This window comes from Lampetra planeri, chromosome 75 (genome assembly GCF_965212315.1).
Source record: "Lampetra planeri chromosome 75, kcLamPlan1.2.h2, whole genome shotgun sequence".
Lineage (NCBI taxonomy): Eukaryota > Metazoa > Chordata > Hyperoartia > Petromyzontiformes > Petromyzontidae > Lampetra > Lampetra planeri.
In genome coordinates, this window is record NC_136180.1 from 410,760 (window position 1) to 554,938 (window position 144,179).

Here is a 144,179-nt window from a genome sequence, read left to right on the forward strand (position 1 = left end):
TAGCTGCCATCGTTGAGTAGTTCTTGAATTTTGTTGTTGTATTCTATTTTGTCCATGATGACAGTGGCATTGCCTTTGTCGGCTGAGAGGATGACAATGTCATCCCTCTTTTTTAATTGAGCTAATTCAAAACGCTCATCTTTGCTGATGTTGCTAGCTGGCATCTTAGCGTTTTTGAGGGTTACAGAGATTTAAGATCTTGCTACGTCTGCAGCGATGTGACTCAAGCCCTTGAGAGCTACATCTACTCGAGCAATTATATCATTAACTGGTATGTGTCTAGGTGTGACTGCAAAGTTTAGTCCTTTAGCTAAGACGGATTTCAAACCTTCAGAAATAGGACTGTTACTGCGATTAATTACGACTTTGTTAACATCTAGCTTTTCAATGTGTGGGTCCGGTTTCTTGTTTGAGAGGCGGTTGAATTTGGAAATCAAGTTGTCCTTACATTTAGTCGACATAGCGGCAGCTGAAGAGGCAGTCATTTTTTCCACGTGTTCCCAATCCGATGTGGACATTGTTGCACTCAAAGATAAGTGTGATTTGTAGAGTGTCTTGTCTAACTGATCTAGTTCGGTGCGCGTAAGTCTGATTTTCTCTGAGATAAGAGCTAAGCTAGTTCTAGACAGAATTCGTTTCGCATTAGAAGAAGTTACAGCAGCAGATGTTAGTGTAAATGCGTTTGGTATTACCTTAGAGTCGCGGCATCTCTTCAGAAAGGTGAGAGACTCGATTAGCTGAGCCTTCTTATCCCGGAGCTTGTTGAAGGATCTCAAAGTTATGTGGAAACCCTCCCCGTAGAGGCGGTTAAATTTCGATTTAAAGCTTTCGTGACTGCAGGGATTCATCTTCTTGGTTCTTTCGGTAAAGTCACGTAGAAGGGAAGTAATAAAATAATAAAAATAAAACATAATAAAACAATTCTCACGACGTTTCGGCCACAACGCAAGCAGCCGTCCTCAGGCGAAGAATGAGAACATTATCAAGCTAGGAGCTTATATAGGTGTAGCGAGGAGGAGCGCCTTAACAAAAGAATGTGCATATGAAGAGGAATTTAGCATACCAATGGACAATGCGTAGGGGGTGGGCGGAGGGGTTTCAAAGTCCCATTATGCCCATGCATTATGCAGGATCAACAGCACCACGGGGGGGCGCAAGGAACAGCGTTAATAAAGGAAAGGAATGTTAGTGATATGTAGCTGCATTTACCAAACAACCACGTAGAAAACCGAAGTGAAAACTACATAAAAAACTAAAATATAAACTGATACTTACTATACTCTACAATAAGCTGAGTTACTAACAACAAATAATAAAATTACAATTCTACGTCGTAAGAAGTATATAATATACTTCCATCTAAACTTTATTCTCTTAGCATATACAGTACTATATACTGCCATAGATAAACCCAACATTCAATTATATACTGTATTGCTGTAAACCACCCTATACTTTATACATTTTAATATAACACTATGTATTATTCAACTCACCCTAATGTGTATCGAAATGGTTTATTACGTCCTTCCAATGATTGCTAAGCCTGAATCCATCTTCTCGGTTAAAATTGTCTCTGTGTTTGTATATGTGGATCGCCTCATGAACGAATCTCTCATGATAGCCAGATGGCTTGCAGAGAACCTCCGTCTTGGAGAAGTCAATGTCATGTGAGCCCACTGAGTTGTAACAGTGGTCTGCCACGGCTGAGGTGTTTGTCCTACCGTGTTTTAGATCAGCTTTATGTTCACGAATGCGGTCTGAGACGTGTCGTTTGGTTTCCCCAATGTAACTGCTACCACAGAGGCAACTTAGTTTGTAGACCCCAGGGTACTGTATGTCTGGAATCACATCTTTTACAGATGGTACCAGATCACGGATTTTATGTACTGTGTTGAATCGGACCTGGATCTTGTGTTTAATCAGGATTTTGGAGATCTTTTTTGTGACCCCAGCAATGTAGGGTAAGGTGATGGTCTTGAAAGGCTCCTCAACAGGATCTTTCTTGATGGTTGGAGTGATGGCTTTGCGGATTGTGTAGTCGGAGTAACCATTAGCCTTAAGAGCTTGGCGTACGTGTTTGAGTTCACTGGAAATGTGTTCATGGTCGGAGATGCATTGGGCTCTATGATATAGAGTCTTGATGAGGGAATTCTTCTGGGATGGATGGTGGTGGGAATCCGGTTTTAGATAAGCATCCGTGTGGGTGGCTTTCCTGTAGACAGAGTGGCTCATTGAACCATCAGGTCTCCTTTTGATTAGGACATCCAAAAAGGGTAGCTTGCCATCATTTTCGACTTCCATGGTGAATCTGATGGCTGGGTGTATGGAATTGATGTGGTCGAGAAATTGGTCTAGAGCAGGCCGGCCATGTGGCCAGATGACAAAAGTGTCGTCTACGTACCTCTTCCATAAGGTCGGGCGTAGAGTGGCAGTCTGGATGGCGTCCGTCTCAAATTTTTCCATGAAGATGTTGGCTACAACCGGAGATAGGGGGGAGCCCATTGGGGTGCCCTCAATTTGCTTGTAGAAGGTTCCATTCCAGGTGAAGTATGTATTGGTTAAGCAGTGTCTCACCAGGGGGGGGTACCCCAGCATTTAATCCTTGATGAACCAAGTCTTCAATGATTGCGATGGTGTCAGGCACAGGCACCTTGGTGAACAAGGAAACCACATCAAAACTGACAAGCAGGTCCTCTGGGGACAGGGCAATCCCCTTGATTGTCGATACCAGGTCAGTAGAGTTTAGTACTGCAGAGGTGGTTTTTCCAGTGAAAGGCCGTAGGATTTCGGACAAAAAACGAGCCAGTTTGTAAGTGGGGGAGTTGATAGTAGAGACAATGGGACGAAGAGGTGTATCTTCTTTATGTATCTTTGGCAAGCCGTACAATCTTGGTGGCCTGGCTGCAGAAGGTTTCAACGAGAACTGTTTGGTCTGATCAATTAATGCGGTTGAAGCAGAAATGATGTTGTTGGTTTTGGAGACGAGGCTGTTGGTGGGGTCTCTTTTTATTTTTGTGTAGCTGCCATCGTTGAGTAGTTCTTGAATTTTGTTGTTGTATTCTATTTTGTCCATGATGACAGTGGCATTGCCTTTGTCGGCTGAGAGGATGACAATGTCATCCCTCTTTTTTAATTGAGCTAATTCAAAACGCTCATCTTTGCTGATGTTGCTAGCTGGCATCTTAGCGTTTTTGAGGGTTACAGAGATTTCAGATCTTGCTACGTCTGCAGCGATGTGACTCAAGCCCTTGAGAGCTACATCTACTCGAGCAATTATATCATTAACTGGTATGTGTCTAGGTGTGACTGCAAAGTTAAGTCCTTTAGCTAAGACGGATTTCAAACCTTCAGAAATAGGACTGTTACTGCGATTAATTACGACTTTGTTAACATCTAGCTTTTCAATGTGTGGGTCCGGTTTCTTGTTTGAGAGGCGGTTGAATTTGGAAATCAAGTTGTCCTTACATTTAGTTGAGTGCAACAATGTCCACATCGGATTGGGAACACGTGGAAAAAATGACTGCCTCTTCAGCTGCCGCTATGTCGACTAAATGTAAGGACAACTTGATTTCCAAATTCAACCGCCTCTCAAACAAGAAACCGGACCCACACATTGAAAAGCTAGATGTTAACAAAGTCGTAATTAATCGCAGTAACAGTCCTATTTCTGAAGGTTTGAAATCCGTCTTAGCTAAAGGACTAAACTTTGCAGTCACACCTAGACACATACCAGTTAATGATATAATTGCTCGAGTAGATGTAGCTCTCAAGGGCTTGAGTCACATCGCTGCAGACGTAGCAAGATCTGAAATCTCTGTAACCCTCAAAAACGCTAAGATGCCAGCTAGCAACATCAGCAAAGATGAGCGTTTTGAATTAGCTCAATTAAAAAAGAGGGATGACATTGTCATCATCTCAGCCGACAAAGGCAATGCCACTGTCATCATGGACAAAATAGAATACAACAACAAAATTCAAGAACTACTCAACGATGGCAGCTACACAAAAATAAAAAGAGACCCCACCAACAGCCTCGTCTCCAAAACCAACAACATCATTTCTGCTTCAACCGCATTAATTGATCAGACCAAACAGTTCTCGTTGAAACCTTCTGCAGCCAGGCCACCAAGATTGTACGGCTTGCCAAAGATACATAAAGAAGATACACCTCTTCGTCCCATTGTCTCTACTATCAACTCCCCCACTTACAAACTGGCTCGTTTTTTGTCCGAAATCCTACGGCCTTTCACTGGAAAAAACCACCTCTGCAGTACTAAACTCTACTGACCTGGTATCGACAATCAAGGGGATTGCCCTGTCCCCAGAGGACCTGCTTGTCAGTTTTGATGTGGTTTCCTTGTTCACCAAGGTGCCTGTGCCTGACACCATCGCAATCATTGAAGACTTGGTTCATCAAGGATTAAATGCTGGGGTACCCCCCCTGGTGAGACACTGCTTAACCAATACATACTTCACCTGGAATGGAACCTTCTACAAGTAAATTGAGGGCACCCCAATGGGCTCCCCCCTATCTCCGGTTGTAGCCAACATCTTCATGGAAAAATTTGAGACGGACGCCATCCAGACTGCCACTCTACGCCCGACCTTATGGAAGAGGTACGTAGACGACACTTTTGTCATCTGGCCACATGGCCGGCCTGCTCTAGACCAATTTCTCGACCACATCAATTCCATACACCCAGCCATCAGATTCACCATGGAAGTCGAAAATGATGGCAAGCTACCCTTTTTGGATGTCCTAATCAAAAGGAGACCTGATGGTTCAATGAGCCACTCTGTCTACAGGAAAGCCACCCACACGGATGCTTATCTAAAACCGGATTCCCACCACCATCCATCCCAGAAGAATTCCCTCATCAAGACTCTATATCATAGAGCCCAATGCATCTCCGACCATGAACACATTTCCAGTGAACTCAAACACGTACGCCAAGCTCTTAAGGCTAATGGTTACTCCGACTACACAATCCGCAAAGCCATCACTCCAACCATCAAGAAAGATCCTGTTGAGGAGCCTTTCAAGACCATCACCTTACCCTACATTGCTGGGGTCACAAAAAAGATCTCCAAAATCCTGATTAAACACAAGATCCAGGTCCGATTCAACACAGTACATAAAATCCGTGATCTGGTACCATCTGTAAAAGATGTGATTCCAGACATACAGTACCCTGGGGTCTACAAACTAAGTTGCCTCTGTGGTAGCAGTTACATTGGGGAAACCAAACGACACGTCTCAGACCGCATTCGTGAACATAAAGCTGATCTAAAACACGGTAGGACAAACACCTCAGCCGTGGCAGACCACTGTTACAACTCAGTGGGCTCACATGACATTGACTTCTCCAAGACGGAGGTTCTCTGCAAGCCATCTGGCTATCATGAGAGATTCGTTCATGAGGCGATCCACATATACAAACACAGAGACAATTTTAACCGAGAAGATGGATTCAGGCTTAGCAATCATTGGAAGGACGTAATAAACCATTTCGATACACATTAGGGTGAGTTGAATAATACATAGTGTTATATTAAAATGTATAAAGTATAGGGTGGTTTACAGCAATACAGTATATAATTGAATGTTGGGTTTATCTATGGCAGTATATAGTACTGTATATGCTAAGAGAATAAAGTTTAGATGGAAGTATATTATATACTTCTTACGACGTAGAATTGTAATTTTATTATTTGTTGTTAGTAACTCAGCTTATTGTAGAGTATAGTAAGTATCAGTTTATATTTTAGTTTTTTATGTAGTTTTCACTTCGGTTTTCTACGTGGTTGTTTGGTAAATGCAGCTACATATCACTAACATTCCTTTCCTTTATTAACGCTGTTCCTTGCGCCCCCCCGTGGTGCTGTTGATCCTGCATAATGCATGGGCATAATGGGACTTTGAAACCCCTCCGCCCACCCCCTACGCATTGTCCATTGGTATGCTAAATTCCTCTTCATATGCACATTCTTTTGTTAAGGCGCTCCTCCTCGCTACACCTATATAAGCTCCTAGCTTGATAATGTTCTCATTCTTCGCCTGAAGACGGCTGCTTGCGTTGTGGCCGAAACGTCGTGAGAATTGTTTTATTATGTTTTATTTTTATTATTTTATTACTTCCCTTCTACGTGACTTTACCGAAAGAACCAAGAAGACAGTTAGGAGATGTCCATATGCTCGGCATTTGAAGGCCTGAAGCGCAGATCCTCATCTCATAGTCGGTGGGCAGACGCAGTTCGTTTCTGTTTTGATCCGTCCTGTCGAGGCTTGGCTTTGTTTGTTGTATCAACTGAGAGTAGAGTTCAAGGGTTGCTGGCCCTTGACCCCAGGAAAACTTAGGCGGTGCGGTGGAGGTGTCACGCTATCCATGACCTGATCTGAAAGCATCCGAAGACTCATGACAGATCATGCGCAGGCAACAGCCACTCGGTCAAGGGTGGGGTGACCAGCGATTTTGTTATACACCCGTTACCTGCAAGGTCGCTTCTCCTAAATAGAATTATAGCTCAGTGGGACTTACCTGGCATACTTGGGAAGTCACCTGGCATGGGACAACGACTAAATGGGAGAAGTAAAAAGCGAGGATCTCTAAAGGCGAAAGGAATCAGTGGCAGTATTCACTATCATCTGTAGAGGCAAGCAAATCTTAAGCTACAAGACACAACACTGAACATCTTAAAGAACAACATGCGTGTTCAGTAACAGCTCTGTATGCCTGCGAGACTTGGGCATTTAAACAAAGACTGACAGAGATAAGATGTTGACACTCGAAATGTATTGCAGCTGCTGCTGCTGTGACCACTCCAGGACTCCCCGCACTGCGAGCTCAGTCGAGGCTCTCACCGCGCTGTCCGCTCGCTGCCGTGCCGAGTGAGCGGACAGCCGCTATTGGTACCAGAGCAGCGCGCTGAGTCGGGGTCCACTCTGTGCCGACCATCCCTCACGACTCCAGGGTGCTGAGAGATCCAGCGGCTGAGGTACAGGATGTCTGAACAGGTGCAGTTGGCCGGAGAATAATCATCTCATACATTGTATAGATTTATATTAGCATCACCACAACGATCACGATTCTGTGACAGGTGCAGAAAGTTAGAACACCTCCAACTCGGAGGCGTTTGCAGGAGGTCATGCGTTCGATCCCGACCCTGACGTCTTCTGTATATTTGGAGTTTGAGTGTCTCTCTGCCCATGGTCACGTGGTTTTTTCACCGAGTCCTCCAGTTTTCCCTCCACTATTATAATCAAAGTTAAGTTTAAAGCATTTGGATACTGCTATGAATATCCAGGTGAAGATGATATCAGCCACTTCGTTTAGTTGTGACGGCTATATAGCCTTACCTGATTTAGTTTTCATCTATGGTTCTATCCGAGTCTCTGGATCTCTTTGGTCTCTATGGTTCTCTATGACATATGGGTTTATATTGGTCTCTTGGGCTTTAAATGTATTTGTATGAGTATGAGTTGATATGGGTCTCTGTTGGTTTCTGTGGGTCTCTGTTGATGTATATGCTTCTGTATCTGGATCTCTTTGTGCCTCTTTGAGTCTCTATGAGTTGTGAGTGTCTATCGGTCTCTATGGGGTTAGTTTAGGTAACATTAACAACAACAACGGTGGTGATACAATGCTGCAGGTGAACGCGTTGCAGAGGTTTTTAAATCCTTTATATTAAGTTCGCTTGCTTGCTTAGGACCGTGCAAATCTTTCGGTCGTTTTTAACCCACTTCCCGTGATCCAATTGAGCTGACATTTTGCACACAGACTCGTTGTGCGTGACAATGAATTTTCGTGAATTTTTTTTCCAAAATTTTACACTGTTTAGGGAAAAAAATTACATTTTTATTTACCAATTGGTTAATGCTGGCACACAATCATCTGACCCATAGGTGGCAGCCATCTCAAGCCAGAGGACGAGAGGACTCTAGCCGCCCCGATGCCACGCATATAAAGGATTTATAGTGAAAAACTTTATTTTTACGGGTTAATTTTTTTAGATGATGTCGTGGCACAGAGCTCCTCCTCTGATACCAAAGAAACTGCCGTGCCGGGAGATTCATTTATAATGGGGCGGTACCGACCTGTGGCTGTGCGAATTCAGCGGTGGTGGTGCAGAAACCCTGGACAGCACCACGGAGCGCATGGACACAGAGAGCAGATGCACGTAGCTCACTACACACGATGCGTAGTGACGCGTTGTGACTCGTGGTGACGCGTTGTGACGCGTGGTGACACGTGGTGATGCACGTGGCTCACGATACACGACTTGCAGTGATGCGTAGTGAACGCAGGTCACGTGAGTCCGCGTGAGTTCACGTGAGCGTCACCACTCCAGTTGAAGAGCATCCCGCATGGAGCGTTCGACCGTCTCAGCTCCCTCACCCACGCCTATTTAGGTGGCAACCCATGGGAGTGCGAGGGCAGGGGACGAGCGTAGCACTGTGGTGTGGGAGCTATGCACCAGGCTGTGTGTGTAGTACGTGTGATGTGTGTAGCTACGTTGGTGTTGTGTGCATGGCACGTGGTATGTTCGTGTGTATGTTGTCTTTGTGTATCTGTGTGTATCTGTGTGTGTATCTCTGTGTGTATCTGTGCCGGGCTTGATAGGTACTTCTCCTCGCTAACAGTAATTGCCCCAACAGTATGTTAGGTCTATACGGGGGATCTTTCTCTTTCTCTTTGCGTCTGTGTGCGTCTTTATCTGTTTGTGTATCTGTGTATGTATGTGTTTATGTGTGTGTGTTTATCTTCGTGTGAATTTGTGTCAGCATTTATAGGCGCAACTACTCGCTAACAACACTTGCCCCAACAGTCTGCGACACGAGGGTTATTTCTCTTTGTATATGTGTATCTGTGTGTGTACTGTGTGTGTATCTGTGTGTGTGTGTGTCGATGTTAGACGTGGTTTAGTGTAACCAGGCTGGATTGTGTGAGGAGCTCACAAATCCTTGAAAGATCTGGAGAAAGTCCCATCGGTGAGCTCCTCCGGCAGGCAAGGCTGCGTTGGCTGGGCCATGTAGCCGGCATGGCAAGTCACTGCATGCCTAAACAGCTTTTGTTCGGCCGGATCGAGGGGGCTAAACGGGCGCGGCACGGGCTAGAGAAGAGATGGAGTGACGTGGTACGGGCAAATGTGAAGCTGAGTGGACTTGTCGATGACTGGTACCAGCGGTGTCAAGATCGTCCTCTGTGGAGGAGGCTCATGAAGGACGCTACTGAGCAGTTGGAGGCAGTCGCCCTCCAACAGCAACGGAGGGCAGAGGAGCGACGCTCACAACAACGAGCGGAGCACTGGGTGGCTAAAGCACAGCAAGTTGGTACAGTAGGGGGCACAGGTGGTGCATTGGCCACTCATCTCAGTCAGTCGACCCGTGGCACCTGCTGGGTCTGCCCCGTGACCTCCTGCCAGCGGGCGTTTGCCGCTTCAAGTGGCCTCAAGGTGCACATGGCCTGGCACAAGCGTCGTGGTGACGTCACCGCCACTTAGTGGCGAATGGCGGTTGTTGTTGTGTATCTGTGTAGTCACGATTATCTGAAACGGTCCTGGGCCTCCTCTAGGTTGACTCTGCCTCAAATGAGTACCTGATGCGGTATATAAACATCGCCACTGGGGAAACAAAGGCGGTCGGCCGTTGTACTGGCCACCCACCCCCTCGTATGCTGTTCTGGCCTTCATAGTTGCCCCAACAGTCTGTTGCACTCTATACGGAGGATCTGTGTTTTTGTTTTATCTTTGTGTGTTTTCTGTAACATCCTAAACTTGCACCGGTGTTGTGTTGCATTGAGATTATCTAGAGCAGTGGTTTGTATCATTTCACTGCAGCCTTTGGTTGTCAATCCTAAAAAAAATTATCATGTGAATAAACACGGAGGGTTTGATGAAACAAAGTAAGTTGTACTTACATTGCCATGTGCTTAATTTGTTTTTCGATTATTTCTCTTCTAAAAATAATTTGCCCGTGTCTCGCACCCCCAGGGTGTGCGTGCCGCACCCCAGACTAATAAGAGCCACTGGGCTTAGAGTGTGGAGCTGCCTGTGCCGGTTACCAACAGCGTGGCCGTTATTGGTACCAGAGCACTTTGCGTTGTCTGGACTCTGCCTCCACGGCCACCCCTCACCCACGATGTGCGAGTGCTGAGCGGCCCAGCCACTCAAGTAGAGGATGTCCGTGCATTGGCAGTCCCAGGGGTGTGGAGCGGAATGATCTATAACTCTGCACATAAAGCACTCAGCCTGACTAGAACAACAACAACCTGCAGCTTCATCCTGCTACTGGTACTCACTGCCCCTGCCACCCAGCTCTGAGCAGACCTACCCCTACCACTATCACTACCCCTATTACTACCACTATCACTACCCTTTTCACTACGCCTACCCCTATCACTAACCCTACCTTGATCACTACCCCTATCACTAGTAATACCCCTATCACTGACACTACCCCTATTACTACCCCTTTAATTATCACTACCCTTCGCACAACTCTTATCACTGTCACTTTTCCTATCACTACCCAAACCCCTATCACTATCCTCACCACTATGACTATCACGACCCCTATCACTATCCCGAGCGCAATCACCACCCCTATCTCTAACCCTATTACTACCCCAACCACTATCACTACCACAGTACCTATAATTACCCCAGCCCATAGCAATACCCCTATCACGAATCCTGTTTCTATCCCAAACATTGTCACTAAGCGATTACTACCACAACGACTACCCCAACCCCTATTAGTATCCAAACCTCTACGCAACGCAAAAGTGAAACGTCTCACAGCGCGGTTCACTTCTAGCCTGGGGGACCGCCCAATGGCAGTGTCGCTGTGCAGTGCAAGGTGACTCGTAACCGGCCTGCAACCTGTAACCAGGCTGATGATGATGCAGCTGATGACGATGATGATGCAGCTCATGAAGATGATGATGCTGTAGCTGAGTATTATGATGATGCAGCTGATGATGATACTGCTGAAGATGAAGACGATGCTGCTGATGGTGTAATGTATTGTAGTGTAGTGTATCGTCGTGTAGTTTATAGTGTAGTGTAAAGTATAGTATTGAATTGTGTAGTGTAGTGTATAGTAAAGTATATCGTTCAATAGTGTAGTGCATATTGTAGTGTATAGTAGTGTAGTTTATAGCAGTGTAGTGTATCGTCGTGTAGTTTAGTGTAGTGTAAAGTATAGTATTGAATTGTGTAGTGTAGTGTATAGTCTAGTATAAAGTGTATTGTTTATAGGATACTAAATCAAGCGATGAGGTGATTGTTTTTGTTCGACGGCTGAGCCAGAATCCCTGCAGCGAGGATGCTGAGTGGAGTTGTCGTGATGATGGTTTATAGCTCCTTGCTGACGACATCAGCAGCGAGGCGTTGCAGTTCATTTGTGGCAAAGAGCGCCATGTAGGGTGCGGGTTTGCAATGGGATTGGGGGGGGGTGATGTGGAAGGGAACATTTTTAAACATGCACTTCGGAGTGCGTGATATAGAGGCGGTGTCTCTGAACGGTGGTTGAGTTCTCTCGCGAGCTTCCTCTTTGCGGTGTCCCCCAAGGGTCTATTCTGGGCGCTGTTCTCTTCACCACATGGAGATTCTTCCTCTTGGCAAAGTCATTTCAAGCTTCGGTGTAAAACTCCGTTTCTGTGCCGATGATACACAGGGCTCCACAGTGGCTAGAGAGATGTTAACGACCTTGCCTGATGTGCAGGGAGTTGTGGGTTTGATCTCGATCCTGACGCTTGTATATTTGGTTTGTATTTCTCTCTCTCATCATCATCATGGTGGCTAGAAAGATGTTAACTACTTCTCTTGGTATATACAGGAGGCCATGGAATCGATCCCAGACCCTGACAGCGCCTGCTGTATGACCCGACTTTGCATCTCTCTCTCTCCCCGTGGTCGCGTGGATTTCTCTCCGGATCCTCCGGTTTTTCCCCTCCACGTTTAGAATCAACAAAAGGCAGGGACGACAAGATGGACATAGAAGAGAGACCCACAGAGATGGAGGCTACAGAGTATCACAGCGAGTTGTATCGGGATAGGGATCAAGAGAATAACGAGCTGCTGGGTGAGCTAAACAAGATATCCCCTCAGCACCACCGAGGGATACACAGAGATACATATAGATACCTAAAATAGTAAACATACACATCGAGATACACATTGATAAACAGAGATACATAGACACACATAGATACGTAGAGAGACGTAGATACACATAGAGACATATAGAGATACACATAGACAGCGAAACATAGAGTTATAAACAATATGGGAAAAGGCAAAATAACAACATATGAAGAGAAAACAAAAGTCCAGGAGTGGAAGGCGTAAGACAGACAGAGAGACAGAGACACAAATAGAGAGACAGAGACAAACAGGGAAAGAGAAACACAACGCAAGAGAGACAGAGGGAGAGAGAGAAATATATATAAAGAGACACAGACTTTTAAACAACTTGTATTGCCGCCAGCAGCAACAGCACTGGAGACGATTCCGATATGAAATGCAAAGTCACCAGCAAACAAATAAAACAAACGCTATAAATCCGCGCGCTGTGGCACTAAATGCACCGCGCACAACACTAAAGAAAAGTCACGTGGTGGTCATCGCGCACGCCACGGTGACGAGCGGGCGCTTCAGAAGTTGAACACGAAGGTGCCATCCACGGCGTTCGAAGAAGACGCGCACATCACCGACGTGTGTGTGGTACGCGTGCTCCAGCCGGAGCCGCGCCTTGAACACTGGAAGCACAGAGCAGCCGTAAGTGTCCAGCATCGTTTTCCTCGTTCTGTACACCGCCAACTTCGCCTGAGCACAGGCGAGGTTGGCGAGGTCATGGCGCTTGTTAGCCAGGTAAGGCACCCCATATACGAAGCTGCTGTTGTAGAAGGGCACCCCCAGTTTCCTGAATATGTCCCCTAAAAGGTGGAACATTGGTTTGAGGCACTGGCAGCGTAATTACTTTTTGGGGCAGAGACAGAGAAAGAAAGACAGAGACAGAGAGAGACAGAAAAACAGATATAAAGTGACAGAGAGATAGTGACGAAGACAGACAGTGAGAGAAGGACACAGAGAGACATAAACAGAGAGACAGAGAGAGACAGGGAAAGCCAGAGAGAGAGACACACACATAAAGATGGAAAGAGATAAACAGAGACAGAAAAATACAGAGGGAGAAACAGAGATAGAGACAAAGACAAACAGAGAGAGACAGAGAGAGAGAGACAGACAGGGAGAGAGACAGGGATAATGGTTCCCAAAAGCCGTAGGCGTGAGACAGGATTCACTAACGTCTGGCAGAAGCAAGCAAATCTTAATCTACAAGACACAACACTGAACATCTTAAAGAACAACATGTGTGTTCAGTAGCAGCTCTGTATGCCTGCGGGAATTGGACATTAAAACAAAGACAGACAGAGATAAGATATTGGCACTCGAAAGTATTGCAGCTACTGCTGATGCTGTGACCACTCCAGGACTCCCCGCACTGCGAGCGCAGTCGAGGCTCTCACCGCGCTGTCCGCTCGCTGCCGTGCCGAGTGAGCGGACAGCCGCAATTGGTACCAGAGCAGCGCGCCTGGTCGGGGTCTGTATTGTCCCTGGAATCCCTCACGGCTGCGAGGTGCTGAGAGATCCAGCGGCTGAGGTACAGGATGTCTGAACAGTATAGATTTAAATTTCTATTTAAAGCTTTCGTGACTGCAGGGATTCATCTTCTTGGTTCTTTCGGTAAAGTCACGTAGAAGGGAAATAATAAAATAATAAAAATTAAACAAAACAATAATTCTCATGATGTTTCGGTCACAACGCAATCAGCCGTCCTCAGGTGAAGAATTCATACTCTTAGGTTTTTTGGTAAAGTCACGTAGGTAAAAAATAAAATAAAAAAATACTAAAAATTAACTCTGTCACTTATGATTGCAAGTTGTTGCGAGTCAGTGACTGCTTTAGTGTTAAAATATGGTGCTGTAGACTCTGTCTTCTCTCTCGATAGACCTGTTCTTCACCTGAGGACGGCTGCTTGCGTTGTGGCCGAAACGTCGTGAGAATTATTTTATTATGTTTTATTTTTATTATTTTATTATTTCCATTCTACGTGACTTTACCGAAAGAACCAAGAAGAGTATAGATTTACATATAGAAGTGGCTTATTCATATATCTTACGTTGATTTACATACAGCAGTGCCTTATTCGTATATCCCACATGCTCTCATCTCATGTAAATTTATACATATTTCCCAGTGCCTAATTCCTATAAATTACATTGATTTATACATATGTAGAGGAGTAAAATGGGGACGTGACGTCAGGTGTGCCGTTCAGTGTGATGACGTCACGTCTCCTAGGGTACTTAAGGGAGACCCCGTGACGTAAGCGGGGTCACTGTGGGAACGGGTCGAGTCAGCAGGGTGAAGAGGGAACCAGGGGTAGAGAGGGATCGAGGAGTGAGTCTGGGGAGAAGCCGGTGGTAGCCGTAGAGGTGCTTCTCTCTCCGGTCGGTAGAGTCGGCAGAGTCCACAATCCAACACGAGAGAGAGAGAGAGAGACCGGAGCTAGCCGGGCAGGGACCAGGACTCAGACTAAGACCCCTAGCCTCTGGGAGTTGTGTACCCTTGGTGTTATTGTTAACCGTTAATAAACCCTTGGCGAAAGCCCATAACATACCTCTGTCTCTGAGTGCGTCCGTGGGAACTTCTCTACACATATGTAGTGACATCGCGAGATGTCAACGTGCAGTGCTGGCCCTAGAGAGGGTCACGGCGTGCGGTGTAACGACATCGCGGACACCACAGTGGTGTGGGTGCAGTACCGGCCCTAGAGGGGCTCGGTGAGCGCTGATTGATGGCGCTGGATGGCACCACGCTTGGCGTGCAGTGCCGACCCTACACGAGAGGGTGTGTGAGTGCCGGCCGAAGGATGAGGTTACTCGAGGTCATGGCACTCTGGTTGACCAGGGAGGACACGTGACCAGTTAAGTCTACAAAGGGGCCCCAAGTGGGGGCTAGGGGTGGTCATGTGACTGGGACCCAGATCATTCCTGAGGATTCTGGAAGGTGGTCGTGGCCAAGGGCGGAGCTGGCTATGCCACAGAGAATAGAAGCCGGGTCCCGAGACGGACCAGGGTTGTTGTTAATCCTGGAAGAAACTTTCGTGGACGTTCTTTGTTCAACGAGTCTCCAACACGTGGACCCGGTATGTAGTAGCAGTTACGTTGCAATGAGTGTTGTTAGCCTGGTGGTCACCACCATAGGTTGTTATTCTGTTAAGGGGAAGTTACCCCGTGTGTTAGAGTTGAAATAATGTGTTGCCTCCAAGTCTATGTCTGCGGCTCACTTGAACCCATTACATATATATCAGTGGGGTATTTTTATTTCTTGTATGCTTACTTACTTATGGCGGTCCATCTATACGAAGATGAAATTGCTTTCCATAGTTTGTTGGAAAATGAATTTGCTAGCGGCTATCGCTGTTGGCGATGATGCCACTGCAGATGGCTCTGAAGCACGATCCTGGAGCCACACATCCTGCCCCAGCCGGGACACGTAATGCCTGGGACTGGTGGCTGGGATGGTTCCGGTACAGCGTGTTGGTGTCTGCGCTGTCGATGCACTTCCAGCTGCTGGGTGCGTTGTTCTTCAAGGTGTTTGACTCCGTGTCGCAAAAGGAGCGCCATAGTCGGCTGCAGCTGCCTCAAGATCGCCCAGCTTGATGTTGCACTTCTTTAGTGTCCCCTTCAGCTGATCCTAATACCTCAGTTTTTTTTACCGCCCGGCCTTCTGCTGGCTGCCGGGAGTTGTCCATACAGCGCCTGACGAGGTAGACGACAGCCAGGCATCCCAATGACGTGGCCCACCCAGCGGAGTTGCCTCTTTGCTTGGGTTGCTTCCACGCTGATGGCCTCAGTACGCTGGAGGATATCAACGTGAGGAACACGATCCTCCCCGGTGATGCCGAGGATCCGTTGGAGGCACCTGATGTTCAGAGCCTCGAGGTGTCTGATGTGAGAGCGGTAGCTCGTCCAGGCTTCAGGGCCATAGAGTGACGTTGACACACACACACAGACTCTCATGTAGATGGCAACTTTCGTTGGTCTCCTCAGATTGTTGTTCCCGAAGACCCGAGAGCGCAGTCTACCAAAGGTTGACTTTGGTAGACTCGGGTTGAGAGTGGATGATAGAGATATTTCCTGAATGATGACCTCGGTTTTGTTGCATTTTGACCAAACGGCCCATGGAGCGATAAACAGAGAACGCGACATCCGGCGCTTGTTGCCTGGCAGTTAGGGCTGTGTGCTAGGCACCACAGTCATCAGATCACCGAAGCTCTCGAAAGTTGCTTACTTTAGTGTTGGTCTTGGCCTGCAGGCGTCTGATGTTGAGTAGACTCCCATCAAGGCGGAATTGTAGTTGTGTAGGGCTGTTACGGGAGGGCTGTAAGTGCATACGATCCAATGGGTAACAAACACAGTGGGCGGAGTTACGGGAGTACACGGGGGGGGTGCCCGCAGCGACGTCCGCATCAGGCAGCCTGGGGGGTTGTGATCCTGTTGGGGGGTATAAAGGGGGAGGACAAAGAGAGCTCGGGGCTCAGTCTGGGAACGAAGGAGGAAGAGTGAAGATCCTCTAGCTAGAGCCCTGGACTCCCCTCGACGCCGCCCTTGTCAGGGCTGCAGAGGAGCGAGCCAGAGGCGTGGTTCCGTGAACCAGGGTTAGACCCTGGGACTCCGGAGACCGTAGCCCGACTCACCAGTGTCGGGCCAGTTAGCCTCCCCTAGCTCGTTAGAGGAGGACTTGGGGATAGGTGAGATTAGCTAGGGGGTATCCCCAGTTATCCGGGTGAGGGGGCCGCTACCCCCTCTAGTGTTGTCCTGTACCGATAAGCTGAAAATAAATATACGTGTGCCTCAACCTGGGTGTCCAGCGTCTTCACCGGTACTTCATCTGGTGTCAGAAGTACTACGGACATGGAAACACGTCAGACAGCTCGAGCCAGAGTACCGGAGGAGGACACTGCTGAAGTCGTTGAGCCCGAGGCGGCTCACCAAGACATGGCGCAGCCGGGGGCCGACGCCTTCCTACCGGGGCATCGGCATGAAGAGGGGCCGCAGCCAGACGCGCTACGGCTGGCTCACGAGAGACTGGCGGAGCTACTGTACGCCGCTGCCGCCACGCTGGAAAACATCACGCGGCTGGGGGCTGGTGGTCCACCACGGGGCGAGGGGAGTCGTCAACCTGAGCGCCTTCCCGCCATTTCTGAAAACTCAAACTTTGAATTTCCCGCCATCGTCACGGCAGCTGCGGAGGGCGTGGCCGGGCTCAACCTTGGGTCCGACACCGCTCTCGCTGGGACAGCTGCGTCATCTCCAGCGGAGGGAGCGTCATCACATCCGCGACAGGCGATTCCATCTGCCATTCGCGCCGACGCACAGCCGAGTCCCGGGGATAGCAGCCTACAGACGTCCAAGGCGAACGCTGCGCTACAACAACGGCTGCCTCCGCTGAAAGAATTTGTTGGTGCAGAGGGCGACTGGGGCGGCTTCCAGCGACGCTTCATCGCCCACCAAGAAATGGCAAGGTGGTCCGACGATGAAGCCCTCTGCGCGCTGCCGGCGCTCCTCGACGCAGACGCGCTCGCCGCCCTCACATCGGCGCCGAAAGAGAAGCGGTCTACTCTGCCGAAAGCACTACAGCTGCTGGCCGGGGTCTATGGACCTTCAGCGGAATGCAGAGAGCGGTTCTACGAGCGCAAGCGGGGTGAGAAGGAGTCGCCCCTGGCATACAGGACGAGCCTCCTAGCGCTGGCTAAGACGGCTTTTCCCCGTATGGACGACGATGGCGTGGACGCGATGGTCACGGAGAAAATACTCCTCCTGGCAGACGACCTGGACATCGCTGTCGTCGCACAGGAGGACGCCGAGATGACCTCTCTTCAGGCGGCGCGCCTCCTTCACGCCAACCTTCTGTCCCTGCGGCGGAAAGCCAGCAGGGCATCGGCAGGGCGTGCGGTGGCTGCAGCCACCCTTCCGACGGAGGAGCTCTTCGCCGTCGACCATCGACGGCAACAGGCGCAAGAAGTACGGTCGGCCCGGGACGGGTCAAGCCGTTTCAACCGCCCGTCGTCTCCACCGGGGCTCCCGCGGTGTTTCAACTGCGGCGTCCGGGGCCACGTCGCCTCGGGGTGCCGCTCTCCTCGACAGCGCGGGACGACGGCTCGACGGGACGCCGGGCCTCCTCCTCCCAAGCTCCAGCAACATGACCCGGCGAGTCGCGGCACCACACATGTTTGGCCAAAGCACCTACCCGTTGCACGCTCTCGCACCACAACAAACGGGGGGCCGATGTCGCGTTGCGTGGGGCCAACGCGGATCACTGCGGGGACTCAAATCGAGCCCAAACAGTGGTCCGTGTTGGCCCATCGCGTGGTAGCCGCGTCGTCAGGGTCGTCGGCCGTAGTCGGACACATTGACGGGGTAGAAGTACGCATCTTGGTCGATACGGGGGCATCGGCGACAATCATTTCGGAATTAATTTACAATATTCTGCCCGTACAAAGCCGGCCTTTACTGCCGGTTAACGTCCCATTCTATGCCGCTAACGGGGGCTCTCTCGGCATCATGGGACAGATTCGAGCGCAAATTTCTATTGGGGACATCAAATTGTCGGGGCCGATTTTCGTTTCCTCCTCGCTGGCGGTTCCGTGCCTGCTGGGGACGGATTTCTTAGGTAAAATGCCCATTCGTATTTTGATCGACCAAGGATGCATTGAGCTTCCATCGGGGCGGCGCATGGCGTTCCTGCCATCCCCTGCGGCGGCTCGGTCGGCGTTCGCGACGGTACCGGCGTTCGTCGTTGAAACTGTTCGTGTGCCGCCGGGAGCTCAAATGCTAGTGCCTCTCAAACTTCGTAAGCCCTTCGCTAAGGGCATAGGGGATCAGGGTGTTTTGCTGGGACCGTCTAGGGCCGGGGTTAATGGGCCTCATTTGATTCCGGCCCAGACCGTCGTAAGAGGGGACGGGGACCCTTTCATCGCGGTCCTAAATGTGGGATCGCAGACGGTGGTGGTTCCTCAAGGGACGGTGCTCGCTCACGCGACGCCAGTGCCCTGCGAGGAACCTGTCGCGAACCACGTTGGCACTGCTTCCCGGATGCTCCCACATTCGGACAGCGATGAAGGGTGGATCGACGCGCTTTGTGCGGGATCGACGGACCTGACAAATTCAGAGCGCCAACAGCTTAGAACGCTACTGAGGGAATTTTCCGACGTTTTCAGTCGTGATAAATATGATTTGGGTTGCACTCACCTGCTGCGTCACCATATTGACACGGGTGACAGCGCGCCAATTCGCCAAAATCCGTTTCGGTTAAGTCCCGCCGAAAAGGACCATGTCAAATCGGCTGTTGATGACATGTTAGCCGCCGACATCATTTCTCCCTCCACCAGCCCGTGGGGAGCGCCGATCGTCCTGGTTAAAAAGCACGACGGCTCGTTGCGGTTTTGCGTGGATTTTCGGCGCCTTAATAAAATTTCGGTTGCCGACGCATACCCGCTCCCACGGATGGACGAATCGCTGGACGCTTTGGCGGGAGCGCGATTCTTCTCCACACTAGATTTACTTTCGGGATTCTGGCAGCTTCCTCTGGACGATGATTCTAAACCTAAAACTGCTTTCCGTACACCGCACGGCCTGTTCCAATTCAACCGGTTGCCGATGGGCTTACACTCAGCGCCGGCAACTTTCCAGCGATTGATGGAATTGGTTTTGGCTGGATTGCAATGGGAATCGTGCCTGATTTATTTGGATGACGTTATTGTCTTTGGTAAAACTTTTGATGAACATCTCCAGAGGTTGCGGGCGGTTTTCCTAAAGATGCGGGCTGCTAATTTGAAATTTAAGCCCCAAAAATGCCATTTGTTACGCGAGTCGGTGCGTTATTTAGGGCACATCGTAGGGCGCTCGGGTATTGCTACCGATCCCGCCAAAACGCAGTGTGTCAGCTCCTGGCCGACTCCCACCTCGGTGGGAGAGGTCAGGAGTTTTATTGGCTTCGCATCATATTACCGACGCTTCGTCGCTAATTTTGCAACAATTGCCAAACCCCTACACGCGTTAACTTCTAAAGGGGTTCGGTTCCACTGGGGTCAGGATGAGGAAGCTGCTTTCTGCTCCCTTCGGGACGCGCTGGTGAAGGCTCCTCCCTTGATTTACCCAGATTTTTCGAGGCCGTTTTTGCTCGACACCGACGCGAGCAACACGGGTATTGGAGGCGTGCTTTCCCAGGTGGTTGACGGCGTGGAACGGGTGGTCGCGTACGGCAGTCGGGTGTTGTCTCCAACGGAGCAAAGATATTGTGTCACCCGTAGGGAACTGTTGGCAATTGTCTATTTCATCCAACAGTATCGCCCATATCTGTACGGTCGGCATTTCACCGTCCGCACAGATCATGCGGCACTGCAGTACGCCCTGAAGGTTCAACAGCCATCGGGACAATTGTCCCGATGGCTGGAGGTCCTCCAGGATTTCAGTTTTGAAACCACTTATCGTAAGGGCGTTCGCCACACCAACGCTGACGCTCTGTCACGGATGCCAACCGCCTCCGAATGCGCATGTCTCCTGGGGTCGGGGCGTTGCAAGCCAGTGGGGGACGTGATGGTTCCGGTCCTGGCGGCGGCCGCCGACGATGAAACGGTAGTCCCCATTGATATCGCCGAACAGGGGAGAGATTCCCTGCTTGGATTGCCCGTTGATGAATGGGGGCGCCTCCAGTTGGAGGATGCCTCCCTCCTCGCGTTGCGTCGTCGCGCCGGGGAGAGGGGGCGTGTGACGGGTCATGCCGACGCATGGGAAACCCATGCGGGCTTGCTTATGCATTGGGACGGGAAATCCCAGCGTCACCGGCTGGTGGTCCCTTCTGGCCTACGAGGTAAGGTGGTGTGGGCTGCTCATGAGCGCCTCCTCCACCTAGGTACCCAGAAAACACTCGCCTTGCTTCAGCTGAATTTTTTTTGGCCGGGTATGACAAGGGATGTCGCTGATCTGTTGGCGGCATGCCCTCAGTGTGCGCAGCGCAAACCACCGGCACGGGAGTCGAACCCGCCCTTACAATCCATCCAGGTCTCCAGAATAAATGAACTGGTCGCACTGGATATTCTGGGGCCATTCCCCGCCACCTCCAGGGGAAATAAATATTTGCTTACTGGGGTCGAATATTTTACGCGCTGGCCTATGGCCTGGCCCCTGGCGAATCAGTCGGCAGCAGCCATCGTCGACGCCTTTGTCCAAGGTTATGTCATGGACAAAGGTGCCCCGGAGCGGTTGTTGACCGACCAGGGTAGAAATTTTTCGGGGAAACTCCTAAAACAAGTCTGTGATCTCCTGGGAACGAAAAAAATTCGAACCTCCCCCTATCACCCGCAAACGGACGGGATGGTCGAGCGTCTGCATCGCACCATCACGTCTATGTTGTCGCAGCAAGTTTCGGACTCACAGGCTGATTGGGACTTACAAATTCAAGGGGTTCTAGCGGCATACAGATTGGCTCCCCATGCTGCGACGGGGTTTTCACCTTTCTTTCTTATGTATGGCCGCGAACCCGACCCACCTGTTCGGGCACAGTTGCAGATCCCCGTGCCGCTGGGCAAATCTAAATTGGACGATCACGTTAAATTTAACCTTGACAAACTGACTGAGGCGCGGGATGCGGCGAGGCTAAATTCTGACAGGCGTCAGAAGGCGAACGAGCGCCTCAGACTGGCTCGCGCGCACGTGCTGCAGTGGAAGCCGGGGGACAGGGCATGGCTGCACTGTCCCCAGGTACCACTCGCGACCTCCTCTAAACTCGTACGCCCGTGGCGGGGCCCCGTCGAGGTTATTGAGGTTTTGAGGCCTCAGTGCGTTCGAATCCAATGGGGGAGGCGCCGGTGGTTTGTACACCCCTCTAGGCTGAAGCCGTTTGTTGCGGTGCGGGGGCCCACGCCACGCACGCGAGGCCAAGCATGTGGGGGGTCGACCGACTCGGAGGGTCCGTCGCTGCTCTCGCCTGATGTGTTGCCGGCTGTCCCACCCACAGGTGCACCGGGAATGACGGGCTCACGCCCTGGAACCCCCACAGGTGATGCCGACAGTCGCGCGACTTCAATCGCGACCTCACCTCGCATGGGACAGCCGCCACCGGATGGTCCGCCGTCCGGGGTTGCCCCGTGTGACGGGCCTGCGGCAAGGACGCGCGCTAAAATGCGCAGACTCTTATAATATACAGCAGGAAGAAAAAGAAAAAATTTATTTTCCTTCACGTGTCATGGTTACTGTATGCTGCGTCGGTGGTGTGCTCCTTGCACACTGAGTGTGTTGTGTTGTGTGGGCGCGGTGTGTGTGTTGTGGGTGCGTTGTGTGTCGTGGGTGTGCTGTGTGTGATGGGGGAGTTCCTGGCTAGTTGTACATACGTGCTTACGGATTTCGTATTTATGCGGGGGGGGGGTGCGTCGGACATTCCCTTCGGGGGTATGGTTGTTGTTCTTGTTGTTGTTCTTCTATTTGCATTTTGTTGAAAAAAATGAGGCACACACGGGGTCGAGGGGTAATTGTTCCTTTATTTGGAATTGTTGCAGCCGGGACGGCTGCGAGCTGTAATGGGGGGGGTGATGTAGGGCTGTTACGGGAGGGCTGTAAGTGCATACGATCCAATGGGTAACAAACACAGTGGGCGGAGTTACGGGAGTACACGGGGGGGGTGCCCGCAGCGACGTCCGCATCAGGCAGCCTGGGGGGTTGTGATCCTGTTGGGGGGTATAAAGGGGGAGGACAAAGAGAGCTCGGGGCTCAGTCTGGGAACGAAGGAGGAAGAGTGAAGATCCTCTAGCTAGAGCCCTGGACTCCCCTCGACGCCGCCCTTGTCAGGGCTGCAGAGGAGCGAGCCAGAGGCGTGGTTCCGTGAACCAGGGTTAGACCCTGGGACTCCGGAGACCGTAGCCCGACTCACCAGTGTCGGGCCAGTTAGCCTCCCCTAGCTCGTTAGAGGAGGACTTGGGGATAGGTGAGATTAGCTAGGGGGTATCCCCAGTTATCCGGGTGAGGGGGCCGCTACCCCCTCTAGTGTTGTCCTGTACCGATAAGCTGAAAATAAATATACGTGTGCCTCAACCTGGGTGTCCAGCGTCTTCACCGGTACTTCAGTTGTGTACCGTCATCCGCCTCGAGAGATTTGCGGGAGAGGAGAGTGACTGTCACCAGAAACAGGTTGAATGTGACTGGGGCCGTTACACATCCCTGTTGTGCCCCCTACTTTCACAGCGAAGGAGGCAGACTGTAGTCCACCTACGAGTACACGTGCGTGCATGACGTCATGACACTGTTTGGGAATGTTGATGCATTGGGTTGGAACACCAAATTTCTTGAACGCATTATCCAGAGGATTTATCAGTCATCAGTGTCAAAGGCTTTGGTAAGGTCTATAAAGGTAACGTAGAGAGGTCTTTGTTCTGCTCTTTGCACTTCGCCTGTATTTTGTTTGCAAGTAAAATCATGTCAGAGGTGCTTCGGCCTTTCCTGAAGCCACGCGCTGTGTTTCTGTAAGAATGTTTTCTGAGTTGTGGGTTGTGAGGCGAAAGAACACGACTCACGCCTAACAGCAACAGAGACAAGTGATAGGCCGTGGCTGTTTCTGCAACCAGATTGGTGCCCTCTCCTCTTGTAGGTGGTGACTGTGCTGCTATCCTTCCACTCTTGAGGTTACTGCCTCATTGAGTCAGATTTTGTTAAAATGATCATTAGGCGACGGGATGTGATGCACGATGGGTCACGTGGTCAGTGCCCCGTGTGGGTGTCGTTATCAGCATCACGACCATGACCACGATTCTGTGACAGGTGGAGAAAGTTTGAACGCCTCCGACTCAGGGGCCACATTAGAACGTAACGAGAGGCTTCATGAGGGCTATGAGATATTAACTACCTGGCCTGGTATACAAGAGGTCGTGGGTTCGATCCCAACCCTTACACCTGCTGTATAGTTGGAGTCTGTGTGTCTCTCTCCCCGTGGTCGCGTAGATTATTCTCTGGGTGTTCCGGTTTTTCCCTCCACATTTAGCATCAACGTGCGTTCCGAGTGTGTGGCCACTGCTATTAATTTTCACGTGATAAGCCACTTCTGCGTGCTATCATTGGTGATTTTTGTTTTTTATATTTGGTGGAATCGTGGACAGTAGCCACATCAGATATTAGTACGTTAAATCGGCATTATCATTCTGTTCACTGCAGCTTAAAGATTGTGTCCCTACCAGGCGTGCCGTGAAGTTAGGAGATGTCCATGTGCCCGGCATTTGAAGGCCTGAAGCGCAGTTCCTTGTCTCATAGTCGGTGGGCAGGCGCAGTTAGTTTCTGTTTTGATCCGTCCTGTCGAGGCTTGGCTTTAATTCTTCTGGCAACTGAGAGGAGGGTTCAAAGGTTGCTGGCCCTTGACCCCAGGCAAACTTAAGCGGTACGGTGGAGGTGTCACGCTATACATGACCTGATCTGAAAGCATCCGAAGACTCATGACAGATCGTGCGCAGGCAACAGTGTGGGGTGACCAGCGATTTTGTTATACACCCGTTACCCGCTAGGTCGCTTCTATTAACGAGAATTGTAGCTCAGTGGGACTTACCAGGTATATTTGGGGAGTATCCTGTCATGGGACAACGACTGAATGGGAGACGTAAAAGCAAAAATCTCTTAAGGCGAAAGCAGTTAGTGGCAGCATTCACTAACATCTGGAGAAGCAAGCAAATCTTAAGCACCAAAACACAACACTGAACATCTTAAAGAACATCGAGACTTGTACGTAAAAAAGACTGACAGAGATAAGATATTGGCACTCAAAATGTTTTCCAGCTGCTGCTGTGACCACTCTAGGACTCCCCGCACTGCGAGCTCAGTCGAGGCTCTGCTCACTGCCGTGCCGAGTGAGTGGACATCCGCTATTGGTACCAGAGCAGCGCGGCTGGTCGGGGTCTGTCTTGTAATTGGTATCCCTCACGGCTGCGAGGTTTCGAGAGATCCAGCGGCTGAGGTACAGGATGTCTGAACAGGCGCAGTTGGCTGGAGAATGATAATCTAATACCTTGTATAGATTCATATATAGCAGTGCCTTATTATTATATATTATATAGACTTGTATTTAGCAGTGCCTTTTCTTATATCTTATTTAGATTTATATATAGCAATGCCTTCTTCTGAAATCACAAATACATTTATATATAGCAGCCTTATTCTTATTCTGAATGTAGATTTATATATAACAGCGCCTTATTCTTATATCGTAAGCAGGTTGATGATGCTGCAGCTGATGGTGATGATAAAGGAGTCCTTGTCACCAGTCCGAGTTGGTTCGCTTTCACCACCACTACCAAGCGAGAAACCACGTGGCACTGACCTCACAACAACAACACTGCGATCCCAGCCGACATCAGATGTAGAATCGTGTTATCATCACCACCACCATCACTGCTATCGCCCACAGATCTATTGCTGATGATCGCCATGAGTGAACCGCCAGTTCATTGGGACCCTGAATAGTCAGTTCACTAACGCACTGAACCCATCACAGGGTAACCAACGCTAGCAGTGCGTAGATAACGAAGGGAAGTGATAACGCTACAGTTCAACGTCTCGCTATGAATGCGCTCTGTGATTACAATCAAGAGTTTGGCCATCGATTAAATCAATTTATAGATCGATCAGCAAGCAGTTGTGTGTTTGACATTTATTCATTAACGTTCATCAGGCAACGGGAAGTGACGTGTCACGTGGTCAGTGCCAAGTGCCGTGTGTGGGTGTCGTTATCAGCATCACGACATCGATCACAATTCTGTTAGATGTGTAATGTAGCTCTCAGAGACACCATCTTGTTCGGTTATATGTATATTTATTGTGAATAAAGTCCACCGACTCACTGATAACTTAACGAGTAACCGGCGAGTGACTATATTCACCAGGGTAACTTTTGTGACTATGCGACGCTCCCTGTGTAGCTGGCTGGCTACACAGGAGCGATGCGTGGCAGTCACGGAGACAATATAACTCTAGCCTTCCAAGATTACAAGGTGCCCGTTCCAGGACGATGAAGACGACCCGCTCCAAGATGACGACGGAAACGGCAGTCCCTTGGTTCCCCCACAACAGCAGCCCAGAGCCCTGTTCCACGCCGGCTTTTATCCCCCTCAGGACCCGGCAACGCCCCTCTTCCCGAACACCTGTCTCTGTCTGTCTCTGTCCTAATTACAATTTACGACCACTTAGGTCCCACATTACCCTAACGTGACCCTGTCTGTTCCCGTCACGTTAATTAGTAACCATAGCCACAGGGAGCCGTACTGTCCCTACATCACCCCGTACTGTCCTTACACACTCACACTACACGTACACACACTACACATATACACACTACACATGCGCACTACACATGCACACTAACACACACACTACACGTACACACACTACACATATACACACCACACATGCACACTACACATGCACACTACACATGCACACTACACATATACACATACACACACACTACATGTACACACACTACACATATACGCACTACACATGCACACTACACATACACACACTACACGTACACACACTACACATATACACTACTCATACACACATTACACTACACACACTACACATACACACACTACTCAGACACACACTACACGTACACACTACACATACTACACGTACACACTACACACACTACACACACTACACATACATACACACTACACACATACACACACTACACGTACACACTACACACACTACTCATACACACACTACACGTACACACTACACACACTACACACACATACACACTACACACATACACACACTACACATACACACACTACACATACACGCACTACATGTACACACTACACACACTACACATATACACTACACACTACACATACACACACACTACTCATACACACACTACACATACACACTACACACACTACACATACACACACACTACACATACACACTACACATACACACTACACATACACACCCACTATACATACATACACACACACTACCCATACACACTACACATACACACTGCACATACACACTACACATACACACACACTACACACACACTACAGATACACACTACACATACAACAACCGCCATTCACCACTAAGTGGCGGTGACGTCACCACGACGCTTGTGCCAGGACATGTGCACCTTGAGGCCACGTGAAGTGTCGAACACCCGCTGGCAGGAGGTCACAGGGCAGACCCAGGTGCCACGGGTCGACTGACTGATATGACCGAGATGCCTGGCTGATGCACCACCTGTGCCGCCTACTGTGCCAACTTGCTGTGCTTTAGCCACCTGGCGCTCCGCTCGTTGTTGTGAGCGTCGCTCCTCCGCCCTCCGTTGTTGTTGGAGGGCGACTGCCTCCAACTGCCCAGTAGCGTCCTTCACGAGCCTCCTCCACAGAGGCCGATCTTGACACCGCTGGTACCAGTCATCAGCAAGTCCACTCAGCTCCATGTCCTCCTGTACCACATCACTTCATCTCTTCTCTAGCCTGTGTCGCGCCCGTTTTGCTCTCTCGATCCGGCCGAACAAAAGCTGTTTAGGCATGCGGTGGCTGGGCATGCGGGCTACATGACCCAGCCAACGCAGCTTTGCCTGCCGGAGGAGCTCACCGATGGGACTTTGCCCAGATCTTTCAAGGATTTGTGAGCTCCTCACACAATCTAGCCTGGTTAAACCCAGGATGGATCGGAGGCAGGCCAGCCTAAATGTTTCCAACCGGCGAAGATGCTCCATTAGGGGAGTCCACATTTCGCAAGCGTAGAGAAGGGAGGGAATGACTGTGGCCGAGAATACCTGAAGCTTTGTGTGGAGCGACAGACCAGGTATCTTCCACACAGCATTACGCAACCGATGAAAAGATATTGCCGCCCGACTGATTCGGAGTGAGACCTCTGCTGTTATACTGGAGCCGGTCATAAACACACTGCCCAGGTATGGGAAACTCTCCCCACTACTGCCCCATCACTGATTGGGAGTTGTGGGGGTGGAGTGTCCGATGGTACAAAATACCCAAGCAGGTGCTTAGTTTTGGATGGGGCTGATGGTAAGGCCCCACCTCTTAGTGGCACGCTCCAGTCTCAGCAGCAGCATCTCCAACTCCTCCGAATGAGCAGCTATTACCAAATCATCGGCATACATAACATGGTTGACCAATAGGGAGCCATCCCTTGATCGCACCCGGGCATCGATCAGCCTTCCATTATATCTGTACCAAATGGAAATTCCCCCGGTACAGCTATTGAAGGCTTCACGAACTACGTGGTCAAAATAGATGTTAAATAATGTGGGAGCCACAGCACATCCCTGTCGCACCCCAAGGTGTACAGGGAAAGGCTCTGACTCCCGGCCACGTAGTTTTTCCCGGGCCCGCTCACCATCATGAAGGTCGTTAATGATCGTGAGCAGAGGGTCAGGGACTCCGAAAGCACGAAGAACAACCCAGAGCCCAGGCCTACTGATGGTATCATAGGCCTTGAACAGGTCAATAAAACAGAGATGTAGGTCTTGTTGGAATTCCCTACACCTCTGCTGTAGCAGACGGACAGAAAATATGGCATCTGTGCAGGACCGCCCCTTCCTGAAACCGCATTGGGGCTCCGCAAGCCTCTCCTCAGTGTGCCTAGCAAGGCGATGTTGAATAATCCTTGCCAGGACCTTTCCCGGCACACTGAGGAGTGAGATGCCCCTGTAGTTGTTACAGTCTGTGCGGTCCCCTTTCTTAAAAAGGGGGACAACCAGGGCATCCTTCCAATCCTGCGGAACCCGTCCAGTGGTCCAGACTGTTGTTATGATGTCATAGGGCAGTCTGTGCACAAACGCCACCCTCCCTCAGCATTTCGCTTGGGAAATCATCTCTGCTCGGTGCCTTTCCTGGTCTCAGACTCCGGATCACCTTCAGTACTTCCTCAACAGATGGCACCTCAGCCAGCCACTCACAGGGGGTGACTTCTTCCAATATTTGAGGCACCGCATCCTCAGCAGGGTTATCCCCACTTTGTGCCATGATGTTTTCTTGGCCGAGGGATTTCCCCTCCCCCTGGACCTCACAGAAATGCTCAGCAAATCTGCAAACCTGTTCCTGGGGGTCGGAGATTGGATCACCGTTTTTTCCCCCTAATGATGGTAATAGGTGTGGCACTGCAGGTTACTTTTTTGATGGAGTTAAATAGTGATTTGTGATCGTGGGCCACTGAGGCAGACTCCATCTCCTCAGCAACCCGCGACCACCACCCATCCTTGCAGCGCCTTACGGCTCTCCGAACCTCCGAGCGAAGGCTGCGTTAAGCCTCCTCATTCTCTGACGTGGGATGCTGTAGCCGATGAGAGTGGGCCTGTCGCTTTTTCTCAACTATCCTGAGCACCTCCTCTGTCAGCCAGGGTTTCTGGGGAGGTCTGGACCGCGTACCCAAAGCAACCATTGCAGATGCATGAGTGACAGTCCTAAACCTCGCCCATTTACCCTCGACATCAGGAGGAGTGGGGGACGATGCCAACCCCAGCTGCAAGCATTGATGAAATTCTCGCTTGCAACTTTCAACAGCTGAGACCAGGCCACTTTAGGTTTGAATGGGGTCCTGGATGTACACCCACCACCGGAGTGGAAGAATGGCAGGCGCATCTTACAGATGACTAGTCGATGGTCAGAGGGCAGATCAGCTCCACGGTAGGTCCTGGTGTCAAGGACACAGTCACACACACATACTCACACACACTCACATTTACTCACACACTCACACACTCTCTCACACACACTAACACACTCACTCATACAGCCACACACACACACACAATGGCGTCGTTGTTGTAAATACAGTTTTATTATTAGATAGTAACTGAGTAAAGTTTACACAACTTTTCTTACTCAGCCAGGCCCAAAGACGACGATGGTAAAAAAACAAACCCTGAAACTACAGTGCAGCACTCACACCAACACCGTCTCGACTGACTCGACTGACTAGACCGACTAAACCGAATAGACCATCTAGACCACCTCAACAGTCTTCACCGATTAGACCCTCTTTACCAACGAGATCGTCTAGACCATCTACACCATCTAGACCATCTACACCGTCTATACCAACTAGACCATCTACACTGTCTAGACCATCTAGACAGTTGAAACCAACGAGACCATCTTTACTGACTAGATCATCTAGACCAACTTAACCATCTAGACCAATGAGATGATCTACACCAGCTTGACCGTCTACACTGTCTAGACCGCCTCGACCAAATAGACTGTTCAGACCATCTAGATTGTCAAGACCAACTAGACGATCGAGACCAACTAGACCGTCTAGACAAAGTAAACCGTCTAGACCAACTAAAGGAGAGAGAGGAAGGAGAGGTATGAGAGAATTCAGAGGAAATAGAGGAAGCAGATGAAGGAGAGGAATGAGAGGCAGGAGACGAATGAGAGGAAGGAGTGGAATGACAGGCAGGAGGAGGCAGAGGAGCTGCTACTGCACCGTAGCCGACTGTGCCAATGGGAGGTTTCTGAATCCTCTCACTGCTTAGCCAGCCAAGCTGAGCGCGTACTCTGCCCTTTCACGCTGCCCTCTCAGCGTTGAGCACCCATGCTGCCGTCTCAGCGCTACCCTCAACACTGCCAGTTAAGTGCAGCCCTCTCAACAATCCCCCCACGCTCTCGCTGCCCTCCTCCCGTCTACTTCTTGTCTAAGAGGTGTTGTATATATAGGCCTTTTTCCAAAAAGATTATATTAAGGATAATTCTGCCAATATATATTTTTTAAATAATAATAATCGATAAAAAATATATAAAACAAACACCCTCAAACCCGCTACCTCCCACAAGCACAAAGCATCTGGAGGTCGTAAAAGGCCATTAAATAATCAACTCGTGGCCAAGGAAGGTTAGCGACTATCTGGTAAATCTCCAGATTGACAAAGGGCATATGACCCGATCTTCCCAAACGTTTTGGACAGTTCACAAACAAATCTCCAGAGCCACAAACGGGCATGATAACTGGAAAAAAATTTGTATACAGTAAAAGTTGAAGCTTGACTATAAGAATACGTCGATATTATAGACTGCAGTCTACATTAGTGGCTTTATTATCAATTCCCTTTAGTTTTATTCACCGCATATATATTTTGTATCTTTCTATCTACGTGACCTTACCAAAAGCCAAGGAATACGAATTCCAGCAGTCAAGAAAGCTTAAGTGAAAACTTAGTTACATCTAACCTCAGGACATCAAAATATAACTCGAGTAAAAGAGCACAATCCCTGGATACAGATAGACAACAAAGGTTAATAAACCCTAGGAAAATACGTGGTAATAACCATGATAAATCACAAACCAAATAATAATTATGAAGTATTAGACCAAGGGTCATCCAGAAGAATAAAAAGGCAAATTCGGTCAACCACGCACAACCAAGATAAAATGTATTCCATAAGGAAGTCTTCCCAGCCGCATTTGTCTTCCAGCAGCATGTAGTAGCAATAACACCACAACAGGAGAGACAAAGGTAACACCCCCACGAGGGAAGGGGGGGGGGGCGTGGGAAGAGGGGGAACCCCTCCTTCCAGCTTAATTATTGCAGAGGGTGGGGGGACTGAAAGGACGCACGTGGGGGCAATCTGGAGCAGCTGCTTCCATTTATGGCAGTATAACCGAGGACGGCGACAGAAACCAGGCTCTGATGAAACTTATTACTCAATAAAATCAGAACACACACACACGGACACACGTACAGCTGTTCTCACGGTCTGAGAGCGATATCAAGGGAAGTTCCGGTCCTTTGTGAGAAGGCGGCCGCGGACAGAGGACTGTGACAGAGGGCATCTGTTTTTTTTCTCGCAAAGAGAGGGGAGAGAATTTCAGATATAACCAACGACACAGATCATGCAATTCAGTCTTGCAAGGGAGCAGGCTGTGGGGCTTGGCCTCAACATTAACAATGGGTGTGGTGTCTCGCAGAGAGAAGGGACGATGTGTTGTTAAGAGCTGAGTTCGGCATCGACCGACAGAGTATCGCTGAAAGTTTTATTCTACATTCATCCTGATGTTTTGAGTCGCTTGCAGAGTCAAGGATTGCGACAAGTTGTATTGTACTAAGCTTTCACAGTTGTTTAAGAGGTGTGCGAATACAAATTACAAGTTTTGAGAGTGAGTGCCAGATCCCACGGGCTGCTACAGCTCGAGTTAAACTGACGAGCAACGTCAAGCAATCAACCTCGAGAAAGGGCGGAAAGCGCCAAGCATCGACCAAACGAGCATCGCACAGAACCAGCAGCAGAGGACAAGCTGCAAGCGCAATCGTGCATCGCCAGAGAGAACGGAGAGCAGTGGGAAGAGCCTGAGCCAACGCAGCCCTGAAGTAAGGGCGGGTGTCCGTGTGAAGCCACCAGCTGCACGATCAAGGAGAGAGAAAGAGTGACGAGCAACGTCAAGCAATCAACCTGGAGAAAGGGCGGAAAGCGCCAAGCATCGACCAAGTGAGCATCGCACAGGACCAGCAGCAGAGGACAAGCTGCAAAAGCAATCGCGCATCGTCAGGGAGCACGCAGCAGCGCCAGCCGCGCCATCGAGCAAGGGTGTTAGTTGCCAGCGGACATGCGGCGAGCGCTACGAGCACCTTCAAAGATAAGCGTCGTGCCAACTCAGCTCATCCAGCAGGGGAAAGAGCCTGACCAGCCGCCCGTGAGCAAGAGTGTCAGTGCCAGCGAGAGCGCCGTGGGTTCGACTACACACACACCGACCAGCACCAGCTGGGAACCAAGGCAAGAGTGAGGAATGGCGGCCCAGTGGACGAGCTGCGCGCGCTATCTGACGACGGAATCATCGCGCACCGCCGACGGCGAGCGTCGTGCCGACTCGTCATTCAGCAGCGGACAAGCAACATTGCTCTAGCTGCAGCAACAAGCTGTTTGTATGCCCCTCCCCCATCCTCACAAACTCACGACGCATCGCCCGGCGTCTGCTTAACACAAAGAATGTATCAAGGAGACAATCCACCAACACATACATAAACACATACCCGGACTGATAATAAGAACACCAATTATAAGAGTGCATAAACCATTAGCTGATCATGAAGACATTGGTGCTCATTGAGTGATATGAATACGGTCGTTTATAAGTACAGTACATTAGTCGGTAATTTTCTTTTTAATTGCATACAAATTACTAATAGATTCATCGATGTAAACTAAACGTTTGAAACCTTCGTTACGAATCTACACGCTCACATGGAGAATATTGTGTTCAACCTTTCTTTTGATCACAGAATCTTGCCCACGAATTAATTGAAGCCTTAGCCAAAAAATAAGCATCTGCGGAAGCAGGCATATTGCCGCACACCATTGTTCCAAGACATTTCGTTAATAATCTAATCCTCCCGATGAATTTATTGACGTATACTTTTGCCTTCGGGATATAATTTTTAAAAAAATGCCATTCGTATGAATATCGTCGCATGCATGTTTAAGGACTTTTTCCTATCACCGTACAGTGAGGGAAAAAAGTATTTGATCCCCTGCTGATTTTGTACGTTTGCCCACTGACAAAGAAATGATGAGTCTATAATTTTAATGGTAGGTTTATTTGAACAGTGAGAGACAGAATAACAACCAAAAAATCCAGAAAAACGCATGTCAAAAATGTTATAAATTGAATTGCATTTTAATGAGGGAAATAAGTATTTGACCTCCTCTCAAGCAGAAGGATTTCTGGCTCCCAGGTGTCTTTTATACATGTGTAGAGAAGTTCAGACGGACGTATTCGGAGATGGAGGTAAGTTAAGGGCTTCCGCCAGGGTTTATTAAAGCTGTTACAATACTACACAGCAGGGTACACAACTCCCAGGGGCTAGGGATCCTACTCTGAGTCTGGGTCCCTGCCCGGCTAGCTCCGGTCTCTCTCTCTCGTGTCGGATCGTGGACTCTGCCGACTCCACTGACCGGAGAGAGAAGCACCTCTACGGCTACCACCGGCTTCTCCCCAGACTCCCTATTCAATCTCTCTCTCTACCCACTGGTTCCCTCTTCACCCTGCTCACTCTACTCGTTCCCACAGTGACCCCGCTTACGTCACGGGGTATCCCTTAAGTACCCTAGGAGACGTGACGTCATCGCACTGAACGGCACACCTGACGTTACGTCCTCATTTTACTCCTCTACACATGTAATGAGCTGAGATTAGGAGCATACTCTTAAAGGGAGTGCTCCTAATCTCAGCTTGTTACCTGTATAAAAAGACACCTGTTCACAGAAACAATTAATCAAACAGATTCCAAACTCTCCACCATGGTTAAGACCAAAGAGCTCTCCAAGGATGTCAGGGACAAGATTGTAGACCTACACAAGACTGGAATGGGCTACAAGACCATCGCCAAGCAGCTTGGTGAGAAGGTGACAACAGTTGGTGCGATTATTCGCAAATGGAAGAAACATAAAAGAACTGTCAATCTCCCTCGGCCTGGGGCTCCATGCAAGATCTCACCTCGTGGAGTTGCAATGATCATGAGAACGGTGAGGAATCAGTCCAGAACTACACGGGAGGATCTTGTCAATGATCTCAAGGCAGATGGGACCATAGTCATCAAGAAAACAGTTGGTACCACACTACGCCGTGAAGGACTGAAATCCTGCAGTGCCCGCAAGGTCTCCCTGCTCAAGAAAGTACATATAGATGCCCGTCTGAAGTTTGCCAATGAACATCTGAATGATTCGGAGGACAACTGGGTGAAAGTGTTGTGGTCAGATGAGACCAAACTGGAGCTCTTTGGCATCAACTCAACTCGCCATGTTTGGAGGAGGAGGAATGCTGCCTATGACCCCAAGAACACCATCCCCACCGTCAAACATGGAGGTGGAAACATTATGCTTTGGGGGTGTTTTTCTGCTAAGGGGACAGGACAACTTCACTGCATCAAAGGGACGATGGACGGGGCCATGTACCGTCAAATCTTGGGTGAGAACTTCCTTCCCTCAGCCAGGGCATTAAAATGGGTCGTGGATGGGTATTCCAGCATGACAATGACCCAAAACACACGGCCAAGGCAACAAAGGAGTGGCTCAAGAAGAAGCACATTAAGGTCCCGGAGTGGCCTAGCCAGTCTCCAGACCTTAATCCCATAGACAATCTGTGGAGGGAGCTGAAGGTTCGAGTTGCCAAATGTCAGCCTCAAAACCTTAATGACTTGGAGAAGATCTGCAAAGAGGAGTGGGACAAAATCCCTCCTGAGATGTGTGAAAACCTGGTGGCCAACTACAAAAAACGTCTGACCTCTGTGATTGCCAACAAGGGTTTTGCCACCAAGTACTAAGTCATGTTTTGCAGAGGGGTCAAATACTTATTTCCCTCATTAAAATGCAAATACATTTATAACATTTTTGACATGCGTTTTTCTGGATTCTGTTGTTGTTATTCTGTCTCTCGCTGTTCATATAAACCTACCATTAAAATTATAGACTGATCATTTCTTTGTCAGTGGGCAAACATACAAAATCAGCAGAGGATCAAATACTTTTTTCCCTCACTGTATATGCTCGCCTTACTCTAAGGAATTAATCAATTGTTCGGTTACCCAGTTTAACAACGTGATCATTGAGGGTCAAATGTACGGATCAATGAGAACATACCCAGTGGTACTGTGTTGACAATTCCAAGCATAAGAGTTCGCATATTCGAGTGTTATGTTTTTGTTTAGAAATGTTAATTGCTTAACACAGAAGTATCTGAGTGGTGTCTTCCTGAGATCATGCATAATAATCTTAATTATAAGAACTGTATCCTGCGGTGAGAGTTGAATTTGGAGACCTGACATAAACACACTAAGACATAATCAGTACATATTAAAGTGAGAATAATTGTATTATCCCGATTGATAATACGACCCTAGACAACGAAGCTCAGCCTAACTATCGTAACTGTATACATTAGCATAATGGAGTAATTTCACATAACCAAATATGATCACATTCCTAATTAGCATAATGTATACGCATAATTACACTAATTAGCATCATTTCCGATAATTACGCATTTTCCCAATCTTCATTTAAATTTTTATATTTTTATAAATGTTTCAAGACGCAACAACAGATGTCCACCACCACCTTGGTGATGGCTACTCCGGCTGTCCACACGATGATCTTAGCTGGAATACTCAGCCCAGCAACTCCTACAGGGGGCAGGAGGAGGGGAGGGGCAGGGGGGAGAGAGAGGGGGCAGGGTAGCAGAGGGACAGGGGGGGTGGAGGGGGAGGAGAAGGGGGTGAAGGGAGGAGAGAGGAACGGATAGAGGGGAGAAAGGGGGGAGGACGGAAAGGAGGGGAGGGAGAGGAGGAGGAGGGGAGGGAGAGGAGGAGGAGGGGAGGGAGAGTTAACATCTCGCCACCACGGAAATCCAGAGGCTACGTGGGGGACTTTGTGTCTCTGAGTGTGTACATTAGCAAGAACTTGCCCCTACAGCCCTACGAGAGACTACCTGGGGTTACCTTTGTAATGGTGTACAATAGCCAGGACTTGCCCCTGCAGCCCTACGAGAGACTACCTGGGGTTACCTTTGTAATGGTGTACAATAGCCAGGACTTGCCCCTACAGCCCTACGAGAGACTACCTGGGGTTACCTTTGTAATGGTGTACAATAGCCAGGACTTGCCCCTACAGCCCTACGAGAGACTACCTGGGGTTACCTTTGTAATGGTGTACAATAGCCAGGACTTGCCCCTACAGCCCTACGAGAGACTACCTGGGGTTACCTTTGTAATGGTGTACAATAGCCAGGACTTGCCCCTACAGCCCTACGAGAGACTACCTGGGGTTACCTTTGTAATGGTGTACAATAGCCAGGACTTGCCCCTGCAGCCCTACGAGAGACTACCTGGGGTTACCTTTGTAATGGTGTACAATAGCCAGGACTTGCCCCTACAGCCCTACGAGAGACTACCTGGGGTTACCTTTGTAATGGCGTACAATAGCCAGGACTTGCCCCTACAGCCCTACGAGAGGCTACCTGGGGTTACCTTTGTAATGGTGTACAATAGCCAGGACTTGCCCCTACAGCCCTACGAGAGACTACCTGGGGTTACCTTTGTAATGGTGTACAATAGCCAGGACTTGCCCCTGCAGCCCTACGAGAGACTACCTGGGGTACCTTTGTAATGGTGTACAATAGCCAGAACTTGCCCCTGCAGCCCTACGAGAGACTACCTGGGGTACCTTTGTAATGGTGTACAATAGCCAGGACTTGCCCCTGCAGCCCTACGAGAGACTACCTGGGGTACCTTTGTAATGGTGTACAATAGCCAGGACTTGCCCCTGCAGCCCTACGAGAGACTACCTGGGGTTACCTTTGTAATGGTGTACAATAGCCAGGACTTGCCCCTGCAGCCCTACGAGAGACTACCTGGGGTTACCTTTGTAATGGTGTACAATAGCCAGGACTTGCCCCTGCAGCCCTACGAGAGACTACCTGGGGTACCTTTGTAATGGTGTACAATAGCCAGGACTTGCCCCTACAGCCCTACGAGAGACTACCTGGGGTTACCTTTGTAATGGTGTACAATAGCCAGGACTTGCCCCTGCAGCCCTACGAGAGGCTACCTGGGGTTACCTTTGTAATGGTGTACAATAGCCAGGACTTGCCCCTGCAGCCCTGCTAGAGGCTACCTGGGAGTACCATTGTCTGTGTGTCTAATCTACTCGCTATTGCTAACAGCACTTGTCCCTATAGCCCTACTAGAGGCTACCTGGGGTACCTTTGCCTTTGTGTCTAATCCACTACACTCTACTGCTGTGTGCATCTCTGCGTGTGTGGGTATTCCGGCAAAAACAACCCCCTACCTCCTCTGTGCCGGACGGCAATGCTGTGGTGAGCATGGGGGAATGGCCAATCCCAAAATCGGCAATACCCCTCATGGCAATTATAGCCAACACAGCGGCTAATGGGGGCTCTGGACGGGCGCAAGATGCTGGTACCACCTCCACCTTCAATTCAAGTACCATAAACACACGGGATAAAAATCTAGCTAAGCTTGTGCCGGAGGCCCCTGGGGGGATTGTTGTCTAAGATGTCTCCTGGCCAAACCCCATTTGACGGAGCCAGGAGACTGATCCCGGCACCCTCGGGGTTCCTCCAGAAACGACAAAAAACCACTGACGGTGGCCATGTAGAATGTTCGAACACTCACTGCGAAAGAGAGGTTGCCACTCCTCTGTCAGGAGCTGGACAAGTACTGCCTGGATCTATACAGCATTCAGAAAGTCCAGTCACCGTGAAGAGTGGCAGTCTTCTACTCAAGACAGGAGACTGCCAAACAACTGGGAGTGGCTCTTCTTCTGAAGAAAATAATGAGTGGGGTGTGGGACCATGGCAGTGATGTGTGGGAAGCTGTAAGCCCCAGGCTACTGTGGACTTACCTCCCGATCAACAAGAGTTGAGGAATGGTGGTAGTCGTTGCTTACGCCCCCAGCCGAGATGAACATCAGAGGAAGGATGCAGGCATGACTGATGAGTCAGATGCCATCTATGATCTCCTGTCCCAGGTGCTAGCTAAAATGGCCCCTCGGGATACAGTCATCCTGTTGGGTTATGTTAATGTTCGAGTGGCACCTGGGCTGGAGTGATTGGAAGGCACGTGCCAAATCAGCTCAATAACAACAGTAGGGGGCTGATCTGGCATCAACACATCCACACAACATCATGGATGCACACCAGGTCCAAGCAAGAACATCTGCTGGACTATATAGTGACAGAACAGTGGATGCGGACCCATGTCCTTGACACTAGGTCCTACCGTGGAGCTGATATGCCCACTGACCATCGGCTTGTCAACTGTAAGATGCACCTGCAATTCTTCCACTCTGGTGGTGGGTGTCCATCTAGGACCCCATTTAAACCCACAGTGATCTGGTCTTAGCTAGCTCATGAAAGCTAGAAGCGAAAATGTCATCATCGCTTGCAGCTGGGGTTTGCATCATGCCTCCTCCTCCTGAAGCCAATGGGTAATGGGCAAGGTTTAGGACTGTAGTTCATGCAGCTGCAATGGCTACTTAGGGTACACGGTCCAGACCTCCATAGAGACCCTGGCTGATGGAGGAGGTGTTGCGGCTGGCTGAGAAAAAGCAACAGGCCCACACCTACTGTCTAAAGCATCCCACGTTGGAGAATGAGGAGGCTTACCACAGCTTTCGCTCAGAAGTTTGGAGAGCCGTGCGACGCCGCAAGGATGAGTGGTGATCATGGGTTTCTGAGAAGATGAAGTCTGCCTCAGTAGCCCGTGATCATAAATCACTCCTTAACTCCATCAAAAAGTAACTTGCAGTACCACACCTATCACTATCCTTAAAGAACTGAACAGCGATCTGATCTCCGGCCACCAGGAACAAGATTGCAGGTTTGCTGAACATTTCTGTGAGATCCTGGGGGAAAGGAAATCCTTCAGTCCAGAAAACATCATGGGACAAAGTGGAGATGACCCTGCTGAGCCTGCTGTGCCTCAAATATTGGAAAAGTAGTCACCTCCTGTGAGTGTCTAGCTGAGGTGCAATCTTTTGAGGAAGTACGGAAGGCGATCTTTAGTCTGAAACCAGAAAGAGCGCTGGGAAGAGATGATATCCCAAGCAAAATGCTGAGGGAATGTGGGGTTTGTGTGCAAACCACCCTGCGTGACATCATAGTAACAGCTTGGACCACTTGACGGGTTCCACAGGATTTTAATGATGCCCTGGTGGTCCCACTCGTTAATAAGGGGGACCGCACAAGGTCCTGGCAAAGATTATTCAACATCGCCTTGCCAGGCACGCTGAGAGGCCTGCAGAGCTCCAATGTGGTTGTGGGCCAGGGTGGTCCTGTATAGATGCCATGTTTTCTGTTCGTTTTCTACATTAGAGGTTTAGGGAATTCCAACAAGACCTACATATCTGCTTTATTGACCTGGTCAAGGCCTATGATGCCATCAATAGACCTGGGCTGTGGGTTGTTCTTCGTGCTTTTGGAGTCCCTAATTCTCTGCTCACAATCATTAAGGACCTTCATGATGGTGGGAAGGCCCGGTTAAAGCTATGTGCCTGGGAATTGGAGTCATTCCTTGTTCACTTTGGGGTGCACAACGTCTTTTCGAAAACGAATTCGAGAAGCCTTCTAGGGCTGTTCTGGAGGAATCTCCATCTGGTACAAATGCAATGGGAGGCTGATCAATGCCCAGGTGCAGTCTAGAGATGGGTCCCTATTGGTCCACCATGTTACGTATGCCAATGATGTTTTGGTAATTGCTGTTCAGTCAGAGGAGTAGTTAAAGGTGCTGCTGCTAGACCTGGAGCATGCCACTAAGGGGTGTGGTCTTGTCATCAGCCTCACAAAAACTAAGCACCTGCCTGGGTATTTTGTACCATCAAAAACTCTACCACCTAAACTCCACATTAGTGATGGGCAGTTGTGAAGAGTGTGGAGAGTTTTACATACCTGGGCAGTGTGCTTATGACCAGCTTTGGTTTGACAGCAGAGGTCTCACTCCGAATTAGTCAAGCGGCAATATCTTTCCATCAGCTATGTAACACTGCGTGGAAGCTACCTGGTCTGTCGCTCCACCCAAAGCTTCAGGTCTTCTCGGCCACGGTCATGCCCTCCCTTCTCTACATTTGCGAAACGTGGACTTTCCTAATAGAACATCTTCACCGGTTAGAAAAGTTCAGGCTGTCCTGCCTACGATCCTTCCCGGGTTTAACCAGGATGGATTGTGTCAGGAGCTCACAAAACCTTGAAATATCTCGACGAAGTCCTATCAGTGAGCTCCTCTGGCAGGCAAGGCTACGTCGTGATCGAGGCTACCTGGGAGTACCTTTGTCTCTGTCTTTCCTCTACTCGCTACTACAACAGCACTTGCCGCTACATCCCTGCTAGAGGCTAACTGGGAGTGACTTTGTCTCTGCGTCTCCTCTACTTGCTACTACTCACAGCACTTGCCCCCTAACAGCCCTGGCCAGAAGCCCTTCACTCCAAGGCCCTGCACCTCCGTACCGATGGACTGCAGCGTGGCCACGACCCCTCCGTCCACCACCCCTCCTCCGTTGGCTGCCGCTTCCCGCGCCATGAGCCAGGCGGCCATGGAGCCGGCGACGATCCCTTCGGCGGTGAAGCCCATGGCTCTTATTGCCAATGGGGTCAGATCAACTACGACCACTGGCTCACAACAACATCAAGAATGGGAACAACAACAAAGATAACAACAGTGAGGAGGGAGGAGGCTAGCCGACAACAACAACGATGATAACAAAAACACCATCACACAAATGAACACGTGGATGTATGGCGTCGGAGCAGCATCACCATCACAGCATCACACACAGCCTAACGCAGCATCACACACAGCATCACGCACAGCCTCACTCACATCACCCACAGCATCACATACAGCCACACATAGCGTCACACAGCATCACACAGCCACACACAGCATCACACAGCCTAACACAGCATCACACAGAATCATACAAAGCCTCACACAGAATCACATACAGCTTCAAACAGCCTCACACAGCATTACACACAACCACACACTACATACAAAGACACAGCATGACACAGCATGACACACAGCATGACACACAGCATGACACACAGCATCACCATCACACACTGCATTACACACAGAATCACACCGCATCACCATCATACACAGCATCATACAGCATCACACAGCCACACACAGCATCATCATCACACAGCATCACACACATCATCATCATCATCACACAGCATCACGAACAGCATCATCACCACACAGCATTACACACAGCATCACCATCACACAGCATCACGAACAACATCACCATCACACACAGCATCACAGACGATCACCATCACACAGCATCACACACATCATCATCATCATACAGCATCACGAACAGCATCACCATCACACACAGCATCATACAGCATCATACAGCATCGCCATCACCCACAGCATCACAGACGATCACCATCACACACCGTCGTCACAACACCAGCGATCACGTGGAGGCGTGGTGACGTCATCGCTTACCTCCTCCGAGTGCCAAGACGCCAACATAACACAAGATGGTCAACTCCTCCTCTGTGTGGGGGTTACACAGAGCGGTTAGTTCTAAATACTCACACACACATATATATATACTACATTACACACTACATAAAAATAGGTTGTACCCATTCTGACAATACAACAGGAGGTGTTAAGATGTTAAAACCCCAAACAGGAACTTTTGCAATGAATCAAGTCTGCATTAACCACACAGTACTTGTCTCAACCAGTGGTAGACCAGTGCTGTTCGCCTTTTTTGCCTCGTCTGATCTAACACTGGTTGGCTCTAAAGAAAGCTGTCTCTGTTTGTGGACCAACCATTTTCAAAGACAATGCCACATCTTCTTGGTTCTTTCGGTAAAGTCACGTAGAAGGGAAATAATAAAATAATAAAAATAAAACATAATGAAATAGAATTCTCACGACGTTTCGGCCACAACACAAGCAGCCAAAACGTCGTGAGAATTTTATTTTATTATGTTTTATTTTATTATTTCATTATTTCCCTTCTACGTGACTTTACCGAAAGAACCAAGAAGATGAATCCCTGCAGTCACGAAAGCTTTAAATCGACAATGCCACATATTACCAGAGCATGTTTTTTCTTCATATCCACCACAAGTAATACTATACACTACTATATACTATTACACTGCTATATAAAACTCCACACTGCACTACTATATACTACTCCACACTACACTACTATACACTACTAACCTATATGTAATGGGTTCAACTGAGTCGCAAAAGTAGACTTGGAGGCAACACATTTATTCAGTTCCAACACACGGGGTAACTTTCCCCCTTAACAGAATAACAACCTATGGTGAGTGACCACCAGGCTAACTACACTAGTTACTACACTAGTCCTTCCTCTCCATTCTGTGTATTAAAATAGCCATACCAAGGGTAATCCCTATTGAAGTATGGTAGCCTGTATAGGCATGCATTTAAACAATGTCTGATTTGATTATTCGCTTCCACGCAACACTAAGTCGGTAGCTATCCGAACGGTTACAATTTTTTGTATTTCTTTCAATTTCTATAGATTCTACAATTAGTTTTGATCAGTAGTAACTAGTTTTGCACGTAACTTCAACATCAAAATCAACTGAGTGTCCTTGTGGGCACGCGTGTTCTGCTACTGCTGACAGTTATATTTGGGAGTATTTAATATTTATTTGGTGGTTTTTTTTGTCTCGTGCTGATCATTCGTCCTGTTTGCCCGACAACATTTGCCACAAGTACAATTATTCCGGTACATATCTTCTGTTGATAGCTTCGATAATGCATATTTTGTACCAGATATTAATTTCTGTATTTTATGTACCATGCCAAACCCGACACGGATGTTTTGTTTTTTCCAAACATCTGGTTAGTTTACCAGTTACTCTCGCAATGTACGGTATTTTTATCATTTTTATTACTTGGGCAGTTTCAATGCTCTTGTTATTTGATTTGGTCTTGGCATTCCATGCCCTGTTGATTTGTGCATCATTGTAACCGTTCAATTGTAGTGCTTCTTTAACGTGTTTCATTTCACTTCTCAGACTATCACCATCTGACACTTTCTTAGCCCGATGAACGAGGGTCTTGATGAGAGCAGATTTCTGGGCGGGGTGATGGTGTGACTCTGCATTCAGATAGGCGTCAGTATGCGTTTTATCTCGGTAAACACTGTGTGTTATTTTAACATTACGACCCCGTATGAGCAGAATATCCAAAAATGGTAGAGTTCTGTCAGCTTCCACTTCCATTGTGAACTGGATGGATGGGTTTTGCGAGGTGAGATGGTTTAGAAATGCGTTCAGTGTATCTCTTTAAACTCGCCAACACCATCAAGTGTGAAAAAACGGCTTGCTTGATCACCACTATGCTCAGCGACTGACAATTTCGAATCCATCTTGGAAACCAGATAAGCGACCCACGAACTCTAAAAAATTGCCAACTGCAAGGGTCGGTATTAGCACCAGCCGCATTTCATATTTACACCAGCGACATGCCGGCCACATTAAGCTGCAAGTTAATTTATGCAGATGACCTAGCACTGGCCAGCCGGGCGATGACACTCAGCGCCACTCAAGACACCTTGAACACTGACCTAGAGACATTGGAAGATGATTTCTACTCCTGGTGACGTAAGCCAAATATGACCATGACAGTGTCCTCAGGATTCCATCTCAACAACGCAGAGGCAAAAAGTACGCTGAAGATCGAGTTTTGTGGTAAAACCGTCACCCATGACCCACTCCCGAAATACTTGGAGTGGTGCTCGATCAAAGTCTCACTCTCAGGCAACACATTGAGCAGTTCAGCAACAAAATAAAAACCCGCATGAACATTATCCATAAACCGGCAGGAACTAGTTATGGCTGTGATGCGCAAACAACATGGACTGCCACACTCGACCTCGTGCATTCGACGGGAGACTATTGCTCACCAGTGTGGGGAAGCAACGCTCGCACTCGAGTTATCGACGCACAACTGAACATTGCGATGCGTGGCCATCTCAGGTACGCTGAAGTCGACGCTGACCCAGTGGATCCCGGTGTAACAGGCTAAAATAACCCCTGCCCCGATTAAACCCGGGTGTAGTTTGGCCCAGGCCAGAGTATACCCGGGGAAATAAAGTGTCCTAGGCTAAACTATACCCCCCGGGGGTTTAAACTAGACTGGGCCAGACCATACCCCTCCAGGCCAAAATATGCCCCATGTGAAAGTTCAAACGAACTTCAATCGACATCTAAAAAGCGTATAAATGGAAGTAAGAATCTCAATTTGATCAATTGAAGCATTTTTAGGGTCAGGGTTAGGGATAGGGTTAGGGATAGGGATAAGGATAAGGTTAGGGATAGGGTTAGGGTTATTATTATTGAAGTTTTTCTGGTTGAAGCAATCAAAGTCTATGTGTTTACAGTTTTATATAAAATGTTGGAAAAATGTAGTAATTCATGTGTATATCGCTCAACACTATGACTATCATGGGGGTATGATTTGGCCTAGACGGGTATAATTTGGACTAGGCCATAATATACCCGGGTATAATCTAGCCTAGGCCGTTTTAACCCCGGGTATATTACGGCCTGGGAGTATACTACGGCCTATTACACTGGTGCTCACCCCACGTCACTCCGCCGCAAATCTGTCGCGAAGCAGCGGCCATCAACGAGTACTAAAACATTCTCGTTAACCCGCTGCACCTTCCGATACATCGGGACATACACCCAGTGCTGCCTCTTCACCAAGAATCACGTCACCCATTCTGGATCTGAGCAGCCTCACTCCACGCCACAAATATAAATGAAGGCGAAAGATGGAAGCAAGTCTGGACTGTGGTCGACGTCAAAAATAAACCTCTCGTACAGGACCCTGCCTTCAAACCTTCCCTTTTGTTTCACCCTTTTATTCCGCCAATGGTCGACCATGAACTGATGCGGCCACCTGATGGACAAATGGTGCCATCAAATATTTGGTTGCCTGCGAGTGGAGCCACCAACGCCAAACGATTGATCACATTGTAGGTGTGGTGCCACAGCGACGGGGCCGCTCTGCCGAGCCAGGGAGCCACCCGGCTTCCCCCACCGCACTTCCCCCCATCACCCCCCACATAAGCACGCACCCGCACCCACGTAGGGCCTCGTGGTCGGGTCACCTACCCTGAGTTTTTACCCGAGGGCCCCCTCAGGGGGTTACCCCACGGTTTCTCAGGGCCAGGGAATTTGACAGGACCCTTCCCAGGCCAAGTAACACTGCGGCGCTGTGGGCAGATTTGAGATCGCACGACCACGGCGAGCTCAGAGAGCCCCGCAGTTAGAAACGCATACAAACACAAACACGGGTCAGCAAGGCGGATAGCTGGGATCAGGACCAAAAAAAAAGCAGCGTTGGCGGAGAGCGACGGACCCGGGGCTACTGATTGGTCGAAAGGTCAAAAGCCGGTGGGATCGCAAAAGGGCGGGAAATCCTAGGCTCAGGATTGGTCGAGAGACCAAGGCGGTCTGGACGGGGGCGCCTAGCCTTTGATGTAAATAGAATAAAAGACGGAGGGCAGAGTAGGGGAGTCTCTCTTCTTCTGGAGTTTTGACACGGAGTCAGCGACGAAGGAGTCATCGGGCGAGCCGCTAGATTGTCTGCAGGACGATCTGAGCGCCGCAAGGTCACCAAGGACTACAGACGGTATCGTATTACGCGCCTTACAACACCTCAGAGCGGAGAGTAGGATGCGTAGGAGAAGGGTTAGTTCGGGGTAAGGACGAGAGGAAAGCAGTTTAACAGAGAGCGCAGCATAGAATAGGGCTGCACGCCACCAGAGTGTGGGTTAGAAGCGCCTTGCTGGCCCGCACACACACACGGGTGGCTCAGTTGGTTAACAAGGGCTAATAAAATCTCGAGCGTAGTAATAAAACCGTGTTGTTGGGTATTTTTGCACGTGGTATTAGCGTGCGCTGCATTCGCGGGTGTGTGGTCGTTGTATGCGTAAAGGCCGTGGTCTCTGTACGATTGTGCGGGTACGGAGGTGTGTGTGTTAACGCCCGGGGAGCGCACAGTGTATTTGTATAAACGCGCGGCCGCGCAAGAGGGGGGTTTTACGTGCTCTCGCTCGAGCGTGGGCGTCGCTCGTGTGTGTGCACGCCGCGCACGGTGAACCCGCGAGCCGCGGCGCCGGAGCGCGCTGTGATCGCACGGCCGGAGGGAGCGAGAAGAGGAGGAGGGAGAGCGCTTTTGTGTGTTTGCGTGCCTACGCAGCCGTGGGAGAGGAGAATCGTCCTTGTACGATACTTGTGTTGACGTACACGCGCGAGTGCGGGAGGGGACGAGTCGTTGTGTCGGCGTGTGCCCCGCTCGCGTGTGCGAAACCGCTGTGCGCATTGAAGCTGTTAGCTTTGTGCGATCGTGCGTGTGCTCGTTACTTGCGTAAGTGCGGCGCGGTGGTGGGCCCCTGACCCCCAACCCCGCGGCTCGAGCGCGTAATCGGCTGCGCATTGTTGTGCTGTTTATCTCGCGCGCACGGCGGCGGCAACTTGAGTCGTTGTGTCGGCGTGTGCCCCGCTCGCGTGTGCGAAACCGCTGTGCGCATTGAAGCTGTTAGCTTTGTGCGATCGTGCGTGTGCTCGTTACTTGCGTAAGTGCGGCGCGGTGGTGGGCCCCTGACCCCCAACCCCACGGCTCGAGCGCGTAATCGGCTGCGCATTGTTGTACTGTTTATCTCGCGCGCACGGCGGCGGCAACTTGCGCTCCGCGGCCAACATCAGCGCAGGGGGAGCATGCACACACGATCCGCAGCACTCACGGGGGTACAGGATAGGGAGCAGATGGGGGACGAAAGTCCGGACCCCACCAGACAGCAAGGGGGTAATGATACGGAGGGGACGATGGAGACAGAGGCGAGCAGCCTCCACAAATTGGTGTCAGAAGTGGGATGGACCCCCGCGTTACCTCACGCTAAAATGAGACTAATATTTACCGGCCGGGGGGCCCCTTCGTGGAAGGCATTCGCCCGCAATCTCTTAGGGGCCAAGGAAATTAATGGATGGACGGACGCGCAGGCAGTACGTCAACTTAATATGAATCTTGATGGGCGGGCAGCCGATTTTGTAGAAGCGTTACCCGCGAGCGCACAGACACAGCTAGAGGAGCTGATGCGCCGACTCGATCAGCGTTTTGGCACGCGTGACGAGGAGGAAGCAAAATCGGCCTTAGAGGCGCGCCGTCGCCAACCTGGCGAAGATCTACGTGATTACGCCGAGGATGTGCGCGAGTTAACAAAGATCGCACGCCCGGGGTACGCAACTGATGTTATTGAGGAACTGGCCACCGAGAAAATCCAGCGGTACCTGTCTCGCACGGCGTGGTGGCAGCCAGACATGAGCTGCCCACGTCTTCCCTTTAACGCCCTTGTCGAGCGCGCACGTAAGTGTGAAAGAATTCACAGCGAACGCGCGCAGCTCCGGGGGCTGGGACGAGAGCGTGCCATTGCGAGCCTGCTCTCGGAAGACGAGGAGGAGGAACAGGAGCTCGCGAGGACGGTAAGGGGCCGGGAAAGAGAGCCTCCATTGTCCCGCGAGACAACCCCGGGATGGGTTGCCGGTATACAAACGGGTATAAAGGATGTCTCCGGCCAGGTAACCCAGGTAGGCGACAGGGTAACCCAGGTAGGTGACAGGGTAACCCAAGTAGACAACAAGGTAACCCAAGTACGGGCACACATGACTGCGCTGGAGACAATAGTAGAGACGGTCCAGGCCGAGGTAGGAGGATTAACTGGGAGAGTGGCTCGACTAAAGGCAGAGTCGGGGCAGCGGCGTGCCGGAAGGGGGATAGGGAACGGACGGGGGGGCTCCTACGGGACGGCCCCCCGTGCGTGTTACCTGTGTGACCGGCGAGGGCATCTCGTGAGAGACTGTCCGCAGATCGCCCGTGCTAGAAACGCGCCGGGGTTAAAACCCCAATGCCCCCTAGAGAGTGGACCATCTGGGGGTGCAATCGAAGCGGTCCCGATGCAAAAAGACGGTAATAATGGCGAGCGAGTGATCCATAAACAGGTTACAACGACAACACCCAAGGGCGCGGGGACCTCGGGCGATTGGCTGCGGGAGCTGGTGGCAGGGATAACGGGAGCCACGTCGCTGGTGGAAGGCCAAGTGAACGGGCAGCGCACCCGGATCCTGCTGGACACGGGCGCCGTGGCCTCTCTCATGAGTGCCGCGCACTGCAGCATGCTCGGGGTGGACGTGGGCTGCCTGCAGGCCCCGGATCGCACGCTGCACACGGCAAGCGAGCCGGGATGGGGTTGCTGGGGAAGGTCTCCCTCGAGGTCCGTCTAGGAAACCAGGTGTGCACACAGGAATTCTACGTTTCGAGTGTGTTGTGCCACGAGTGCATTGCAGGAACGGACCTCCTGGAAAAGTTGGGACTTAACGTACAGCCCCGGCAACGATGCGCTACGGTGGAGGGCAGCGGGGAGCGGATTCCGTTCCTAGGACGGGAGCCGAATCGCCCACGCTTCACACCCGTGGCCGCTACGCTGGTGTCGGCCGTCACCATCGGGCCTCTCGCCGAGATGCTGGTGCCAGTGGCAACCCTCTCCACCGACCCAACCCACCGACCATCGGGCGAGGTAATGCTGACTCCTCACCCGGAGTTGGCATCGCGATACGGGGTGGTAGGGTCAGCCACACTGGTAAACGCAGATGGGGGCCGGCTGTTTATACGTGTGTTTAACCCACACAGTACCCCGGCAATGATACGACGACGCACCCCGGTAGCCACCGTACACCCCCTGCACGCTCGCCACTCGAACGACTCGGTGTTCGCACTCTGGGCGGAGGACCCTGGCCGCCCCGAGGACAGCCAGGATCTGGCCTGGGGGGTCGGCCCGACCCCCCGAGCTGAGATTGTTCCACTGCAGGATGCGTTACATGTGCCTTGGGCAGCCTTACCTAAGGGGGAGGCCGATGAGCTGCTCGGGTTATTGCGGGAGTACGCCGACGTGTTCAGTGAGCACGATTCGGACGTGGGCCGGACCGACCTGGTCAAGCACCAAATTGACACAGGTGCAGCCCGACCCATCAAACTCCCCGCATACCGAGTGGGCGCGCCTGAACGGACCCAGATCAAAGAGGCAGTCACGGATATGCTACGCGATAACATAATCCAGCCCTCCGCGAGCCCTTGGTCTGCCCCGGTGGTACTGGTTACGAAAAAGGACGGATCGACTCGGTTCTGCGTTGATTACCGAAAATTGAACGCAGTCACCCTCGGTGACGCTTTTCCCATCCCACGCATCGACGACACCTTCGACAGTCTCGCAGGAGCGCGGTATTTTTCCACCCTCGATCTGGCGTCCGGTTACTGGCAGGTGGAGATGACGGAGGAGGATCGGCCAAAAACAGCATTCACCACCCCGATGGGCCTGTTTGAGTTTCGAGTGTTGCCGTTCGGACTCACTAACGCGCCCGCGACGTTCCAGCGGTTGATGGAGTTGGTGATGCGGGGCTTGCAGTGGGAACAGTGCCTGATTTACCTGGACGACGTAATAGTGTTCAGTAGGTCGCTGTCCGAACACTGGTCCAGGCTGCGGGAAGTATTCCAGCGACTGCGAGCAGCCCATCTCAAGCTCAAGCCGCGTAAGTGTTACATTGCGCAGCGCGAGGTGGGGTACCTCGGACACCGAGTCAGCGAGGCAGGGGTGAGCACCGATCCCGAGAAGGTGCGTGCCGTAATGGATTGGCCACGGCCGAGGAACCTGACGGAGATCAGGTCATTCTTGGGACTCGCCACTTATTACCGTCGATTTGTAAAGGGATTCAGTGAGATTGCACGCCCCCTCACCCAACTCACCTCCCCTAAGAACCCCTATCAGTGGTCGGAGGCCTGCCAGACGGCTTTCACCACACTCAAAGACCACCTCACCCACACCCCCACCTTGGCTTTCCCAGATTTCACCACCGATTTTATTTTGGACACTGACGCCTGCAGCAGTGGGCTGGGCGCGGTGCTGTCGCAAGTGCAGGGTGGGACGGAGCGGGTCATCGCGTACGCCAGTCGGACCCTGAGCGGGGCCGAGCTGAACTATTGCGTAACCCGTCAGGAACTGTATGCCGTGATTTTCGCGTGTAAACAGTTCCGACCGTACTTGTACGGCAGGAGATGTCGTGTGCGCACCGATCATTATGCACTGCAGTTCCTCCTTACATTCAAGGAACCGCGGGGGCAGATGGCTCGATGGCTGGCGCAGCTGCAGGAGTACAACCTGCAGATCGAGTACCGAGCGGGGCGGACACACGCGAACGCGGACGCCTTGTCAAGGCGGCCCGCGGTGCGCGCTGAGACGAGGGAGGGAGACGCCTGCCCGTGCTTCACGGGGGGATGCTGCCGACAGGCAGCAGAACCCAAGGAGCGCGCGGAAACTAAACTCCCCCCCCCGAGAGAGAGTGCGGTGTGCGCCGCAGGAACCCCTGCAAAAGGAGCCCGGGGACAGACGGATCATCCCACCCCAACCGTGCGGATCCAAGAGGATGTCGGCTGCGCCTTCCCGGGCTTGGACGACGAGCAGCTGCGACAAACCCAGCAGCGGGATCCGGATCTGGCGGCGGTGGAGGCGGCACTGCGAGAGAAGAAGGATGCACTACCAGGGCCCTGGAGCGGTTTGTGTGCCCGGTTGTGTGTAGAAAACGGGGTGGTGAGGGAACTGGCCGACGCTGGGCAGCCGGGGTGCATCTGCGTTCCTGCCCATGTGCGACCCCAACTACTACGACTGGTACACGACCACCCGCTCGGGGGCCATGATGGGGAACGGCGCACCCGGGAGACTCTGCGTCGCCAGTATCTCTGGCCTAAATTGGCGCAAGATGTGGCCGCCTGGGTGCAGGGCTGCCGGGCCTGTCAGCAGTGTGGGCATAAGCCGGCGAGGTACCAGGTACCCCTGAGGCCGTTCCGAGTCAGTCGGACGAATCAGTTGGTCAGAATCGACCTGCAGGGGCCCTTTCCGCGATCCCACCGGGGCAACCGATATATTCTCATAGCGGTGGAGTACTTCACCCGCTACCCCGTGGCGGTGGCTATCCCGGATAAAAGAGCCCTCGTAGTGGCCCGGGCCTTCGTGGAAAACTACGTACTTAAGTGCGGGATCCCCGAACGAGTCATTACCGACCAGGGTAGTGAATTCGAGGCCGAACTATTCCAGGCGCTGTGCCGAGAGTTCGGGATCCAGAAGGACCGAACCACGGCGTATCACCCCCAGGCGAACGGGATGGTAGAGAGGATGAACCAGACTCTGGCCGGGAAGCTTAAACGCATGGCGGCCGCGAATCAACAGGACTGGGACGAACACCTCCCCTATGCCCTGTTCGCCTACACCACCGCCGTTCACACATCTACAGGACAGACCCTGTTCCTAATGATGTTTGGTCGCGAGTCTCGCCTGCCCGCAGATCTGCTGTTCGGTGTCCCTCCGCCGCAACGGGAGGAAGGGAGCCACCCCGTGGAGCACTTGCTGGAGACCCTGCGAGGGGCCAGGGGCCGAGCCTACCCGCACGGAGAGGCCGCGCACCAGCGGCAAGAGCAGGGCACCCGACCCCGTATGGAGCCCCCCTTCTACACTGTGGGCTCCGAGGTGTGGCTGTACACTCCCCGCGTCGGTGCCGGACAGGTGGGGAAGCTGACCACCTACTGGCGAGGACCCTGGATTGTGAGACGGCAGATCTCACCATGGACGGTGCTGATTCAGGAAGGAGAAAGGGGCCGGGAGATGGTGGTCAACATCCGCCGACTGAAGCCGAGGCGAGCAGCCCCCGAGGGGGGGAGCCCCACCGTCCAAGTACCCTGAAACCCCGGGGTCCCCCCACCCCCCGTGCCCGGGGGCCTCGCGCAGTATATGGGCCCCACGGAGCCCCGGGCTCCGAGGGGCCCCGGGCGGGGCCGGGGGCGACGAGGACGGCAACCCTTAAACCCCACCGCCTCTGAGTTTGTTCCCCAGCCCACAGGTGCCAGAGGCCAAGGGGAGCCGTTGGAATGGAGGAGGAGACCACCGCCGGAGCCCCAGGAGACGGAGCCGCCACCCCCGAGGCCAGCCACAAGGGCCGGGCGAATCCCGCGGACCCCGCGGCGATACCTCGTGGGGGCAACCCAGGCGAGGTGCTCCAGTCAACCCGGGACGGGGACTGGCACCCCGGGGGGCTATGTAGTGCCACAGCGACGGGGCCGCTCTGCCAAGCCAGGGAGCCACCCGGCTTCCCCCACCGCACTTCCCCCCATCACCCCCCACATAAGCACGCACCCGCACCCACGTAGGGCCTCGTGGACGGGTCACCTACCCTGAGTTTTCACCCGAGGGCCCCCTCGGGGGGTTACCCCACGGTTTCTCAGGGCCAGGGAATTTGACAGGACCCTTCCCAGGCCAAGTAACACTGCGGCGCCGTGGGCGGATTTGAGATCGCACGACCACGGCGAGCTCAGAGAGCCCCGCAGTTAGAAACGCATACAAACACAAACACGGGTCAGCAAGGCGGATAGCTGGGATCAGGACCAAAAAAAAAGCAGCGTTGGCGGAGAGCGACGGACCCGGGGCTACTGATTGGTCGAAAGGTCAAAAGCCGGTGGGATCGCAAAAGGGCGGGAAATCCTAGGCTCAGGATTGGTCGAGAGACCAAGGCGGTCGGGACGGGGGCGCCTAGCCTTTGATGTAAATAGTATAAAAGACAGAGGGCAGAGTAGGGGAGTCTCTCTTCTTCTGGAGTTTTGACACGGAGTCAGCAACGAAGGAGTCATCGGGCGAGCCGCTAGATTGTCTGCAGGACGATCTGAGCGCCGCAAGGTCACCAAGGACTACAGACGGTATCGTATTACGCGCCTTACAACACCTCAGAGCGGAGAGTAGGATCCGTAGGAGAAGGGTTAGTTCGGGGTAAGGACGAGAGGAAAGCAGTTTAACAGAGAGCGCAGCATAGAATAGGGCTGCACGCCACCAGAGTGTGGGTTAGAAGCGCCTTGCTGGCCCGCACACACACACGGGTGGCTCAGTTGGTTAACAAGGGCTAATAAAATCTCGAGCGTAGTAATAAAACCGTGTTGTTGGGTATTTTTGCACGTGGTATTAGCGTGCGCTGCATTCGCGGGTGTGTGGTCGTTGTATGCGTAAAGGCCGTGGTCTCTGTACGATTGTGCGGTTACGGAGGTGTGTGTGTTAACGCCCGGGGAGCGCACAGTGTATTTGTATAAACGCGCGGCCGCGCAAGAGGGGGGTTTTACGTGCTCTCGCTCGAGCGTGGGCGTCGCTCGCGTGTGTGCACGCCGCGCACGGTGAACCCGCGAGCCGCGGCGCCGGAGCGCGCTGTGATCGCACGGCCGGGGGGAGCGAGAAGAGGAGGAGGGAGAGCGCTTTTGTGTGTTTGCGTGCCTACGCAGCCGTGGGAGAGGAGAATCGTCCTTGTACGATACTTGTGTTGACGTACACGCGCGAGTGCGGGAGGGGACGAGTCGTTGTGTCGGCGTGTGCCCCGCTCGCGTGTGCGAAACCGCTGTGCGCATTGAAGCTGTTAGCTTTGTGCGATCGTGCGTGTGCTCGTTACTTGCGTAAGTGCGGCGCGGTGGTGGGCCCCTGACCCCCAACCCCGCGGCTCGAGCGCGTAATCGGCTGCGCATTGTTGTGCTGTTTATCTCGCGCGCACGGCGGCGGCAACTTGAGTCGTTGTGTCGGCGTGTGCCTCGCTCGCGTGTGCGAAACCGCTGTGCGCATTGAAGCTGTTAGCTTTGTGCGATCGTGCGTGTGCTCGTTACTTGCGTAAGTGCGGCGCGGTGGTGGGCCCCTGACCCCCAACCCCGCGGCTCGAGCGCGTAATCGGCTGCGCATTGTTGTACTGTTTATCTCGCGCGCACGGCGGCGGCAACTTGCGCTCCGCGGCCAACATCAGCGCAGGGGGAGCATGCACACACGATCCGCAGCACTCACGGGGGTACAGAATAGGGAGCAGATGGGGGACGAAAGTCCGGACCCCACCAGACAGCAAGGGGGTAATGATACGGAGGGGACGATGGAGACAGAGGCGAGCAGCCTCCACATAGGCAGGTGATGTCTTCACTCCTTTAAAGGAGGAGCGGACAAGATCAATTCTGCATCTGATCAGGCAAGTGAGTCGATAACAAATCTAAATTACGTATTTAATTTGCTGCTTCGCATCCATACGAAAAAGAAGACTACTAATTATACTACTGCACTACACACTAATATATATTTATTTATGCTATGCTACAAGAAATACTACTACTAAACTATACACTACTAAACTAATATATACTACTACACTACTATACACTACAACACACTACACTATGCACTACACCACTATAAACTACTGTGTACACTACACTTTACACAACTGTACATAACACTGTACATTACACCGTACACTATTATACTCTACTGTATACACTACACTGCACACAACTATACACTACAGTATACACTATACTCTATACTACACATTACATTACTCTACTCTACACTATACACTATGGCATCACCATCACACAGCATCATCATCACACATCATCACGCAGCGTCACAGCAGCGATCACGTGGAAGTGTGGTGACGTCATCGTTTACCTCCGACGCTGAAAATCCACCAGTTGGTCGATTTCTCCTCTGTGTGTGGGGGGGGATCCACAGAGCAATTATTTCTACATACATATATATACACTACACTATATACTACCATATACTATACTGCTATATATTACTACACACTACACTACTATATACTATGCTACTATATACTATACTACTAAATGTACTACTACACGACGATATTCTACACAATATGCTACTAAATATACTTATACACTACACACTATTAAACTATGATACGCTACTAAACTACGAAAAACTAATACACACTACACTACTATATTTGAAGTGGTAATGATGGAGACCCAGTCTTCACTGAAGGCAACACGTATTTTTATAATAATGACAGTACAGGGTCCCTAACACAAAGGGATAACGGCCCCTTCTACCCGATACCTGGGGAAGTCCAGCCTCCAGTCTATCGTGCTCTCTATCACTAGGACCACTCTATATCTCAGTCCTCCGGTTAGGAGCACTGGGCAGAGGTCGCAATCGGGTATCCGATACCCGTACCCTACCCGATACCCGGCTACCCGCACCCAGCCGGGTACGGGTACCCGTTCGCGACCCTGGTGCGGCCGGGTACGGGTAGGCCGTGAGTCACTGGTGAGTAACCGTTCATTTCGGGTAGGGTACGGGTACGGTTAGGGAACGGGTACCCATACCCGGCCGGGAACGGGTACCCATTTGCGACCCTGGTGCGGCCGGGTACAGGTACGGGTAAAGAATTAAAACCCGTTTGTGACCTCTGGCACTGGGGGAGGCTAGCCTGACCCGACCTAGCCAAGGTCCTCAGGTCCCGGCCACTGAACCACTCAAACCCGGCCCTTAGATGGACGGCAGGTCCGGGGGTTCCCAGGGTGCCTATTCTAAGCTGGCTCTTCGGGTCTTCAGCTTGACGACGACAGCCCAACCCGTTCAGAGGTCCGGCTTATATACGGTGGCCAGAGTCAAGTTCAAGTTCATTTATTAGGTATAGCCCTGTGAGCCATTCGGCTCTTGAATCGGGTGCAACCACAACAAGCAAAAAACAAAAACATGAACAAAAAAACATCTTAAAGTGAATATGTGACTAAGTGCAAACAGAAAATTCAAGAAAAGACAGCAAAATATTGCAGAAAAATCACCGTACACCAACGCTGTGTGCAAAAATCCCAGTGGGATGCAAGTCAAACAACAACAACCACAAGACAACTTAGATTAAGGCCATCAGTCTAACTCTGTACTACAACAAACAAACATGGCCAAACCAACACACCCTTCGAAATCACCAAAATAAAGCCATGAAAGCAATGAAAAAGCAATCATAGGAACTGTGACGGAATTTTCACAATAAATGGCATAAACGACCCTGGCCACGCCTACTCTCTAGAACCTTCTTGAGGGACTTGGACTATTGCGTAATCCCCCAGCCCCCATTGGGGGCCTGTGGTGTGTTCTTCCGGTTCCTAACCGCCCTCTGGGTTCCCGAGCATAACGGGGTTGCCTGCCACAGGCCGGACTCGCTGTTGCCCTCTGTTGGCCCATGGCTGGCGCGACACCAGGGCAGTAGTGGTGATGGCGTGTTACATTACAATGACCACTACATATGCACTACTACTGCACTACTATATACTACACACTATACTACGATATTATACACTACTAAATTACTATGTACTACTATATATTACTACAATCTACAACTATTATATACTACACTACTATATACTACAATGTAGACTACTACACACTATTACACACTACGCTACTGTAGGGACAGTGCAGAAAGAGAGAGACGGTGCGTGGGTGGAGATAATAAGGGGATAGGGACAGTGCATGGCCAGGTGGTCATGAGGGATCATTACAGGAGGGAACCATAGGGGGATGTTCGGGTTTGGCTGAGCCAGTTCGGGAAAGAGAAGCGTGGCCGAGGGTGGGGCAAGGCCATGCCGGGGGCGGGATATAAGGCGGAGGCTGAGAGAGCTCAGGGGCAGCCCTGGGATTTGGGATAGACTGGTTCCATGCCGCTCTTGTCGATGGGCCGTCGCTGTCTCTGTGTCATAATCGGTTATTTTTTTACCCTTCTATCTGGCAACAAAACTGACACCTTTTTTGGCGTCATCTGGTCCAACCCATGTGAGACTAGGCTCTAAGGAAAGCTGTCTCGGGTGTGGACCAATCAACTTCAAGGACAGTGCATACATTATCAGAGTTATGTTTTTTGTTTTCATTATGACTGCAGGTATTGTGGTCTATGCAAACATGACTCCTTGTAAAAAAGGTGTCAGTTTTGTTGCCAGATAGAAGGGTAAAAAAACAATTATCATATTTTTACTGGCAAATGAGGTTCCAATGGTGTCTCTGTGTCGTCGCTGTCTCCATGCGGTCATTGCTTGGGTGCTGTCCTAGACCAAGTGTCTGTAGTTATTCTAGCCCAGTACTGTATGTTAGTCAAAGCTAAGTACTGTAGGATATGAGAGTATGTTATACTGGTAGGAACCCACTGGTTCTACCAGCCCACAGGGGATTGTGTCCGTCCATCCGTCGTGCAGGGAGGGGCCGGGTGGGGAGGGAGAGGCTGGGTGGGGAGGGGAGGTTGGGGAGGGGCTGTGTGGGGAGGGTGGGGAGGGGCTGGGTGGGGAGGGTGGGGAGGGGCTGGGTGGGGAGGGTGGGGCTTGGTGGGGGGTGGGAGGGGTAGGGCTGGGTGGGGAGGGGCTGGTCACCACGTGGTGCCCTTGTAAAACTCAACGTTTAACCTACTCACGCCGGCTTGTGCCTGCCCTCACAGTCGGGCATATTTACGGAATACACCACGCCGCCGTCGACCCTGGCCATTGACCGAGCAACCCAACGTTCCTACCAGCTCCCTCCTCAGGAATGTGTTCTGCGCCCTAATAAATAAAGAAGAAAGACAAGAAGTGTCCGAGACTTGTTGCACTGCTCCACCCTACTATACACTACAGTACTTACACATGACACACTACTACACACTATTATACACTACTCCACACGAAACGAACATACACTATAACACACTACACTACTACACTACTATATACGACACTATATAGCCCGTTATGATTGGTTGGGAAATAAAAATCAGAGAACGACGCCCAGACAAGGTACACCGGCAAGCGCTGGGTGGCCGGGTGACGCACAAAACCCGGTCAGGCTCAGCCTGAAATGGCTACGTGGCGCCGTCTTGTGAGCCCCACCATCTGCGGGATGCAGGGTGAGGTGCGGATGCGATGCCGGTGTGTGGCAGGGGGAGGGATTGGAGGAGGTAGAAAGGTACCAACTAGACGTAGTCGTCCTCACCTCCGCACACGGCATTCGCACTGGAACCGATCTTCTCGATGGGAGTGGTCTCTCTCCTATTCTGGAGTAACCTCTGGTGAGAGGCCCGTGCGGATGTGGGGATACTCACAAGCCCCCGGGTGGATGCTGTTCAGTTGCAGTTTGTTCCAGGGGATGAGAGGGTTGCCTCAATGAGACTTTGGGTTTCAGAAAGGAAAGCTCTGACTGTTGTCTGTGCTTATGCACCAAACAGCAGTTCAGAGTATTTGGCCTTCTTGGAAACGGTGGGTGCAGTGCTCAACAGAGTGCTGCCTACCGACTCCACAGTCTTACTTGGTGACTTAAATGCTCACGTGGGAAATGATGGAGATACCTGGAGAGGCGTGATTAGGAGGAATTGCTTCCCTGACTACTATAGAGTCGGTAGATACTACAAAAGTCACAAAAGCTTCAAATCTAGAACTACACCATCACACACCATCACCATCACAACGTCATCAGAACATCGCTACAAAAGCGATCACGTGGAGGCGTGGTGACGTCAAAGTTTACCTGCACAGAAATTCCACCAGCTGGTCGACTTCTTCTCTGTGTGGGGGAGTTGCACAGAGAGGTTAGTTCTACATACTCACACACACAGATATACACAGTATCTTATATATAAAAGGCATTTTACAGGTAGGAACAATGTTCCACACTGCCTACCAGGGATTATTTGTCTGTCTGACTGTCTGTCGTTGCATAAATATATATATAATATGAACAGCTCTTTGATTGGTGGAGACCTACTGCCGGGTACGGAGAGGGGAGGGGCCTAAGGGAGGAGGGTCAGGGGAGGGGCCTAAGGAAGGGGGGAGTCAGGAGAGGGGCCTGGGGGGGGGGGGGGTCAGGGGAGGGGCCTAAGGATATGGGGGGGGTGGTCAGGGGAGGGGGGTCAGCGGAGGGGCCTGAGGGAGGGGGGGTCAGGGGAGGGGCCTAAGGAAGGGGGAGGGGCCGATAGTTAAGGGGGCTGGCTGCCTGGCTGGCTGCCTGGCTACCTCAAGTCAAGTTATCTTGTATACAGGTAGGAACAACAGATTCCACACTGCCCACCAGGGATTATTTGTCTGTCTGTCGTGCATATTTGTCTGTCGTGCACGAATGTGCTGTCCAACCAAGTTCCTACCTGCCCACTCCGAAGGAACGTGTTTTGTTTGTCTGTGTCGGCGTAAGCGCCCTTGCGAAGGATTTGGCTCTTGAACCATGAGGTTTATGTAAAAAAATAACCGGGTACCACGTCGTAAGCCTCGTGCTTGGCATATGCTATTCCTTTTCCATGTCTGTCACCTTTAAATTAGTTAAAATAGCGTTTTTGTGCACGGGGGTTGCCCCTGGCAACGCATGCTCGTCATCAGTGGATGGTGGAGGGGAATTTCTCCTTCGCGTTCAAAATGCTAAAAAATACACGCGACGCTGATGTAAATTAATCAAAGTGTCATGTCCTCTTCTCTCCCCTTCCACCCCTCACCCCAATGTGTACACTGACTACTATAGGGTCGGTAGATACTAATATTATAGCGCTTAGATAGTATTATTGTAGCGCGGGCGGGGGGTAGCGTCCAAGCACCCAGCCTCGGCTGGCTAGGCAATCTAGGCGAGGCCGGGAGCTTTGCACTGGACTAGGCCTTACCACGCCACTCTGTCAACTGAGTACTTTGTGCTGTAGAGTCGATATATATTGCTATAGAGTCCGCATGTACTACTGTAGTGATAGCAGGTACCACCACAGTCAGTATGCACTGCTGTGGTGAAAGCAGGTAGCACCATAGTCGCTATGTACTGCTGTAGTGATAGTAGGAACCACCATAGTCAGTATGCACTGCTGTAGTGATAGCAGGTACCACCACAGTTGGTATGCACTGCTGTAGTGAAACCAGGTACCACCACAGTTGGTATGCACTGCTGTAGTGAAACCAGGTACCACCACAGTCGGTAGGCACTGCTGTAGTGATAGCAGGTCCCACCACAGTCAGTGTGCACTGCTGTAGTTAAAGCAGGTACCACAAAAGTCGGTATGCACTGCTGTAGTGAAAGCAGGTACCACAAAAGTCGGTATGCACTGCTGTAGTGAAAGCAGGTACCACAAAAGTCGGTATGCACTGCTGTAGTGAAAGCAGATACCATCACAGTCGGTATGCACTCCTGTAGTGATAGCAGGTACCACCAGAGTCAGTATGCACTGCTGTAGTGATAGTATATACTGCTATCGAGTTGGTAGATACTGCTATATAGAGTTAGTAGATACTAAAACAGTCAGTATATACCACTACAGTCAGTCAATACTGCTACAGTCAGTAGATACTACTACTATGGTCAGTAGCTACTAGAGTCAGTAGATACTACTATAGAGTGAGTAGTTACTACTATAGTCAGTGGATACTACTATAGAGTCAGCAGATACTACTATACAGTTAGTCATTACTACTATAGAGTCGGTAGATACTACTGTAGGGCCATTAAATACTACTACGGTCAGTCGTTACTGCTACAGTCAGTAAATACTACTAAACAGTCAGTAGCTACTACTGGCTCAGTAGATACTACTGTACAGTCAGTCGATACAACTACAGAGTAAATAGATACTACTTACTCTGTTGTATGTAGGGTGTGTAGGTATATATACCTACGCGGGAGTAAATATATTCTTTGAGGGGGGGTTCGACAATTTTCGGAAACCTTTTAGATCAACTATTTGCTCCACACTTTCTATAACTTTTTGGACTTGTGCAAGCCTCTTATAAATTTGTTGGTGTAGAAATGGACAAACGGCCAACTGGGCTTTCACAATAGCTTAGTATCTGTGTATGTATATGTAAGGTTTTTAAGAGAAGTTTTGACATATTTTTCGCCCAGGCAATGGCGGGTACTTCCCGCTAGTCTAACCTATAAAAGTCATTTTTTGTCTGTCTGTCCGTCTGTCTGTCTGCGCACGTGTGCTTACAGGGGATTTGGCTCTCAAATGGTGGGGTTTACGTAAAAAAATATTTGCCAGCTACCACGCCGTAAGCCCCGCGGTGGGCAAGCATTATTCCGTTCTCCTTTCCGTTATCTTAAAATGAGTTAAAATAGCGTTTGTGTGTGATTTTTCGTTATTTATTTATTTATGTCGTTTAACCGCCCAGTGCAGGACAAAGCACACAATTTCGCATGTGCGAAACGCTGACAGGAGTTGCCCCTAGCAACGCACACACGATCGCTAAAAAAATTCATTCACGTTAACAATGCTGAAAAAATATACACACATCACTGAGGTTCATTGGAAAAAGGCCTATATATATAACAACAGTCTTATGTCCTCTTCTCCCCCCCACCCCAATGCATGCAGTTACTGATATAAAGTCCGTAGTTATTAATATTATAGTGCTTACATAGCATTATTGCAGCGCGGGTGGGTAGAGCGGCCCAGCACCCAGCCTGGCAATGTGTCACCTCCTCTGGCTGGGCAATCAAGGCAAGGCCGCGGGCTTTGCACGGGACTAGGCCTCACCACGGCAATGTAAAGTACAATTTTATTTAATCTTTCGCTAAGAACTCAGGTTCATTGTTTACTATTATGAAACTATTAAGTTGGCAAATATTACAATAATAATGTTTGTGTGCAGATTTTTTTTTCCATTATTATTTTGATAAATATTGTATTTTTTAGGTGTGTTTATATGACGCTTCAACGATGTATTGCAGTCTGTGCTATCGACTGCTGCGTGCTGATTAATTAACGTCAGTGCACTGTCACTCTATTATCTACACTGTTAATTTTGCGTTTGGCCATTATGAGTGTATGCCAGTCTAAAATCTGTTGCCTGCTTCTTTACCTCACTCAGTGTACTGGCAGCCTTTCATGTCGACTGTATCCTGCTTTTTCAGCTGCTGGCTGAATTGCCACCTTTTTATGTCCACTGTAGCAATGCTTATGTCATTGAGTCGGATTACTGGCAGTCTATAATCTAGACTGTAGCCTGCTTCTTAACTTACCTGTGCGTACTGCTGCTCTTTAATGTACACTTAGTTCAGCTTATTTCTTCAATGCATTTCTATTGTTTCAATTGCTCACGTCACGCTATTTACTGATACGTAATACTGCGATGCTCATTAATATGTTCTACTGCTAAATACGTTGGACTTTCTTAGCCACAACCCATTCATTTCGTCCATCGTTTTGTTACATTCGTGGGAACATCACCCATTAAAATTTTGCCATACCGCACCTTAACTTTCCACCAAAGCGGGGAGCATGCAGGGAGGTTCAATGCCCCAAATATTGTTGACCTTGATTTCTTACGGCGGGTGAGGAACATTTTGAGAGAGACATTGTCCTTCCATACCAAGAAAACACCATCGCACGATTCCCTGAAACTAACAGAGCATACGATGCCCTACAATAACACTTTTCCTGTCGCAAGGACACGATGGGTAGCACGTCAAGATTCCTCCAATTACAAAGCTGCAGGACAAAGACATCCTCACAAAACTGTCTCCTCTAAAAAAACTTCTATTCCTTCGTGATCATGGACAGAGGAGGAAACCACATATTATGGTGCGCCAACCTCTTTCACCAGTATGTTGTCGATGAGTATGCCAACATTGAGAGTGAGCGCCTTCTTTACATTCAACTGAATCAAAACCGCCTAAGTGTGAACAGTATGCTCATCTCTGGGACGCCATCAATGTCAAAGGAGATGCAAACGGTCACAATGTGGGATGATTAGGTATTTTGCCTTCATCCTTCACAGCTCCACCAAGACACATGAATGAGAATACTCAGGATACCATGACGTACATCAGCCAATATGGCACGCCCCATCTCTTCATCACCTTCACTTGCAATCCCAAATGAAAGGAGATCCAAGTTTACCTTATCCAAACCAAAAGCCACCAGACAGACATGACATCTTAGCGAGGGTCTTTAAACTCAAAATTTATGACCTCATGATGCTTATTACAACCAAAGAAGGCGGCGTCTTTGGATAGACAAGCAGTAACTTGCACACCATTGGGTGGCAAAAACGTCGTCTTCCTCATGCTCACATTTCGCTATGGATGAGGGAAACAATTCATGCAAGTCAAATTTACACATTTTTCAATGCTGAGCTACCTCACCCCCATTAAGACCTTGCCCTTTTTATATGTAGTCTGCAACCAAGTGGTCCATGGCCCATGTGGCCAGTTCTATCCCAATGTGCCATGTAGGCAAGGCCACAGGTCTACCAAGAGGTATCCACGGAACTACTTGAAAGACACTTAGTCGGCGCATGATGACTATCCTCTATATCGTCACAGAAATACTGAGCATGGTGGATGTCAAACAACGCTCAGACCAGCCACTAACTCGCTAATTAAGGTTCACAACCGGTGGATCGTTCCCCACTACCCTCTTCTGTGCAAGATCTTCCAGGCCTACTTTTACATGAAATTCTGCTATCTTAAAAAAGCCATCTAATATGTTTGCCAATACATCAACAAAGGCTCTGACATGGCTGTCGTTGCCTTTCAAAACAGAGGGGCAAAGTGTGCATGGCTCAAACATTTTTTCCCAAGAAACATACATCAGCAACAATGAGGTCATTTGCAGAATTATTGGCTTCCCCATCCATGACCGTTACCCCACAGTCGTCCATTTGGCACTTCAACTCCAAAATGGTCAACGCATCTACGTCACAAAAGGAAATGCCCGACAACAGGCCCTGACTCCACAAGATACCACCCTTATGGCCTTCTTTTTTTTGTGCCCAAGTGACCGATTTGCTGCCAACCTGCTCTACCATTAAGTTCCCTCCTACTATACATGGACTGCAAAAAAAATGGAAACGACGTGCTGGTGACGGTGAATCTGATGCCTTGGGAAGAATCTACACAGTTCATCCCAACAATCAGCGTGCTTCTTTCTCCCAAAGCTTCTCCATGTTGCCAAAGGTCACAAATCTTTCCAAGACCTCTAAACAGTGGAACGAGTTGTCTGTCAAACATACAGGGAAGCTTGCAATCTTCGTGCAATTCTTGCACATGATCACCATCTTCATAAAGCTATGACAGAAGTTTATGTTGGTCAGTCCCCTTTCCAACTGACATTGCTCTTCTACATACATCTTCAAGTTTGCAGCCCATCTAACCCCATGGGACTCTGGCAAAAATACAAATAGGGCATGAGTGAGGACATCCTCCACGGAGCTCAATGAAAAAATACAAACCTCGACGTAAACTTTTCTGATGTCATCTTCAAACAGGCCCTCATCCTCCTTCAGGACAAACTGCACTCCATTGGTGGAAAATACCTCGCGTCTATGAGACTACCAACACCCTACAGGGACAACGTGCATGCCCTTGCTCAAGAGATCCTACGTGAAATATGCTATGATGCCTTACAGATTTTTAAATTTATTTAGGAAAATTAACCAAAGCTGATGGATGCACAAATAGAAGCCTACACGAAAATCTTGGAAGACATTGAAACTACAAATCGAGTCCTTTTTTTTCATTGATGCACCTGCCAGTACTGGGAAGACCTTTGTTTTCAAACTGCTCCTCGCTAAGGCTCGCCAGAAAGAGAAAATTGAGTCGATGTGTGTGTGTTTGAGTCCATATGTGTGCGTTTAGGTCCATGTGTGTGTGTAAGTCGATGTGTGTCTGTGTCTTTTTTGCCCGGGCAACACCAGATGTCTGTGTGTGTAAGTCCAAGTGTGCGTGTAAGTCCAAGTGTGCGTGTCAGCCCATGTGTGTGTGTCAGTCGATGTGTGTGTGTTAGTCGACGTGTGTGTGTAAGTCACTGTGTGTGTGTGTCTATGTGTGTCAGTCGATGTATGTGTGTACGCCGATGTGTATGTGTGCGTGAGTCCATATGTGTGTGTAAGTCTATGTGTGTGTGTGTGTGAGTCGAAGTGTGTGTGTAACTCCATGTGTGTGTCTAAAGTCGATGTCTGTCTGTGTGAGTCCATATGTGTGTGTGCGTGTAAGTCAATGTGTTTCTATGTGTGTGGGTCGATGTCTGTGTAAGTCGATGTGTGTGTCTGTTTTTTTCGCCCGGGCAATGCCGGGTACTTACCGCTAGTACACTATATACTACTACACTACTACTACTACACACTACTATTTATAGTATTACAATACTATATATTACTACACACTACACTACTATATTCTACTACTAGACTACTACACACTACAACACACTACACAACTGTATTCGACTAGACACTACACCAAGGCCGTAATTATAATACACATCCCCCCAATATTCAAATATGCTCAAAATGTCCCCCCCAATATATTAATATTCAAAATAATTTTTACAAATTTAAATTGCAATGCTAAGACACGCAACCACACACTGCCGTCTGAAATAATCAGTAGCATACTGTATACTACACTATACACGATTAAACACACTAAACTACTATATACTACTACATTTCAGTTCAGTTTCAGTTTCATTTATTAGGTATAGCCCTGTGAGCCACGAGGCTCTTGACTCGGGTGCAACCGCAACAAACAAAAACATGAACAAAGAACATCTTAAAGCGACGATGCGCAACAGAAACATCCAGAAAAAAATTAACCCGTAAAAACAAAGTTTTTCACTATAAATCCTTTATATGCGTGACGGCTAGAGTCCTTTCGTCCTCTGGCTTGAGATGGCTGCCACCTATGGGTCAGATGATTGCCTGCCACCATTAAGCAATTGGTAATTACATATTATTTTTTTTCCTAAAAAGTGTAAAATTTTGGGATTTTTTTTTCACCAAAATTAATTGTCACGCACAACGAGTCTGTGTGCAAAATGTCAGCTCGATTGGATCACGGAAAGTGGGTAAAAAAACGACCGAAAGATTTGCACGGTCGTAAGCGCGCAAGCAAGCAAAGTGAACTTAATATAAAGGATTTTAAAAAAAAATCGCGACAAAGGTGGGATTAGAACCCACGCGTGCAGAGCACAATGGATTAGCAGTCCATCGCCTTAACCACTCGGCCACCTCGTCTCACGCACTCACACACGCAAGCACATACAACCAGAACCAGGATGAAGACTTGCACGCACATACATACAAACAGACCCCCCCCCCCCCCACACACACAGTCATACCATTATTTTTTCCTAAAAAGTGTAAATTTTTTGGAATTTTTTTTCACGAAAATCAATTGTCACGCACTTCGAGTCTGTGTGGAAAATGTCAGCTCGTTTGGATCACGGGAAGTTGGTTAAAAAACGAACGAAAGATTTGCACGGTCGTAAGCGCGCAAGCAAGCAAGTGAACTTAATATAAAGGATTTAAAAACAGTAAATTCTTCCAGAAAAAAGCACCGTATATCAACGCTGTGTGCAAAAATCCCAGTGGGATGCAAGTCGAACAATAACAACCATATGACAATTTAGATAAAGTTAGCAGGCTAACTCCGTACTTCAACAAACAAACATAGCTTACAACACACTACACTACTATATACTACTCCACTACTATTTACTATACCACTCCACTACTATACACTACTACACAACTATATACTACACTGTACACTACTATACACTACTGTATACACTACACTACTATATATTACACTCCTAAAAAGTACACTACTACACACTACTCTATACACTACAGTACCATTATCATACACTATCACACAACATCACCATCACACAGCATCACGATCAAGCAGCGTCATCGCAGTGTCACCACAAAAGCGATCACGTGGAGGCGTGGTGACATCATCGTTTACCTGCGCCGAAATTCCACCAGTTGGTCGACTTCTCTGTGTGGGGGAGTTGCACAGAGAGGTTAGTTCTACATACTCACACACAGATATACACAGTATACACTATATACTACTACACACCACTACACTACTATATATATAGTACTATACTACTATATACTACTATACACTACACTACAATATTATACTACTAGACTACTCCACACTACAACACACGACAACACACTGCACAACTGTATTCGAATACACACTACACTACAATATACTACACTACTGTATGCTACACTATACACTACCACACACTACACTGCTATACACTACACACCACTGCACACTCTACTACTATATACTACACTACTATACACTGATACACTATATACTTATACAAACTAAACTAACATATCATCCACTACTATAATGTATACTACACTACTATCCACTACTAGATACGACACTATACAATACACTACTACACTATATACTACACTACTGTACACTACTACACTACAACACCCTCCACTACTATACACTGCACTATGCACTACATTAGTCACACTACACTATACAGTACTACACACGACACTACACACTACTGCATTACCATCACACACCATCACCATTAAACAGCATAACTGTAATGTAGTAACTCGGCGGGAGACGACTTCACGGGTAACACACTCTTTATTTTATCAAACTCGTTCACAGGTGACTAACACCTACTTTGTATCTCGGGTGACAAACACCCACTTAGTATCTCGGGTGACAAACACCCACTTAGTATCTCGGGTGACAAACACCCACTTAGCTACTTGGCGACTAACGCCCACTGAGCTACTCGGATGACCAACATCCACTTAGTATCTCGGGTGACAAACACCCACTTAGCTACTCGGCGACTAACGCCACTGAGCTACTCGGATGACCAACATCCACTTAGCTACTCGGCGACTAACGCCACTGAGCTACTCGGGACACTCCCTGCCCGGGGTATCCGTCTCGACTGTGGGTCCCCAGCCCGACCCACGGGGGCGTCGGACCCCGGGTCCCACAGCCTCGCCTCCGAGCCACACAGGGCCCCGGTCCCCACAAGGACGGCGGGACTAGGGGTCTCGGGGCACTAGGTCTTCAGCTCCGTCTTCGGGTCTTCAACTGGGTAACTCTCCCCGAGTGCTCTCGCGCGTCCCCCTTTATACCCCACCTGCGGACGTCGCTGCGAGCACCCACTTATTCGACCAATCGCCGGGCGCTGGCTACGATCCTGTTTTCCCACATCTCATCGTGCCTCACCACCCACGCCGCGCCGCCCCGTCATCTGTCACTCCCGGCGCGCGTGTCCACACCACGCCCACAACGCGTGCCCAACCCCGCACCCCGCGCCGCCCCGTGATCCATCACTGTCACAGTCGGCGCACGTCAATACCACCACTACATCACCCCCTACCACATAGCTCGCAGCCGACCCGGCTGCTATAAAAATATACAAACCGCCCTGTGTGCCCCGTAACACAACACAACAACAAGAACAACAACTAACTTAACAACACAACACGACGCGAACACTACCATCCGCAACCCTCAACCAATGCCACCGCGACAATAGAACAATATATACAAACCGGCGAGTGACAATAGCAATGTGTATGCAAAAAGGAAAATAAATGGAAAATTTTTTTTTTTTCTTTCGACTCGTGCAGTGTCCCCTTCTTTTTCCGAGCGTCCCTACAACGGGACATTACCCCGGCAGAGGGGAACACCGGGCGAGCTCGGTGTAGAGGAAAAACGTCTTCATGAAAATTGTTGAGCCCTAGCCCGAGTCCGCCTTGCCGGTCCGTCGTACGGCACCAGACGCGGTTGAACGTCCGGTGGTGCCGGCGGTTCAGGAAGACATCGGCCAGGCATCGAGGACCCGTGCGTGCCCCGGGGTTCAGGCTCTCGACGGTCAGCAGCCGTCAAGCCCGAGGCACCTGTGGGTGGGTCAGGTGGAGACACGTGAGGATCAGCCTGCGACACCTCCCTCCCCGAGTCGACGGTCACATCACACGCCCGGTCGTCACGGCACAGAACGGGGTCACACGGTGCCGCATGGGGCTTCAGTCGGGAGGGGTGCACGTACCAACGGCGTTTCCCCCATTTAATCTGTATACTCTGGGGTCGTGCAACCCGCACAATTTCCACCGGTCCCCTCCAAGGTCTCAACAACTTGGGGGACGTAGCCAACGGTGCATGTGGACAATGCAGCCAGGCCTTATCGCCTGGTTTCCAATCATGCGTATGCACCCTCCGCTCATGCAATTTCTCGTTCGCAATTTGCCGCGACCGCGAATTCAACCTTGCCGCCTCCCGCGCTTCAGTCAATTTGGCGATATTAAATTTGATGTGGTCTGCCAATTTAGATTTTGCACGTGGCTGGGAAATCCCCAGTTGGACGTCCATGGCCGGATCGGCCTCCCGCCCATACATAAGAAAAAATGGGGAAAACCCCGTCGCCGCATGAGGGGCCATTCGATAGGCCGCGAGTACCCCCGGCACCTGTAAGTCCCAATCGACCTGATCGTCGCAGACCTGTTGGCACAACATAGACGTAATCGTCCTGTTCAGACGCTCAACCATCCCGTCAGTCTGCGGGTGGTAGGGGGAAGTACGCACTTTTTTTGTACCCAACAGTTCGCACACCTCGCGCAACAAAACGCTCGAAAAATTCTTTCCTTGATCCGTCAGCAAGCGTTCGGGGGCGCCCTTGTCCAAAACATAACCCTGGACAAAGGCGTCCGCCACCGCCGCAGCCGACTGGTTGGCGAGCGGCCATGCCATAGGCCATCGGGTGAAGTATTCCACGCCAACCAGCAGGAACCTATTTCCCCTTGGTGTAGCCGGAAAGGGCCCCAAGATGTCCAACGCTACCAATTCGTTTATACGCGAAACCTGAATGGATTGCAGCGGTGGATTAGCTGCCAATGGTGGCGGTTTACTTTTGGCGCACCCTACGCATCCCTTAAGAATATTCGCCACGTCGTTACCCATCCCCGGCCAATAATAGTCTCGCTGGATTAGGGCGAGCGTTTTGTGAAAACCCAGATGCATGAGCCGTTCATGAGCTGCCAGAACAACCCTACCCCGCATAGCAACAGGCACAACGAGCACGTGACGCCGGGACATGTTGTCCCACTTCATCAAAAGGCCCTGTCTGCACACCCAGGAACCGACCCGCGCCTCCCCTACCTCGGGAGCGCCAACTTTCCGACGTAGCGTAAGTAGGGAGCTGTCGGACATCTGGAGGCGGCCCCACTCAATGAGGGGCAACGACAACAGCGAATCCCTCCCCGTGGGGGCGTCCTCTCCCGGGGTGTCAGTGGCGGCGAGCGCAACTCCCGGGGTGCCGGCGACCGGGGGTTTGCACCGCGCCGATCCCAACAAACATGTGCAGTCCGTGCACGGAGGCAACCGCGACAAGGCATCCGCATTTGAGTGTCGCAACCCCTTGCGGTAAATCGTCGTGAATTGGTAGTCTTGAAGGACCTCCAACCATCGGGACAATTGGCCCGATGGCTGTGCCACGCGCATAGCGTATTGTAGAGCCGCATGGTCCGTACGGACCGTAAAATGACGGCCGTAAAGATACGGCCTGAATTGCTGTGTAAAAAACACAATGGCTAACAATTCACGATGAGTTATGCAATAGCGTTGTTCGGCGGGGGAAAGAACTCTACTACCGTAGGCGACCACCCGTTCAACCCCCCCGACCACCTGTGAGAGCACCCCCCCGATACCCGTATTGCTGGCGTCTGTGTCAAGCAAAAACGGTTGTGTGAAATCGGGGTAACACAAGGGGGGAGCCTGCACCAAGGCGTCACGGAGGGAGCAGAACGCAGCCTCCTCTTCCGCCCCCCAGTGAAACCTCACACCCTTAGCCGTCAAAGCGTGCAGGGGCCTGGCTATGGTGGCAAATTGCTTGACAAAACGACGGTAATAGGAGGCGAAACCAATGAAACTACGAACCTCCGTGACCGAGGTTGGCGTTGGCCATGAGCTGACGCAATGCGTCTTAGCAGGGTCCGTCGAGATCCCTGAACGACTCACGATATGGCCCAAATACCTGACCGATTCCCGAAGCAGAAAACATTTAGCCGGTTTAAATTTAAGCTTAGCGGAACGCATCCTGAGGAACACCGCTCTCAGTCGCTGGAGGTGCTCCTCGAAAGTCCGACTAAAGACGATGATATCGTCGAGATAAATCAAACAGGTATCCCATTGGAGGCCCGACAAAACCAATTCCATGAGTCTCTGGAACGTGGCGGGAGCGGAATGTAAGCCCATGGGCAAACGGTTGAATTCAAATAGGCCCCCAGGTGTCCGGAAAGCAGTTTTAGGTTTTGACTCGTTATCGAGTGGCAATTGCCAAAATCCAGAAAGCAGATCGAGTGTGGAAAAAAACTGCGCTCCCGCCAAGGCATCCAGCGACTCATCCATCCTGGGGAGCGGATACGCATCCGCCATCGAGATTTTGTTTAAGCGGCGGAAATCGACACAAAACCGCAAGGACCCGTCCTGTTTCTTTACTTTGACAATAGGAGCACCCCACGGACTAGAAGAGGGCGAAATGATATCGGCCGCCAACATATCATTAACCGCCGATTGCACATGTTCCTTCTCGGCTGGGCTGAGCCGGAAGGGATTCTGACGAATAGGGGCCGCGTCCCCTGTAGCTATGTGGTGGCGCAACAGGTCAGTGCAGCCGATATCGTACTTATGTTTGCTGAACACGTCAGCAAACTCGATTAGCAAACCCCTCAATGCTCCCAATTGCACCCCGGACAAGTTAGCAGAACCGGCACACAACGAGTCCAACCACTCAGTCCCCTCATCACTTGGAGGATGCGACTTAACAGTGAAATCTGCTTGAGCCACGAGCCGTTCCTCAACGGGTAGCGGCGCGGCGTGAGCCAGCACCGTTCCCTGCGCAATTACGGCCGGCCGCGACCCCGTATTCAGGACCATTACGAACGGCTCACTGTCCCCTCTCACCATGGTTTGAGCAACCGCTAAGTCGAGGCCCTTACTGGCTCTGTTTGACGGCCCCAACAGCACCCCCTGTGCCTCCGCACCCACCTCGAGTGGCTTCCTGAACCGAAGGGGTACTAACATTTGCGATCCCGGGGGCACCCGTACAGTGTGAGTCGCCAGCGCCTGCACCGTCGCACAAACCGTGCGCACTTTGGTAGGGCTCGACAAGAACGCAACCCGCCGACCTGACGGAAGCTCTATGCAGGCCTGATCTATAAGAATTTTGATGGGCATTTTGGACAAAAAGTCCGTACCTAGCAAACAGGGAACGGCCAGCGATGATGATACAAAAATAGGGCCCGCCAATTTGATGTCACCAATGCAAATAGTCGCCCGAATCTGGCCGATGATCCCCAGGGATCCCCCATTCGCCGCATAAAATGGCACGTCTACTGGCAGAAGGGGTCTACTTTGGACGGGAAGAATGTTATAAATGAGGTCCGAGATGATGGTGGCCGACGCACCCGTGTCAACAAGCACCCGGACCTCAACCCCGTCAATGAACCCCGTTACCACGGACGACCCGGCCGACGCAGCCACGATCCTGTGGGCCAATTCGGACCACTCGACTGCTTGCGGGCCGCGTACGGACCCCCCTCGCCGAAATGAACCCCCGGCACCCAGCCGCGAACCCCCCACCGCGAAGCGGCGACCCGAATGTGCCGTGTTTGTGGACCGAACGTGTGAGGTGCCGCGACTTGCCGGGTTTTTTGGGATGACTTGTGGCCCTGGTCGTCGTCCCGACGTGGTCCTGTGGCGCGCTGACGCGGGGCCCGGCACCCGGCTGCGACGTGACCCCGAAGGCCGCAGTTGTAGCAGACGACGGACGTCGTAGGTTTCGGTTGCTCCAGCTTGCGGGGCGAACGTGTGGGCGAACGACCTCCCGTTCTCCACTCCCCCGGACGCGATGCAGCGAAGGCCTGCTCCTGCACCGCAGCTGGCTGAGGTTCGGCGATCGTGGCGGCCAGTGCCGCGTTCCCCGCCCATTTGCAGACGACCCCCGGCTTGCGTTTGAGGACCTCGTACGCGTGAATGCTCGTGGCGATCGCCAGGGAGCAGATATCCATCTCGTCCGCCACGTTGATGGGGACCCCCAACTCGTGGGCCAACACCAGCAGCTGCTCCGTCACCATGGCGTCCTTCCCCTCCTTATCCATGCGGGGAAAAGCTGCGTCCGCCAAGGCGAGTAGTGCCGTGCGATAGGCGAGCGTCGTTTCTCCAGCCACCTTCCGCCGATCGTAGAACTGGTGGCGACACGTGGAGGGCGGCCCGAACACCTTCGCCATCAGGTGTAGTGCGGCCTGGAGCGTAGAGCGGGACGACCTTGCAGCAGATGTGAAGGCTGCAAGCGCGTCGTCGTCAAGCATCGCTGGCAACGCACGCAGGGCAGTGGTGTCGGACCACCCCGACATCTCCTGATGAGCGAGGAACCTTCGTTGGAAGGCTCCCCAGTCGCCCCCATCCGCCTTGAACGCCGACAGCGCGGGCAATCTTTGCTGGAGGACCCGATCGTCGTCGACGTCGGAGAGATTTTCCCGCGCTCCGCTGTAGTTGTGTAAAATGTCGGCTCGGTTGTCAGGCGCAAAATGGAGGGCTCCGGCGCGCGCTGATGACGTGGGCTGCGCTGCGCGGAGGTGTCCGGCCACGTGGCGTCCGTCTTTCCCGCCAATCGGTGGCGGCCCCCCAAAAACGGCGGCAACTTCCAGACTTTTGGCGCGAAGCGCCTTTTGGCGGGAATCCTCCAACGTCGCTTCCTCCACGACCCCCGCAGCCGTTTTTCCGCTCGCCGGAACGGAGATGTCGGCCAAGACAGCGGCGGCGGCGAGTAGCAACTCCGCCAACCGGGAGTGCGCGTCCTGGAGGCTGGTGTCGGAGGCAAGCGGAGCGTCGGCCATCACCGCGAAGTGCTGCATTGGCGGCAACTCCTCGTCCTCTACTCCCGAGGTCGGTGTCCCCGGTACGCCGTCGTCGTCCCGACCTCGCTCGTGGGTACGGGTAGTCTTCCTCGTGTCCATACTTCTTGAAGACAGGTTTACTTCTGACGCCAGTTGTAATGTAGTAACTCGGCGGGAGACGACTTCACGGGTAACACACTCTTTATTTTATCAAACTCGTTCACAGGTGACTAACACCTACTTTGTATCTCGGGTGACAAACACCCACTTAGTATCTCGGGTGACAAACACCCACTTAGTATCTCGGGTGACAAACACCCACTTAGCTACTTGGCGACTAACGCCCACTGAGCTACTCGGATGACCAACATCCACTTAGTATCTCGGGTGACAAACACCCACTTAGCTACTCGGCGACTAACGCCACTGAGCTACTCGGATGACCAACATCCACTTAGCTACTCGGCGACTAACGCCACTGAGCTACTCGGGACACTCCCTGCCCGGGGTATCCGTCTCGACTGTGGGTCCCCAGCCCGACCCACGGGGGCGTCGGACCCCGGGTCCCACAGCCTCGCCTCCGAGCCACACAGGGCCCCGGTCCCCACAAGGACGGCGGGACTAGGGGTCTCGGGGCACTAGGTCTTCAGCTCCGTCTTCGGGTCTTCAACTGGGTAACTCTCCCCGAGTGCTCTCGCGCGTCCCCCTTTATACCCCACCTGCGGACGTCGCTGCGAGCACCCACTTATTCGACCAATCGCCGGGCGCTGGCTACGATCCTGTTTTCCCACATCTCATCGTGCCTCACCACCCACGCCGCGCCGCCCCGTCATCTGTCACTCCCGGCGCGCGCGTCCACACCACGCCCACAACGCGTGCCCAACCCCGCACCCCGCGCCGCCCCGTGATCCATCACTGTCACAGTCGGCGCACGTCAATACCACCACTACATAACCATCAAGCAGCGTCATCACAGAGTCACCACAGAAGCGATCACGTGGAAGGGATAGGAGGAATACGGTTTTGAACGAGGATCGACCAAGGAAAAAAAAGAGAGGATCAGTTAGAGGGGAAGGAGAGGGACTGACTCAGAGAAAAACTAGGACAAAAGGTTCCAGGAAGGGAGCTCAAGGAGTATAAAAATTAACCCGTAAAAACAACGTTTTTCACTATAAATCCTTTATATGCGTGGCGGCTAGAGTCCTCTCGTCCTCTGGCTTGAGATGGCTGCCACCTATGGGTCAGATGATTGCCTGCCACCATTAAGCAATTGGTAATTAAATATAATTTATTTTTTCCTAAAAAGTGTAAAATTTTGGAAAAAATTTTCACGAAAATAAATTGTCACGCACAACGAGTCTGTGTGCAAAATGTCAGCTCGATTGGATCACGGGAAGTGGATTAAAAAACGACCGAAAGATTTGCACGGTCGTAAGCGCGCAAGCAAGCAAGCAAGTGAACTTAATATAAAGGATTTAATAAAATTAACCCGTAAAAACAAAGTTTTTCACTATAAATCCTTTATATGCGTGGCGGCTAGAGTCCTCTCGTCCTCTGGCTTGAGATGGCTGCCACCTATGGGTCAGATGATTGCCTGCCACCATTAAGCAATTGGTAATTAAATATAATTTATTTTTTCCTAAAAAGTGTAAAATTTTGGAAAAAATTTTCACGAAAATAAATTGTCACGCACAACGAGTCTGTGTGCAAAATGTCAGCTCGATTGGATCATGGGAAGTGGCTTAAAAAACTACCGAAATATTTGCACGGTCGTATGCGCGCAAGCAAGCAAGCAAGTGAACTTAATATAAGGGATTTAAAAAGGGGAGAGCACGAGGAGTGGGGACGTTCGGAGGAAATTACAAACTGAAGACAAAAGCACGAAGCGCTAGGGTCACGTATTGTGGCTGTGTCCCAATAAAGTGTCTCTCATTACATCGTCGTCAGAGTCATTACAAATGTAGTGACATAGGACGTCACTACTGTGTCGGCCCGTACGAGGGCTGGGTGCCCCAAGGGGGTGGCCTGGGGGGTCACGTGGTGGAGGGACCCAGACCTCCCGTGAGGTGGGGGAAGGGAGGCGTGGCCTGGGAAGGGAGGCGTGGCCTGGGCGGAGCCGGCCACGCCGGAGGGGATATAAGCGGGGTGTGAACGCAGAGCCGGGGCTGTGAAACTCCGAAGTGAAGACGACATCATCGGTCCTCACGTCCCGGGTCGTCGTCCTGGACCAGGCAGCCCGTCGCCTGCCTGGTCCACTCTGTGTCGTGCTCCAGAGTGTTAGTGAGTTGAGGAAGGTGGTCACCACCTCATGTACAGTGTTATATTACTTACCGTTTAATAAATAGCGTTGCCTCCAAGCTGTGTGTGTGTGCACCTAATTCGAACCCATTACACAAATACACTACACTATACTATTATAACACACTACACTACTTCTAGATTTGAAGCTTTCGTGACTGCAATGATTCATATTCTTAGGTTTTTTCGGTAAAGTCACGTAGGTAAAAACGATGTACTACAACACATTACACTACTATATACTACTCCACTACTATTTACTATACTACTACACTACTATACACTACCACACTACAACACACCTATATACTACACTGTACACTACAATACACTACAGTATACACTACACCATCACACACTATCACCATCGCACAGCTTCATCGCAGCATCACCACACAAGCGATCACGTGGAGGTGTGGTGACGTCAAAGTTTACCTGCACAGAAATTCCACCAGTTGGTCGACTTCTTCTCTGTGTGGGGGAGATGCACAGAGAGTTTAGTTCTACTTACTCACACATATATACACTACTAGGGGAAATTACCCAGCGTTGCCCGGGGGAAAAAGACAGACACACACATCGACTTACACACACTTACGGACATTGACCCACACACATAAATATATCGACTTACACACACACATATATAGACTCACTCACACAGACATTACTTTAGATACACACACATGGAGTTACACACACATATCGACGTACACACATACAGCGACTCACACACACAAATGGACTTACAAACACACATGGACTCACACACACATCGACTCACACACACACATCGACGTACACACACAGACACATTGACTTACACACACACATCGATGCAGACACACACATCGACTCACATGGACTTAGACACACACATAAATATTAGAAAATGTACTAACAAAATTTGAAATAATTAGTTATCTACACACAGACCATGCACACACATTGACTAACACACACACATCAAATGACACACACATCAACTCACACGCACACTAATGGATTCACACGCACACATGGACTTAGACACGCATTATTACGTAAAAATGTAATAACCTAACAGTTAAATATTAGTTGTGTACACACACACACACACCACGCACACACATTCACTAACACACACACATCGACTGACACACAGATATATCAACTCATGTACACACGCATCGACTCGCACACACATTGACTGATATACACACACACGGACGTAGTCACACACACATGGTGGCAGACACGCACATGGACCCACACGCACACAAGGACTTAGACACAATAAAAAAATATATTAATAGTGACCAAGTAAATTTCGATATGTTAGTTGTCAGCACAAAAAAATATATGAATGTAATATTTGCAAGGTGATAATAAAAAAATAGGTTTCTATCAACGTGAGGTGACACAATAAAAATATTAATAATGAGCAAGTTAATTTAAAAAAATATTAGTTGTGAGCACACGTACAAATATATTTGAATATTTCGAAGATGATTATTTAAATAACAGGTTTCTATGTGCGTGAGTTTAGCGAAAGAAGTAAGGAATATAAATATTCTTTTGCTGCACAGAGAAAAATAATTTATGTAATATTTGCAAGGTGAGTATTTAAACATATGGTTTCTGTCAACGTGAGGTGACACAATAATAAAAATATTAATAATGGGCAAGTTAAATAATAAATATTAGTTGTGAGCACACACATTTTTTTTTTATATTTCCAAGGTGATTATTAAAGTAACAGGTTTCTATGTATGTGAGTTTAGCGAAAGAATCAAGGAAGATAAATATTAGTTGTCTGCACACAAACATTACTAATGTAATATTTGCAAGGTGATTACTGTATAAAAAATAGGTTTCTATCAACGTGAGTTGACACAATAATAAGTATATTAATAATGACCAAGTTAATTAAAAAATATTAGTTGTGAGCACACAAACAAAATTATTTGAATATTTGCAAGGTGATTATGAAAATAACAGTTTTCTATGTACGCGAGTTTAGAGAAAGAAGCAAGGAATATTAATATCTGTTGTCAGCACACAAACATTATTGATGTAATATTTGCAAGGTGATTATTGAACAAGGAGGTTGCTATATTCTTGGTTCTTTCGGTAAAGTCACGTAGAAGGGAAATAATAAAATAATATAAATATGAAACAATAAAAATTCTCACGACATTTCGACTGCAACACAAGCAATCATCATCAGGTGTGAAATCCACAGCAAGAAAATTTCAAAAATTAAATTAAATTTTTTTTCTAATTTTCTTGCTGTGGATTTCACACCTGATGATGATTGCTTGTGTTGCAATCGAAACGTCGTGAGAATTTTTATTGTTTCATATTTATATTATTTTATTATTTCCCTTCTACGTGAGTTTACTGAAATAACCAAGAATATGAATCCCTGTAGTCACGAAAGCTTTAAATCAAAGGAAGTTGCTATCAAGGTGAGTTGACACATCTATATAAAAGTCAAAAATTGTGGTGGGGTTTGTGGGTTTGTGTGTGGTTGCGCGCTTGGCTCTCCAACGGTGGGGTATATGTAACCAAAAGATTTTAACCCGTAAAAACAAAGTTTTTCACTATACATCCTTTATATGCGTGGGATCGGTTTTATTTTGTTATTCATTTCTGTTTTTCTTGAGTAAGAGTTTCATTTTTATCACATTGGTATTTTAAATTAAATATAAGGAAAGTCGTATATAAGGATTATAAGGTTTTCAGTTTTTGTATGATTGTTTATATTGTACATTTTTGTTTTTTTCTTGAATAATTTTCTGTGTTTAGGAAAAATACATGATTGTGTTAGTGAAATTTTTTTTTTTCCTAATAAGTGGAAAATTTAGAAAAAAATTTTCACGCAAATAAATTGTCACGCACAACGAGTCTGTGTGCAAAATGTCAGCTCGATTGGATCACGGGAAGTGGGTTAAAAAACGACCGAAAGATTTGCACGGTCGTAAGCAAGCAAGCAAACACGTAAGCACGCAAGCAAGCAAGCAAGTGAACTTAATATAAAGGATTTAAAAATAGCCAGGCACCACGCCGTAAGCCCCGCGATGAGCAAGCGCTATTCCTTTTTCACATCGTCTGACCTCTGTAATTGCCAACAAGGGTTTTGCCACCAAGTACTAAGTCATGTTTTGCAGAGGAGTCAAATACTTATTTCCCTCATTAAAATGCAAATCAATTTATAACATTTTTGACATGCGTTTTTCTGGATGTTTTTGTTGTTATTCTGTCTCTCACTTTTCAAATAACCCTACCATTAAAATTATAGACTGATAATTTCTTTGTCAGTGGGCAAACGTACAAAATCAGCAGGGGATCAAATACTTTTTTCCCTCACTGTACATCTACAAACTACACTAATATATCCTACACTACTATACTGTACACTACACTACTATCCACTACTAGATACTACACTATACAATACACTACTATACACTAATACACTATATACTACACTATATACTACACTACTATACACTACAACAGACTGCACTACAATATACTGCACTATGCACTACATTATTCCACACTACACTACTATATACTACACTATACACTACTACACACTACTGCTTCACCATCACCATTAGAGAGCGTCACCATCAAACAGCATCATCGCAGCGTCACCACACAAGCGATCACGTGGAGGCGTGGTGACGTCATCGTTTACCTGCGCAGAAATTCCACCAGTAGGTCGACGTCTCCTCTGTGTGAGGTAGTTGCACAGAGCAGTTAGTTCTATATACTCACATATATAGACACTATACACGACTATATATTCTACTACTACATACTACTAAACTACTATATACTAATTTTCGATTTAAAGCTTTCGTGACTGCAGGCATTCATCTTCTTGGTTCTTTCGGTAAAGTCACGTAGAATGGAAATAATAAAATAATAAAAATTTTACATAAGAAAGTAATTTAATAATAATAAAATAATACAAATAAAACATAATAAAGTAATTTATTATGTTTTATTTATATTTTTTTATTATTTCCATTCTACGTGACTTTACCAAAAGAACCAAGAATATACTATATACTACTATATGCTACACTACTATATACTACTACACTACTAAATACTACTACACAACACACTACTATATACTACTACACACGAAACTACTAAATACTACTACACACTACACACTGCACGACTTCACAATACACTATACACTACACTGTAGGGGTTGCACAGAGGGGAGAGCTCCCTCACACACCTGCGGGTAGCGCGGTCGGCTACGCATGGTGCCACAGAAGTTCTACCGACTTACATATGTAGGACTCGTTCTCCCGTTGTCTTTCTCGTTCCGTTTATTCACGCTTCAGAGTTCACACCTCCTCCTCATTATCGCTCCGTGTCTCCCCGTTCGCTCCGTTGCACCATCCGCCATCAACGACACTCTATGTCTCTCCGTTCGCTCGCTCCGCGATTCTGCTCGCCCTCTCTCCTTCTCTCCGAAGGTCCGTTACTCCGCTGCTACCCTACTCTGTACTCCAATGCACTGCTACCACTGCTACCGTACTCTGTGTTCTCTCTATCCACTGCTACCGTACTCTGTGTTCCCTCTATCCACTATTACCCTTATCGTATCTATCCCTACTCACTGCTGCTCCTCTCTCCCGGGCACCAATCACTCCAACTCTAACCAAGACTCTCGTCTCTCCGTTACGCTGTGACTTTTATCCCCGCACCAATCAGTCCCAATCAATTATCTCACCCCCCCCCCCCCTTCGTCACTCGCCCCCAGGCCCCCAGCCTCACGTGACCTTGTTATTGCCGCCAGAGCGGCGCCGGTCATTAGCTCAAGTTCAAGTTCATTTATTAGGTGTAGCCCTGTGAGCCATTCGGCTCTTGAATCGGGTGCAACCGCAACAAACAAAAAACAAAAACATGTGACTAAGTGCAAACAGAAAATCCAAGAAAAGACAGCAAAATATTGCAGAAAAATCACCGTACACCAACGCTGTGTGCAAAAATCCCAGTGGGATGCAAGTCAAACAACAACAACCATACGACAACTTAGATTAAGGCCATCAGTCTAACTCTGTACTACAACAAACAAACATGGCTAAACCAATACACTTTTCGAAATCACCAAAATAAAGCCATGAAAGCAATGAAAAAGCAATCATAGGAACTGTGATGGAATTTTCACAATAAATGGCATAAACATGTATTACCAAAACCGTGCAGCCATAGCTGGCTGCATGAGCCACTCCACAACAGCAGGAGCATCAATAGGAGTATTATAATTTTTCAATGCACCTTTAAGATCAGCACACTAAATCAAAACACAGGTCATACTTTGTAGCGATCATCCGGAGCGAAACATTTTATTATAGGCCACTGAATAGCACTGGCAGCTAGGGGTGTACAACTCCTCTAGTGCAGTTTTGAGTGAAGATCTCATAGGTAGTGACTCAAGTTTCAATTTATTGGCAACAGCATTCCAGACCCTGGGGGCATCAATAGCAAAGGCCCTTCCTCCAGTATATGTACGGCAATAGGGAATGTTAAGCTGGTAAATGAGTGTAGACCTTAGGTAAAATTTGTTCTTTGAAACAGAGATGAGATCCAGCAGGTAATTTGCGGATTTTTTTGCAAGTACATCATGAATAAATAAGATCTGGTGCACAAGCCGTCGAACATTCAGAGATGTTAAGTTTGACCCAATGTAGAGATCACAGCTACTCACCCTCCTAACCAATCACCGGCCTGCGTCCTCGGTTACCCTTAACACCTGTCGCGTCTCTTAACGATGTCTCCCTCATACCCCGACAACAACAACCCCGTCCTCAGATACCCCCCACTGTACACTGCTCGCTTGCATAGCAACAGAACAACAACGCGTGGCGCGTTATATTTCAAGTCCTACACATATATACTACAGATACTACGTTATACTACTATACAATACAGATACTACAGTATATACTACACTATGTACTACTATATGCTACACTATACACTACAATATACACTACTATACACGACACTATTATACACTACACTACTGTATATTACTATACTACTAGACACTACACTACTACACACTACACTACTAAATACCACTACACAACACACTACTATATACTACTACACGACTACACAATACACTATACACTACACTGTAGGGGTTGTACAAAGCAGAGTGAGGGGAGAGCTCCCTCAAACACCTGCTACTAGTTCTCAGTGTATACTACACTGAGAGCTCTCTTTTTTTAAATCCTTTATATTAAGTTCACTTGCTTGCTTGCTTGCGCGCTTACGACCGTGCAAATCTTTCGGTCGTTTTTAACCCACTTCCCGTGATCCAATCGAGCTGACATTTTGCACACAGACTCGTTGTGCGTGACAATTTATTTTCGTGAAAATTTTTTCCATAACTTTACACTTTTTAGGGAAAAAAATATTATATTTAATTACCAATTGCTTAATGGTGGCAGGCAATCATCTGACCCATAGGTGGCAGCCATCTCAAGCCAGATGACGAGAGGACTCTAGCTGCCACGCATATAAAGGATTTATAGTGAAAAACTTAGTTTTTACGGGTTAATTTTAGACATGCTTGTTGTTGTTTATGTTGTGTTTAGTTTGTTGTTTTTCCGCCGCATCTCCGATTAGCGTGGTTGGCTACGTTCGGTGCAAAAGAAGTTCAATATTACTACACACACTACACGTACTCCATGATACGCTACACTGATATACACTAGACACTACACTACTACATGTGAGGGTTGTTCTTTTTAAATCCTTTATATTAAGTTCACTTGCTTGCATGCTTAGGACCGTGCAAATCTTTCGGTCGTTTTTTAACCCACTTCCCGTGATCCAATCGAGCTGACATTTTCCACACAGACTCGTTGTGCGTGACAATTAATGTTCGTGAAATTATTTTTCCAAACTTTTACACTTTTTAGGACAAAAAAATTATATTTAATTACCAATTGCTTAATGCTGCCATGCAATCATCTGACCCATAGGTGGCAGCCATCTCAAGCCAGAGGACGAGAGGACTCTAGCCGCCACGCATATAAAGGATTTATAGTGAAAAACTTTGTTTTTACGGGTTATACTTGTTTATTAATATGGGAAAGAGAAAGGAGTTCGGATCTATTTTCCCTCCCATGCGATTCCCTCAATAGTAGAGAGTCACCAATGCAGACTTTCAATCAATGCTTTAACGATGGCATAAATATGGACAATAGCCCAATCCGAAATATGGAGCGAGCCTTAACGAAATTTAGAATGTATTAACTATGCCTTGGGACACTTTGCCCAAGCGCGCAAATCAAGCATTGGCGGATAATAACTCCACGCATCGACACAGCGCCCCCGCACGTAGACAAATCACACAGATCACAGAGTACTACCGACTCCTGGACAGCTGGTAGACTGCCTGACTGGCGACGCCGAGATGGTGAAGACGGAGACGGCGGCGAAGACTCCAGCAGCGCGACGGGATCCCACTCCACACGACAGCCCCGAGCTCCCCTCCCAGGGCCCCTCTTATACTTTCTAGATTTTAAGCTTTCGTGACTGCAAGTATTCATATTCTTAGGTTTTTTCGGTAAAGTCACGTAGGTAAAAAATAAAAATTAATAAAAGTAAAAATAAAATAAAAATCAGGACGTTTCGGAGGCAACACAAGCTTCCGTCTTCAGGTGGAACAGTCACAGCACCTACGTGACATTACCGAAAAAACCTAAGAATATACCCCTCTTATACTGCCAGCGTGGCCTGGCTCCACCTCCAGCCACACCCCCTTCTGAAACCTACTAGCGGGTTTTAGATGTGCCCCTTCCGTGACCTTTCCCTTAGATCCCTCTCTGCTGTAAGCTGCAGATCCCCTTCCCTGCCAGCAACCAGCACTATGCTGCTACGTGACTGATTCTATGTCAATACACAGGTGTCGCTTGTCCGGGTTGTGAGGTGGGCCTGGCTGGCCTCGGATCTGGAGGTGGCTGAACAGGCCGATTCGTGGGCTGCAGATCTTGACGAAGTGGGGGGCAGGGATGGTTCATCCTGGAGATCGGACTTGTTGACTCTGCCTCCGGTGTGTGTACTGTGCGGCGTGCTCTTTTCCCGGCTATGAACTCTCTTCGAACTCAAAGTGTTGAGTTCCATTGTTGATTTTGGCCCTCGATGATGGTCTATCAAGGGCATCGATTTCCCAGTTGTTTGGTTCTATGCAGCTTCGCTTGAGGTGTATTTAAGGTTGTCATGGAAATGCTTCTTTTGGCCTCCAGGGGCACGGGATCCATCCCTGAGCTTCTCAGGAAGCCTCGAGTCATTCATCTGCATGAGGCGGCCTGTCCATCTGAGTTGGTGCTTCATGATGGTGGCTTCTATATTAGATGAGTTGGATCACTCCAGGACAATTATGTTAGTTTGTCTCTCTTCCCAGCTGATGTTTATTATTTACCTGAGGCAGCGTTAATTACTTTTTTCGAGGGGTATGATGTGTTTGTGATAGGCGGCCCTAGTTTCTGCACCGTATATAGCAGGATAGGAATGATCACAGAATTATAAACAACCACGTTGGTCTTGGTGGTAATGTCTTCGTCTTCAAAGATCCTGTTCTTAAGCTTGCCGAAGGCAGCACTTGCTCGAGCAATCCGATGGTGTATTTCATAATAAATTAAGACATTGCTGGAGAGATGGCTGCCTAAGTATGGGAAACTGGAAACTTTTACTAGTATTGCCTTGTTTGTAATGATTTTAGGGGGTGGTAGGTGTGCTCCCTGAGCTTGTTGAAAAAGGATAATTGTTTTGCTGGTATTGAGTGTTAGACCCATCATGCTGTAAGCTTCTGTACATATGTTGACAATGGCCTGAAGGTCAGCTTCTGAGCAGGCGCTGACTTGGGCACCATCTGCATATTAGAATCCAACAACCGTTGTGATTGAGATTTTCGACTTGGCTTTGAAACGTTTGATGTTGAATATGTTCCTGTCTGTCCTATACGTGATATGTATGCCTCTGGTGAGTCTGCTCCCTCTCAGGTGAAGCATTCCGGCAAGGAAGATGGAGAAAAGAGTCGGTGCAATAACACAGCTTTGCCTCCCACCGATCCTTACCTCGATTGGCTCTGTGGTTTCACCATCCGAGAGGAAGACAGCCTTCATACCATCAAGCAGAAGACACATTTTGTTGGGCAGCCATATATTAGAAGGATTCTCCATAGTGCTTCACGATTAACCGTGTCGAAAGCTTTAGTCAGATTGAAGAAGGTCTGTGCCTGGCACTTCTTTTGGATGTGACGGGCTGAGAAGATCATGCCTGAAGTTCCCCTGCTGGGTTGGAAGCCGCTGGGATTCGGAACGGAGTTTTTCAGCAAAGGGTAGAAGTCTGTTTAGTAGAATTCTTGCAAGTATTTTGCCAGCGGTGACAAGAAGAGACAATCCTCTGTGCCTACCAGTCTGACTTGTCACCTCTCTTGAAGATGGTGACAATGATGGCATCTTTCAGTTTGTTGGGAAGGTCTTCATCATTCCAGATCATGGATATGAGAGAGTGCACGTGTTTTAGCAGGCATTGTCTTCCATGTTTGTAAATCTCAGCAGGTATCTGGTCTGGTGCACTGGCTTTCTTCTCGTGCATCTGCTTGGCAGCTTTGGCCACTTCAAACAGCGTTGCGGTTGAATAGACTGTTATATTTTTAGGTTTTTTCGGTAAAGTCACGTAGGTAAAACATCAAAATTAATGAAAATAAAATAAAACAAAAATCACGACGTTTCGGAGGCAACACATGTCTCCGTCATCAGGTGGGACCGTCACAGCCAGATTAGCTGCATCTAATCTGGCTGTGACGGTCCCACCTGATGACGGAGACTTGTGTTGCCTCCGAAACGTCGTGATTTTTGTTTTATTTTATTTTCATTAATTTTGATGTTTTACCTACGTGACTTTACCGAAAAAACCTAAAAATATGATTCCTTGCAGTCACGAAAGCTTCAAATCTAGAATTGAATAGACTGCTGAAGTGTTCTTGCCAGTGGAAGTTAATTACATATTTGCCTTTGAACATTTTTGTCCAATGCTTAGACTGGAGTGGTGCGAGGCTCTATTTTGATGGTCCATAGAAGACTTTGTTTGCCTTAAAAATGTATATGAGTTCTTGGCATCTGCAAGATTTCGTATTTTTATAGCTTTGTTTCTGAACCAGTTGTCCTTCAGTTCCCAGATTTCGGTCTTTGCGTCAGATTTGGCCTCCTTGTATGCTTGCTTTATTCTGTCTAGAGTGTTTGTGTTGTTGCCAGGTGATGAATACTTTCCACTTGTCAAGAGGCCTGTGATTTCATGGTCGTTGTCATCAAACCACAGCTGGCTAGGGCTGTTGTCTTCAGTTGTGTCCAATACTCGTCAACATTTCCTGAAGCCTCGTTGGCTCTGAGTCTTTGAGACAATTATTTCAGTAAGCCTGTACTGCTGGGTCTTAAAGTCTGATTATAATGAATATTTTCCTCCGTAGCTTTGTTCGGTTGATGTATTTGTGGGCTAGTTCGATAGTTATCACTAATTGAATTAGTCTGTAATCAGACAAGCAAATGTCTGCCTTGATCATGGCATGAGTAATGCGGACATTTTTGCTATTAAGCTTCCTGAAAATCACGTAGTCCAGTAAATGCCATTGGTGTGATCGAGGGTGGCACCATGGGGTCTTAAACCTATTCATCTGCCTGAAGAGGGTGTTGGTGATTTTCAAGTCGTGTTGAGAGCAGGTTGTTACTAGAAGGTGACCATTAGAGTTGAACTTTCCAAGTCCCTTTTTCCCGATTACGCCATTCCACATTTGGTAGTCTCTCCCAAAATGCTGAGAAGAATCAGCTCATCAGTTTTCGGTGTACTCTGAAAGATTTGGTTGAGTTGGCTGTGGTAGATCTCCTTGGTGTCTTCCTCAGAGTCCAGTCCTGGTGCGTAGGTGCCGATGATGGTTAAGTGTTGGTCAGGCGTAGGGTCATAAAACTCTCATTGATACCAATTGGGAGCCCATTGAGGTTGTTGACGAGCTTGTTGTCGATTGCAAGACCGATGGCATGCAGGTGTGGTTCATCTGCAGGTTTACTCTTCCAAAAGAAGGTGTACCCTCCACTTAGCTTGGTCAGGTTGCCTTTCATCAGCCAGACGGGTTTTGCTGAGGGCGGCAATATGGATGTTAAACCATCTCCGCTCGCATGCCACATTTGCCGTTCTGCGCTCTGGATAGTGCGAATTTGGGTTGTCGGTGAGGGTCCTGACATTCCAGGATCCAATGTTTAGGTTATACTTCTTGTTTCGACTAAGTATTGATGCTCCCTCTAGTCGCGGTCAGCCAGACAGGATGTTGCTCGGCAGACTACGTTTAGGGCACCTTTGCTAGCCCTATCCCCAGTTTGGGGTGACCAGAATATTTACTTGCGGGATGCTCAGTCACAGCTACAGCTGCCGGGATGCACTCCTGCCTAATCCGAGTGCATGACGACTTTCTAATAGCTGCCGCCTTGTGACTTGGTGCTGGCTTGTGACTTGGAGCTTCTAGCTGCAAAGGCGTGCTCCGCTTGCCGCTTGCCAATCGCCCAAGGACTTTGCGTATGTAATGTGGGGGTTAGATGGCACTGTTCCTGGAGGGTGCCAGTGCGTGAAGGAATTTATGTGCAGTGTCTGTTGCTCACCAGGCTACCGCACAGAGCTGAGCCAGGAGCCAAGCCTGGGTCCAATGGCAAGGCAGGAAACGAAGGCGATTGGAAGGTTTGTCCTAAAGAACGAGACATCCAGTGGCTCCTCCACCATGTGCCATTGGCCATCTGGACCGCAGCTCATCTGCCCCACCGGAGTGAGCCGTTGGCCCCTTGGTATCCAGGTTTACTCCCCTTAGCCTAAGTGGCTTACCGGAGCAACGTTGGTCAGCGCGTTTCCAGGTGAGCCCAGAGAGGCCTTCATGATTACCGAAGCGGCCAGGGTGATCGAACCACTCAACCATACTTCACGACGTGGATGAGGGGTTGATTTTTGGGGGCCACACTACTATACACTTCACTATACACTACACTACTATACACTCCTATACTATACTGTATTAAACCTGAATTTTTGTTGGCAACACCTGCAAACAATCACGGCATAGCCCCATCGACTGTCACCTTCACCCCACGCCACGTGGCCTGTCCTGACTGACCAATTTACATCCCACCCCAAGTCAAGCCCAGAGTGAGTGGCGCCGTTGTTGCTTCCAGAAGGTGGTGGGGAGATGTTGTTAGATTCTCCCCCCTAACCCCCTTACCTCACGTAACCTGAACCATATTCTTGATTCTTTCGGTAAAGTCACGTCTTCCCGACAAACCTGTTCTTCACCTGAGGACAGCTGCTTGCGTTGTGGCCGAAACGTCGTGAGAATGATTTTATTATGTTTTATTTTTATTATTTTATTATTTCCCTTCTACGTGACTTTACCGAAAGAATCAAGAAGTTGAATCCCTGCAGTCACGAAAGCTTTAAATCGAAATTTAACCTCAACCACTTCGGCAAACCCTGGCACGACAGCGCTCACCCACACTATCACACTATACACTACAATACATACTACTGTAGTGGTGGTGTTGACGTGCGCCGACTGTGACAGTGATGGATCACGGGGCGGCGCGGGGTGCGGGGTTGGGCACGCGTTGTGGGCGTGGTGTGGACGCGCGCGCCGGGAGTGACAGATGACGGGGCGGCGCGGCGTGGGTGGTGAGGCATGCTGAGATGTGGGAAAACAGGATCGTAGCCAGCGCCCAGTGATTGGTCGAATAGGATGGGTGCTCGCAGCGACGTCCGCAGGTGGGGTATAAAGGGGGACGCGCGAGAGCACTCGGGGAGAGTTACCCAGTTGAAGACCAGAAGACGGAGTTGAAGACCTAGTGCCCCGAGACCCCTAGTCCCGCCGTCCTTGTAGGGACCGGGGCCCTGTGTGGCTCGGAGGCGAGACTGTGGGACCCGGGGTCCGACGCCCACGTGGGTCGGGCTGGGGACCCACAGTCAAGACGGACACCCCGGGCAGGGAGTGTCCCGAGTAGCTCAGTGGGCGTTAGTCGCCGAGTAGCTAAGTGGGTGTTGGTCACCCGAGCAGCTCAGGGGGCGTTAGTCGCCGAGTAGCTAAGTGGGTGTTGGTCACCCGAGTAGCTCAGTGGGCGTTAGTCGCCAGGGTAGCTAAGTGGGTGTTGGTCACCCGAGTAGCTCAGTGGGCGTTAGTCGCCAGGGTAGCTAAGTGGGTGTTTGTCACCCGAGATACTAAGTGGGTGTTTGTCACCCGAGATACTAAGTGGGTGTTTGTCACCCGAGATACTAAGTGGGTGTTTGTCACCCGAGATACTAAGTGGGTGTTTGTCACCCGGGATACTAAGTGGGTGTTAGTCACCTGTGAACGAGTTTGGTAAAATAAAGAGTGTGCTACCCGTGAAGTCGTCTCCCGCCGAGTTACTACATTACAACTGGCGTCAGAAGTAAACCTGTCTTCAAGAAGAATGGACACGAGGAAGACTACCCGTACCCACGAGCGAGGTCGGGACGACGACGGCGTACCGGGGACACCAACCTCGGGAGGAGAGGACGAGGAGTTGCCGCCGATGCAGCACTTCGCGGTGATGGCCGACGCTCCGCTCGCCTCCGACACCAGCCTCCAAGACGCACACTCCCGGTTGGCGGAGTTGCTACTCGCCGCCGCCGCTGTCTTGGCGGACATCTCCGTTCCGGCGAGCGAAAAAACGGCTGCGGGGTTGCTGGAGAAAGCGACGTTGGAAGGATCCCGCCAAAAGGCGCTTCGCGCCAAAAGTCTGGAAGTTGCCGCCGTTTTTGAGGGGCCGCCATCGATTGGCGGGAAGCACGGACTCCACGTGGCCGGAGACCTCCGCTCAGCGCAGCCCACGTCATCAGCGCGCGCCGGAGCTCTCCATTTTGCGCCTGACGACCGAGCCGACATTTTACACAACTACAGCGGAGCGCGGGAAAATCTCTCCGACGTCGACGACGATCGGGTCCTCCAGCAAAGATTGCCCGCGCTGTCGGCGTTCAAGGCGGATGGGGGCGACTGGGGAGCCTTCCAACGAAGGTTCCTCGCTCATCAGGAAATGTCGGGGTGGTCCGACACCACTGCCCTGCGTGCGTTGCCAGCGATGCTCGACGACGACGCACTTGCAGCCTTCACATCTGCTGCAAGGTCGTCCCGCTCTACGCTCCAGGCCGCACTACACCTGATGGCGAAGGTGTTCGGACCGCCCTCCACCTGTCGCCACCAGTTCTACGATCGGCGGAAGGTGGCTGGAGAAACGACGCTCGCCTATCGCACGGCACTGCTCGCCTTGGCGGACGCAGCTTTTCCCCGCATGGACAAGGAGGGGAAGGACGCCATGGTGACGGAGCAGCTGCTGGCGTTGGCCCACGAGTTGGGGGTCCCCATCAATGTGGTGGACGAAATGGATATCTGCTCCCTGGCGATCGCCACGAGCATTCACGCGTACGAGGTCCTCAAACGCAAGCCGGGGGTCGTCTGCAAATGGGCGGGGAACAGGGCACTGGCCGCCACGATCGCCGAACCTCAGCCAGCTGCGGATCAGGAGCAGGCCTTCGCTGCATCGCGTCCGGGGGAGTGGAGAACGGGAGGTCGTTCGCCCACACGTTCATCCCGCAAGCTGGAGCAACCGAAACCTACGATGTCCCTCGTCGTCTGCTACAACTGCGGCCTTCGGGGTCACGTCGCAGCCGGGTGCCGGGCCCCGCGTCAGCGTGCCACAGGACCACGTCGGGACGACGACCAGGCCCACAAGTCATCCCAACAAAACCCGGCAAGTCGCGGCACCTCACACGCTCGGTCCACAAACACGGCACATTCGGGTCGCCGCTTGGCGGTGGGGGGTTCGCGGCTGGGTGCCGGGGGTTCACTTCGGCGAGGGGGGTCCGTACACGGCCCGCAAGCAGTCGAGTGGTCCGAATTGGCCCACAGGATAGTGGCTGCGTCGGCCGGGTCGTCCGTGGTAACGGGGTTTATTGACGGGGTTGAGGTCCGGGTGCTTGTGGACACGGGTGCGTCGGCCACTATCATCTCGGACCTTATTTATAACATTCTTCCCGTCCAAAGTAGACCCCTTCTGCCAGTGGACGTGCCATTTTATGCGGCGAATGGGGGATCCCTGGGGATCATCGGCCAGATTCGGGCGACTATTTGCATTGGTGACATCAAATTGGCGGGCCCTATTTTTGTATCATCATCGCTGGCCGTTCCCTGTTTGCTAGGTACGGACTTTTTGTCCAAAATGCCCATCAAAATTCTCATAGATCAGGCCTGCATTGAGCTTCCGTCAGGTCGGCCGGTTGCGTTCTTGACGAGCCCTACCAAAATACGCACGGTTTGTGCGACGGTGCAGGCGCTGGCAACTCAGACTGTACGGGTGCCCCCGGGATCGCAAATGTTGGTACCCCTTCGGTTGAGGAAACCACTCGAGGTGGGTGCGGAGGCACAGGGGGTGCTGTTGGGGCCGTCTAACAGGGCCAGAAGGAGCCTCGACTTAGCGGTTGCTCAGACCATGGTGAGAGGGGACAGTGAGCCGTTCGTAATGGTCCTGAATACGGGGTCGCGGCCGGCCGTAATTGCGCAGGGAACGGTGCTGGCTCACGCCGCGCCGCTACCCGTTGAGGAACGGCTCGTGGCTCAAGCAGATTTCACTGTCGAGTCGCATCCTCCAAGTGATGAGGGGACAGAGTGGTTGGACTCGTTGTGTGCCGGTTCTGCTAACTTGTCCAAAGTGCAATTGGGAGCATTGAGGGGTTTGCTACTCGAGTTTGCTGACGTGTTCAGCAAACATAAGTACGATATCGGCTGCACGGACCTGTTGCGCCACCACATAGCTACAGGGGACGCGGCCCCTATTCCTCAGAATCCCTTCCGGCTCAGCCCAGCCGAGAAGGAGCATGTGCAATCGGCGGTTAATGATATGTTGGCGGCCGATATCATTTCGCCCTCTTCTAGTCCGTGGGGTGCTCCTATTGTCCTAGTTAAAAAACAGGACGGGTCCTTGCGGTTTTGTGTCGATTTCCGCCGCTTAAACAAAATCTCGATGGCGGATGCGTATCCGCTCCCCAGGATGGATGAGTCGCTGGATGCCTTGGCGGGAGCACAGTTTTTTTCCACACTCGATCTGCTTTCCGGATTTTGGCAATTGCCACTCGATAACGAGTCTAAACCTAAAACCGCTTTCCGGACACCTGGTGGCCTATTTGAATTCAACCGTTTGCCCATGGGCTTACATTCCGCTCCCGCCACGTTCCAGAGACTCATGGAATTGGTTTTGTCGGGCCTCCAATGGGATACCTGTTTGATTTATCTCGACGATATCATCGTCTTCAGTCGGACTTTTGAGGAGCACCTCCAGCGACTGAGAGCGGTGTTCCTCAGGATGCGTTCCGCTAAGCTTAAATTTAAACCGGCTAAATGTTTTCTGCTTCGGGAATCGGTCAGGTATTTGGGCCATATCGTGAGTCGTTCAGGGATCTCGACGGACCCCGCTAAGACGCACTGCGTCAGCTCATGGCCAACGCCAACCTCGGTCACGGAGGTTCGCAGTTTTATTGGTTTCGCCTCCTATTACCGTCGTTTTGTCAAGCAGTTTGCCACCATAGCCAGGCCCCTGCACGCTTTGACGGCTAAGGGTGTGCGGTTTCACTGGGGGGCGGAAGAGGAGGCTGCGTTCTGCTCCCTTCGTGACGCCTTGGTGCAGGCTCCCCCCTTGTGTTACCCCGATTTCACACAACCGTTTTTGCTTGACACAGATGCCAGCAACACGGGTATCGGGGGGGTGCTCTCACAGGTGGTCGGGGGGGTTGAACGGGTGGTCGCCTACGGTAGTAGAGTTCTTTCCCCCGCCGAACAACGCTATTGCGTGACTCGTCGTGAATTGTTAGCGATTGTGTTTTTTACACAGCAATTCAGGCCGTATCTTTACGGCCGTCATTTTACGGTCCGTACGGACCATGCGGCTCTACAATACGCTATGCGCGTGGCACAGCCATCGGGCCAATTGTCCCGATGGTTGGAGGTCCTTCAGGACTACCAATTCACGACGATTTACCGCAAGGGATTGCGACACTCAAATGCGGACGCCTTGTCGCGGTTGCCACCGTGCACGGACTGCACATGTTTGTTGGGATCGGCGCGGTGCAAACCCCCGGTCGCCGACACCCCGGGAGTTGCGCTCGCCGCCACTGACACCCCGGGAGTCGGCGCCCCCACGGGGAGGGATTCGCTGTTGTCGTTGCCCCTCATTGAGTGGGGCCGTCTCCAAATGTCCGACAGCTCCCTAATTACGCTACGTCGAAAAGTTGGCGCTCCCGAGGTAGGGGATGCGCGGGTCGGTTCCTGGGTGTGCAGACAGGGCCTTTTGATGAAGTGGGACAACATGTCCCGGCGTCACGTGCTCGTTGTGCCTGTTGCTATGCGGGGTAGGGTCGTTCTGGCAGCTCATGAACGGCTCATGCATCTGGGTTTTCACAAAACGCTCGCCCTAATCCAGCGAGACTATTATTGGCCGGGGATGGGTAACGACGTGGCGAATATTCTTAAGGGATGCGTAGGGTGCGCCAAAAGAAAACCGCCACCATTGGCAGCTAATCCACCACTGCAATCCATTCAAGTTTCGCGCATAAACGAATTGGTTGCGTTGGACATCTTGGGGCCCTTTCCTGCTACACCAAGGGGAAATAGGTTCCTGCTGGTTGGCGTAGAATACTTCACCCGATGGCCCATGGCATGGCCACTCGCCAACCAGTCATCTGCAGCGGTGGCGGACGCCTTCGTCCAGGGTTATGTTTTGGACAAGGGCGCCCCCGAACGCTTGCTGACGGATCAAGGAAAGAATTTTTCGAGCGTTTTGTTGCGCGAGGTGTGCGACCTGTTGGGTACAAAGAAAGTGCGTACTTCCCCCTACCACCCGCAGACTGACGGGATGGTTGAGCGTCTGAACAGGACGATTACGTCTATGTTGTGCCAACAGGTCTGCGATGATCAGGTTGATTGGGACTTACAGGTGCCGGGGGTACTCGCGGCCTATCGAATGGCCCCTCATGCGGCGACGGGGTTTTCCCCATTTTTTCTTATGTATGGGCGGGAGGCCGATCCGGCCATGGACGTCCAACTGGGGATTTCCCAGCCACGTGCAAAATCAAAATTGGCAGACCACATCAAATTTAATATCGCCAAATTGACTGAAGCGAGGGAGGCGGCGAGGTTGAATTCGCGGTCTCGGCAAATCGCGAACGAGAGATTGCATGGGCGGAGGGTGCATACGCATGATTGGAAACCAGGCGATAAAGCCTGGCTGCATTGTCCACATGCACCGTTGGCTACGTCCCCCAAGTTGTTGAGACCTTGGAGGGGACCGGTGGAAATTGTGCGGGTTGCACGACCCCAGAGTATACAGATTAAATGGGAAAAACGCCGTTGGTACGTGCACCCCTCCCGACTGAAGCCCTATGCGGCACCGTGTGACCCCGTTCTGTGCCGTAACGACCGGGCGTGTGATGTGACCGTCGACTCGGGGAGGGAGGTGTCGCAGGCTGATCCTCACGTGTCTCCACCTGACCCACCCCCAGGTGCCTCGGGCTTGACGGCTGCTGACCGTCGGGAACCTGAAACCCGCGGCACGCACGGGTCCTCGATGCCTGGCCGATGTCTTCCTGAACTGCCGGCACCACCGGACGTTCAACCGCGTCTGGTGCCGTACGACGGACCGGCAAGGCGGACTCGGGCTAGGGCACAACAATTTTCATGAAGACATTTTTTTTCGACACCGAGCTCGCCCGGTGTTCCCCTCTGCCGGGGTAATGTCCCGTTGTAGGGACGCTCGGAAAGAATGGGACGCTGCACGAGTCGAGAAAAAACAAAAAAAAAAACAAAAAAATTCCATTTATTTTTCTTTCTGCATACACATTGCTATTGTCACTCGCCGGATTGTATATATTGTTCTGTTGTCGCGGTGGCATTGGTTGATGGTTGCGGAGGGTAGTGTTCGCGTTGTGTTGTGTTGTTACGTTAGTTGTTGTTCTTGTTGTGTTGTGTTACGGGGCACACAGGGGGGTTTGTATATTTTTATAGCAGCCGGGTCGGCTGCGAGCTATGTGGTAGGGGGTGATGTAGTGGTGGTGTTGACGTGCGCCGACTGTGACAGTGATGGATCACGGGGCGGCGCGGGGTGCGGGGTTGGGCACGCGTTGTGGGCGTGGTGTGGACGCGCGCGCCGGGAGTGACAGATGACGGGGCGGCGCGGCGTGGGTGGTGAGGCATGCTGAGATGTGGGAAAACAGGATCGTAGCCAGCGCCCAGTGATTGGTCGAATAGGATGGGTGCTCGCAGCGACGTCCGCAGGTGGGGTATAAAGGGGGACGCGCGAGAGCACTCGGGGAGAGTTACCCAGTTGAAGACCAGAAGACGGAGTTGAAGACCTAGTGCCCCGAGACCCCTAGTCCCGCCGTCCTTGTAGGGACCGGGGCCCTGTGTGGCTCGGAGGCGAGACTGTGGGACCCGGGGTCCGACGCCCACGTGGGTCGGGCTGGGGACCCACAGTCAAGACGGACACCCCGGGCAGGGAGTGTCCCGAGTAGCTCAGTGGGCGTTAGTCGCCGAGTAGCTAAGTGGGTGTTGGTCACCCGAGTAGCTCAGGGGCGTTAGTCGCCGAGTAGCTAAGTGGGTGTTGGTCACCCGAGTAGCTCAGTGGGCGTTAGTCGCCAGGGTAGCTAAGTGGGTGTTGGTCACCCGAGTAGCTCAGTGGGCGTTAGTCGCCAGGGTAGCTAAGTGGGTGTTTGTCACCCGAGATACTAAGTGGGTGTTTGTCACCCGAGATACTAAGTGGGTGTTTGTCACCCGAGATACTAAGTGGGTGTTTGTCACCCGAGATACTAAGTGGGTGTTTGTCACCCGGGATACTAAGTGGGTGTTAGTCACCTGTGAACGAGTTTGGTAAAATAAAGAGTGTGCTACCCGTGAAGTCGTCTCCCGCCGAGTTACTACATTACACTACTACACAATACTACAGACTACTATACACTTATATACATTACTACACACTACTATACACTACACTACAAAACACTACACTAATACACACTACTGCACACTACTATACACTACACTAATACACACTACTATACAGTACACTATACTAGAGACTACATTAGTATACAGTACACTACACTACAATATACTACACCACTATACTACACTGAGAACGCATGTCTTTAGAACTGCTTGTTGTTGTGTTTAATTTGTTGCCCTTCCGACGCACCTCCGATTAGTGTGGCTGGCTACGTACGGTGGTGTGAAAGATGTTCAACATACACTAAACTATACACTGCAATACACTACAATGGTATATGCTATACTACACACCACACTACTATACATGTACAAGTTTGAACACCTTTACAACTCCTGGATGTAACAAAACATAGGAAATTAGCAAACACTTTAGCACTAACCGGTCGTGTGCGTGTTAGAGAGTTAAACCAACACGACAATAACATTTGCAATTCGAGTAAGGCGGGTTCGTAGCACAGTGCGCTTGACGCTGCGCCACCGCTTACGACACATACAAACGTTTGCACACACACGTGTAAACACACACACGTGCTGTACTCACTTTTAGCCACCACGGGTCCTAGTGAGATGCCTAAGATGGTGGCCATGACGAGAGTGGCCATCCATTGTGACGTCATAGTTCACGCAGTAGTTGTGGGGAGCCAATGAGAATGACAGCAGCTGCAACCTGCATAGTACCACACAAAGACAAATATTCCCACGTACAGCATCTTAACAGACTGTAGGGGCAAGTGCTCACCGACTCCTTCACCACTCGCACACACAGACACACACTCATTACTCACTTACACCCACTCACACTCACTACTGACACACTCCACACTCACAAAGACAAAGGCCCCCCGTATAGGAGCAAGTGCTGTTCACGAGCACCTATGAAAGGCCGGAACAACACACGAGGGGGTGGGTGGTCAGCACCACACCACTCACGAGAGGGTGAGTGGCGATGTTTACACTCCACACCAGGTACTCATTAGAGGCCGAGTCGGTTCAGAAAATCACCACTGGTGTTGGTCATGAACGGGAATCGAACTCGGGCCGCTGGATTCATAGAGCAGCACGCTAACCACTACACTACCACTCCCCACACAGGCACACATTCAGGCAGACACACACACACACTGACACACAAAGACACAGACACACACACCTACACATAAAGGCACAAACACACTCACCACAACCTTCTCATTCACCATTCACCTCACCACACACACAAAGACAAAGATCCCCCCGTATAGCCTGTAACAGACTGTAAGGGCAAGTTACGTTAGTAGCGAGTAGTAGCAGCGCCTATGGCACAGAGATGGTGGGTGGCCAACACCACTCCCCGCCACCTTTGTTTTTTTTGGTCTTTACACTACACCATACACTCCACCATACACTCCACTATACACTACACCATACACTCCACTATACACTACATTATACACTACACCATACACTCCACTATACACTACACTATACACTACACCATATACTCCACTATACACTAAACTATACACTACACCATACACTCCACTATACACTTCACTATACACTACACTATACACTACTATACACTACACCAGGCATGTCGAAAGTCCGGCCCGCGGGCCTATTAAGGTCCGCGATCAGATTTCATACGGCCCGCCGCTTCGGTCTTATAATGTGTTATTTATGGCTCGCTAGCTCTGTTAGAATAAATAAATCATAAAACTTTAAAGATGTAATTCCTCCTTTCACCACACGGTGGCAGCACCATTCAAACCCTATCTGGCTATACATCCGTGCCGCGAATCCTTCTCGAATCATTTCTGCCATGGCGACTGCCAAGAAAAAGAGAAAAGTTGACAGTGAGGGCCGCCGCTTTCAGGAGCGGTGGGAATTACAATACTTCTTCACTGAAAATCCAGGCAATTGTGTTTGTCTAATTTGTAAAGAGATGGTTGCCTTACACTATGAGACCTCCTTTACCAGTGGCAAAATATAGTAATAGGTTTTTACCCTTCCAACTGGTAAAAGAACTGACACCTTTATACAAGGCATCATGCTTGCAATAACCACAACACAAGCAGTCAAAATGCAAACAAAAAGAAACAACTCTGATTATGATAATGATATGCACTGTCCTTGAAGTTGATTGGTCCACACCCGAGACAGCTTTTCTTAGAGCCTAGTCTCCATTGGTGTTGGACCAGATGACGCCAAAAGGCGTACAACTCAAAGACAGCACACTATTAGAGTATTGAGAGCTCGGGGTAAGCATTTACACTATGAGACCTCCTTTACCAGTGACAAAATATAGTAATAGGTTTTTACCCTTTCAACTGGTACAATCTAGTTTTTTGTACCAGTTGAAAGGGTAAAAACCTATTACTACAAGATGATTGCCTTGTTTAAGGATTTCAACGTAAAGAGACACTACGAGACTAAACATGCTACAACATAAGACAAGCTAACAGGGAGTGACCGCGCTGAAAAAGTGAAGCAACTCCAAGCTGCTCTGGCATCGCAACAGCGATTCTTCACCAAAGCCAGCTACGAAGTGGCCATGTTAATAGCTAAACACGGCAAACCTTTTACTGAAGGTGCGTTTATCAAAGACTGTGTCATGAAAATGGTGAAGAACATTTGCCCCGAGAAGAAGCAAGAATGTATGAATGTTTGCCTGGCACGCAACACTGTGGCACGGAGAGTTGAGGACATATCGTCAGATATTCAGAGACAACTGGGGGACAGGGGAGTGGCTTTTGATTATTTCTCATTAGCCTGCGATGAAAGCACCGTTGCATCTGACACTGCACAACTACTTCTTTTTTTAAGAGGAGTTGATGACAACGTGAACGTGACAGAGGAGCTGCTTGACCTCAAAAGCCTTAAAGGGCAAACCAGAGGAACAAATTTATTCGTTTCTGTTTGTGAAGCTGTTGATGATATGAAACTATCATGGAGTAAAGTTTCTGGGATCATTACCGATGGTGTGCCTGCCATGGCTGGTGAGCAAAGTGGATTGTCCACACTGATCTGCAATAAAGTCAGTGAAGAAGCAGGTAACGCTATTAAACTTCACTGTATCATTCACCAGCAGGCTCTCTGCGCCAAACTTCTCAAATTTGACGATGTTATGAAACCAGTGGCAAAGGCAATCAATTATATTCGCTCTAAAGCTCTATACCACCGACAGTTTCAGCAGTTCTTGCGTGACATCCAGGCTGAATACGGTGACGTAATATATCACAACGATGTGAGGTGGCTAAGTCGGGGATCCGCATTGCAGCGATTTTTCTCTCTCAAAGAGGAAATTGGATATGTTTTGGGTGAGAAGGGACAACCAATGTAAGAACTGTCCGATCCTGTATGACTGGCAAATCTGGCTTTTTTGGTTTACATAACGAAGCATCTGAATACGCTGAATGTTAATCTTCAAGGAAAAGATGCAGTGGCGAGCCAGCTATACGCTCACATCAAGGCCTTTGGAACCAAACTGCAACTTTTCCAAAGACACTTGTCCCAAACAGAGCCCTGCACCGCGCACTTCCCAGCTTTGAAAGAGGTCATTAACAGTTTCCCACAGGACAATATCGGTGCGCAAATGAAGAGTTACGCAACAGCTATCGCATCTCTTTCTGTGGAATTTAACAAACGCTTTCGGGACTTTGCAGTTATTGAAAATGACATATTGCTTTTCTCTTCTCCCTTCTCCGTGGACCCTGATGATGCTCCTCCACAGCTGCATCTGTAGCTCATTGAGCTGCAGTGTGACGATGAGTGCCGCGGAAAACACCAGCAGTGTTCTCTTGTTGATTTTTACCGGCAACTGGACAAAAGCAGGTTTCCAGAAATGCGGTCATTCGCTAAGAAAATGCTGAGCTTATTCGGCTCCACATACTGTATTTGTGTGAGCAAACATTCTCAGTCATGAACTTAAACAAGAACCGATTGAGGTCAAGGATGAGTGACTCCCACTTTTGTGACATTTTACGCATCTCAAGCACTGTCCTCAAGCCAGACCTGGTCTCTTTACTGAAATCTAGATCTCAGTATCACCCTTCTCATTAGTGTCAGTAAGTTATCTGTTCCTTGATCAATCTGAAATTGAGTGTTTTGAACGGTAACATCTGTCACTATTAACAGTGAAAAGCATAAAGCACACTAATGCACTTGGACTTATGGCACTTGTTTTTATTAAACTCTTGAATAAGATTTGGTTATAACTGTTGATGTTATGTACCTGTAAATGTGACAAACTATTGCTTTCTGAAAGATCTTGTAAAAGACAAGGGCAAAATTCACTTGTTTTAAAGTTTAATGATAACAGACCACTTTGCATTACTTATAACTCCTGTTTAAAATGTTGATGAGGCAAAGATATTTAACTCATAGAAATTTAAGGTATTCTATACAGTTTGTTCAATGTTATCTGACTGAATGAAAGGCAGAATTGTGTTTTTAGAGTTGTTCATGTCTGCCTGAGTGGCTTACATTTGGTTACATTGTCATTTGAAAAATAAAGGTAATTGTGACAATGATTTTTTTTATAACAGTCTGTGTATTTTCATGTAACTTTTGTGGTTTAAAAAAATGTCAGAAGGAACTATTGGCCCCGGGTATCTTCACTTTATCAAATTTGGCCCTCTTTGCAAAAAGTTTGGACACCCCTGCACTACACTATACACTCCACTATACACTACACTATACACTACACTATACACTACACTATACACTACACTACTATACACTACACTATACACTACACTATACACTACACTACTATACACTACACTACTATACACTGCACTATACACTGCACTATACACTGCACTATACGCTACACTATACACTACACTATACGCTACACCATACGCTCCACCATACGCTACACTATACGCTACACTATACGCTACACTATACACTCCACCATACACTACACTATACACTACACCATACACTACACTATACACTACACTAGAATTGTCAATGTCTTAGTAGGTTTACTCTCCAACACGTGTGTTCACGTGTGTGTGTGTGTGTACACGTGTGTGTGTGTACACGTGTGTGTGTGTACACGTGTGTGTGTGTACACGTGTGTGTGTGTACACGTGTGTGTGTGTACACGTGTGTGTGTGTACACGTGTGTGTGTGTACACACGTGTGTGTGTACACACGTGTCCATGTGTGTACACATGTGTATGTCTGCGTGCGTATACTTGTATGTGTGTATCTGTGTGTGTGTCTGGGCTGGGTCATGTAGCCCGCATGCCCAGTCACCGCATGCCTAAACAGGTTTTGTTCGGCCGGATCGAGGGGGCTATAAACGGGCGCGGCACGGGTTTGAGAAGAGATGGAGTGATGTGGTACAGGAGGACGTGGAGCTGAGTGGACTTGCCGATGACTGGTACCAGCGGTGTCAAGATCGGCCTCTGTGGAGGAGGCTCTTGAAGGACGCTACTGGGCAGTTGGAGGCAGTCGCCCTCCAACAACAACGGAGGGCGGAGGAGCGACGCTCACAACAACGAGCGGAGCGCCGGGTGGCTAAAGCACAGCAAGTTGGTACAGTAGGGGGCACAGGTGGTGCATCAGTCAGTCATCTCGGTCATCTCGGTCAGTCGACCCGTGGCACCTGGGTCTGCCCCATGACCTCCTGCCAGCGGGCGTTCGACACTTCACGTGGCCTCAAGGTGCACATGGCCTGGCACAAGCGTCGTGGTGACGTCAACGCCACTTAGTGGCGAATGGTGGTTGTTGTTGTTGTTGTTGGTGTGTGTGCGCATACCTGTGCGTGCGTCATCTCGGTCAGGCGACCCGTGGCACCTTGGTTTGTCCCATATCCTCCTGTCAGCGGGCGTTTGACACGTCACGTGGCCGTAAAGTGCACCTAGCCTGGCATAACGATATTACAGGGGGGGGGTCTTTGTCTCTGATAACTAACGCCACGTCACGAATTCCCCCGCTCCCCCTCCCCTCCCCCTCCCCCGCCCCTATCCCACCCCTCCCCTCCCGTGTCCGTGACGGCGTTTCATGGAAATCGAGCTGCAGACATCAGCTGATGCTGCTGCAGCTGCCAGCTGATGCTGCTGCTGCTGCCAGCTGATGCTGCTGCAGCTGCCAGCTGATGCTGCTGCAGCTGCCAACTGATGCTGCTGCAGCTGCTAGCTGACGCAGCTGCTAGCTGATGCTGCTGCTAGCTGATGCTGCTGCTGCTGCTAGCTGATGCTGCTGCTGCTAGCTGATGCTGCTGCTGTTAGCTGATGCTGCTGCTAGCTGATGCTGCTGCTAGCTGATGCTGCTGCTACTCGCTACTAACAGCACTTGCCCCTACAGCCCCACTAGAGGCTACCTGGGGGATCTTTGTCTCTGTGTTTCCTCTACTCGCTAGTAACAGCACTTGCCCCTACAGCCCTACTAGAGGCTACCTGGGGGATCTTTGTCTCTGTGTTTCCTCTACTCGCTAGTAACAGCACTTGCCCCTACAGCCCTACTAGAGGCTACCTGGGGGATCTTTGTCTCTGTGTTTCCTCTACTCGCGAGTAACAGCACTTGCCCCTACAGCCCTACTAGAGGCTACCTGGGGGATCTTTGTCTCTGTTTCCTCTACTCGCTAGTAACAGCACTTGCGCCTACAGCCCTACTAGAGGCTACCTGGGGGATCTTTGTCTCTGTGTTTCCTCTACTCGCGAGTAACAGCACTTGCCCCTACAGCCCTACTAGAGGCTACCTGGGGGATCTTTGTCTCTGTGTTTCCTCTACTCGCTAGTAACAGCACTTGCCCCTACAGCCCTGCTAGAGGCTACCTGGGGGATCTTTGTCTCTGTGTTTCCCCTACTCGCTAGTAACAGCACTTGCCCCTACAGCCCTGCTAGAGGCTACCTGGGGGATCTTTGTCTCTGTGTTTCCTCTACTCGCTAGTAACAGCACTTGGCCCTGCAGCCCTGCTAGAGGCTACCTGGGGGACCAATCCTCCCTGAGGCTTCTCTGCATCAATCAAGAGGCCTTGACACACTTCCTGACTGTTTCCACGCTGACCGCCTCAGGTAAATGGGTCTGTTGTTTTTGTTCTTTACACTACACCATACACTACACTATACACTACACTATACAATACACTACTATACACTACACTATACACTCCACTATACACTACACTACTATACACTACACTATACACTCCACTATACACTACACTACTATACACCAGAGGTGTGGACTCGAGTCATGCGACTTGGACTCGAGTCAGACTCGAGTCATGATTTTGATGACTTCAGACTCGACTTGGACTTGCCTCATCTTTGACTCGACTTGACTCGGGACTCGAGAGCAAAGACTTGAGACTTACTTGTGACTTGCATAACAATGACTTTGTCCCACCTCTGCTATACACTACACTATACACTACACTACTATACACTACACTATACACTACACTACTATACACTACACTATACACTACACTACTATACACTACACTATACACTACTATACACTACACTATACACTACACTACTATACACTACACTATACACGACACTATACACTACACTACTATACACTACACTACTATACACTACACTATACACTACACTACTATACACTACACTATACACTCCACTATACACTACACTACTATACACTACACTATACACTACACTATACACTACACTATACACTACACTACTATAAACTACACTATACACTACACTATACACTACACTATACACTACACTACTATACACTACACTATACACTACACTACTATACACTACACTATACTATACACTACACTATACACTACACTACTATACACTACACTATACACGACACTATACACTACACTACTATACACTACACTATACACTACACTATACACGACACTATACACTACACTACTATACACTTCACTATACACTACTATACACTACACTACTATCCACTACACTACACTATACACTACACTATACACTACACTATACACTACACTATACACTCCACTATACACTACATTACACACTACACTACACTATACACTACTATACACTACACTATACATTACACTACACACTACACTACTATACACTACACTATACACTACACACTACACTATACACTACACACTACACTATACACTCCACTATACACTACACTATACACTACATATTACACTACACACACTACACTATAATTGTCAATGTCTTAGTAGGTTTACTCTCCAACCCACAACCGATTAGTGCTGTACTAGTATACTACACTATGCACTACACTATGCACTACACACTACTCTCCAACACAACTGCTCAGTAACGCGTTGGCCACACGTTTTGTCTACGTGACACAAACCTTACCAATTGGCCGTGTCGGGTGGTGGCGGGTTTAACGACACAACAACATTTAACCCCCCCAAAAAACCCCTCTGCTGTGGAAAACAAACAAGTGGTCAAGATGCCCGTAAAGCAAAACACTCAATCTTGGTGAAGGGAATTCCCACGACAAAAGGTGAAGGAATTGTGGAAGAAATCAAGTTTGAAGAGGCCAGTAGCTGTGTGAACGCCTCTCTATCTGCCTCTCTCTCTCAGACCAGAGGTCGCAAACGGGTTTTGACTCCTTACCCGTACCCGTACCCGGCCGCACCAGGGTCGCAAACGGGTACCCGTATCCGGCCGTACCCGATTGCGACCTCTGGGATGAAGCCATGTTGCAGGCGCGAGTGGGTTGATTCTAGGAACTTGAATTGTGAGAAGAGACAAGACGTTGGGAAATGAGTGACAAACGGTGACTCACCAGTGACTCACGGACTACCCGTACCCCCGTACCCGGCCGGGTACGGGTAGCCGGGTATCGGGTCTGGTACGGGTATCGGGTACCCGGTTGCGACCTCTCTCTCAGACTCACTCTTAGACTCTCCCCTCTCTCAAACTTACCTCTCTCACCTCTTCCGCTTTCTCTCTTTCTCTCTTAGACTCACTTCACTCGCCTCTCACGATCTCTCTCTCTCTCACGCTCTCACCCCTCTTTGTTTTTTTACAATCAGAGGAAACAAGAAATTGCTCAGTGTAGTCGGAAATTTGCATCGTTCGTAATTTCGGTTTTTTTTCCAATGCTTTGCTTTGTGTGCCCCCCCTCTCTCTCCCTCTCTTCACTCGCTTGACGATCTCTGCTCTCTCTCTCAGACCCTCACCCCTCTCTCCCCTCTCTTTTTTTCTAATTTTTTTTCTTTTTTTTTACGATCAGTGGAAACAAGAAGATGCTCGGTGTAGTCGGCACTTTGCTTCGTTCATCATTTCGTAAAAAATTTTTTACATTTTTTTACTTTGCTTTATGCAAACCCCCACCTCTCGGTCACTCTCTCGGTCACCATCTCGGTCACCCACTCGCTCACCCACTCGCTCTCTCTCTCGCTCTCTCTCTCGGTCACTCTCTCGGTCACTCACTCGCTTACCCTCTCGCTCACCCTCTCGGTCACTCTCTCGCTCACTCTCTCGCTCACCCTCTCGCTCACTCTCTCGCTCTCTCTCGTTCTGCACGCAGCCCTTCTCGCAGTCCGACGACCTCCGACGGGTAGCTCATACTTCTCCCCACTCTCTCTTCCACTCACACACTCACCTCCCTCGATCTCCCTCACATCTGTTCACGACATCTGCTCTCTCTAATCTCTCCTCTCTCACTTCTCTCTGTCACACACTTTCCTCTCTCTCAGACCCTCACCTCTCTCCTTCACCATCTCCGCTGCTTCTCTCCCCCCTACCCAAGAACTGCTTCAGTACCCAGGGTACCACCTCTGGCACCCACGTCACGAATTTTTCCCCTCCCCTCTCGTGTCCGTGACGGCGTTTATCGGAAATCCACCTGCAGACATCAGCTGATACTACTGTTGCTACAACAGCTGATACTACTGTTGCTACAATGGCTGATACTACTTGTTACATCAGCTGATACTACTGTTCTATAGCAGCTGATACTACTGTTGCTACAGCTGCTGATACTGGTCCTCCCCCTAGGCCGACTTGGCCTCAAATGAGTAACCTTGTGCAGTGGTGTGAAGTAGTAGTGTAGTAGTAGTAGTGTCAGTAGTAGTGTGTAGTTGTATTAGTGGTGTGTAGTAGTGTGTGTAGTGGTAGTTGTGTGTAGTTGTAGTAGTGGTGTGTAGTAATAGTAGTGTATAGTTGTAGTAGTGGGGTGTAGTAGTAGTGTGTGTAGTAGTAGTTGTGTGTAGCTGTAGTAGTGGTGTGTAGTAGTTGTAGTAGTAGTCTAGTAGTGATGTGTTGTAGTAGTAGTGTGTAGTTGTAGTAGTGTAGTAGTTGTAGTAGTGGTGTGTAGTAGTAGTAGTGGTGTGTAGTAGTAGTGGTGTAGTAGTAGTGTAGTAGTAGTAGTGTGTAGTAGTAGTGTGTAGTAGTAGTGTGTAGTAGTAGTGTGTAGTTGTAGTAGTGTAGTGGTAATGTGTAGTTGTAGTAGTAGTGTGTAGTTGTAGTAGTGTAGTAGTTGTAGTAGTAGTAGTGGTGTGTAGTAGTAGTGTAGTAGTAGTGTGTAGTTGCAGTAGTGGTGTGTAGTAGTAGTAGTGTGTAGTAGTAGTGTGTAGTTGTAGTAGTAGTGTGTAGTAGTGTGTAGTTGTAGTAGTGGTGTGTAGTAATAGTGGGTGTGTAGTGGTAGTAGTGTAGTAGTAGTGTGTAGTAGTAGTGTAGTTGTAGTAGTAGTGTAGTTGTAGTAGTGGTGTGTAGTAGTAGTGTATAGTTATAGTAGTGTGTGTAGTAGTAGTGTGTAGTTGTAGTAGTGGTGTGTAGTAGTGTAGTAGTGGTGTGTAGTAGTATTAGTGTGTAGTAGTAGTAGTGGTGTGTGGTAGTAGTGTGTAGTAGTAGTGTGTAGTAGTGGTGTGTAGTAGTAGTGTGGTTCCACGACCGTGGAGCAACTCCGTAAACGCTGCGATCCCCTCCCGTAAACACGCAGCGCACCCACGTAATATCCTGACGGGGGGTTGCCTGGCACATCGGGTTTTAATCCGAAGAGCCCCTAGAGGGAGAGTCCCTCAGTTTCCCGGTGCCAGATTGGCCGATCCTCACAGGACAGATTACATTGTGGTGCCCATAAATTGGCTTAAATTGTGTGGGCGCAGAAGGAAAAGGTTCACTGGGCCAACCGCAATAAGTTACTCACGACACTGGGAGAGGCGGAGGGTTGAATATTAGGCCAGAAGGGAAGACCAGTAGGTTAGAATTAATGAGCGCGGGAGAACAATAGGTGAGCGGCAGCAGCAGCACACTCCGTAGCCCTCGATGTAGACGGCGCAGGTAAGCGCCCGATTGGCTGCACGGTACGACGTCACCCCGGGCCTTTGAGGTTCAGAGAATAAAGGTGTGAGCCCAGGGATGATTAGTTCAGTTGTCTTCAACCTCCGGGCCATCCAGACCCACTCCCTGCCGTCCTGCCTCCTCAAGCCGCTCGCAGCCTCTGTGGGATGCCAGCGAGTGCTGCTACGAGGCATTGATAGCGTCCGTGCGACACTGTGAGTCCGGCTTCGAGGTACGTGGTAGTACGCTTGAGTGACTGAGTTCATAGGTAGAGTCAGGCTAAGCCCTTCTCGCGAAATATTCCCCCGCCAGGTAGTGTGTATTTGCGCCGGTAATAGTCGGCGTGGTGTCTGCGATTCGTGTGTGGTGCGACTGCGCGTGGAGACGGTGTGCACGAGAGAGTGAACGTAGAGCTGCAGGCGTGGGTGCGGTCGTGCCACGGTGCGCCGAATTAGGGTGTATGAGGTGCGCGTGTATTGAACATAGACGGCCACCGACACTCGCGCGTGTTCACACAGCAACAATCGCATCGACGGCGAGGCGGAGGTGTGCGCGCATATTCACACCGCCGTTTTCTTTAGCGCTAGACTTGGTGTGCAGCAGATTGGGGCTTATACACCCGGAGATGCATGCGCATATTCACACCGCCGTTTTCTTTAGCGACAGCCTTTGCGTAAAACGAGCGCCTGCGGGGGCGCGCGCGTGCACGCAGACGGCGTCGTATTAGTGGTGGTGTATGTGGGCGTGTGGGAGATAACTTCGGGCGGTGGTGAGCCAGCCACGTAGCCATGTCCATCAGAGAGGGCGCTGGCTCAGGGGGGCCGATCACCCGATCAGCGGGGGCCCGGCGAGAGGCAGCCGACGAGGAGGAGGGGGGAGTGGAGGGGGTGGACGTTGCACCCCACCCGCTCACACGGAGCGGGGAGGCAGGCGTCGGCTCCCACAATATGGTATCAGAGGTGGTACGACCCCCCACGCCTCCAAGGGAGAGAGGCGCCCCACCCCAAGTGAAGGTAAGATGGGTATTCACCGGGCAAAGGATGCAGTCATGGAAATCGTTTGCCCGGAACCTCACGTACGGCTGGACGGATGCGCAAGCATTACAACAGCTGCATATGCATTTGGATGGGTGGGCAGCCGACTTTGTAGAAGTGCTACCCACAAGCACGCAAGCGCAGTGGGGGGAACTAATACGCCGACTCGACCAACGCTTCGGCGCGCGCAATGAGGAGGAAGCTTCAAGTTTTCAAGTTTCATTTATTAGGTGTAGCCCTGTGAGCTATTCGGCTCTTGAATCGGGTGCAACCGCAACAAACAAAAAAACAAAAACATGAACAAGAAAACATCTCATAGTGACTATGTGCAAACAGAAAATCTAAGAAAAGACAGCAAAATATTGCAGAAAAAGCACCGTACACCAACACTGTGTGCAAAAATCCCAGTGGGATGCAAGTCAAACAACAACAACAACAACCACAAGACAACTTAGATTAAGGCCATCAGTCTAACTCTGTACTACAACAAAAAAACATGGCTAAACCAATGCACTTTTCGAAATCACCAAAATAAAGCAATGAAACAGTGATCATAGGAACTGTGACCGAATTTTCACAATAAACGACGTGAACAACATGTACTATCAAACTCTGCAGCCACAGCGAAGACAGCATTAGACGCACGCCGCCGCCATCCCGGCGAGGACCTCCGCAGCTACGCCGAGGACGTTCAAACGCCCGGGGTACGCTGTGGAGATCATTGAGGACCTCGCCACCGACAAGGTCCAGCGATATTTCACTGGCACCTCGTGGTGGCAGCCAGATGTGAGCTGCGCGCCTCCCATTTAACGCCCTTGTTGAGCGCGCATGTCCATGCGAGAGACTCGCTAATGAGCGCGTACAGTTTCGAGGGTTTGGACGGGAGCGCGCCATCGCGAGCCTCCTTCCAGAGGAGGAGGAACTCGCCTGGAAGGTGATTGGGGGGGGGGGGCGGGATTGAGCCTCCGGGACCCAGGGAGGCAGCCCCAGGATGGGTGGCAGGGCTACAGACCGGCATCGGGGATATAGCCGGCCATGTGACCCATTTACACAGGGAGGTGACCAAGCTGCAGTCTACAGTGGAGACAATCCAGTCCGAGGTGGAATGGCTACGCTCCACGGTAGGGGGGCTGACCGGGCGGGTGTCTCATTTAGAGGCAGAGCTCGGGCAGATGCGTAACGGCGGGGGAAGAGGGAGTGGGCAGGGGGCCTCCTACGGAGCCGCCACCCTTCCCCGGGCGTGTTACCTGTGCGACTGTCGGGGGCATCTCGTGAGAGACTGTCCCCACATCGCCCGCGCTAGACACAACGCCAGGGTTTAAACACCAACGTCCCCCAGAGAGTGGACCAACTAGAAGTGCAATCGACACGGTCCCAACTCAAATAGACGATAATGATAATGGTGCGCGAGTGACCCCCACGCAGATGCCGACAACAACACCCAGAGGACTTCAGCTGTGCGTTCCCGGGCCTGGACGATGAGCAGCTGTGGCAGGCCCAGCAGCGGGACCTGGCGGCGGTGGAGGCGGCCCTGCGGGAGGAAGAGGCCGCACTGCAGGGACCCTGGAGTGGTTTGTGCACCCGGTTGTGTGTAAAGAACGGGGTGATGCGGGAACTAACCGAAGCCGGGCAGCCGGGGTGCATCTGTGTTTCCACCCAGGTGTGGCCCCAAGCTGCTATGGTTGGTGCACGACCACCCGCTCGGGGGCCATGACGGGGAACGGCGCACTCGGGAGACCCTGCGTCGCCAGTATCTCTGGCCCAAACTGGCACAAGACGTGGCCACCTGGGTACAGGGCTGCCGCGCTTGTCAGCAGTGTGGGCAGAAACCGGCACCCCTTAGGCCATTCCGCGTCAGCTGGGCGAACCAGCTAGTTGTGGTCGACCTGCAGGGTCCATTCCCGCGATCCCACCAAGTTGACTGGTATATTCTCCTAGTAGTGGAGTATTTCACGCTCTATCCAGTAGCAGTGGCCATCCCTGACAAGACGGCCTTTGCGGTCGCCCGGGCATTTGTGGAGCATTACGTACTTAAACATGGGATCCCCGAACGAGTCATTACTGACCAGGGTAGTGAGTTCGAGGCAGAGCTATTTCAGGCACTGTGCCGGGATTACAGAATCCAGAAGGACCGTACCACAGCGTACCACCCCCAGGCGAATGGTATGGTGGAGCGCATGAACCAGACCTTAGCCGGGAAGCTCAAACGCATGGCGGCCGCCAATCAGCAGGATTGGGACAAACACCTCCCCTATGTTCTGTTCGCCTACACCACCACGGTGCACACCTCCACTGGGCAGACCCCCTTCCTAATGATGTTTGGTCGGGAGTCTCGCCTGCCGGCAGATCTGCTGTTCGGCGTTCCCCCACCACAACCGGAGGAAGGGAGTCAGCCCGTGGAGGACCTGATGGGGACTCTGCGAGGGGCCCGTGGCCGAGCCTACCAACAGGGGGAGGCCGCACATCAGCGGCAAGAGCAGGGTGCCTGGCCCCGTGTGAAGCCCCCCTTCTACTCGGCGGGCTCTAAGGTATGGCTGCACACCCCGCGCGTAGGGGCCGGACAGGTGGTGGAAGCTGACCACCTACTGCCGCAGACCCTGGACCGTGGTGTGGCAGATCTCCCCCTGGACGGTACTAATCCAGGGCGGGGAGAGGGGCCGAGAGACGGTGGTCAATGTCCGCCAACTAAAACCGTGGAGGGTGGCCCCGGCAGGAGAGGCACCTGCCCTTAAGCAGAGGTCGCAAACGGGTTTTGATTCCTTACCCGTACCCGTACCCGGCCGCACCAGGATCTCAAACGAGTACCCGTACCCTACCCGTATATATGGCCGCCGTTGTTTACGCGGCTTTTCGCGCGCGTGCGTGGAAAACGCGCGCCTGCAGCGCCGCGCGAGTAATTAAGGCTGGGGCGGGGTGCGCCAAATTCACTGACCGTCGTTTACACATCAATATTGATACCGCCGCCGTTTCTGTTGATTAGCACGGCCTTTGTGCAAAACACGCGCCTGCAGGGGCGTGCACGTGTACTACTAGAGACAGCCTTCTTTAGGGCCTGGTCTCACCGGTGTCAGACCAGAGAACGTCTAAAGGTGAACAAGGACAATGCCACTTTTAGGGCATTTATAGCTCGGGGTGAGCAGCTACAACATGGGATACGTTTTCCCCCAGTATCAAAGTGTAATACGAGAGTTCACCGACGAGCGCCGATCAGTAGATAGGCTCCGCCGCTTGGACCATCACCCAATCAGAGGGACGGGCCGAGGTTAGGGGCGGAGCTCAAAAGGCTCGGGGGAAGTAACCAACTCGAAGGTTCGAGAGGGGGCGTGGCTCTAGGCGGGGATTGGTCACGTGGGCCAGGGGATGTAAGGGGACCGGAAGAGAGCTCGGGGTCAGTGTGTGGAGTCAGAGAGCGGGACCACGTCGCTCACCACCGGGACGCCAGTGGCCACGTGGCGGGCCGGAGGCTTCCTCCCAGCGCACCGCCTGTCAGCGGCGTGTGGGAGAGGGAGATTCTTAGGTTTTTTTTTCGGTAAAGTCACGTAGGTAAAAAATTTTAATTAATAAAATACAAATAAAATAAAAATCACGACGTTTCGGAGGCAACACAAGCTTCCGTCTTCAGGTGGAACCGTCACAGCACGATAGCTGTATCAAGTGAGAGAAATTCCAAGAAAACAGTCCTTGTATATACACTGGTTGAGGGTGGGAGGAGCCAAGGTGGGCCCTGAATTTTTTTTTTGAGGTTTAGGAGAGCGGGAGAGGTTGAGAGAGAGAGAGGAGATGCGAGTAACCACCAGCCGTGCGGAACGGAGTGCAGCCATGCCAGAGAGAGAGAGCGGCACTGTCCAGCTGTGGAAAGAAATAATCAAGACGAAGACACAAGCCCAGATCGTCGTCGCAAGTGGTTTATCTTTTTGGTTCTTTCGGTAAAGTCACGTAGAATGGAAATAATAAAATAATAAAAATAAAACATCATAAAATAATTCTCACGACGTTTCGGCCACAACGCAAGCAGCCGTCCTCAGGTGAAGAACAGGTCTGTCGAGAAGACAGAGTCTGAAGTGGTTTATTTCAAAAGTATGAAAAAAAAGAATAGGTTTGACCCTTTCTGGCAATAAAACAGGAGGTGTTACAGAGGTCGCAATCGGGTACCCGAAACCCGTACCCTACCCGATACCCGGCTACCCGTACCCGGCTGGGTACGGGTACCCGTTTGCGACCCTGGTGCGGCCGGGTACGGGTAGGCCGTGAGTCACTGGTGAGTCACCGTTTGTCACTCATTTCCCCAACGTCTTGTCTCTTCTCACAATTCAAGTTCCTAGAATCAACCCACCCACGCCTGCAACATGGCTTCATCCCAGAGGTCGCAATCGGGTACCCGATACACGGCCGGGTACAGGTAGCCAGGTATAGGGTAGGGTACGGGTACCAATTTGCGACCCTGGTGCGGCCGGGTACAGGTACGGTTGTAATGCGGGCGTAAACGGCCTCGCGGATATGACGTAACGGGGGGAGGAGTTAGGTCACGTGGGGGGAGAAGGGAAAGCTCGTCAGGGCGGGAACCGGAAGAGACGGGAGGAGAGTGTAAGAATAAAGACAGGAGGAGGCCACGCAGGGCAGAGGGTGGAGAGTGGCGTGATCGCCACAGGACGGGACTCGGCACCGTCGGCCAGCGGTGTCCGGGCACTGGGGAGACGGAGAGAAGCGGTGGGGCTGCAGAGAGAGCAGCCGAGAGACTGCATAGGGGCGGAGGGGCTGAGAGGAAAGCCAGCAGCGGAGCTGCATCGGGAGCCAGGAGAAAAGGCTACGTGAGCGACGGCAGCAGAAGGGCTGCCGAGCGGAAGGTGGAGAAGGCTCTGAGCGAGGGCCGTGTGGGGCAAAGTTGTAAGAACCCAAATAAAGGACAACGGAGACAGACACAGTGAAAGAGTCCTTTATTACACGGGTAAGGAATCAAAACCCGTTTGCGACCTCTGAGATGTTAAGATGTTCAAACACCAAATAGAAACCTTTTTCAATGAATGAAGTCGGCATTAATCACACGTACTTATGGTGAAGATGCAAACATGCTGATAATTGAACAGGACCCTGCGGGGTGGGCTGGTAGAAACGAATAACCAAAGAATATAAACATAATGTATTATTACACTTGTTAAGCCAGGAAAGCCCCACTGAGTCAAAAGGTTTTTGTAGGGTCCTGCCAAGTGTTTGCAGTAGGGGGCGATGTTGATACACGGACGGACGGACGGACGATATAATCTATTGGTGGTCTGGTCCACTTCGTTCCTACCAGTATAATTGGTTCTTTACCCTTCTATCTGGCAACAAAACTGACACCTTTTTACAAGGAGTCATGTTTGCATAGACCGCAATACCTGCAGTCATAATACAAACAAAAGAACATAACTCTGATAATGTGCACTGTCCTTAAAGTTGATTGATCCACACCCGAGACAGCTTTCCTTAGAGCCTAGTCTCATATGGGTTGGACCAGATGACGCCAAAAGGCGCACAACTCAAAGACAATGCCAGATAGAAGGGTAAAGAACCAATTATCATATTTTTTACTGGCAAATGAGGTTCCCATAATGCTGATAATTATATATGGCATTGGCTTTGAAACTGATTGGTTCACACCAGAGACAGCTGGGTGGATGTGTAATCAGAGCGCCATCTCCTGTATTGTGTGGGGTGCGGTGTGATATGCAGTGATGGGTTGTCTAGGGGAAGGAGTGCATCTATCTTCTTGGTTCTTTCGGTAAAGTCACGTAGAATGGAAACAATAAAAATAATAAAAATAAAGCATAATAAAATAATTCTCACGACGTTTCGGCTACAACGCAAGCAGCCATCTTCAGGTGAAGAATGAAACACTGCCAAGCTTGGAGCGTATATATAAGCTGGGTTGGAGGTGGAAGAAGAGCGCCTTGACAACATAATTTGCATATCAAGAGGAATTTAGTGTAAATGCGTTTGGTATTACCTTAGAGTCGCGGCATCTCTTCAGAAAGGTGAGAGACTCGATTATCTGAGCCTTCTTATCACGGAGCTTGTTGAAGGATCTTAAAGTTGTGTAGAATCCCACCCCGTAGTGGCGGTTAAATTTCGATTTAAAGCTTTCGTGACTGCAGGGATTCATCTTCTTGGTTCTTTCGGTAAAGTCACGTAGAATGGAAACAATAAAAATAGTAAAATAAAGTCTTCTTGGTTCTTTCGGTAAAGTCACGTAGAAGGGAAGTATTATTTTATTGTGTTTTATTTTTATTATTTTATTACTTCCCTTCTACGTGACTTTACCGAAAGAACCAAGAAGATGAATCCCTGCAGTCACGAAAGCTTTAAATCGAAATAAAATAAAGCATAATAAAACAATTCTCACGACGTTTCGGCCACAACGCAAGCAGCCGTCTAGGCCAAAGCTAAAAGGGCGGAGCCACCCGGGAAGCCTCTGGAACGCTCCAGAAGTTTCTATGAGGGGCGTGGTCAGAGGCAGGGTTTAGTCGCCGGGGAGCGAATATCAGCGGGGGTCGGAGCAAGGCGCTGGGTCGGTGTGTGAAGAATCAGGAGGAGCTTCTCGTCGCTGCTGCCCCGTCATCTCCATCGGCCACGTGGCAGCTCGATCTTCAGCCGTTCCCTAGCGTGCCATCAGCCAGCGGCGTGCTGGAGAGTGGGTGAGCGCCACGTGTCGTGGGCCATCGAAGTCGCTTGGGCGGCGTGTATCCGTAGTGCGAGTGTGAAGAGGCAGGAGACAAGCAACTGTACCGAAGATTTTCGATTGAAAGCTTCTTTCGTGACTGCAGGGATTCATCTTCTTGGTTCTTTCGGTAAAGTCACGTAGAAGGGAAATAATAAAATAGTAAATAAATAAATAAAACTGTTATTTTTTTATTTTTTTTATTTTATGATTTCCCTTCTACGTGACTTTGCCGAAAGAACCAAGAAGATGTACCGAAGATTCATTAAAGAAACGTTTCAACTTACACCATTGGAACCTCATTTGCCAGTAGAAAAATATGAGAAAAATTTGTACCCTTTTATCTGGCAACAAAACTGACACCTTTTTTTACGAGGAGTCATGTTTGCATAGACCACAATACCTGCAGTCATAATGCAAACAAAAAACATAACTCTGATAAGGACAGTGCATACATTATCAGAGTTATGTTTTTTGTTTGCATTATGACTGCAGGTATTGTGGTCTATGCAAACATGACTCCTCGTAAAAAAAGGTCTCAGTTTTGTTGCCAGATAAAAGGGTAAAAAAACTATTATCACGTTTCAACTTTTTATCGTGTCGGAGCCACTCATTACAGATGGATGGGTGGGTGAGTGAATGGGTGGTTCGGTGAGTAGGTGGGTGAGTGAGTGGGTTAAAGGGTAGGTGGGTTAGTGGGTGAGTGGGTGGGTGGGTGAATGGATTAATGGGTGGGTGGGTTAGTGAGTGGGTGGGTGGGCGGAGGAGTGACGCTCACAACAACGAGCAGAGCGCCGGTTGGATAAGGAAACAGAAAGTTGGCACAGTCGGGGGCACAGGTGGTGGTGCATTTGCCAGTCATCTCAATCAGTCAACCCATGGCACCTGCTGGGTCTGTCCGGTGACCTCCTCCTGCACCTAGCCGGGCACAGCAGTCAACCCATGGCACCTGCTGGGTCTGTCCCGTGACCTCCTCCTCCTGCACCTAGCCTGGCACAGCAGTCAACCCATGGCACCTGCAGGGTCTGTCCCGTGACCTCCTCATGCACCTAGCCTGGCACAGCAGTCAACCCATGGCACCTGCAGGGTCTGTCTCGTCACCTCCTCATGCACCTAGCCTGGCACAGTAGTCAACCCATGGCACCTGCAGGGTCTGTCCCGTGACCTCCTCATGCACCTAACCTGGCACAGCAGTCAACCCATGGCACCTGCTGGGTCTGTATCGTGACCTCATGCACCTAGCCTGGCACAGCAGTCAACCCATGGCACCTGCTGGGTCTGTCCCGTGACGTCCTCCTGCACCTAGCCTGGCACAGCAGTACAACCCATGGCACCTGCTGGGTCTGTCCCGTGACCTCCTCATGCACCTAACCTGGCACAGCAGTCAACCTATGGCACCTGCAGGGTCTGTCCCGTGACCTCCTCCTGCACCTAGCCTGGCACAGCAGTCAACCCATGGCACCTGCAGGGTCTGTCCCGTAACCTCCTCCTGCACCTAGCCTGGCACAGCAATCAACCCGTGGCACCTGCAGGGTCTGTCACGTGACCTCCTGCACCTAGCCTGGCACAGCAGCAGTCAACCCATGGCACCTGCTGGGTCTGTCCCGTGACCTCCTCCTCCTCCTGCACCTAGCCTGGCACAGCAGTCAACCCATGGCACCTGCAGGGTCTGTCCCGTGACCTCCTCATGCACCTAGCCTGGCACAGCAGTCAACCCATGGCATCTGCAGGGTCTGTCACGTGACCTCCTCCTCCTGCACCTAGCCTGGCACAGCAGTCAACCCATGGCACCTGCTGGGTCTGTCCCGTGACCTCCTCCTGCACCGAGCCTGGCACAGCAGTCAACCCATGGCACCTGCTGGGTCTGTCCCGTGACCTCATGCACCTAGCCTGGCACATCAGTCAACCCATGGCACCTGCTGGGTCTGTCCCGTGATCTCATGCACCTAGCCTGGCACAGCAGTCAACCCATGGCACCTGCTGGGTCTGTCCCGTGACCTCCTCCTGCACCTAGCCTGGCACAGCAGTCAACCCATGGCACCTGCAGGGTCTGTCCCGTGACTTCCTCCTCATGCACCTAGCCTGGCACAGCAGTACAACCCATGGCACCTGCTGGGTCTGTCACTCGGGGCAAGTGTGTGGGTGACGTCATCGCAAACTTGCCGAGAGACGTCACTCAGGGCGAGCGAGTGGCGGGTGGCGTGACGTCACTGAACCATTGCGAGTGACGTCATTCACGGCTCGCGTGTGCAAGTGACGTCATCTTAACCTTGTCTGTCGACGTCATTCAAAGCAAGTCTGCGGCGGGTGAAGTGACGTCATCGCAACCTTGCCGAGTGACGTCACTCAGGGCGAGCGAGTGGCGGGTAGCGTGACGTCACCGAAACATTGCGAGCGACGTCATTCAAAGGTAGTGTGTCAGCGACGTGACGTCAAGTCAACCTTGCAAGTGACGTCATTCACGGCTCGCGTGTGCAAGTGACGTCATCCCAACCTTGTCTGGCGCCGTCATTCAGAGCAATTGTGGGGCGGGTGAAGCAACGTCATCGCAACCTTGCAAGTGACGTCATTCACGGCTCGCGTGTGCAAGTGACGTCATCCCAACCTTGTCTGGCGACGTCATTCAGAGCAAGTGAAAGGCGGGTGACGTGACGTCATCGCAAGCTTGCCGAGTGACGTCACGGCTCTGGTTGTTTATCCATTTCGCTTCGGGTTCGTGAACGTTCCATATCGGCCTCCGCATAAGTCGGCCGATTCAAACATTTAGCGTCGAACCAGAGCGAAGTCGTCTTTGTTTGTTTGTTGTTTATGTGTTTGTTTATTTGATTGTTTGTTTGTTTATTTGCCGAGGAGTGTGGAGATGGGCCGAAGCCGGAGCCGATCGCCGTCGGCTAGGCGAGGTGAGCGCCTCGCTCGGGCCTAAGCGGCCTACGGAGTCGCCGAAACCCTCAAACATTTACACTTTACAAACTGACACTACAACTACTACTAACTACTAGCTACTACTACTAACTACTACTACTAGCTACTACTACTAATTATTACTACAAACTACCACTACAACTACTACTAACTACCACTACTAAATACTACCTCCCCGTGTCTCCCTCCCCGTGTCTCCCTCCTCCTCCCCCCCATGTCTCCCCCCTCACCGTGTCTCCCCCCCCCTCCCCGTGTCTCCCCCCCCCCCCTCCCCGTGTCTCCCCCCCCCTCCCCGTGTCTCCCTCCCTCCTCGTGTCTCCCCCCCCCCTCCCAGTGTCTCCCTCCTCCTCCCCCCCCCGTGTCTCCCTCCCTCTTCGTGTCTCCCTCCTCCCCGTGTCTCCCTCCCCGTATCTCCCTCCCCGTGTCTCCCTCCTCCCCGTGTCTCCCTCATCCCCGTGTCTCCCTCCTCCTCCCCCCGTGTCTCCCTTCTCGTGTCTCCCTTCTCGTGTCTCCCTCCCCGTGTCTTCCTCCTCCCCGTGTCTCCCTCCCCGTGTCTCCCTCATCCCCGTGTCTCCCTCCTCCTCCCCCCCGTGTCTCCCTTCTCGTGTCTCCCTCCCCGTGTCTCCCTCCTCCTCCCCCCCCCCCCCCCGTGTCTCCCTCCCCGTGTCCCTCATCCCCGTGTCTCCTCCTCCCCCCCGTGTCTCCCTTCTCGTGTCTCCCTCCTCCCCGTGTCTCCCTCCCCGTGTCTCCCTCCTCCTCGTGTCTCCCTCCCCCTCCCCGTGTCTCCCTCCCCTTCCCCGCGTCTCCCTCCTCCCCGCGTCTCCCTCCTCCCCGCGTCTCCCTCCTCCCCGTGTCTTCCTCCCCCCCGTGTCTCCCTTCTCGTGTCTCCCTCCCCGTGTCTCCCTCCTCCCCGTGTCTCCCTCTTCTTGCCACCTCCAGGAGGCTCTCGCGAGCCTCGCAAGAGGCCGGCTCGCGAGGCTCGCGACATCCGTGAGGTTCCTCGCGAGGCTCGCGAGCCACGGGAGCCACGGGAGCCAGCCAAGAGGGAGCCAGCCAAGAGGGAGCGGAGGCGGTCGCCCTCGCGCTCCTCACGGTCACCGTACCGGCGGCGGTCGCGGTGAGGAGTCGCCCGCTCGCTCACTCGCTCAGTCAGCCATCCACTCGCTCGCTCACTCACCCACTCAGTCACTTAGTCAATCAGTCATCCATCCAATCGCTCGCTCACTCACTCACTCAATCGCTCACCCACCCACTCAGTCACTTAGTCAGTCATCCATCCACTCGCTCGCTCACTCACTCAATCGCTCACCCACTCTGTCAGTCATCCACTCGCTCGCTCACTCAATCGCTCACTCAATCGCTCACTCAATCGCTCACCCACTCAGTCAGTCATCCATCCAGTCGCTCGCTCGCTCACCCACTCAGCCACTCAGTCAGTCATCCACTCGCTCGCTCGCTCACCCTCTCAGTCACTCAGTCACTTACTCAGTCAATCAGTCATCCATCCACTCAATCACTCACCCACTCAGTCAGTCAGTCATCCACTCGCTCACCCACCCACTCAGTCATTCAGTCACTTACTCAGTCAATCTGTCATCCATCCACTCACTCGCTCACTCACTCACCCAATCGCTCACCCACTCACTCGCTCACTCACCCAATCGCCCGCTCGCTCACCCAATCGCTCACCCACTCATCCACTCGCTCACCCACCCACTCAATCACCCACTGAGTCCCTCAGTCATCCACTCATTCGCTCACTCACCCAATCGCCCGCTCGCTCACCCAATCGCTCACCCACTCACTCATCCACTCGCTCGCTCACTCACCCACCCACTCAATCACCCACTGAGTCGCTCAGTCATTCATCCACTCACTCGCTCACTCACCCAATCGGCCGTTCGCTCACCCAATCGCTCACCCACTCACTCAGTCATCCATCCACTCGCTCGCTCACCCACCCACTCAGTCACTTACTCAGTCAGTCAGTCATCCATCCGCTCGCTCACTCAGTCGCTCACCCACTCAGTCAGTCATCCATCCACTTGCTCGCTCACCCACCCACTCAGTCACTCAGTCACTTACTCAGTCAATCTGTCATCCATCCACTCACTCGCTCACTCACCCAATCGGCCGCTCACTCACCTAATCACTCACCCACTCACTCAGTCATCCGCTTGCTCGCTCGCTCACCCACCCACTCAATCACCCACTGAGTCGCTCAGTCATTCATCCACTCACTCGCTCACTCACCCAATCGCTCGCTCACTAGATCACTCACTCAGTCAGTCACTCAGTCAGTCATCTACTCACTCGCTCACTCACCCAATCAGTCAGTCATCTACTCGCTCACTCACCCAATCGCTCAGTCAGTCGGTCGGTCATCCATCCGCTCACTCACTCCGCCAATCGTTCACTCAATCACTCGACTCACCCAATCGCTCACACACTCACTCAGTCAGTCAGTCATTCACTCGCTCGCTCACTCAGTCAGTCAGTCATCTAATCGCTCACTCACCCAATCGCTCACCCGCTCATTCAATCAATGATCCACTCGCTCACTCACTCAGTCACTCGCTCGCTCATCCAATCGCACGCTCACCCATTTACTCGCCCAATCGTTCACTCACACAATCGCTCACCTGCTCAGTCAATCAGTGATCCACTCGCTCACTCACTCAGTCAGTCACTCGCTCGCTCACCCAATCACCCGCTCACTCGGTCAGTCACTCACTGACTCATCTACTCACTCACCCATTCAGTCAGCGATCCACTCGCTCACTCATTCAGTCACTCGCTCATCCAATCGCTCGCTCACCCAATCACTCGCCCAATCAGTCAATCACTCATCCACTCGCTCACCCACTCAGTCAGTCACCGGCTCACTCGTTTAGTCACTCACTGACTCATCCACTCAATCACCCAATCGCTCGCTCACGCAATCGCTCAATCACTCGCCTGCTCAGTCAGTCGGTCACGCTGCTCAGTCAGTCGGGCACCCGCTCATTGACTCAGTCAGTCATCCGCTCGCTCACCCAATCGCTCACTCAGTCACCTACTCACTCGCTCACCCAATCGCTTACTAACCTGCTTACTCAGTCAGTCACTTAGTCATCTACTCGCTCACTCACTTGTCCGCTCAGTCAGTCAGTCATCCACTGATTCTCTCATTTATAGACTCACTCCTAAACTCACCCATCCACAGACTCACCCACCCACTCACCCACCCACTCACCTACCCACTCACCTACCCACTTACCCACCAACCCACTCACCCAACTCACTAACCCACCCACCCACTTGCCCACACACTCACTCATACACTCACTCACACACTCACACACTCACACACTCACCCACTCACACACTCATTCACTCACCCACTCACTCAATCATCCACTCACACGCTCACTCACCCACTCATCCACACACTCACACGCTCACTCACCCGCTCACTCACATGCTCACTCACCCACTCACCCACACACTCACACGCTCACTCACCCGCTCACTCACACGCTCACTCACCCACTCACTCAATCACTCATACACTCGTCGAATAACTCATCACACCAGTACTTTATCTGTATGACTGTATTTCATTGTCTCTCTCTCTCTGTTTCTCTCTGTCTCTCTCTCGCTGTCTCTCTCTCGCTGTCTCTCTCTCTCTGTCTCTCTCTCGCTGTCTCTCTCTCGCTGTCTCTCTCTTTGTGTCTCTCTGTGTGTCTCTCTCTGTCTCTCTCTCTGTGTGTCTCTCTCTGTGTGTGTCTCTCGCTGTCTCTCTCTCTCTCTGTCTCTCTCTCTGTCTGCTCTCTGTCCCCAGATCTCCGCGTCGTCCGCGCTCCGATTCCGTGTCTCCGACTCGTCACGCCTCTGAGCCCATTCTCTCATCGCCCCCTCCCATGTCCCAGCGCAAGGTCAAGCCCAAGGGTTTGTGGCTCACTCGGTGGCTCACTCGCTCGCTCACTTAGTGACTCATTCACTCGCCCACCTAGTCACTCAATCACCCAGTCACTCACTCAGTGACTCACTCACTCGCCCACCCAGTCACTCAGTGACGCACTCACTCACGCAGTCACTCACTGGCTCAATCCGTGACTCACTCACTCAGTGACTCACTCACTCGCCCACCTAGTCACTCACTCAATCACTCAATCACTCACTGTTTATCTCACCCACCCACCTAGTCACTCAATCACTCACCCAGTTACTCAATCCATGACTCACTCACTCAGTGACTCATTCACTCGCCCACCTAGTCACTCACTCAATCACTCACCCAGTCACTCACTCACTGTCTCTCTCACTCACCCACCTAGTCACTCAATCACTCACCCAGTCACTCAATCAGTGACTCACTCAGTGACTCACTCACTCGCCCACCTAGTCACTCACTGAATCACTCACTCAATCACCCACCCAGTCACTCACTCAATCAGTGACTCACTCACTCGCCCACCTAGTCACTCACTCAATCACTCACCCAGTCACTCACTCACTGTTTCTCTCACCCACCCACCTAGTCACTCAATCACTCACCCAGTCACTCAATCCATGACTCACTCAATCAGTGACTCATTCACTCGCCCACCTAGTCCCTCACTCAATCACTCACCCAGTCACTCACTGTCTTACTCACTCAGTGACTCACTCAGTGACTCACTCAATCACTCACCCAGTCACTCACTCACTGTCTTACTCGCTCAGTGACTCACTCAGTGACTCACTCACTCGCCCACCCAGTCACTCAATCAGTGACGCACACACTGGCTCTCGCAGACACACACTCACCCAGTCACTCAATCAGTGACTCATGCAGTCACTCACTCGCTCAATCAGTGACTCACACAGTGACTCACACAGTGACTCACCCAGTCACTCACCCAGTGACTCACTCACCCAGTGACTCACTCATTCACCCACTCACTCACCCACTCACTCACCCACTCATCCACTCACTCACAGAGTGACTCACTCACCCAGTGAATCACTCATTCACCCACTCATTCACCCATTCACTCATCCACTCACACAGTGACTCACTCACCCAGTCACTCAATCAGTGACTCACACAGTGGCTCACTCAGTGACTCACACAGTGGCTTACTCACTCAGTGACTCGCTCACTCAGTGACTCACTCACTCACTCACCCAGTCACTCACTGTCTTACTCAGTGACTCGCTCGCCCACCTAGTTACTCACTCAGTGACGCACACAGTGGCTCACGCAGACACTCACTCACTCAGTCACTCAATCAGTGACTCACTCACGCAGTCACTCACTCGCTCAATCAGTGACTCACCCAGTGACTCACTCTTTGGCTCACCCACTGGCTCACTCACTGACTCACTCAATCAGAGATCGAACCCACGTCCTCCTGACTACCAGGCGAGGTAGTCAACATCTCATTCGGGTCTGGATCGAACCCACGACCTCCTGCGTAGCAGGCGAGGTAGTCAACATCTCATTAGGGTCGGGATTGAACCCACGACCTCCTGCGTACCAGGCGAGGTAGTCAACATCTCATCAGTTTCGGGATTGAACCCACGACCTCCTGCGTACCAGGCGTGGTAGTCAACATCTCATTAGGGTCAGGATCGAACCCACGACCTCCTGCGTACCAGGCGAGGTAGTCAACATCTCATTAGGGTCGGGATTGAACCCACGACCTCCTACGTACCATGCGAGGTAGTCAACATCTCATCAGTTTCGGGATCGAACCCACGACCTCCTGCGTACCAGGCGAGGTAGTCAACATCTCATCAGGGTCGGGATTGAACCCACGACCTCCTGCGTACCAGGCGAGGTAGTCAACATCTCCAGTGTGTGACACGACCATCGTGAACCCACAGAGGTCGAGGTGGAGAGTGATCAGACTCCGGACGAGATGGAGATGATGGCTACCATGGGGTTCAGCAACTTCGAGACAAGCAAGGTGGAGTGATGCTAATCAAACGTCATCGTCATCATCATCACAGTCATCACCATCACAGTCATCATCATCACCATCACCATCATCATCATCACCATTATCATCATCACCATCATCACAATCATAGTCATCATCATCACCATCACAATCATCACTATCACAGCCATCATAACAATCATCATCACCATCATCACAATCGTCATCATCACAGTCATCATCATCATCACCATCATCATCACAATCATCACCATCATCATCACAATCATCACCATCATCATCATCACCACAATAATCATCACCATCATCATCAGTCATCATCACAATCATCACCACCACAATCGTCATCATCGTCATCATCACAGTCATCATTACAGTCATCATCATCACCACAATCATCATCACCACAATCATCATCACCACAATCATCATCACAGTCATCATCACAATCATCATCATCACAATCATCATCACAATCATCATCACAGTCATCATCATGACATCATCATCACAATCATCATCACAGTCATCATCATCACAATCATCATCATCACCATCATCATCACAATCATCATCACAATCATCATCACAATCATCACAATCATTATCACAATCATCACAATCATCATCACAATCATCATCACAGTCATCATCATCACAATCATCATCACAATCATCGTCATCACAATCATCATCATCACAATCATCATCATCACAATCATCACAATCATCATCACAATCATCATCACAATCATCATCACAGTCATCATCATCACAATCATCATCACAATCATCATCATCACAATCATCATCACAATCATCATCACAATCATCATCACAATCATCATCAAAATCATCACAATCATCATCATCACAGCCATCATCACAATCATCATCATCATCATCACAATCATCATCATCACAATCATCATCATCACAATCATCATCACAGCCATCATCACAATCATCACAATCATCATCACAATCATCATCATCACAATCATCATCACAATCATCATCACCACAATCATCATCACAATCATCACAATCATCATCATCACAGCCATCATCACAATCATCATCATCATCACAATCATCATCATCACAATCATCATCATCACAATCATCATCACAGCCATCATCACAATCATCACAATCATCATCACAATCATCATCATCACAATCATCATCACAATCATCATCACCACAATCATCATCACAATCATCACAATCATCATCACAATCATCATCACAATCATCATCACAATAATCGTCACAATCATCACAATCATCATCACAATCATCATCACAATCATCATCATCATTACAATTATCATCACAATCATCATCATCACAATCATCATCATCACAATCATCATCATCACAATCATCATCACAATCATCATCACAATCATCATCACAGTCATCATCATCACAATCATCATCACAATCATCATCACAATCATCATCATCACAATCATCATCACAATCATCATCATCACAATCATCATCACAATCATCACAATCATCATCATCATCACAATCATCATCATCACAGCCATCATCACAATCATCACAATCATCATCACAATCATCATCACAATCATCATCACAATCATCATCACAATCATCATCACAATCATCATCATCACAATCATCACAATCATCACAATCTTCACAGTCATCATCATCACAATCATCATCACAATCATCACAATCATCATCACAATCATCACAATCATCATCACAGTCATCATCATCACAGTCATCATCATCACAGTCATCATCATCACAATCATCATCATCACAATCATCATCACAGTCATCATCATCACAATCATCATCATCACAATTATCATCATCACAGCCATCATCACAATCATCATCATCACAATCATCATCATCATCACAATCATCATCATCATCACAATCATCATCATCACAATCATCATCATCACAATCATCATCATCACAATCATCACAATCATCATCACAATAATCATCACAATCATCATCACAATCATAATCATCACAATCATCATCACAATCATCATCACAATCATCACAATCATCATCATCACAATCATCATCATCACAATCATCATCACAATCATCATCATCACAATCATCATCACAATCATCATCACAATCATCATCACAATCATCATCATCACAATCATCATCACAATCATCACAATCATCATCACAGTCATCATCATCACAATCATCACAATCATCATCACAATCATCATCATCACAATCATCATCATCACAATCATCATCACAATCATCACAATCATCATCACAATCATCATCACAATCATCATCATCACAATCATCACAATCATCATCACAATCATCATCACAGTCATCATCATCACAATCATCATCATCATCACAATCATCATCACAGCCATCATCACAATCATCACAATCATCATCATCACAATCATCATCATCACAATCATCATCATCACAATCATCATCATCACAATCATCATCATCACAATCATCATCACAATCATCATCACAATCGTCACAATCATCATCACAATAATCATCACAATCATCATCACAATCATCATCATCATCATCACAATCATCATCACAATCATCATCACAATCATCACAATCATCATCACAATCATCACAATCATCATCACAGTCATCATCATCACAATCATCATCACAATCATCATCATCACAATCATCATCATCACAATCATCATCATCACAATCATCATCATCACAATCATCATCATCACAATCATCATCATCACAATCATCATCATCACAATCATCATCATCACAATCATCACAATCATCATCACAATCATCATCACAATCATCATCATCACAATCATCATCACAATCATCACAATCATCATCACAATCATCACCACAATCATCATCACCACAATCATCATCACAGTCATCACAATCATCATCACAATCATCATCACAGTCATCATCATGACATCATCATCACAATCATCATCACAGTCATCATCATCACAATCATCATCATCACCATCATCACAATCATCATCACAATCATCATCACAATCATTATCACAATCATCACAATCATCACAATCATCATCACAATCATCATCACAATCATCATCACAATCATCGTCATCACAATCATCATCATCACAATCATCATCATCACAATCATCACAATCATCATCACAATCATCATCATCACAATCATCACAATCATCATCACAATCATCATCACAATCATCATCACAGTCATCATCATCACAATCATCATCACAATCATCATCATCACAATCATCATCATCACAATCATCACAATCATCATCACAATCATCACAATCATCATCATCACAGCCATCATCACAATCATCATCATCATCACAATCATCATCATCACAATCATCACAATCATCATCATCACAATCATCATCATCACAGCCATCATCACAATCATCACAATCATCATCACAATCATCATCATCATCACAATCATCATCATCACAATCATCATCACCACAATCATCACAATCATCACAATCATCATCACAATCATCATCACAATCATCACAATAATCGTCACAATCATCACAATCATCATCACAATCTTCATCATCATTACAATCATCATCACAATCATCATCATCACAATCATCATCATCATCACAATCATCATCACAATCATCATCACAATCATCACAATCATCATCACAATCATCACAGTCATCATCATCACAATCATCTTCACAATCATCATCACAATCATCATCATCACAGCCATCATCACAATCATCATCATCACAATCATCATCATCACAATCATCATCATCACAATCATCACAATCTTCATCACAATCATCATCACAATCATCATCATCATCACAATCATCATCACAATCATCATCATCACAATCATCATCACAATCATCATCATCACAATCATCATCATCACAATCATCATCACAATCATCATCATCACAATCATCATCACAATCATCATCATCACAATCATCATCACAATCATCATCATCACAATCATCATCACAATCATCATCATCACAATCATCATCACAATCATCACAATCATCATCACAGTCATCATCATCACAATCATCGTCATCACAATCATCATCACAATCATCACAATCATCATCACAATCATCACAATCATCATCACAATCATCATCACAGTCATCATCATCACAATCATCATCACAATCATCATCATCACAATCATCATCACAATCATCATCATCACAATCATCATCACAATCATCATCACAGTCATCATCATCACAATCATCACAATCATCGTCATCACAATCATCATCATCACAATCATCATCATCACAATCATCATCACAATCATCACAATCATCATCACAATCATCATCACAGTCATCATCATCACAATCATCATCACAATCATCATCACAATCATCACAATCATCATCACAATCATCATCACAGTCATCATCACAATCATCATCATCATCATCATCACAATCATCATCATCACAGCCATCATCACAATCATCACAATCATCATCATCACAATCATCATCATCACAATCATCATCATCACAATCATCATCATCACAATCATCATCATCACAATCATCATCACAATCATCATCACAATCGTCACAATCATCATCACAATAATCATCACAATCATCATCACAATCATCATCATCATCACAATCATCATCACAATCATCATCACAATCATCATCACAATCATCATCATCACAATCATCATCATCACAATCATCATCATCACAATCATCATCATCACAATCATCACAATCATCATCATCATCACAATCATCATCATCACAATCATCACAATCATCACAATCATCACAATCATCACAATCATCATCACAATCATCATCATCACAATCATCATCATCACAATCATCATCACCACAATCATCATCACAATCATCACAATCATCATCACAATCATCATCACAATCATCACAATAATCGTCACAATCATCACAATCATCATCACAATCATCATCACAATCTTCATCATCATTACAATCATCATCACAATCATCATCATCACAATCATCATCATCATCACAATCATCATCACAATCATCATCATTACAATCATCACAATCATCATCACAATCATCACAGTCATCATCATCACAATCATCATCACAATCATCATCACAATCATCATCATCACAGCCATCATCACAATCATCACAATCATCATCATCATCACAATCATCATCATCACAATCATCACAATCTTCATCACAATCATCATCACAATCATCATCATCACAATCATCATCATCACAATCATCACAATCATCATCACAATCATCATCACAATCATCATCATCACAATCATCATCACAATCATCACAATCATCATCACAATCATCATCACAATCTTCATCATTACAATCATCATCACAATCATCATCATCACAATCATCATCATCATCACAATCATCATCACAATCATCATCATCACAATCATCACAATCATCATCACAATCATCACAGTCATCATCATCACAATCATCATCACAATCATCATCACAATCATCATCACAATCATCATCATCACAGCCATCATCACAATCATCATCACAATCATCATCATCATCACAATCATCATCACAATCATCACAATCTTCATCACAATCATCATCACAATCATCATCATCACAATCATCATCACAATCATCATCACAATCATCATCATCACAATCATCATCATCACAATCATCATCACAATCATCACAATCATCATCACAATCATCACCACAATCATCATCACCACAATCATTATCACAGTCATCATCACAATCATCATTATCACAATCATCATCACAATCATCATCACAGTCATCATCATGACATCATCATCACAATCATCATCACAGTCATCATCATCACAATCATCATCACAATCATCATCATCACAATCATCATCATCACAATCATCACAATCATCACAATCATCATCACAGTCATCATCATCACAATCATCGTCATCACAATCATCATCACAATCATCACAATCATCATCACAATCATCACAATCATCATCACAATCATCATCACAGTCATCATCATCACAATCATCATCACAATCATCATCATCACAATCATCATCACAATCATCATCATCACAATCATCATCACAATCATCATCATCACAATCATCATCACAATCATCATCACAGTCATCATCATCACAATCATCACAATCATCGTCATCACAATCATCATCATCACAATCATCATCATCACAATCATCATCACAATCATCACAATCATCATCACAATCATCATCACAGTCATCATCATCACAATCATCATCACAATCATCATCACAATCATCACAATCATCATCACAATCATCATCACAGTCATCATCACAATCATCATCATCATCATCACAATCATCATCATCACAGCCATCATCACAATCATCACAATCATCATCATCACAATCATCATCATCACAATCATCATCATCACAATCATCATCATCACAATCATCATCATCACAATCATCATCACAATCATCATCACAATCGTCACAATCATCATCACAATAATCATCACAATCATCATCACAATCATCATCATCATCACAATCATCATCACAATCATCATCACAATCATCATCATCACAATCATCATCACAATCATCATCATCACAATCATCATCATCACAATCATCATCATCACAATCATCACAATCATCATCATCATCACAATCATCATCATCACAATCATCATCATCACAGCCATCATCACAATCATCACAATCATCATCACAATCATCATCATCACAATCATCATCATCACAATCATCATCACCACAATCATCATCACAATCATCACAATCATCATCACAATCATCATCACAATCATCACAATAATCGTCACAATCATCACAATCATCATCACAATCATCATCACAATCTTCATCATCATTACAATCATCATCACAATCATCATCATCACAATCATCATCATCATCACAATCATCATCACAATCATCATCATTACAATCATCACAATCATCATCACAATCATCACAGTCATCATCATCACAATCATCATCACAATCATCATCACAATCATCATCATCACAGCCATCATCACAATCATCACAATCATCATCATCATCACAATCATCATCATCACAATCATCACAATCTTCATCACAATCATCATCACAATCATCATCATCACAATCATCATCATCACAATCATCACAATCATCATCACAATCATCATCACAATCATCATCATCACAATCATCATCACAATCATCACAATCATCATCACAATCATCATCACAATCTTCATCATCATTACAATCATCACAATCATCATCATCACAATCATCATCATCATCACAATCATCATCACAATCATCATCATCACAATCATCACAATCATCATCACAATCATCACAGTCATCATCATCACAATCATCATCACAATCATCATCACAATCATCATCACAATCATCATCATCACAGCCATCATCACAATCATCATCATCACAATCATCATCATCATCACAATCATCATCACAATCATCACAATCTTCATCACAATCATCATCACAATCATCATCATCACAATCATCATCATCACAATCATCACAATCATCATCACAATCATCATCACAATCATCATCATCACAATCATCATCACAATCATCACAATCATCATCACAATCATCACCACAATCATCATCACCACAATCATTATCACAGTCATCATCACAATCATCATTATCACAATCATCATCACAATCATCATCACAGTCATCATCATGACATCATCATCACAATCATCATCACAGTCATCATCATCACAATCATCATCATCACCATCATCACAATCATCATCACAATCATCATCACAATCATTATCACAATCATCACAATCATCATCACAATCATCATCACAATCATCATCACAATCATCATCACAATCATCATCACAATCATCGTCATCACAATCATCATCATCACAATCATCATCATCACAATCATCACAATCATCATCATCACAATCATCACAATCATCATCACAATCATCATCACAATCATCATCACAGTCATCATCATCACAATCATCATCACAATCATCATCATCACAATCATCATCATCACAATCATCACAATCATCATCACAATCATCACAATCATCATCATCACAGCCATCATCACAATCATCATCATCATCACAATCATCATCATCACAATCATCACAATCATCATCATCACAATCATCATCATCACAGCCATCATCACAATCATCACAATCATCATCACAATCATCATCATCATCACAATCATCATCACAATCATCATCACCACAATCATCATCACAATCATCATCACAATCATCACAATCATCACAATAATCGTCACAATCATCACAATCATCATCACAATCATCATCACAATCTTCATCATCATTACAATCATCATCACAATCATCATCATCACAATCATCATCACAATCATCATCATCATCACAATCATCATCACAATCATCATCATCACAATCATCACAATCATCATCACAGTCATCATCATCACAATCATCATCACAATCATCATCACAATCATCATCATCACAGCCATCATCACAATCATCATCATCACAATCATCATCATCACAATCATCATCATCACAATCATCATCACAATCATCATCACAATCATCATCACAATCGTCACAATCATCATCACAATAATCATCACAATCATCATCACAATCATCATCATCACAATCATCATCACAGTCATCATCATCACAATCATCATCATCACCATCATCACAATCATCATCACAATCATCATCACAATCATCACAATCATTATCACCATCATCACAATCATCATCACAATCATCATCACAATCATCATCACAATCATCGTCATCACAATCATCATCATCACAATCATCATCATCACAATCATCACAATCATCATCATCACAATCATCACAATCATCATCACAATCATCATCACAATCATCATCACAGTCATCATCATCACAATCATCATCACAATCATCATCATCACAATCATCATCATCACAATCATCACAATCATCATCACAATCATCACAATCATCATCATCACAGCCATCATCACAATCATCATCATCATCACAATCATCATCATCATCATCACAATCATCACAATCATCATCATCATCACAATCATCATCATCACAGCCATCATCACAATCATCACAATCATCATCACAATCATCATCATCATCATCACAATCATCATCATCACAATCATCATCACCACAATCATCATCACAATCATCACAATCATCACAATCATCACAATAATCGTCACCTTCATCACAATCATCATCACAATCATCATCACAATCTTCATCATCATTACAATCATCATCACAATCATCATCATCACAATCATCATCATCATCACAATCATCATCACAATCATCATCATCACAATCATCACAATCATCATCACAATCATCACAGTCATCATCATCACAATCATCATCACAATCATCATCACAATCATCATCATCACAGCCATCATCACAATCATCATCATCACAATCATCATCATCACAATCATCATCATCACAATCATCATCACAATCATCACAATCGTCACAATCATCATCACAATAATCATCACAATCATCATCACAATCATCATCATCACAATCATCATCACAATCATCATCACAATCATCACAATCATCATCACAATCATCATCACAATCATCATCACAGTCATCATCATCACAATCATCATCATCACAATCATCATCATCACAATCATCATCATCACAATCATCATCATCACAATCATCATCACAATCATCATCATCACAATCATCATCACAATCATCACAATCATCATCACAATCATCATCATCACAATCATCACAATCATCATCACAATCATCATCATCACAATCATCATCACAATCATCATCATCATCACAATAATCACCATCCTCAGTCACCATCACAATCATCATCATCACAATCATCACAATCATCATCATCACAATCATCATCACAATCATCATCATCACAATCATCATCACAATCATCATCATCACAATAATCACCATCCTCAGTCACCATCACAATCATCACCATCATCATCACAGTCACCATCGTGTGGTAATGTAACTTTGTGTTAACTTTGTGGTAACTTTGTGGTAACTTTGTGTTAACTTTGTGGTGATGTGTTAACTTTGTGTTAACTGTGTCAACTTTGTGTTAACTTTGTGGTGATGTGTTAACTTTGTGTTAACTGTGTTAACTTTGTGGTGATGTGTTAACTTTGGTAACTTTGTGGTAACGTGTTAACTTTGGTAACTTTGTGGTAACGTGTTAACTTTGTGGTAACTTTGCAGTGACTTTGTGGTAACGTGGTAACGTGTTGACGTTGTGGTGACAGGGTAAGCACATGGCCGGATCCAGCAATGCCCATGCAGTCAACATCTCACTCAAGCGGAAATACCGGTGACTCACCACTCGCTCACCACTCGCTCACCACTCGCTCACCACTCGCTCACCACTCGCTCACCACTCACTCGGCACTCGCTCGGCACTCGCTCACCACTCACTCACCCAGTCACTCACTCACCCACTCGCTCACCACTCGCTCACCACTCGCTCACCACTCACCCACCCAGTCACTCACCCACTCGCTCACCACTCGCTCACCACTCACTCACCCACTCACCCACCCAGTCACTCGCTCACCACTCGCTCACCACTCACTCACCACTCGCTCACCACTCGCTCACCACTCACTCGTCCACTCACCCACCCACTCACCCACCCAGTCACTCGCTCACCACTCACCCATCCAGTCACTCACCCACTCGCTCACCACTCGCTCACCACTCACCCACCCAGTCACTCACTCACCCACTCGCTCACCACTCGCTCACCACTCACCCACCCAGTCACTCACCCACTCGCTCACCACTCGCTCACCACTCACTCACCCACCCAGTCACTCGCTCACCACTCGCTCACCACTCACTCACCACTCGCTCACCACTCGCTCACCACTCACTCGTCCACTCACCCACCCACTCACCCACCCAGTCACTCGCTCACCACTCGCTCACCACTCGCTCACCACTCACTCACCACTCGCTCACCACTCACTCACCACTCACTCGGCACTCGCTCACCACTCGCTCACCACTCACTCACCACTCACTCACCACTCGCTCACCACTCGCTCACCACTCGCTCACCACTCGCTCACCAATCACTCGGCACTCACTCGTCCACTCACCCTCCCACTCACACACCCAGTCACTCATTCATTCATTCGCTCACTTACTCACCCACCCACTCACTTACTCACCCACTCACTCACCCACCCACCCAGTCACTCATTCATCCACTCGCTCACTCACTCACTTACTCACCCACTCACTTACTCACCCACTCACTTACTCACCCACTCACTTACTCATCCACCCACTCACTCACCCACTCACTTACTCACCCATTCACCCACCCACTCACTTACTCACCCACCCACCCAGTTACTCATCCACCCACTCACTTACTCACCGACTCACTTACTCACCCACTCACTTACTCACCCACTCACTCATCCACCCACTCACTCACCCACTCACTTACTCACCCATTCACTCACCCACTCACTCGCTCACCCACCCACCTACCCACTTACTCACCTAATCACCCACCCACTTACTCACCTAATCACCCACCCACTTACTCACCTAAGCACTCACCTCCCCACCCACTCACCTACCCACCCACTCACCCACCCACCCACTAACCCACCTACCCACTAACCCACCCACCCACTAACCCACCCACTCGCTTGCCCACCCACTCGCCCACCCACGCACTCACCTACCCACCCACTCATCTACCCACCCACTCACCCACTAACCCACCCACCCACTAACCCACCCACTCGCTCGCCCACCCACTCGCCCACCCACTCGCCCACCTAATCACCCACCCACGCACTCACCTACCCACCCACTCACCTACCCACCCACTCACCCACCTAATCACCCACTCACCCACTAACCCACCCACTCGCTCACCCACCCACTCGCCCACCCACTCACCTACCCACTCACCCACCTACTCACCCACTCACCTAATCACCCACCTACCCACCCACTCACCTACCCACCTACCCACTCACCCACCTAATCACCTACTCACTCGCTCACCCACCCGCTAACCCACCCACTCGCTCACCCACCCACTCACTCACCCACCTACCCACCCACTCACCCACCTAATCACCCACTAGCCCACCCACTCACCCACCCACTCACACACTCACCTACCCACCCACTCACACACTCACCTACCCACCCACTCACCTACCCACCTACCCGCTCACCCACCTAATCACTCACTCGCTCACCCACCCACTAACCCACCCACTCGCTCACCCACCCACTCACTCTCCTACCCACCCACTCACCCACCTACCCACTCACCTACCCACCTTCCCACTCACCTACCCACTCACCTACCCACCCACTCACCTACCCACCTACCCACTCACCCACCTACCCACCTCCACCTCCCCACCCACTCATCTACCCACCTCCCCACCCACTCATCTACCCACCTACCCACCCACTCACCTACCCACCCACCTACCCACCCACTCACCTACCCACCCACCAACCTACCCACCCACTCACCTACCCACCCACTCACCCACTCACCTACCCACCCACCTACCCACCTACACACCCACTCGCCCACCTACCCACTAACCCACCTACCCACCCACCCACCTACCCACTCACCCACCTACCCACCCACCCACCGTCTCTAAGCTCTGTCTTCTCCCGTGCCTGCAGGCAGTACATGAACCGCAAGGGAGGCTTCAACCGGCCCCTGGACTTCATCGCCTGAGTTGATCACAGAGAGAAGGGGGGGAGAGAAACCACGCCAGGTGAGAGTTAGACTCTCCCCACTCACTCACCTGCTCACTCACCCATTAAACCACTCACCAACCCACTCGCACACTCACTCATTCAACCAATCACCCGCTCACTCATACTCTCATTCACTCATACTCGCCCATTCACCAAACTGCTCACCATAACACTCAACTACTCACAAAACGCCTCATTCAAGCACTCACTAAACTACTCACTCAACCACTCAGTCAACCACCCACTCATTCACCCACTCAACCACTCAGTCAACCACCCACTCATTCACCCACTCATCCACCCACTCATCCACTGACTCCCACTCACTCAAACACTCACCGCTCATTCACCCACTCAAATACTCGCTCACTCACCCACCCACCCACTCATTCACCCACTCAACCACTGACTCCCACCCACTCACCCACCGCTCATTCACCCACTCAAATACTCGCTCACTCGCCCACTTTCCCACTCGCCCGCCCACCCACTCGCCCACCCACCCACTCGCCCACCCACCCACTCGCTCACCCCACCCACTCGCCCACTCGCCCACCCACTCGCCCACCAACCCACCCACTCACCCACCCACTCGTCCACTCACCCACTCACTCACCCACTCACCCACCCACTCGCTCACCCACCCACCCACTCGCCCACTCACCCACCCACTCACCCACCCACTCACCCACTCACCCACCCACCCACTCACCCACCCACTCACCCACCCACTCGCCCACTCACCCGCCCACCCATTCGCCCACCCACTCGCCCACCCACTCGCCCACCCACCCACTCGCCCACCCTCCCACCCACTCACCCACCTACTCACTCACCCACTCACCCACCCACTCACCCACTCACCCACCCACTCACCCACCCACTCACCCACTCACCCGCCCACCCATTTGCCCACCCACTCGCCCACCCACCCACTCGCCCACCCACCCACTCACTCACCCTCCCACTCACCCACCCACTCGCCCACCCACCCGCCCACTCGCCCACCCACCCACTCGCCCACCAACCCGCCCACTCACCCACCAACTCGTCCACTCACCCACTCACTTACTCACCCACTCACCCACCCACTCGCTCACCCACCCACCCACTCGCCCACACACCCACCCACCCATTCGCCCACTCACCCACTCACCCACCCACTCACCCGCTCACCCACCCACTCGCCCACCCTCCCACTCAATCACCCACTCACCCACCCACTCACCCGCCCACCCACCCACTCACTCACCCTCCCACTCACCCACCCACTCACCCACGCACTCACCCACCCACCCTCCACCCACCCACTCACCCACTCACCCACCCACCCACTCACCCTCCCACTCACCCACTCACCCACCCACTCACCCACCCACCCGCTCACCCACCCACCCGCTCACCCACCCACTCACCCACTCACCCACTCACCCACCCACTCACCCACCCACTCACCCACTCACCCACCCACCCTCCCACTCACCCACTCACCCACCCACCCTCCTCCCACTGTTCTCTTTGCAGGATTCACGAATGTCGGGAAGCGACGTTGAGAAGACGTTCCGAGGGGAGGGAGATCACCAACCTCAAGGGGTGGCCAATCTCAATGGTTCAATACAGAACATGGTTTAATACAGGACGTGGTTCTATACAGGACGTGGTTCTATACAGGACATGGTTCAATACAGGACATGGTTCAATACAGGACATGGTTCTATACAGGACATGGTTTAATACAGGACGTGGTTCTATACAGGACGTGGTTCTATACAGGACATGGTTCAATACAGGACATGGTTCTATACAGGACATGATTCAATACAGGACATGGTTCAATACAGGACATGGTTCTATACAGGACATGGTTCTATACAGGACGTGGTTACATACAGGACATGGTTCAATACAGGACATGGTTACATACAGGACGTGGTTCTATACAGGACATGGTTCTATACAGGACATGGTTCAATACAGGACATGGTTCAATACAGGACATGGTTCTATACAGGACGTGGTTCTATACAGGACGTGGTTCAATACAGGACATGGTTCAATACAGGACATGGTTCTATACAGGACGTGGTTCTATACAGGACATGGTTCAATACAGGACATGGTTCAATACAGGACATGGTTCTATACAGGACGTGGTTCTATACAGGACGTGGTTCAATACAGGACATGGTTCAATACAGGACATGGTTCAATACAGGACATGGTTCTATACAGGACGTGGTTCTATACAGGACGTGGTTCAATACAGGACGTGGTTACATACAGGACGTGGTTCAATACAGGACATGGTTCAATACAGGACATGGTTCAATACAGGACGTGGTTACATACAGGACATGGTTCAATACAGGACATGGTTCAATACAGGACGTGGTTCAATACAGGACGTGGTTACATACAGGACATGGTTCAATACAGGACATGGTTACATACAGGACGTGGTTCTATACAGGACATGGTTCAATACAGGACATGGTTCAATACAGGACATGGTTCTATACAGGACGTGGTTCTATACAGGACGTGGTTCAATACAGGACATGGTTCAATACAGGACATGGTTCTATACAGGACGTGGTTCTATACAGGACGTGGTTCAATACAGGACATGGTTCAATACAGGACATGGTTACATACAGGACGTGGTTCAATACAGGACATGGTTCAATACAGGACATGGTTCAATACAGGACATGGTTCAATACAGGACCTGGCTCTATACAGGACGTGGTTCTATACAGGACATGGTTCAATACAGGACATGGTTCAATACAGGACATGGTTCAATACAGGACGTGGTTCAATACAGGACGTGGTTCTATACAGGACATGGTTCAATACAGGACGTGGTTCAATACAGGACGTGGTTCTATACAGGACATGGTTCTATACAGAACATGGTTCAATACAGGACAAGGTTCAATACAGGACATGGTTCAATACAGGACGTGGTTCAATACAGGACGTGGTTCAATACAGGACATGGTTCAATACAGGACATGGTTCAATACAGGACGTGGTTCAATACAGGACGTGGTTCAATACAGGACGTGGTTCAATACAGGACATGGTTCAATACAGGACATGGTTCAATACAGGACGTGGTTCAATACAGGACGTGGTTCAATACAGGACGTGGTTCAATACAGGACGTGGTTCAATACAGGACGTGGTTCAATACAGGACGTGGTTCAATACAGGACATGGTTCTATACAGGACATGGTTCAATACAGGACGTGGTTCAATACAGGACGTGGTTCAATACAGGACGTGGTTCAATACAGGACGTGGTTCAATACAGGACATGGTTCAATACAGGACGTGGTTCAATACAGGACGTGGTTCAATACAGGACGTGGTTCTATACAGGACGTGGTTCAATACAGGACGTGGTTCAATACAGGACGTGGTTCAATACAGGACGTGGTTCAATACAGGACATGGTTCAATACAGGACGTGGTTCAATACAGGACATGGTTCAATACAGGACATGGTTCTATACAGGACATGGTTCAATACAGGACATGGTTCAATACAGGACGTGGTTCAATACAGGACGTGGTTCTATACAGGACGTGGTTCAATACAGGACGTGGTTCAATACAGGACGTGGTTCTATACAGGACATGGTTCTATACAGGACATGGTTCTATACAGGACACCGGTTGCTCAGCGTGTGAAGTGGTTATTTGTGCGACGGTGGTGGTGGTTGTGGTGTGAGCGGTTCTGTTGTGTTGTTATTTTATTAAATAAATCAATGGATCGAACGTCGTGTGAGATGTTGACTACCTCGCCTGGTATACAGGAGGTTGTGAGTTCGATGCCTGAACCCTGATGAGATGTTGACTACCTCGCCTGGTACTTAGGAGGTCGTGGGTTTGATCCCGGAACCCTGTGAGATGTTGACTACATCGCCTGGTACGCAGGAGGTCGGGGGTTCGATCCGAGACCCTGATGAGATGTTGACTACCTCGCCTGGTACGCAGGAGGTCGTGGGTTCAATCCGGGAACTCTGTGAGATGTTGACTATCTCAACTGGTACGCAGGAGCATGTGGGTTGGATCCCAGACCCTGCCTAGAGGAGTCCCAGAACCGATTCAGATAATTATCGCTCTCACTGAGTGTTGGTGGTCTTGAGCGGGAATCGAACTCGGGTCAGAGGCGGGTTCGTAGCGCAGCACAGGGTGCTAACCGCTGCACCACCGCTCCCCACAACACAAGACAAAGACCCCCGTATAGTCTCTCACTGTTGGGGACAAGTGCTGTTAGCGAGCACCTACTAAGGCCAACAGAGTGGGTGGGTGGCCAGCACCACGCTCGGCCGCCTTTGTCTCCCCAGTGACGATGTTTACACACCACCACCACACCAGGTGACTCGTACTCGCAGGAACCTCCTGGTTACACCAGCCCACAGGGGATTAGTATGTCCGTCCGTCGTGCAGGGAGGGGCTGGGTGGGGAGGGGCTGGGTGGGAAGCGTGGGGCTGGGAGGGGCTGGGTGGGGAGCGTGGGGCTGGGAGGGGAGGCTGGGTGGGGAGAGGGGCTGGGTGGGGAGGGGTGTGGCTGGGTGGGGAGGGGAGAGTGGGGAGGGTGGGGAGGGGTGGAGCTGGGTGGGGAGGGGTGGGGCTGGGTGGGGAGGGGTGGGGCTGGGTGGGGAGGGGAGAGTGGGGAGGGTGGGGCTGGGTGGGGGGTGGGAGGGGTGGGGCTGGGTGGGGAGGGGCTGGGTGGGGAGGGTGGGGCTGGGTGGGGAGGGTGGGGCTGGGTGGGGGGTGGGAGGGGTGGGGCTGAGTGGGGAGGGGCTGGTCACCCCGTGGTGCCCTTATAAAACGCTTGTGCCCGCACTCACAGTCGGGCATATTTGCGGAATACACCACGCCGCCATTGACCCTGGCCATTGACCGAGCAACCCAACGTTCCTACCAGCTCCCTCCGCAGGAATGTGTTTTTTTAGGCTGAGTCGACCTAGGAGAGGTCCAGGACCGGTTCAGATAATCGTTGCTGGTCGCGTTACACCACTGCTCCCCACAATACAAACACCTCCACCGTCTAGCAACCATGATGGTGGTGGTTGTGGTTATGGTGGTAGTGGTTATGGTGGTGATGGTGGTGGTGGTAGTTGTGGTCATGGTGGTTGTGGTCATTGTGGTGGTGGTCGTGGTGGTAGTTGTGGTCATGGTGGTGGTGGTCATGGTGGTGGTGATGGTCGTCATGGCGGTGGTAGTAGTTGTGGTCATGGTGGTTGTGGTCATGGTGGTTGTGGTCATGGTGGTGGTGGTCATGGTGGTGGTGGTCATGGTGGTTGTGGTCATGGTGGTGGTGGTCATGGTGGTGGTGGCCATGGTGGTTGTGGTCATGGTGGTAGTGGTTATGGTGGTGATGGTGGTGGTGGTAGTTGTGGTCATGGTGATGGTGGTAGTGGTCATGGTGGTGGTCATGGTGATGGTGGTGGTCGTGGTGGTCGTGGTGGTGGTGGTGATTGTGGTCATGGTGGTAGTTGTGGTGGTGGTAGTGGTCATGGTGGTAGTGGTCATTGTGGTGGTGGTGGTCATTGTGGTGGTGGTCATTGTGGTGGTGGTTGTGGTCATGGTGATGGTGGTCGTGTTGGTCATGGTGGTGGTCATGGTGGTGGTGGTAGTTGTGGTCATGGTGGTTGTGGTCATGGTGGTAGTGGTTATGGTGGTGATGGTGGTCATGGTGATGGTGGTCATGGTGGTAGTGGTCATGGTGGTGGTGGTAGTTGTAGTCATGGTGGTGGTGGTCATGGTGGTGATGGTAGTGGTCATGGTGGTGGCTAACGGGGGTCTTTGTGTTGTGGGGAGCGGTGGTGCAGCCCTTCGTGACCTGAGTTCGATTCCCGCTCTTGGCCAACACCAGCGACCATCATCTGAACTGGTCCTGGGCCTCCCCTAGGTACGGTCCGGGATGGAACCCACGACCTCCTGTAGGCCAGGCGAGGTAGTCAACATCTCTCCATTGTCAGGATCGAACCCACGACCTCCTGTAGACCAGGCCTGGTAGTCAACATCTCTCCATTGTCAGGATCGAACCCACGACCTCCTGTAGGCCAGGCGAGGTAGTCAACATCTCTCCATTGTTAGGATCGAACCCACGACCTCCTGTAGACCAGGCGAGGTAGTCAACATCTCACCAGGGTCGGGATCGAACCCACGACCTCCTGTAGACCAGGCCAGGTAGTTAACATCTCCTAGCCATCGTGATGCTTTTCAACCCTCTCCCTACCTAAGATGGCCGCTCTGATTGCCTTTGCTTTGTAAATTTCCCCCTACGTAAGATGGCAACCCGCATTGACTTACGGTATACATTCTCCCCACCTAAGATGGTCGCTCTTGTCGACTTTGCGTCGTAAACTACCCCACCTAAGATGGCCGCTCCTATCGAGTAACGTAAAATGTATCCCTACGCAAGATGGCCGCCTGCCATTGACTTGCGTTAAAAAAACCCCACTCCTACGTAAGATGACCGCTTCCTATTAATTTTTCTTAACAAATTTGAACACCCACGTAAGCTGGCCGCTCATCGAATTGCACTGCAAACGCTCACCCTCAACTAAGATGGCCACCTGGTATCCACTCGCGTAGCGAGCAAAAAAATTCCCCACCCCTACGTAAGATGGCCGCTTCCCATTG

At 49.6% G+C, this 144,179-nt stretch overlaps 3 protein-coding genes, 1 long non-coding RNA gene and 1 other non-coding gene across 12 annotated transcripts in view; 2 read left to right on the top strand and 3 right to left on the bottom strand.

The window, feature by feature from the left end:
• Positions 1-29,913: 29,913 nt before the first annotated feature.
• LOC144737928 (interferon alpha-inducible protein 27, mitochondrial-like) lies at positions 29,914-106,617 on the bottom strand. 8 transcript variants are annotated; one of them, XM_078620812.1, is made up of 11 exons: positions 105,580-106,617; positions 102,441-102,547; positions 97,227-97,352; positions 80,246-80,281; positions 76,993-77,028; positions 67,307-67,339; positions 59,111-59,146; positions 55,259-55,297; positions 42,136-42,186; positions 41,112-41,273; positions 29,914-36,273 (listed from the first exon to the last, which is right to left on the bottom strand). In XM_078620812.1, exons 3-11 carry the CDS (start codon positions 97,300-97,302, stop codon positions 36,167-36,169), a joined length of 576 nt encoding a protein of 191 aa, XP_078476938.1. In that variant the 5' UTR covers positions 97,303-97,352; positions 102,441-102,547; positions 105,580-106,617; the 3' UTR covers positions 29,914-36,166. The 8 variants fall into 8 exon arrangements, with proteins under 8 accessions (XP_078476938.1, XP_078476937.1, XP_078476942.1 ...); XM_078620811.1 differs by having other exon boundaries at positions 106,364-106,439; XM_078620816.1 differs by lacking the exon at positions 80,246-80,281 and having other exon boundaries at positions 106,364-106,439.
• Positions 66,486-66,567, bottom strand: TRNAS-GCU (transfer RNA serine (anticodon GCU)). Its single transcript has one exon. It is a non-coding gene; the product is annotated as a tRNA-Ser (tRNA).
• Positions 106,618-116,496: 9,879 nt separating the features above from the next.
• Positions 116,497-117,779, bottom strand: LOC144737912 (uncharacterized). Its single transcript, XR_013589109.1, has 3 exons — positions 117,667-117,779; positions 117,216-117,486; positions 116,497-117,026 (listed from the first exon to the last, which is right to left on the bottom strand). It is a non-coding gene; the product is annotated as an uncharacterized LOC144737912 (long non-coding RNA).
• Positions 117,780-118,336: 557 nt separating this feature from the next.
• SNRNP27 (small nuclear ribonucleoprotein U4/U6.U5 subunit 27) lies at positions 118,337-141,300 on the top strand. The gene is made up of 8 exons (XM_078620777.1): positions 118,337-118,380; positions 118,522-118,568; positions 119,530-119,707; positions 122,414-122,520; positions 124,444-124,526; positions 135,005-135,069; positions 137,436-137,530; positions 139,038-141,300. Exons 2-7 carry the CDS (start codon positions 118,529-118,531, stop codon positions 137,488-137,490), a joined length of 528 nt encoding a protein of 175 aa, XP_078476903.1. The 5' UTR covers positions 118,337-118,380; positions 118,522-118,528; the 3' UTR covers positions 137,491-137,530; positions 139,038-141,300.
• Positions 141,301-144,102: 2,802 nt separating this feature from the next.
• Positions 144,103-144,179, top strand: part of TMEM165 (transmembrane protein 165) — a 33,390-nt gene continuing 33,313 nt past the window's right edge. Inside the window, exon 1 of the transcript XR_013589110.1 lies at positions 144,103-144,179. This exon is cut by the window's right edge and continues 830 nt beyond it. The gene's annotated coding sequence lies outside the window, so the exon portion shown is untranslated.

Coding starts and splice junctions, on each gene's coding strand:
- LOC144737928 (XM_078620812.1), bottom strand. CDS start 97,302: ATGACGTCACAATGGATGGCCACTCTCGTCATGGCCACCATCTTAGGC. Junction 67,340..76,992: donor CTGGTGGAATTTCTGTGCAG/GTAAACTTTGAC, acceptor TCCCCCACACAG/AGAAGTCGACCAACTGGTGG. Junction 59,147..67,306: donor CTGGTGGAATTTCGGCGCAG/GTAAACGATGAT, acceptor TCCCCCACACAG/AGAAGAAGTCGACCAGCTGG.
- SNRNP27 (XM_078620777.1), top strand. CDS start 118,529: ATGGGCCGAAGCCGGAGCCGATCGCCGTCGGCTAGGCGAG. Junction 118,569..119,529: donor ATCGCCGTCGGCTAGGCGAG/GTGAGCGCCTCG, acceptor TGCCACCTCCAG/GAGGCTCTCGCGAGCCTCGC. Junction 124,527..135,004: donor GCAACTTCGAGACAAGCAAG/GTGGAGTGATGC, acceptor TTGTGGTGACAG/GGTAAGCACATGGCCGGATC.